Below are 121,896 nucleotides of genomic sequence, written 5' to 3' on the forward strand. Positions count from 1 at the left end.
CACTGGAGAGAAACCTTACAAGTGTTCACACTGTGACAAGAGATTCAGTCAATCAGAATATCTGAAAAGACATGAGAGGATCCACACTGGAGAGAAGCCGCACACGTACCCTCGGCAAGCAGGTACAGTAGATTCCGCCAGTCGTTGCCTGGGTTACGGTCGCTTAAGTAAGTGTGGGGCGGAGCTATCAAATTAGGGGCGAGATCATTTTGGGGTGGGGCGTGTTTGTTTTGGTGATTTCAAATATCAACATTGGCCAAAAGTGTTTTTCAAAAACTACTGATCCCACCTTTAATTCAAATGAGTGCTCAATAATTTATTGAACAAGAACATGTGCACATAAAAACATGCAAACTTAGTGCAAGGGTTTAAAGTTTAGTTTATTTTGAAATCGCGATGAAAAACTATGCATATTTAGAAACATATTTATGCATTATCGTTTTGGTGTAGATTCACAAATGAGTTACGTTACAAATCTTGTTAAATGGCGCACACTGCATTCCCAGATGAACAAATAAGCAACCCAAACTCACAGCATGCAGAGATGGAGTTTGAGAAACCTGAGACCTTCACGCATATAAAATGATAACAGTGCAACCAGGCCTGGATTGGCTAATCGGGAGCACCGAGAGAATTCCCGGTGGCCCGTCTGTTTAATTGGCCACGAGGGCCAGTGTTGTCATGGCACCGGGTTGAATGCTTTTCCCAGCTCAGCCCCACTATTTTTTTTATTGTTTATTTTCTTGCAGCTCAGTTGTTAGAGATGTGCGAACAAAAAAATCCATCCATCCATTTGCTCATCCGCGGCTGGGCCGCGGGGGCAGCAGTCTAAGCGGAGACGCCCAGATTTCCCACTCCCTAGACACTTCCTCCAGCTCTTCTGGAGGGATACCGAGGCATTCCCAAGCCAGCCGGGAGACATAATCCCTCCAGCCTGTCCTAGGTCTTCCCCGGGGTCTCCTCCCGGTGGGACGTGCCCGGAACACCTCCCCGGGATGCTGTCCAGGAGGCATCCGGAACAGATGTCCGAGCCACCTCAGCTGACCCCTCTCGATGTGGAGGAGCAGCAGCTCTACTCTGTGCTCCTCTCGAGTGACTGAGCTCTTCACCCTATCTCTAAGGGAGCGCCCAGCCACCCTGCGGAGAAAGCTAATTTTGGCCACCTGTATCCGGGATCTTGTCCTTTCGGTCATGACCCACAGCTCATGACCATAAGTGAGACTAGGAACGAGATTGACCGATAAATTACAGTAATTAAAATACTCCTTTACCACGACTGACCGCTACATCTGCCGAAGCTGCACCGATCCGTCTGTCAATTTCCCGTTCCATCCTTCCCAGTTTGCCAGAGTCTCTTCGGAGACCTTACAGCCACAGCTCCGAGTGGCCCCCTCGACAATGGAGGTGGAGAACATGGTCCACTCGGACTCAGTATCTCCAGACTCCCTCGGGATCCGGTCGAAGCTCCGCCAGAGGTGGGAGTTGAAGATCTCTCTGACAGGGGACTCTGCCAAATGTTCCCAACAGACCCTCACAGTACGTTTGGGTCTGCTGAGTCTGTCCAGCTTCCTCCACCAGGTGGTGATCAGTTGACAGCTCCGTCCCTCTCTTCACCTGAGTGTCCAAGACAGTTATCGAACACAAAATAAGAGATACAAAAAATGGATAATAGTAGCCTCGGAGCAAAGTTGGCACTGAAAAGGCCAGAATAATAAAAAAGCTCTAGAAACTCATGTGGCAAAATGAAGACTATGAAATGGTCAGTAAGCTATTATACTGTTATTAACTGTTCAAATAAATCTTCACTGTGTAGTGGTCATCAACCCGTCGATCACGATCTTTATCACTGTCTACAGGGCTTACAGAAAAATAAGTAGGCCTTCGACATGTGCTGGTATTCGGTAATGCGATAAATCGCGGTAATGAATATGCACAATTTAGAACACTCATTAGCTAGAACACTCATTAGCAAGAACACGTGCGCACTCTGATGTAAACAATCCCCACATGTATAAGCACGTGTATTCATGCAGCGCAGTGCACACTCTACTCTAATGTACACAATCCTCACATGGAGAAGAAGCATGGCGGAAGGAGGAACACTGCCGACAATTTATTCCCCTTCTAAAAGCAGGGCTGCCAACTCACGCATTCAATGTGAGACTAAGGCAATTGACACTTTTCACACGCTCACATATCCATTTTCTTACGCAGAGAAAAATCGCAGAGCAAAGAGGCCGACAGACAAGACAAAGCAGGTTACTTTTGATATGAAAAAAAAGGATCAGCCTTCAGCTCTCACCTGGCTCTAGGCAAGGTTAAACATTAACAGGGAGGCCAGGCAAATTAGGATGACCCAAAGAATAGTATATATTTATTAAAGTAAAATGTTTAAGAGTACATCAACATTAATTACACAAAATAGTAACTTACAAAGAATTACAAAGCACCAATTATACAAAATAACTTCTGGTGAAGGGGGGGCTGTTTACACAACACCGTTTTCAACTAAAAACTTTGTATGCGTTTTGGCCGTTTGTTTACAAAACAATGGCGTTTTTGTGCCTGAAAATGCAAAGTTTTGAAAACGGTCTCCAACAACAAAAACGCGAATCTCTGAATACGATGGCGTCACGCACATGTGTATAATGTGTTCAGTCTATAGTGTTTCATCGCCATATAATGGCCTGACAGCAGAATACAGCGTTTTTAGTTGTTTGGCATGTGAATGGAGATCGTTTTAATAATGGTGTCGTCTGTACGCGGAAAAGCATATTGTTGTTGTGCAAACGTACCTGGAGACGTCTTAAGCCCAAATGCCTGTTCGCAGGAAAAGGAGCATCGTCTTATCAGGCCGCTGTTGACAAATAATCCTCAGCACCTGTCACTCAACTCCACCCTGCAATATCACACACACATACACACACGAATAAACGAAACCGGAAAAGGAGGAACTCCGGGTCGGAACAATAGCCGCGTTTCCACAGTCGGGCCAGGGCCGGGTCTGGCAAACCTTCATTAATAACTCATTTCCAAAGGGGCGTCACCAACGGACGTCGCTCAAATGCCTCTGGGCGCAATTGGATATACCTAAAACCAATCAGAGCGATCGTCATCGTGTAAAGCCATATGCTGCGTCCCAATTAAAATTAAAAGTTACACTACGGCATAAAAGTATGTACTCTTTTTGTGAAGAAAAGGTATTTACTTTTGAATGTGTAGCAAAAAAGTAGGCAAGATTTGGGACATACTACTTCGTCATCTTTGACGGACGGATCTGTCGCGTGCATCCTGTCACATAAACTGCCCTGTCAATCATCTTGTCACAGTTAAAATCCTCTATTAAATCTCATTTAATTTCCTACCATTTCCGAGAGAAATGTAGTAGCACGTTCATCTGCCAGTGGGTCTTTCATGGAGACTGTCCTCATGTGTTTGCAATTTGAATATAATAATGCATTTAAAAGTTGGTGCGCTTCACCAACGGACGTCCCTCAAATGCCTCTGGGCGCAATTGGATAGATCTAAAACCAACCAGAGCGATCGTCATCATGTAAAGCCGACCTCAATGTTTCTGATTGGTGCCGCGATTTGGACGGATTAGAAATGGGTTTGAATGGGCTCTTTGCCAGACTACTTGCAGAGCAAATCTAAATTTGCCGGAAGTTGTCTGGGTTTTCCCAGGCTAGGGGGGACGCTGGGTACTAGTTCGAATCAATATTTTAAGATGACAAAATTGTCCCCACCAATATTTTAGCGAACTCCTTTGTGCGACTCAGGGTTTTTCCTGCTTAGAGAATTACGAGCCGTCAAATTTTGTGCCGCCTCCGGCTCTCGACAAAACTCGGACACACAGTCACAATCATGCTCAGATACACTTTTTCCACCGTGACCATTCTGTTGCGGGTTCCCGGCTTGTGTCCATTCTCAAACTGTATACGGTAGTTTGCTGATAGTGCTAAGCGGATCATAATCTGCAGGTCGGGCGGGCCAAGTAATAAAAACTAAATATTTAAATTAATCGAGGGTGGACAACAGATAAATCATGAAACATAGACAATTGTAGTTTGAAGGGAGTAAAGCCTCTGTTTAGGCTATTAAAGAAACGTAATTTTGCCAAAAGAAGATCTTTTATTTTAAATAAATGTTATTTTTAAATCATGCATGCCCCCGGACCACCCTAGAGATACCGAGGTCCGCCAACAAAATATTGTGGGAAACACAGTAGGCTATATTGTTATACGAAAAATAAAAAATACATTATCTATTATTAAAATACATGATCAGGATTTTACCATCTCCACCTAGTTTTGAGCCAGGAAAACCCTGCATGCTGCTATTTGGATCGATTCCGACGGCCAGGACGACAGTACAAGAAACGCCTTCATTTGATTGGCTGATGAGGGGTTGTGGGGGTGGGATGTCCCCACCAAAGCTGAGATTAAACCCACGCCCTTGAAACATAGTAAATGAACGCTTAAAGAAAATAAGACAAATCATAATGGCTATCACAATCATGTTTTTATTTAATCTGTCAGTAGCCTACGTCTCGTCTCTTTATACCGGACTATCATAAAATAAGGAAACTTTTTTTTCAGGAGCTTTCTCTGTTTCTCTGACTGAAAATATTTGTAGCCTACTGAGAATCGAGAGAGTGCTAAAGCTCCTCAGGTCGTATTTTTGGTGGCATATTTGTAAAAATGATCATTCTTTCTAAATGTGATGGGTTTTAAATATTCAAGTAAACAACAAAAATGGCAGCAAACGGTCACTTTTATCATGTTTGTTTTGTGATCACGCTGTGTCCAGTGATTTTCTTTCTGATTAGTTTTCTGATAAAACTTCCATTTGTTGGTGAAGAGATGGGTTTAGTGTAACGTTGTTCCAGAGAGGCGTGTTACGGCCGTGTTTTAGTGAAGCGCTGTGGAGCTTTTGGCCCGCAGCAGATTTGGGGCCCGGTGCTCCAGACCCCAGGCTTTTAGCCCGGCACGGCCCGTTTAAAGCCCTGGCTCGCACTGGCCCGACAGTGGAAATGTGGCTAATGGTATTATTGCAAATGGTAGATGCAATTAATTTATAAAAAGGCATGAAAGTGATTTGTAATATTTATAGCAGTTGTTCTCTTAGATCAGAGCTCACTTTGATGTACTTTCACTTCGTATTTCTGTCTTTGAATTATTTTGATGTACTGAAAATGAAATTAATAATTTTTTTCCTTTCATGTCAGACCTGATGGAAGAGAACAAGTTGAGTGAAGAACTGAATGAAGTGGAGGAGGAACATCATGTCAAACCTGGAGAAAAACCTTTGAGTCGCTCAAAGACTAAAAATACATTTTTAAAGAAAAGAAGAGCCAAGAAATCTTTCACCTGCACTCAGTGTGGAAAGAGTTTATCAAGCAAACAAAGTCTTGAGCTTCACATGAGATTTCATACTGGAGAAAAGCCGTTCACTTGCATTCAGTGTGGAAACAGTTTCACAAGTAAATGTAATCTTAATAAACACATGTTTCTCCAAACTGGAGAGAAGCCGTTTAATTGTGATCAATGTGGGAAAGGTTTCACAGAACCATCATCCCTTAAATTACACATGAGGATCCACACCGGAGAGAAGCCACATGTATGCCATCAATGTGGGAAGAGATTCATTCAATCAACACAACTTAAGGAACACATGAGGATCCACACCGGAGAGAGGCCGTTCACATGTGATCACTGTGGCAGAACATTTATTCGCCAAAATTCCCATAAGAGACACCAGAGCGTTCATATAAAGGAGAAGCCACATTCATGTTCTGTGTGTGGAAAGAGTTTTTCACTGCGGCAATCTTTACATGAACATCAGAAAATTCATACTGGTGTGAGAGAGTACATGTGCTTTGAGCGTGAGAAGACTTTTACTACAGCGAGCAGTTTGAAACAGCATGAGAGAATTCACACTGGAGAAAAACCTTACAAGTGTTCACACTGTGACAAAAGATTCAGTCAGTCAGAAAGTCTGAAAACACACGAGAGGATCCACACTGGAGAAAAACATTACAAGTGTTCACACTGTGACAAGAGATTCAATGCGTCAACAAATCTGAAAAAAACATGAGAGGAACCACACTGGAGAAAAAGTAGAAAAGAAGAAGTAAAGTCATTTTACCACAGAATGTCTGTAATATATTAATATTAATTTTAACATGCTTCTTTGGTAACTGATCAAGCAGACCTGCAGGGGGTGCACTTATTTATGCTTTGCACTGTATCTGTTAGCATCTCAAATAATGCGTTTAGGGTTTGAAGACCCTTTAAGTAATCAGACCAAGACACACATTGGCATGAAATAACAACTGGAGTTTGCATTAACTTGGATCACATACTGGGGGAGTTCACACCTTGTTGAGGAACAGGAAATAATTTGGATGGAGACCCTGGGAAAGTAGGCAAATCATCTTGAAACTCTCTAACTTCTGTTGCATTTTGGTTCGTTTCTCTGAAGGCATAAAACATTAATTTGATTAAAAGATTAATTAAATGAAACTTTTTTCAAACTAAGTGCTGCTGTGAAGAGAAAATAAGCTGCAGATGCAATAGCGAGAAATTAATGTTTATTGATCAAAAGTGAGAACAAGTCCAAACAAAAGGTGGAGACCACAGTCAATCTGGGTGACGCAGGGACGTTGAGTAGGCAACCCGATCAGCCGTAAAGGTGTAGACATGGGCAGAATCCAACGATACCCAGGCACGAACCACAGAACTTCCAGAAGGAATAAATCCACAACAGCAGTCCAGAAAACTCAGGAATTAGAATCCAAATCCAGGAAACAGGTAGCTTTAGAGGTCAGAAAACAGGACACGACACCAGGGACTTAAACAATGATTTGACAACACAAGACAGCAGGCAATGAACATTTAAAGGCACGGCTGTTAGATAACAGCTGGGACCGATGATAATTAATGGTAATCAGCGGCCACACACAAACACACAGGATGAGAGAGAGGCAGTGAATTCATGAATCGTGACAGTACCCCTAGGAGCGCCTCCTTACGAACTTACCAGTCGATTGTAATCATCAATAAGAGAGTGATCCAGAGTGTATCTTGCAGGCAGAGCCGGATTAACGCAAAGGCAAACTAGGCACGTGCCTAGGGCCCGATTGGCGGGATGGGGCCCAGACAGAGGGAGAAATTTTTTTTTAACAAATAAAAATGTACAAATGTCCTATCTACAATTTATTTTAATAGTTATTAATTAACTAAAAATAGTGACGATGTTTATCTTAACCATAGACTGTTACATTACGTCACATTAACGCCAGCCCATAACTGTATATATATATAGAGGCGCCAGCCATTTAAGTCCGAGGGGACGTCAGCGGCGGTCAGAGGTCAGAGCGGGCAGAGGTGGGTAGAGTATCCAAAAACTGTACTCAAGTAAAAGTACAAGTACTTATAGAAATATTTACTCAAAGTAAAAGTAAAAGTAATAATCTTAATAGTTACTTGAGTAAGAGTAAAAAAGTATCCAATGAAAAAACTACTCAAGTAGCGAGTAACTAGTTACTTCGGATCATATAGGCCTATATATATATATATATATATATATATATATATATATATATATATATATGAAGACTTGATGCAAAAGCCTCTGAGTGCCATCTGAAATTTTCTTCTAAAACAATCATTTTTATCAAGCTCGTATATTTAAATTCAGTAATTTCACTTTAATGACAATTAATAGGTAGGCTACTTTTCATTGCCATTTAAGTGTGAACATAAACATACAAGCTTGATAAAAATGCTCTTTTAGAAGAAAATTTCAGATGGTACTTAGAGGCTTTTGCCTCTAAAGTCGTCATATATATAAAATATGATATTATTTAGATTTTGTTTATTTAAATGACTATTATTATCAGCTATCTTTGCAACAAAAACAGAAGAGAGACGTAAGCAATATTTCTGCCATCTGTATAGCTCGAAAATCATTGCCTGTCCTCTGGTTTGTATAATAGTAACTTATACAACTACATTTGGATTATTAGACAATGTCGAAATAAAGTGAATCTGCAGAGTGTTGCATTCAAAGGCATGTATTGACAGAGAAGAGTTAAGAACTCTTCACATGTGCTCGCGCTCATGACTGCTACTGAACCTGAACACACACACACAAAAAAAAAAAAAAAAAAAGTACATCGACGAATCTTCTTCTGACTGTTCTCCAAAATATAATCAAATGTATACTTCTGCAAGCATGTTTTAACTGGTTAACTATCTACGGCAGGCAAAGGCATTCGTTTTCAAGTCGAGTTCGCACGCCACTGCGCAATACACACACACACACACACACTACCGCGGGATGGTGGGTGTTCATAAACTGTGAACAATGGGAGCTTTATTTAATGTAAATTAATGTATATGTCCAAAAAACGGGTAATATCATACTTTCTAGTATCGTGGCGTAATAATCTGTTTGGTTGTAAAATGTATTACCTGAGTGAAATGAAATCGAATATATGGTCCTGACTCCTGTGGAATCATTCATTCACAGACAGCTTACGAAGATGTTCAACTAATAAAGATCTTCATCGCTGGCAAAAATATGATGCATTTGAAGATTTGCTCTCACTTGACTGTACTGTAGGTCCACTGCCACTTCATCTAACGCTCTTGATGTGCTTAAATCTTCCTGTTACGACTCCGAGTCCAGTGTGAATTGAAATCGCTTCAGATGATTCAGCGCGTGCAGGGTACTGAACAGAATCAGGAACTGAATCATTCAAACTGATTCGCGAACCGACTTAGACAGATCTGAACTTGTTTGATGAAGTCTTTGAACAGAATCGACTCAAAAGAGTGATTCATTTGTGAATTGAGCATCGCTCAAGTCCAGAAAAAAAAATACAGCGCGCTTGGAATAAACTACGCATTTAACAACACACATTGCATTAAAATAAAGTAACGAGAGGAACGTCGCCCAATGTAACGAAGTAAAAGTACAGTTTTTTCATTAGAAATGTACTCGAGTTAAAGTAAAAAGTACCCACATTCAAATCTACTCTTAAAAGTACAATTTTTCTAAAAAAGTACTCAAGTAAATGTAACGAAGTAAATGTACTTCGTTACTACCCACCTCTGAGAGCGGGACAACAAAGCTAGCAGGCAGGTGAGTTTTGAGTAGGCTAACATTCAAGATGCTTTCGGGTTCGGCAAAACGTAAAAAGAAAAAAATGAAGAGGAACAAAAGAAGAGACAGCGGGGGCCTTTACAGAAGTTTCTGTCGGGCAGCCGTCCGACAGCTGTGAACCTGCTCGAGTCAGCAGAGCCAGAGGCCAAGCCAGGCCCGGAGACACGGCCCGAAGACGCGGTGGAAGATGCGGCGGGAAATGCGGCGGAAGACGCTATGGCGCCGTCAACATCAGCTCCGTCACAGAAGGACAAACTGATGGAAGAACAGCAGCCAGCCAGAAGTGAGCCCAATATCGTTTTGCAGCAGGAGCCTCTAGACCCAGAAAGGGTATTAACAAGCTACCCATCTGATCCTGCAAAGTGGGACCAAATTGATGACAGGATGCGTGAGTACTTTGCCGTTTGTGAGAAACCTGTAGGATATATTCCCAGTACACAAAGTTTGGCACAAAGTGGTATTTTAAGATTAAACAGTTCTGACAAACAGTTTATGACATCCTTCCAGAACGTCTGTATATCAGAACATTCCCATAGACAGTGAATTAGAGTTCCTTTATAATTTTGGCATTTTGTACATATATCAGGAATATTGCTAGACATGTGATTGAGTTTTTCAGGTGTTATATAAACCCTTGTCAACCATTTATACTGTAATAATTTAAGCCGCGTGTTTATGATTTGTTTTTGCGCCTTTAAACATGCTTCAGTCCATTCAAATTCCTCTATTTCTTCTTGAATGTCTTTCCTCCATGCGTTTAATTTGTCTCTTTAGAGTTAGACATTATTACATTATAATATTTTGACAATTGGCCCTTTTCACCTCTTTTTCCAATTATTTCCTCAATTAACAGTTTGGGAATGTACATAATATCTGTAGACCTGGAAGACAAAACTTTTAAGCTGTGAATATTTAAAAAGAAATGTTTTGAGGGAATCTGGTGTTTATCACACAATTCTTGAAATGTAAGAAGTATTCCATCCATATACAAGTCTTTAATAGTCTGAATACCTTTAGTTTTCCATAGTTTAAATCCTCCATCCTTATATTTATTATTATTTATTGTAAGACAGTTTCTAAATGGTCTTGATGAATGTGAAGGGGTCATGTTTGCCTTCTTGTTCTTAATTACAAGATTTATAAATGTTGTAAGCTATTGCATTTTGCAGAAAATCTTAATTACAACATTTAAAAATGTTGTAAGCTATTGCATTTTGCAGAAAATCTTAATTAAATGTGTTGATTAAATGTAAACAGAGCAAATAAGATAAACTTATTTGCTCTGTTTACATAGTTTACTGACACCTATTGGTTATTTACTGGTACTACTGCCTTAACAATGACACTCCCAATGGATAAGATGAGGATTAAATAATAGCATTTAATAGAGCCGTGTAATGACGTATAAATAATGAATATAAAAAAAGAGTCTGATAGACTGTTTAATATACAACACATGACTTATTTTGGTATACAAACAACCAATTGTAACCAAAGACTAGGCTATGTAAAATGTGAATTAACTTTTATTAGTAACTTTGGTAAGTTTCAGATTTCAATTCATAAATAACATCGATGGAGGGGAGCCCAAAAAATGCAGCCTGCCTAGTGTAGTCCATTTATTTAATCCGGCTCTGCTTGAAGGTACCCAACTTTTCTCCAACTTTTCTTCTAGAAACATGAAAGACGGGATGAATTTTCCTGTACGCAGGAGGAAGTTTGCCACCGGACTAAGGACTTTGGTGACAGTGAATGAGCCAATAAGTTTGGGAGCCAACTTGTTAATAACAGAGCAGAATGTTCTTGGTTGAAAGCCACACCTTTTGACCTATGACGTACACGGGAGGCTTTGACCGGTGGCGATCGGCCTTAGCCTTGGTGCGCGCCCCCACCTGGAGAAGAGTCTCACAGGCTCTGTTCCATGTGCGGCAACGAAGGTGTGGGTGACGAAGGTGTGGGTGGAGGGGACCGCGACTTCGGATTCCAGACTTGGTAAAATTGGTGGCTGGTAACCTAAGCTACACTCGAACGGAGAGAGCCCCATGGGTGACACTGGTAACGAGTTATGAGCGTGCTCAACCATTGAGAGTTGCTGACTCCAGGAGGAAGGATTCTTAGATACCAAACATCGAAACACTCTCTCCAAGTCCTGGTTGGCTCTCTCGGTTTCACCATTGCTTTGGGGATGAAACCCTGAAGACAGACTGACACTCGCTCCCAGTAATTTACAAAACTCTTGCCAAAATCTGGACACAAATTGAGGCCCACTGTCGGAAATCACCTCCATCGGGAGGCCATGCAAGCAAAAGATGTGATCTACGACCACTGTCTCCTTGGTGGACGGTAATTTAGGCAAGCTGCCTCGAGACGGTCAAAACGACCATCTTGCATTGGGAGGGCGACAATAAAATCTAGCACTATGTGGGACCAGGGACTCGAAGGGACAAACAGTGGTTGGAGTAACCAATCTGGCAATTGGAAGACAAAACTGCTAATGTCACGAGCCATTAATGGTCACTAGAATTGTTGCCTTACCAAAAAACTAGTGCGGTTTACTCCTGGATGACACACCACGTTGAACAATGACCCCATCGAATGACGTCGGAAAGCTTTTATCCAAAGCGACTTACAAATGAGAACAATAGAAGCAGTTAAACTAACAGTAGGACAACAATATGCAAGTGCTATGACCCTTCTCAGTTAAATCTAACGCAGATTTTTTTTTTTTTTTTATGTTTTATAGAACAGAATAGAATAGAGTAGTAGAGAAAGTGTTAGTATTACTGTTTTCGAAAAAAGCATCTTCAGCCTTTTCTTGAAAGTGGCTATGGACTCAGCAGCTCTGTTTGAGTTAGGCAGATCATTCCACCAGCAGGGAACAGTCATGGTAAAGGTCAGAGAAAGAGATTTTGTGCCTCTTTGAGATGGCACCACAAGACGTCGTTCACTTGCAGAGCACAAGTTCCTGGATGGCACGTAAGTCTGAAGTAAAGAGTTAAAGTAAAAGGGAGCAGAACCAGTGGTTGTTCTGTAGGCAAACGTCAGTAACTTGAATTTGATGCGAGCGGCAACTGGCAACCAGTGCAATATTGTAAGGAGAGGAGTGTCATGCCCTTTTTGGCTTGTTAAAGACCACTCTAGCTGCGGCATTCTGGATCAGTTGCAGAGGTTTGACTGTGCAAGCTGGAAGACCAGCCAGGAGAGCGTTACAATAGTCCAGTCTGGATAAAACTAGCGCTTGGACAAGGAGTTGTGTAGCATGTTCTGATAGGAAGGGCCTGATCCTCCTAATGTTGTGCAAGGCAAATCTACATGACCGGGCAGTTCTAGCAATGTGGTCTGTGAAGTTCAATTGATCATCAATTACCAGACCAAGGTTCCTGGCTGACCTTGATGGAGTTATGGATGACGAGCCTAGCTGATTGGTGAAGTTGTGATGAAGTGACCGGGACCACGAGTAGCTCTGTCTTCGCAAGGTTTAGTTGAAGGTGGTGGTCCTTCATCCAGCCAGAAATGTCTGTCAGGCAGGCTGAGATACGATCGGCTACCGTCGGATCGTCGGGCTGGAATGAGAGTTGTGTCGGAATGTTGTTGGAATGTGTCATCAGCGTAGCAGGATGATAGGAAAAGCCATGTTTCTGAATCACAGATCCTAGTGATGTCATATAGATGGAGAAGAGAAGTGATCCAAGCACTGAGCCCTGAGGCACTCCAGTAGCTAGATGTTGGGTCTTAGACACCACACCCCTCCACAACACCCTGAAGGACCTACCTCAGAGGTAAGACTTGAACCATTGGAGTGCATGCCCTTCATCTTTAGGATTGACAGGAGGATCTGGTGGTTAACTGTGTCAAAGGCAGCAGACAGATCCAGCAGGATGAGAACTGAGGATTTGGAAGCTGCTCTTGCCAGTCTCAGAGCTTCAATTACTGAGAGCATGGCAGTCTCAGTTGAATGTCCGCTTTTGAAACCAGACTGATTGTTATCCAAGAGGTTGTTCTGTGTAAGGAAGGAAGAGATCTGGTTGAAAACAACTCGTTCAAGCGTTTTCGCAGCGAATGGAAGGAGAGATACCGGTCTGTAATTTTCCAGATGTGCTGGATTTAGAGTGGGTTTCTAAAACAGTGGGGTTACACGAGCCTGCTTAAATGCTGTGGGAAAGGTACCAGTGTGAAGAGAGGTGTTTATGATGTGTGTGAGTGTGGGTACAACCGAGGATGAAATGGCTTGAAGTAGGTTAGTGGGAATAGGATCAAGCGGACAGATGGTAGGGCGATTGGAAAGGAGGAGATTGGAGACTTCTGCCTCTGAAAGTAGAGAGAAGGAGGGGAGAAAGTGTGTTTTAGCTGGTGAAGTGTGTGTGTCAGTTTGTGGATTGGTAAATTGGCCGCTGATGGAGGTTGTTTTATTTATAAAGAAGGTAGCAAAATTGTCAGCTGTTAGTGTTGATGAAGGAGGAGGAGGAGGAGGGTTGAGAATAGAGGAGGTTTTGAAAAGCATGCAAGAGTCAGAAGAATTGTTAATTTTGTTGTGATAGTGAGTAAGTAAGTAAGTAAAATTTATTTATATAGCACATTTATCACAGCAAAGCTGACCAAAGTGCTGAACAAAGTCAAAGAATAACATGAAATAAACAAAACATACGATACAATAAAACAAATGGAAACATAGATAAAATCACAAATTTAAAATGCCTGGGAATAAAAATATGTTTTCAACTTCATTTTAAAGGTTGTGATAGACGTTACAAGGCGAATGTCCAGTGGAAGTTGGTTCCAGAGACGGGGGGCCGCAATAGAAAAAGCCCTATCACCCTTTGTCTTTAGGCGTGAACGAGGGACAACTAAGAGAGCTCTATCAGAAGATCTTAATGATCTGGGGGATGAAAACGGAATAAGATGATCTGAGAGATAAGATGGAGCTTGACCATTGAGAGCTTTAAAAACAAACAACAAAATTTTAAATTGAATTCTGAAATAAACAGGAAGCCAATGAAGAGAGGCCAAAACTGGTGTAATGTGATCTGTTTTCTTTGCCCCAGTCAACAGCCTTGCAGCAGCATTTTGTACCATCTGTAAGCGTGCAATGGATGACTGTGGAAGACCCAAATATAATGAATTGCAGTAGTCAAGGCGGGAGGTAATAAAAGCATGAATGACTTTCTCCAGATCATTAAAAGTTAAAAATGATTTCAGTCTCGAAATTATCCGTAACTGATAAAAACTGTTCTTGACAACTGTATTAATTTGTTTAGTTAAGCAAAGTTCAGAGTCCAAAATGATACCAAGATTCCTGACCTGGGATGAGACTGAGGGGAAGTGCTTGCCGAGCTCATTTATGAGACAACTTCTCAACTTAGAGGGGCCAAAGACGATTACTTCCGTTTTATTTTCATTAAGTCTAAGAAAGTTGTTGGAAAGCCAATTTTTAATGTCCCCTAGGCAGGCCAATAAAGGTTGAATGGTATCACCAGCTTTCAATGGTATGTACAGCTGGGTATCATCCGCATATAAATGAAATGCAACTTTGTGTCTCCTAATAATGTCTCCCAAAGGTCGCATATATAAATTAAAAAGGAGTGGCCCTAAAATGGATCCTTGAGGCACTCCACAGATAATAGGAGCAACAGACGAAGAAAACTTACCCAACTCAACAGAAAAAAACCTGTCTCTAAGATATGAATTAAACCACTGCAAAGCAATACCCCCAATACCAAAAAAATTTTCTAACCGGCAGAGAAGGATATCATGATCAACTGTATCAAAAGCTGCTGTAAGATCAAGAAGCAGCAGAACTGAATTTTTACCACTATCCGCTGCAAGCAAAATGTCATTGAATACTTTAAGCAAAGCAGACTCAGTGCTATGATGGGCAGAGAAACCAGATTGGAGAGGTTCTGTTAATTTAGCTGCATTCAAAAAGGAAATCAATTGTGAATATACAACTTTTTCTAAAAGTTTAGATAAAAATGAAAGCTTAGAGACAGGCCGATAATTATCAAGACAGTTTTCATCTAAACCCTGTTTCTTGAGCAAAGGTTGAACTACAGCATGTTTAAAAAAATTCGGGACTACCCCAGCACTTAGAGACGAGTTAATCACTGACTGAATGGAAGTACCAATTTCAGAAAAAGAGGCCTTAATAATCTCAGAAGGAATGACATCAAGTGAAGAGGCAGTTTTCTTCATCTTATTGACCAAATCACAAAGTTCCCTCAAAGAAACACTTTGAAAACAAGAAAAAGAAGCCGGACTTGCCAGCGAAAACAGTGACAGATCTGATGACTGCAAGGTAAAAGAAGAGCGGATAGCTAAAACTTTATCTGAAAAAAACTGTAAAAAATCTTCACAAAGTTTAGTTGAGGGTTCCACATGAAACTGACAACCTGGATTAATTACTGAATTAATCGTGGAAAACAGAATTCTAGGTCTATGAGAGTGTGTAGTAATTAAATCTGAAAAATACTTAGACCTAGCTGATTTTGCAGCTTTCTGAAAGTTAAATAAACATTCTTTGAAAAACTCACAAGACACAGTTAACGAATCCTGTTTCCATTTCCTCTCCGCTTGACGACATGCCCGCCTAAGAGAGCGAGCATTGTCATCAAGCCAATAATAAGATTTATGTCTGGGTGTCTTTAACTTAAAAGGTGCAATAATATCTAAAATATTAGAACAATTTGTATAGAGAAGGGTAGTCAGTTCATCAGGCCCAGTGGAAGACTCAACAGCATTCAAAATAGATCCTTCAACAGCGTTAGCATGATAGATTTCACTAAACTGAGGAGGAATAGATGAATTTATACAACGAGAGTAATGGCCCAGATGTTTTTCCATGACTGCAGAATTCTCAGCATGGACATTAAAAACAATAGGGCAGTGATCAGAAAAGGAGACATCTTCTATGTTTACATCGTCTACAGCAACACCATGTGACAAAATAAGGTCCAAAGTATGACCATGAACATGAGTTGCTCCATTTATATGTTGCATAAAACCAAAAGATTCCAAAACATTACCAAATTCATTGACCAAGGGTCGACCTGGGCAGCACACATGTATATTAAAATCTCCCAATAATAACAGCTGATCATACGATGGCAAGATATGAGTTACAAATTCACAAAACTCTCGTATAAAACCACTATCAGGATTAGGTGGCCTATAAATTAGCGCACAGAACAGTGCAATGGAATCAGACTCTGGCACAGTGGTCGGGAACCTATGGCTCGCGAGCCACATCTGGCTCTTTGGCAAAAATCATGTGGCTCGCGAGGTCTCTCACCCTTTACCAACAAACCATCGATGAAACAATTAAAACACATCAACAGAGATCGGCTCTCTGCAGAAAAAGCAGCCAATTACAATTCCCTTGTTGTAGTCCAGCCTACTTAAGTTAATTAAAAGTTTATGATAATAATAATATTCAAGTTGTACCGGCAAAAGTGCGTGTTCAGTGCTGTTCGGGAGTGTTCTGTGGTACAGCTCCTGCACTGGATTCAAGCTGGCGAAAACCATTCTAGAACAGCAGCGAAAATGTAAAAGTAGGCTTTATAAACTTTAATATATCCTTTTATTGAAACGGGGGCTTTGCTGTGCAAAGAGACATTTGCGCAGAGACCCTTTATGTCCTATAAATGTGTCGTATTTTTTGATAATCCGCGCAGATTTCAGTTGACGATTCTGTTTAAAGTTATTAATAACAAAACATGAATGAATGAGAAAGAAAATAACAGGATGTGCTTTATATTGAAAATAAATATTAAAAGCGTGATAAGTCGCGAAAGAGAACTGAATTCTACTGACAGGACGCTGTGCGCGCGCTCCGAGCGCAACACGGACAAGTAGCCTTTGTCTTCGGTTGCGCGCCTAAGCGGCCAAATAAACAGAAATATTTCAAAATGGCAAGTCGAGTATTCACGTAAACACAGCAGATGTACTCTGTGCATTCACTCTCTCTCTCTCACACACGCACACATAAGATGATTTATGCTCATCACTTGGTAACTCAACCTCACAGTGAAAGCCCTGCACAATTAATTCCATATTGCAACTAATTTATTGTTTGCTGAATATTTGTTTGTTTTTAGTTGTCTATGGACCTAATAATTAGCCTACTACTGTTGAATTTTTTATTGAAAAAAGCACGTCTTTAATTTATATATATATATATATATATATATATATGTATATATATATATATAATTTTTTTTCTACTGTGGCTCTTTTGGAAAAATGCATTATCCAAAAATGAAAAAATGGCTCTTTGGTCAAAAAAGGTTCCCGGCCCCTGCTCTAGCACAATACATTGTAACTCAAATGATGCATAACTCCCGACACAAACGGAACGTATGTTGAGGGTTTGTTTAAAAACCATGGCGACCCCACCGCCTTTGCCAGTACATCGTGGTGTACTAATAAAACAACAGTCCGGTGGACAGAGTTCTTCAAAGACAGACGACTCACCAGCAGAAGCCCACGTCTCCGTCAGGAAAAGGATATCCAAGTTGCGTCCAGTATAAAAGTCATTTAAAATAAAAGTCTTGTTGCACACGGACCTAGCATTAACTAGGGCCATGTTGAGATGAAACTGTAGTTCCGAGTTCCGATCCAGTCGAACAAAATCCAGTTGGCGAAGATTTAAATGTTCCACTCCTCTCCGACGAAGTCGTAAACGCGGCAAAGCGGAGGTAGAGGAATCATCGAAAACGGGAAGATGAAAAGCACATATATATATATAATCCCAGGAGCGTCGCGCCAAGTTATGCCCCTCCAAATAAGTTGTATCCAGGGAAAACTGGGTTGAGAATTTTAAGGATGAAGCAATCGCCCGTCTAATTCTCACTCGAACACCACCACGACAACCTCTCTTTCTGCGGCGTTTCCGTACAGGAGGAACACAGCAGGGTAATTGGTAAACGCACTCTGGCGCAGGTTGCTTGGAAGAGGATTGAGAGCTAGAGTAGAAAACTGGGCAGTTTCTCAGGTAACCAGCTTCCATACAACATTTGATGTTAAATAGGGCTTGGCGATCGTAGGTCAGCACTGAGTCTACATGATACCAGTGCAACACCACACAGAGAACAAACAGTACAGGTAACGTTACTACAGACTGAAACACACAAGAGAGACGGCATGCCGAGTGCACTGGCGCCATCTTGGATTAGCAATTTGCTTCAGTCATTGTAGCAGTAGAGATATTAGCAGAGAAGGAAGAGAGGAGGGACTGATAAAGACCCAGGTCAGTAGGATCTTTCGATTAGTGCCACTTCCTCTCTGCACCCCTGAGTTTAGAACGATGTTCACGGAGAACATCAGATAACCAGGGGGCAGAGGGTGTGGCGCGGGCTGTTGTCCAAGCAGGATGTTAAAGTGGAGAAAAGATTATCAGTTGCACTTTTAGTATCTAGTGTTTAAAGCTGATCAGGTGGAAGTGTGGATGAGACCAGAGAGGATAGGCGAGAGGGTGAGAGTGAGCGTAGGTTTCGCCGAAAGGGGACCTGTTTAGGAGTGTGTGTTGTGTTCTGAGGCAGGTTGAGGTTGAGAGTGAGGAGGAAGTGATCTGAGGTGTGCAGTGGAGTGACCAGTTTATGGTGAGTGGAGCAGTAGCGTGTGTAAATAAGGTCCAATTTATTACCTGATTTGTGAGTAGCCGCAGTAGATACTCGTTTGAGGACAAATGAGGCAAGCAGAGTGTGGAAATCAGCAGCCTGAGGTTTTTCTTGGTGGATGTTGAAGTCTCCTAGAACTATGAGAGGAGTACCGTCCTCAGGGAAGGATGAGAGTAGCACATCAAGCTCCTCCAAGAAACTGCCAAGCTGCCCTGGGGGACGATATACAACTACAAAATGGATTTTAATAGAGCTAGTGATGGTAATTGAATGTGATTCAAATGAGCTGTTGTCACACAGAGGTGGTAAATGATCAAATTTCCAATCTTGGTCAATCTACCACAGCCTTAACCTTGTCAGGATCCATGCGCACTCCCTCAGATGAGATGATGTAACCCAGGAAAAGGAACAGACTGTGCATGAAAAGTGCATTTCTCCGCCTTGACAAAAAGCCAATTCTCTAGCAACCTCTGAAGCACTCGTCTGACGTGCTGAACGTGTTCCTGGAGAGAAGACGGAAAAAAATCAATGTCATCCAGGTAGATATATATGAACTGATCTACTATATCTCTTAGCACGTCATTGACGAGTGCCTGAAAAAACGCTGGGGAGTTAGACAGCCCGAAGGGAATGACCAAATATTCAAAATGGCCCCTGAGGGTGTTAAACGCGGTTTTCCATTCAGCCCCCTTTCCTCATGCGAACCAAATGATAAGCATTGCGTAAATCTAACTTTGTGAAGACAGATGCTCCCTGCAACCACACGAAAGCTGAATACATCAATGGCAAAGGGTAAGTATTCTTTACTGTGATGTTGTTCAACCCTCGGTAATTAATACACGGTCGAAGAGAACCATCCTTCTCCACAAAAAAGAACCGCCCCAGGTTCAATGATATCTGTGCATCATTAAATGTGAGCAAATGTTTGACTATTCCTTTTAACTCTTTAATGAAAATAATGTCAAAGTCAGTTAGAATAATCAAATGTAACAATTTATTATGCCAGGTAAATGTATTTATTTGTACCAGTCGCACTGAGACATTTCAAATGATACTAAACATGTATAATACTCAATGATAATCATTCACATTAAGCCATTTAGATTCTTGGGTGAGTTTTTGGTGATCTTCGCGTGGGGGAGAAGGAGTGGGGGATGAGGGAGAGAGATGTTGTCACGACCGCTCAGGGAATGAAGAGCACAGGATCCAAAAGTGCAGCACGAAGTATTTATTAGGGGTAATCCAAGAATCAATATCCAAAAAGGCAGGCAATGGTCAAATCCAGCCAGGCAGTCAAGAAAAACAATAAACAGACTATAAACAGGAAAGACACGGGCAACAGACGCGGTATGACGAATAACATTGATACACACCGAACATGAGACAAACAGGGCATTAAATACATGAATGACAACGGGATAATGAGAGACAGCTGGTTATACAAACAACAGACACCTGGGTGCGATACACAGACAGACTTGTGGGGAATGGAGTTCTAGTGCCTAACACTGTGGGGAAAGAAGGACATCTAGTGGACACCCGGGGAAACACAACCAGACACCGTGACATGACCCCCCTTCTACGGAGTGGCTTCCAGACACTACAAGACAAGGACACACATGAAACTAGAGACCAGGAGGGAGGAGGCACGGTGGAGGATCAGGGGGAGGGACGGGGGGCCAGGTCCATGGAGGGGAACAGAAACAGGGGGAAACAGCTTAGCCAGCAGCCAGGGCAAAACGGACAGTACATCGGGCGACCAGGGCGGAGACTTTCCCTCGGGCGGCCAGGGCGGTGAAGACCCCTCGGGCGGCCAGGGCGGTGAAGACCCCTCGGGCGGCCACGGCGGTGAAGACCCCTCGGGCGGCCACGGCGGTGAAGACCCCTCGGGCGGCCACGGCGGTGAAGACCCCTCGGGCGGCCAGGGCGGTGAAGACCCCTCGGGCGGCCAGGGCGCAGGAACTGGAACAGACACCAATTGCTCAGGCACTGGAACTGGCACCACCGACTCAGGCACTGGAACTGGCACCACCGGCTCAGGCACTGGAACTGGCACCTCCGGCTCAGGCACTGGCACCAACGGCTCAGGCACTGGAACTGGCACCTCCGGCTCAGGCACTGGAACTGGCACCACCGACTCAGGCACTGGAACAGACTCCACCGGCTCAGGCACTGGAACTGGCACCACCGGCTCAGGAGCAGACACCACCGGCTCAGGAACAGATACCACCGGCTCAGACACCACTGGTTCAGGAACAGATACCACCGGCTGAAGCACTGGAACTGGCACCACCGGCTCAGGCACTGGAACTGGAACTGGCACCACCGGCTCGGGCACTGGAACTGGCACCACCGGCTCAGGAACAGACACCAGCGGCCCAGGAACAGACACCACCGGCCCAGGAACAGACACCACCGGCCCAAGTGTGTGCGTAGCCCACACACACCACATGGCTGTGGCCATAATGGCCAGTGTCGCGGTCACTGAGGGCTCAGGAACAGACGGCTCGGGCACTGGAACTGGCTCGGACACTGGAACTGGCACCACCGGCTCGGGCACTGGAACTGGCACCACCGGCTCGGGCACTGGAACTGGCACCACCGGCTCGGGCACTGGAACTGGCACCACCGGCTCGGGCACTGGAACTGGCACCACCGGCTCGGGAACTGGCACCACCGGTTCAGGAACAGACACTGGCTCCGGCTCAGGAACAGACACTGGCTCCGGCTCAGGAACAGACACTGGCTCCGGCTCAGGAACAGACACTGGCTCCGGCTCAGGAACAGACACTGGCTCCGGCTCAGGAACAGACACTGGCTCCGGCTCAGGAACAGACACTGGCTCCGGCTCAGGAACAGACACTGGCTCCGGCTCAGGAACAGACACTGGCTCCGGCTCAGGAACAGACACTGGCTCCGGCTCAGGAACAGACACTGGCTCCGGCTCAGGAACAGACACTGGCTCCGGCTCAGGAACAGACACTGGCTCCGGCTCAGGAACAGACACTGGCTCCGGCTCAGGAACAGACACTGGCTCCGGCTCAGGAACAGACACTGGCTCCGGCTCAGGAACAGACACTGGCTCCGGCTCAGGAACAGACACTGGCTCCGGCTCAGGAACAGACACTGGCTCCGGCTCAGGAACCGGCAGGGCTAGCAGCGTGGGCGGGGCCGGCAGGGCTAGCAGCGTGGGCGGGGCCGGCAGGGCTAGCAGCGTGGGCGGGGCCGGCAGGGCTAGCAGCGTGGGCGGGGCCGGCAGGGCTAGCAGCGTGGGCGGGGCCGGCAGGTCTAGCAGCGTGGGCGGGGCAGGCAAGACTAGCAGCGTGGACGGGGCCGGCAGGGCTAGCAGCGTGGGCGGGGCCGGCAGGGCGAGCAGCGTGGGCGGGGCCGGCAGGGCGAGCAGCGTGGGCGGGGCCGATAGGGCTAGCAGCCCATGGATGGCCTCCGGGGCGGCCCTCCTCTCCGCGGTAGCAGCAACGACCTCCGAGACAGCTTCCTTTTCCACACCCGCAGTTGCTTCAGAGACAGCTTCCTCTGCAACAGCGACTTCCAGGGCATTGGGGGAATCGGGGGTCTTCCTCCTCCTCCGTCGCTTACGGCGGTGAGGTGCGGGCTCTGAGCTGGGCTCTGGGATTTGAGCGGTGTCTGTGCTGGGCAGCGGCGATGCACTCTCTGGGCTGGGCAGCGGCGATGCACTCTCTGGGCTGGGCAGCGGCGATGCACTCTCTGGGCTGGGCAGCGGCGATGCACTCTCTGGGCTGGGCAGCGGCGATGCGGGTGAAGCTGGTGTATCCCATTGACTTCGGACTTCGAGGTATAAAACAAATCTCCAAAAGTCTAAGTCCTCTAACCCGTTCATCTCCCACCTGGGCAACGGCTCATCCAGGCACCAGTTCAAAAGGTCCTTTAGGGTGGCATCATTATATCCCAAGCCTCTAGACAGTGTCCAAAACGCTTGGGACAAACCATTTACCGATTGGCCCTGTTGGTGTAGAGCCATGATGTTCTGAACTCGTCCCCTTCTCTCCTTCTCTGTGGTGGGGGGACGAACACGAATCCCCGTGCTGCTGGATCCTTCCATTGGTGTATCAATCTGTCACGACCGCTCAGGGAATGAAGAGCACAGGATCCAAAAGTGCAGCACGAAGTATTTATTAGGGGTAATCCAAGAATCAATATCCAAAAAGGCAGGCAATGGTCAAATCCAGCCAGGCAGTCAAGAAAAACAATAAACAGACTATAAACAGGAAAGACACGGGCAACAGACGCGGTATGACGAATAACATTGATACACACCGAACATGAGACAAACAGGGCATTAAATACATGAATGACAACGGGATAACGAGAGACAGCTGGTTATACAAACAACAGACACCTGGGTGCGATACACAGACAGACTTGTGGGGAATGGAGTTCTAGTGCCTAACACTGTGGGGAAAGAAGGACATCTAGTGGACACCCGGGGAAACACAACCAGACACCGTGACAGATGTATTCTGAGATGAGACTTTTGTACCAGTCGCTCTGAGACATTTCAAATGATACTAAACATACATAATACTCAATTATAATCATTCAAATTAAACCATTCTTGGGTGAGTTTTTTGTGATCTTCGCATGGGGGAGAAGGAGTGGGGGATGAGGGAGAGATGTATTCTGAGGTGAGACTTTTGTCTTAAATGGTGAGTTCAAATGGTAATTTCCAGCAAGATCCTTTCTTCTCAGGGTCTGGTCGCTCCTTAACCAGACTGTCCGGGATTTTCTAATTTCTCAATTATTACATGTGTGTGTGGTAAATTAAACATTCATTCACATGAACTGGTTAAACAGTCTTTTGCAGTTTAATATTCACAGACGAGTCCATATTGTGATCTGATTTCAGTCTACTGACCTGCTTTTGATTTATTCATCAAAATATTTTGACAGATTCTGTGACATTATGCGTAACACAGTAAATTCCATTTTTATGACTGGATACTGCAATTTCGTCTGCGTTTTTTATTTATTTATTATATTTTACACGTTTTAAACTAATTGGTTTCTCCATTAAGTGGTTTCTCTACTGTATGGATCTTCATGTGTTTCTTCTTGTAGCGTTTAATAGCGAAACTCTTTCCACACTGATCACACGTGTGCGGCTTCTCTCCAGTGTGGATCATCTCATGTGATTTCAGACTTGTGTCATGACTGAATCTTATGTCACAGTGTGAACACTTGTAAGGTTTTTCTCCAGTGTGGATCCTCTCATGTCTTTTCAGACTTGTTAAATGACCGAGTCTCTTCTCACAGTGTGAACACTTGAAAGGTTTTTCTCCAGTGTGAATTCTCTCATGTGTTTTCAGACTTGCTGACAGACTGAATCTCTTGTCACAGTGTGAACACTTGTAAGGTTTTTCTCCTGTGTGGATCTTCTCATGTGTTTTCAGATTTCCTAACAGATTGAATCTCTTTTCACAGTGTAAACAATTGTAAAGTTTTTCTCCAGTGTGGATTTGCATGTGTCTTTGAAGTTGATCAGATTTCATGAAACTCTTCCCGCACTGATCACATGTGAACGGTTTCTCTCCGGTATGAACTCTCAGGTGATAATCAAGATGTTGTTTGCTTGAGAATCTCTTTTCACACTGATCACACATAAACGGCTTCTCTCCAGTGTGGATTCTCATGTGACTCTTAAAGTGTCCCAAATCCGTGAATCTCTTCCCACATTTATCGCATGCGTATGGCTTCTCTCCAGTGTGGATCATCATGTGTCCTTTAAGGTGAGTTTTTTGTGAGAAACTCTTCCCGCACTGATCGCAGGTGAATGGCTTCTGTCCGGTATGAACTCTAATGTGAACAACAAGACCTCGTTTGTATGAAAAACTCTTCCCACACTGATCACATGGGTACGGCTTCTCTCCAGTGTGGACCCTCATGTGTTCCTTAAGTTTTCCTTTTTGTGTGAAGCTTGTCCCACATTGATCACATTCATGCGGCTTCTCTCCGGTGTGGGTGCTCATGTGAACATTAAGATTTTGTTTGTGAGTGAATCTCTTCCCACACTGATCGCAGGTGAATGGCTTCTCTCCAGTATGAACTCTCATGTGGGCATCAAGACTTTGTTTGCATGAAAAACTCTTCCCACACTGATCACATGGGTACGGCTTCACTCCAGTATGGATCCTCATGTGTTTCTTAAGATGTGCTGTTTGTGTGAAGCTTGTCCCACATTGATCACATTCATGTGGCTTCTCTCCAGTGTGGGTGCTCATGTGAACATCAAGATGACTTTTGTGTCTGAATCTCTTTTCACACTGATCACACATGAACGGCTTCTCTCCGGTGTGGATCCTCATGTGTAATTTAAGGTATGCTGATTCTGTGAAACCCTTCCCACATTTATCACATGTGTACGGCTTCTCTCCAGTGTGGATTTTCATGTGTCTTTTAAGTTGATCATGTTTCATAAATCTCTTCCCACACTGATGACATGTGAACAGTGTCTCTCCAGTATGAAGTTTCAGGTGATAATAAAGACTTTGTTTGCTTGATAAACTCTTTCCACACTGAGTGCAGGTTGTAGATTTCTTGTCTTTTCTTTTCTTTGAAAATGTCTTTTTAGTCTTTGAGCGACTCAAAGGTTTTTCTCCAGGTTTGACATGATGTTCCTCCTCCACTTCACTCAGTTCTTCACTCTCCTCCTCCACTTCACTCAGTTCTTCACTCTCCTCGCTCTCTTCACTCAGATCTACCATGAAAGAAAAAAGATTTTCATTTTCAGTAAATCAAAATTAAAAGAGAGAAATATGAAGTGAAAGGATATAAAAGTGAGTTCTGATGTAATAGACAACTGCTATAAAATACTAGAATCAGTTTAATCATAAGTATCTTTCATGAATGAGGTACATTGATCTTGTTCTGGAATTTCTGAACTAATCACAACTAACATTTCTTTTTCTTGCAGAATTAACAAGAATGCTTTTGAAAAACTAAATGTCTCTAACATAGCCCAAAGTGTTTCTGAATTATGTCTGATACGACGAACGGGAAACTAGACAGATGTCTAAATCTAAAAATAAATAAAGATAAATAAAGAGTAGCAAGTTGAAATAATCAAGGAATCCAGATTTGCTTTTACCTAGTAACAGAAGGGTTCGCTGGTTTATACATAAGAAGAAAAATTATGTAATGAATCATGTGACCTTTGCCATGCTCCTATTGTATAAAAACTGTTTTCAAAGGCATTGTCTGGAGTCTGTCTGGTTAATGCTGTGCAGCAGATTAGTGGCACACAAGAGATTATCATGGTGCAAGTCATCTCATGAAGATCGTGACATATTTTTGATGAAATCCGATGGCTCAGGGGGGACTAAATTGACAGCCATTTAATTAACACATTGAAGGCCCAGAAAGGTAGGAAAAACATCGTTAAAATAGTCCATCGTTAAAATAGTTAATTTTATAAAGCGATGAGAATACTTTTTGTGCGGCAAAAAAATTAAAAATAATGACTATTCGACAAGTTCTTCTCTTCTGTATAAATAAAAAAAATAAAAAAATAAAGCACCTGACGCACATTTTTTTTCTTCATTTTCTAGAACTAGAGTTTAAGAACCTTGCTGGATTTCTGTGTAATTAATTCAGAGAATGTACACCGCCATCTGACTTGACCTGCCGTCGTAAACACGACTTCTCACCTCGTAAGTACGAACTTCCCAGGAGGACTTGAACGCACCAATATTCCCAAGTAGGACTGATCGAAATATCGTTTTAGCATCGTAATGTGTCACGATTTAATATTGTTATGTGAGCATCCGCGATAGTCACATCCCAGGATGTGCGATGTCAAGAACATATGTGCATTTTAAGGTGTTTGAAGGCCAAAAAAATTGGATAACCATAGCTTAATAATGCAAGTTGCGCAAACACAGACAAGCAGAGTGATACAAACGGTGAAAAGGCTGATACTGGCGAAATATTCCAACACATTCGAGGACCATATATATATATATATATGTGATAAAAAGAGATATCCAAAATCCCCTCTGTAAAAACCTTTTACTCTAATATGTCAACAAAATGAAACAAGAATTTTGAATCTGGCTTTATCCAATGTTCAGATTTCTTTTCTGGAAATATATGTAAATGCTGACTGCGTTATATATAATTTTTTTTTTTTAATTGCTGTAAGATTGTTTGCTGTTGCGCAAATCCTGGAGATATTCTAGGATAGGCTGAAATCACTCATGTGGTGCGTCTGCAGCGTCTCTGTGTGAGAGACAGATTTCAACAATCACCAGTCAGAGACAGCAGCAAAGCCAAAGCACAATGAAATTAGGCAACTTATGATTTCGGGGGTTTACATAGGCTATTGTCCGGTTTCATATTTGTCAGTCAACTTTTCAAAAAACATTCGCGGCTACACTCAAAACATTCAGGGCTGAAGCCCCGGCAAAATCTCAGTCAGATTCAAAAATGACTAGGATATACCGGGAAATAACCTGATTTAGCCTATTAATAAACACTCCACCTTTGCTAGCAAAATAGAAAAAGATTCTCATGTATAAAACGAAGTAATAAATCAAGCAAACTAATGAGTAAATAAGCAAACTAATAATCAAATAAGTAAGCCCCGCCCCCCTCACGATAATATCGTGTATCGCCGATCTCACAGGCTGACGATAGGATGACATGAAAATGGAGCATATCGCCCAATAGTAGTGCACTATGTTCCATTCATCATGTAGAAAATAGTAAATGTGTGAACAAGTGACTGTGATTTCAGCTGCAGCTTCCGAGGCTGTTTATAATGAAGGGGGCGGGGCTTCAGAATCTAGAGAGCATTTGATTGGACAGAAAATTTGATGAGAAGCTGAATTGCAGAGTGATGTCATCAAAATTACTGATCCATATGGAATGGAATGGAGAGACAAAGTACTGCCCATTTGTTGAAAATCTGTACCTATTTTATAGTTTAACTAAGTAAAAGTGATGAATGCTTGAGTGTTTCTAGCATGAATGTTCTTCAGCATCATGAATGAATGAAGAATAAATACCAACCTCTTTGTTCTTCAGGATCTTCAGTGTGTTTCATTCTGCAGGGTTCTGGATCACTCATGTTCTCACTGTCCTCTTCAGTGTTGTGCAAGTTACTTCCAAACTGTAATACATTATAGATTACTTGTTACTGTTATTTAAAAGTAATTATTTACCTTACAATATTACTGTCTCAGAATTGTAATGCGTTACATTACTCCTGTATTACTTTTGAGTTACTTTCACCAAAATATGATATGATATGATGTAGCATAATGACTGTGGGCTATCCAGGCTACTAACAATATAGCATATAATTGGCAAAGTGAAGGCTCAAGACAATGCAAGAAAGGATGACAGAGAGAATCACAAACGATCCAAGTCTGTTATAAGTATGGTAGAGGTAAAGTGATAATATTAGACACAACAGAAATGTATGTAAACTCTAATGCCATGACAAGATGTACAATGGATCTACAATGGATGCTCTGATTTTATTTGACAATGATGAAAAAAAAAGCACTTATAATGAGAGAATACTGTTGCAGTTTTCTTTGATATAAAAAAAAAAGTTTATGACGCTTAATGGAGGGAAGAACTTTTAATTAAACTAAATAAACTTGGAATAGGGGGATATTGTATAAATGGATATCAGATTTCCTATTTGAAAGTACATTCCAGGTAAGAATAGGGGAAGAAATGTCAGCGCCGTTTGGTATTATGAATGGGACTCCATAAGGAAGTGACATCAATCCAATTTTATTTTATTTAATGATTAATGATATATTTGTGTGTGTGTATATATATACATACAATTTTAATTTTTTTTTACAATTAAATTTTGGGCTAAAAGTGTGTTGTAACGCAAGCGTTACTGAACATGTACCGAGTAAAATATTCCTGAAAACTGATTAGTAATGCCTTACACTACTGCATTACAGTAACGTATTACTTTTTGCTGTATTACTTTACTTTACGCTACTGTATTTTCATATTGGTTACTATGGTTGTACTTGGAGAACCACATATTTTCTGAGGTGGTACTTGGTGTAAAATGTTAGAGAACCACTGGGTTAGAGCGTTTACGCTGCACGCGGATGCGGTCCGGCAGTGCGTTCCAGGTGCGGTGTGTATACAGCAGTGCAGCGAGTCTATTTCTGCTGTGCTGCACACGCTGAACTAAAGTGACGGCACATAGTTCGTGGCCAAAATGAGGACGGATTGACATGAAAATGTAGTAATCTCACTACAAATGTATTTAATTAAATTATACTACTATTTTTCACAGTCATCTTTTTACTTTATGCTTGGGGTAAAGCATAGGAAAGCTAAACAAAACAATTAAAGTAAAAAGATGACTGAAAAATAGAGATTACTACATTTTCATGTCAATCTGTGTTCTTTTTGACTACGAACCATGCGCCGTCACTTTAATTCAGCGCGTTCAGCACAGCAGAAATAGACTCGGTACAGAAAAAATACACCTGGAACGCTTTGCCGGACCACATCCTGTGTGCAGCGTGAAAGCTCTGACCTGTTAACATGGGTACGGGAAAAAATGAGGACCGCAAACGGAGTGTGTGTGAAACAGGTGTAACATTAAAACGACAGTAATATGAACAATAAAATCCTGTGCATTTTTTTTCTGTGCAAACAACTATTGTTAACCCTTAACCTTCAACTAGTAGCGACTCTTGCACATCCCTATTGAAAAAAAAAGAAAAAAAAAAGCACCAATTTACCTCAGTCTGTTGACACCAGTGAAATAAGCTTTAAGTGTAAATAGGCCGCTGTCGGTAGCCTAAAAGAGGCCTAGAAATAGGGTTTCGTTCCACCACGTGGGGCACTACCTAATTTTTTTATATTTAACATCAGAAATATATAGATATTCCTTAGGAAAAAGTTCTCTGCACAAAACCTTGCAGTTTTTGAGAAAAATGATGCTAAAGGTGCCCATTTTGGGGAAAAAAAAGGGAAAACATAGGGAATTTTGCGCTTTTAAACCTGTTTATCATATAAACCCCAAAATGCCAAATTACCACTTGAAGTACAAAATAAACCAGTTTGAAATGTGTGATATACCTAAAGTTGCTATCTAGGCACAGTAAACATGATAAGATTATCAAGAAAACTTCTACTGTAGCATCAACATATCCATTACTTCTCATTATGTTGTTCCAATTCAAAGGTAATATTTGAGGCAAAATCTGAATAACAAATAGAATTAAGCCAAAATATAATATATATATATATATATATATATATATTTATTTATAAAAAACACTTTTCAAAACACATTTAATGGTAAATGGTCAATTCGCATACATGAGCAGTAACTGCACTACATGTACATATTCAAAGGAAAGATTTAATTTTGATTTATTTATATGAAATACATTTGTCCTACATTAATTTCATTATCATATACACATAACTAAATATCAAGATCACTGTCCTCACTATCAGATTCACATGAAACACTATCCTCAGTTAATCTCACATTGTCACAATGAACACATTTACATAGGTCAGTGCAGGCCAGGTCAGCCTTGTGGCATGAGCACCTTCCACCTGTACAAGTACCAGTCTTACACCCACAGTGGAGTGACCCCAAAATCTGTTGAGGGGCTGGATCTTTAGTCATCCATGATATGATGAGATCACCATCCTTGACAATCCATCCAAAGCCGTCTGGACTGGGAGCATTTATAAAAGGATCCAATGCTCTCCTGTGGATTGCAGCTTGGTAGTTAGCACGCTTGAAGTGCTCTGTAAGAGCATCTTTTGTTGGAGGTAATGCCTGTTCGGAAGAGGCCTGGACACAGAACCTATTGTATCTGGCCAAATTAACATCTGATACCTTTTCTCCATACAGCTCACACACAAAACGTTCTATGGTCACAAATGTGGTGCTGTCCATTTCAAATTGCCTCCCAAGAGCAACAAATGCACTGATGTACTCTGCATTTCCAGACATTATATTTAGTGGTTTCTCTTTTCCTTTCCCATAAAAGGAACTAGTTGAGTCACAGCCAGTGAATGTGTGTAGTCCTATCAGTGCCTCTGTTACTGAAGGACCCAAAGCAGAACCAATAGCCTGGAGATCTAACATCCTTTGCCTGTCTTTTGTTCCTGTCAGAAAGTACATCTTTGCTGAGGGAAGCTTAGCCATTATTGAAAGTGAAATGATAGCAACATCAGTGTCAGGACTCTGGATGATTATCTTATTATAAAGTTCACTCCAGGCATGTTTTGCATGAAGTAGGAGCCTCGTGTCAGCTTCTTCATGGTCACAAGTCAAAGATTCTACCTCTTTGACAGACATAATGCCATCTTTAAGAGTGAGTTGATGACATACATTTCTGTGTGCCACAAAGATAGCTATGTCTTTTCCAGCTGCTTGTAAAGGCACAGTTCTCCATGTCTCAAAGAGAAAGTCTGTCAAGGCTTCTTTATTTTCACCACTGGGTAGAAACTTGGTCCACTGACTTGGAGTCTTCTGCTTGATGCTGTATATTTGCAGTAATTGTTGTCCAGCAACAGCACGTCTTGATCGTTCAGCATTTTTAATGCTCACTGCCGGGTAGCGATCAATGACAAAATCGACCCTTGGACAACTGAACTTTCTACCCATCATAATGATAAGTTGAAGAAGATCATCAGCAAGCTCACCGAATGTGTCTGGTATATTCTTGAGACTCCTGATCAATGCCATGCCATCTATCAGTAGGGCACCATTATCACCAACAGTCTTGTTCACATGACAGTCCTTGTTCTTTGATTCTAAACAAGCTAGAAGAGCAGCCTTATTTGTTTTGGCTAATGAACCATCAGTGCTTGCTAGCGGGGATGAGATATTGCCAAGTGAATATGTCAGAATTTCTTTCAAGTTTACAGACCGGGACTGACTTATCACTAACAGTCGTGCAAAGAGTCTCCTATCATTTTTTAGAATGACTTGATTTCCATCTTTTGTCTTGGATGATTTCTTCATTTGATCCCCAAACGTAGTGAGCTTCAAGGACTTTATTGGAGAGAAGAAGTCTGTTTTTGATGACTGGACTCGATCTTGGATGAAGATTTTCAGCGCTGCTTCGCCTTTATCACAAGCACTTTGTATGTCATCTCTGACAGACTTTGTAGCAACAACACCAGAGCTAATGGAGATACCTCTCTCCACTTAAAACATCACTCACTTAACTTTATTTACCTACTGATTGCACTCTAACCAAAATTGGGAATTGAATAAAGGTATTTTGCAAAAATGCCCAAACCTTCAAAACAACTGCCCAAAGATCGCGACGTTTTAGAGGACTATAGTGCTACCAGCCGGCTAGGTAGCACTGGCGTAGGTGCTAAAGCTAACGCTAGCCCTGAAGGATCTCCTCTTTTGATGTCTGAGGTTCTGCTAAAGAGTATTTCTGCGGCGGTTGCAGAGGAGGGACAGCGTATCCTACGGTCTGTAAACGAGTCGCTTGGGAATCTTGAGATTAAAGTGGACAACATGTTGAAGCGCATTGATGATGTTGCGGCTACGACAGCGGCACTTGTTGCATACCAAACCGAGGCTGAAACGCGCATCTCCCAGCTGGAGGATGACATCGCTCCGGTAAAAGATCGACTGGATGCGTTGGAGAAAGCGAACAAGGATCTGAAAGACAAAGTTTCTGAACTGGAATGTAGACATAGACGGAAGAACATCAGGCTGTTAAATCTGAAGGAGTCTACTGAAGGGAGTGACCCGCTCGCGTTTTTCGAGGCGTTTATTCCCAAACTCCTGCAGTTACCTGTTCAGTATATATCTATTGACCGTGCCCATCGGGGCTTTGGAGTACCTAAAGAGGATCGCCCACGTGCTGTGGTCATCAAACTCCAACACTCCAGAGACGTCTTGAAGATAACGGAGGCAGTGAAACGCCTTGGGAATCTCCAGTATGAGGGTCGGCCACTGCGTATTGTCCCAGATGTACCTCCAGACGTTCAGGCTGCAAGACGTGCGTTCAACACGGTATGTGCCGAACTTATTAGAAGGAACATACGCTTCAGGATGGCTTATCCAGCTACCCTGTTTTTTAAGGCAAACGAAGCGCAGAAGTCATTCAAGGACCCAAACAAGGCCGAAGCTTTTCTTTCAACCCTCACTTGATTGGTAAAGTAGCCTCTACTTTATTAACGTGACTATGAGTGCTTTATTGCCCCATTAAAGTTCATTATGGACAATTATGCCAAATGGGGTACAGTGGGTGATATACAATATGTTACATCCTAAACGGAGAGTTGGTAACTGAACTTTGTGAATGTTTGGATGGATGTCCAACTTTTTTACTGTTTTGTTTATTTTCATGTTTTTTTTGTTTTGTTTTGTTTTGTTTTTTCTTATACACTGGGTGCCTCAATAAAAAAGAAGAGTATGGTTCTAGGTTTTCTGTATGGAATGTATTTCTGCAACCAAAATTATAATTTTAGTATAAAACAATGGGAGTGATAGATATAAATTGTAGTACTGAATATGAGAAATTTGAACACTACTTCTGTTCCTCTACCAATATAAGCTGTGATTATTACAACCCTGAAGATCTGAAACAAAATAATGACTTTTCCTTTTCTTTAATGCATTTAAATATTAGAAGTCTTAGGAAGCATTATGACAACCTCGTTGCATTTCTTGCTAGCACAGGAAAAAGTTTTGATATCATTGGTTGTAGTGAAACTTGGATGAGTGAGCAAACCCTTTTAGATATTTATAAAATAGATGGATACTCATTGTATTGTATTAATAGGGAGGGTAGAATTGGAGGAGGGGTATGCTTATATGTAAATTCTCATTACTCTGTTAAGGAGCGTCATGATTTGACAGTTGATGATGGCCACACTGATTCATTATTCCTAGAAGTTAAAATGGCGAGTGGTGCATGTATCATTATTGGAGTAATTTACCGACCACCAAACTCTGACTATGAAACATTCAGAAACCACTTTGATAATCTCCTTTTCAGTATAAATCAGATGAACAAAAACAGTATTATTATGGGTGATTTTAATATTGACATTTCTAAAGAAGATATCAAGGGAACTAATTTTTTAAATACCCTCCACTCCTTATCATTCTATCCTACTATTGATAAACACACACGTGTTACAGAGAGAAGTATGTCTACAATTGACAATATTATAACAAATTTACAAAATACTGGTTGTAAATCGGGTGTAATATTTTCTGACATCTCTGATCATTACCCTGTTGTGTTCTTTACTAACTGCATAAAAAGAGTATCCGATCCATGTACTAAAAGGAAGTTAAAAGTTCTTAATAATAAAACACTTGCAAATCTAATTCAACACCTCCAAAGTAAAAGCTGGGATGAAATATACAATGCCATAGACCCCAATTTTGCTTATAATTTCTTAATTGATGGAATAACTGACGCTATTAACATGACTATTCCTGAAAAGATAATCAAACATAAAAAGGAAACTCATCCATGGATCACCAAAGGAATCCTAAAGTCTATCCAAAAGAAGGATAAACTTTACAAACAATACAGGAAGAATCCGAATAACAATAACAAAACCTTATATACACGGTATAAAAATAAATTAACTAGGTTAATACGAGACAGCAAAGCGAGTTACTTCACTGATTGTCTCAAAACTGCCTCGGGGGATCAGAAGAAATCTTGGAAGGTGTTGAATGAGATACTTGGCCGCAGTAATAAATCCACAGTCATCCCTGACACCGTTGTGCAAACTCAATCTAATAATTATACAATACAAGATTCACTACCAGACTTGTTTAATAGATATTTTGCCTCTGTTGGAAAGAATTTGTCTCAACAATTTGGTCCACCTGGGGGTGCCAATTATAAAACATTCTTGAGGAATAATTATCCCAGTTCATGCTATTTTAGACCTAGCTGTAAACTGGAAGTTACTAACATTATTAATAAACTTAAATGCTCTCATACAGCTGGTGCTGATGGAATCTGTAGCATGATCCTCAAAACCATAGTGAATGAAATAGCTGAGCCACTCGCCTATATAATTAATTTATCATTACAGCATGGCATAGTTCCTAAACAAACTAAGGTGGCAAAGATAATACCAATATACAAATCTGGGGACAAAAGTGATTTTCAAAACTATAGACCCATATCAATCCTGCCAACGTTGTCTAAAGTATTAGAAAGGGTGGTTTATTCACGACTTGTAGATTACTTAAATAAACATAACATACTAGAATCTTCACAATATGGCTTTAGGAAGAATAGCAGCACAAGTATGGCTATTTTAGATCTTGTAGAGAAAATAACTGATGCTTTTGAAAGGAAAGAGGCTGGTATTGGGATCTTTCTCGACCTCTCAAAAGCATTCGACACGATTGATTTTCAAATTTTACTTGGAAAATTGTCGCACTACGGGGTCAGGGGTGTGGCTCTTCAGTGGTTCAGGGACTATGTTTATGGAAGACGGCAATATGTAAACTTAAATAGTATTGACTCTGGATTGCAAAATATAGTATTTGGGGTTCCCCAGGGATCTATTCTGGGGCCTCTCTTGTTCATTGTTTACATTAATGATTTTGTACATTGTTCCAGTGATGTTCATAAAATACTCTTCGCTGATGACACAAATCTATTTGTATCCCACAAATATTTGTGTCATCTTGAAAAACTCTTAAATGATAGACTAGCAGATATAGACACCTGGTTTAAATGTAACAAACTATCACTAAATATTAGTAAAACCTTTTATATTGTTTTTCGACCAAGTAGTCATAAGTACAGTGATTGTGATATTAATTTAAGTATAGATGGTAGAGCTATTCAAAGAGTGGATGCAATAAAATTTCTTGGAATACATATAGATCAGTTCATAAACTTTAAGGAACATATTAATGAGCTAGTTAAAAAACTATCTAAAATTGTGGGCTTGTTCTTTAAAGTGAGACACGTGCTCCCATTAGACGTGCTCTTGTCTTTGTATAGGACTCTGTTTGAGCCTCATTTGGCTTATTGTAATATTATTTGGAATAATACTTACCCTTCTTATACTGAGAAACTCTTGATATTACAAAAGAAAGCTATAAGAGCTATTACATGGTCCACACGTAACTCTCATACAAATGCTCTCTTCCATAGACACGGCCTACTAAAGCTTCCTGAAAGTAACTTTTATCATAATGCATGTACAATGTACAATGTTGTCAACAGGTTAAACATCCGATTGTGTGAGCTCATTCCACTATACACACCTTCTCACACATACCACACTAGACAAAAGCTGCTCTTAAAAGGTAAATGTAGGAACCGAACAAGTGCTAGGTTTACTTTATGTTACAGTGGTCCACAATTATGGAATGAGCTGGATACTAATTTAAAACAATCTGTTTCATTATTTATATTTAAAAAGAAATTAAAGCAACAACTACTGGAGAGATATAACCCCGAGGGATTTACGGCTGAGAGCTAAACCCCTTTCTCTTGGTACATGGATCTATTTAAATTGAGGTATAAAAGTACAGTGACTGTTTTTTCTCTTCTTTTTTTTTTCTTTTTTTTTTTTTTTTCTGCTTGAGGTAACTGTATTCTAAACACCCATAATTTAAAGAATGGTTGTCCTGGCATAAAAGTTGGACCAGTCACATAATCTTTGACAGGTGGGTGGGGTGGTATTGGTGGTGGGATGGACCCCTATTTATAAGCTATTGCTTCTTGGGAGTTCATTTTTTCACAATAGAACACAATTGTTTTTCCGGAACAGCTGTTGGTCAAGCTACCTTGAACTGTGGTGTGTACTAGTTGTAGCTGCAGTTGAAATGTAATGTGTTTTGTACTGTAAAATTTACACTCCTTCGAAAATGTAGCTGTGTAACTGAGTAACTACTTCAATTGCTTGACACCATTGGCAAGATATGGACTGAAATGGTAGTGATGTCACCGACCCGGGGTGCAGTTAAAGATTCCTTTTGCCCATTCTCTTGTGTTTTTTCGAAGTTGGCTATAAGCTCTTGTAGATCTTGTACAACAGTATCCAGCTTGAGTTGGCATGTGCAATCATAATTGTTTGTAACTTAAGTTATTTGTATTGTGATGAATGATATATTATCATATTTTGTGTGGGTAAAGTGTGTAGTCCTGGCAGCAGGGAAAGTAATATATTTTGTAACTTGTTACTCTGTGATTGCTACCCCCAACAACTGTACTGATGTAGCAACAAATGCAATGTGTAAAATTTTGGAAATAAACTAAACTTAAACTTAAACTTAAACTAATACATACAAGATCTTCACGAGGCAGAAAGGGATTGATCATAGACTCAACCGCTGAAACCAAAGATAAAACAGCAGCATTGTCTTTTGCAATTCTTGTTGCATCCAACTCTTTATGACCCCTCTCTTCATGTTGCATTCCAGCCATCATTTCACACTGCCTTGTGATTGCAGAACGTTCAGGATGAGACAGTATCCATCGCTGGACGGCACCTCTGTTCAATGTTATCCCAGTTATGCCGCCTTTGGTCTTTGAATCACGGTTGCAGGTTTGTTCTATTGCTTGGTCACAAGCTATGGATGAGAACCTGTTAGCATCCTTACGCTGTACTGTCCAGTTTCCTTTTGCAGTAACTTCTTCATAGCAGTGTGGATGAGTTTTTGGAAGATTGATCGGTACCTTGCATAATTTTGGCGGTCATATGCAAAATACCATGGCAGCATACGTCTCACTGTTGCTAAGTGAAGGCTCCAGTCAGAGTCTCTGGTTGCTCTAATGAAACTCAGTAACAGTTGAACCATTTCAATGTATGAGCTCCAAAGTCCAAAAGTGGGATTAACAGAGTTCATCTCATGTACATATCTATCATAGCAGGACAGCATATCTGATAACATGTCAGACACTGAGTTAGATGAAAATCCTGCCTCAGACTTGTACTCTCGTACTAGATCTTCCATGGCTGATATGTAACGAGCGTGCTGTTGCTCAGGAAGGGACTGAAGAAATGACCTCAACCGCAAGATATGCATTGTCTCAAATAGGAGTTTGTGTGCACGAATGCTACGGTTATAGTGATGTCCACTAATGACTCCATTTATTGAACCAACAGCTACCACATTTGATTCAATCAGCACATCCTGTAGTCCTGCTTCTTTGAAACGTTTGCCTATCACTGCCATAAAGGACATGGCTGTGTGGAACTCACCTAGTCTTGGAATGATACGCTGCATCAGATTTTGGTCTTTCCACCTTATTTGCTGCACTTTAGCGTATATAGCCTGGTCATACACAGTGACAATACTCTCCAACTCTAGTCGATCAGCAATTTCCACACTTCTAGTGAGTATGGTGTTTACAGTGGTCATTTCTGTAGGAGAAGCCTCTATAACTGGTAGATAGTAGAGAGCAGATTTTGGCAGTGAGCTAGTCTGAGTAGAACAATTAAAGCCAGTCCATCCTGGAAGAGAAGTGTCTGATACTGCATGACAGCTATATTTTAGCAGCACATAGATTGTATCAAGTCAAGTCAAGTCAAGTTTATTTGTATAGCGCTTTTCACAATACAGATTGCATCAAAGCAGCTTCACAGTATTAAATTTAAATAATACAACAAAGTTTGTTTCAAGAGGAATTTATTGATTGATAAAATTAAATTAAATATCCCCAAAATATCCCCAACTGAGCAAGCCAAAGGCAACAGTGGCAAGGAACCGAAAAACTCCATCAAGTGACCTAATGGAGTCCTAAAACTCCATCAGGTGCCTTAATGGAGAAAAAAAAAAAAACCTTGGGAGAACCCAGGCTCAGTCGGGGGCCAGTTCTCCTCTGGCATTTTGTATCAGTTTTTTGTGCCAGCTCCATAGATGGGACAGTATCATACTCCAGCAGAGGAACATTTAGCTCTTGAGGGCCCTGTCTCTTGGTATGAATGTATAGGTCCGGAACACTTTTTTGTGGTTGCAGTGTCCTTACACCTTTTCTGATGGACACAGTCATCCTATGGTCTTCACTTTTCATTTTACTCTGAACCATTATACCATTGGTGTGGTGGGTAGTACCTCGTCCAGACAGGGTCTCCTCCCCAAAGTCAATGTTATCCCACACCAAAACGGTTGGATGCTGCTTTGACATACACTTTGGTATATCTGTTTCAGTAGCCAGCTGATATTCGGCTAAGGCTGTCTCAAAACCAATGGTACTTGATGTTGATATGCAGTGTCCAAGTCTGCTCAGAATATCTAACAACTGGGAAGAGCCGGTTAAGTGCCTAACTGTCAGTCCTAATGCAAGGGATTTAGGTGTAGGCTTTTTACCACTTGATGCCAGGTATACTATGTCTTGGCAGATGGACAGTAATCTCCTGTTGGTATCCTCAGGCAACTGTACTTTCTTATCAAACACAGGTTCATCTGATGCTCCAGTACACCAGGCAATCAGATTGTACAGCTCCATAGGTACCATGGTATCAGCTGCATCAATATTCAGATCTGTTGACAGTGGTGGCCATGGCATTGTCATACCCGAAATATCTCGCATAACTTGTTGCACTATGATGCCAGCAGAGAACAAAGTACGCTTTCTGTCTAAACTATAGACCTCATGTGTTGTGTAAGGTGCAGTGTCACGAGAGAGTTCACCGATATCTTCTGCACTGTCACCATCTCTTTCAGTCTCAGTACTTGAGGTCGACATTGGCTCCATAAAGTCTGTAGCTGACAGTCCTTCACAAAACACCATCTCGCTGAGATTCCGTCGCACAGGTTTATTCAGCAGATCAGACCTGTAAAACAGAGATACCTTTTTAGTGACTTAATTGTGGGTGAATAAAATATTTTTCAATTTCACATTTAATCAGGAGCACGAGATATGAGGTATAAGAGATATGTGTCATAGAAGAAAACAATACAACAATTCATAATTTAACAGAAAACAAATCACTGTTCTAACTTGTTTTTTTATAGCCAACATTTATGTGGGAACACAAACTTCACAATTGTATAATTATTACCTGTATGATCTAACGTCATATCCTTCTTCTTCTTTTATAGCCTTACAAAACAACTGCACAAGCCTCGTCATCCGGAGAATTTCTTGCTTCTCGATTAGGCGATCCTCAATCACTGTTTTGCAGAATGCTTTGTAGCCTCTCTGATACTGCATGACATTTGAGTAACGTGCTCTGAAATAGGAAAACAAAAAGTCTTAATGAGTCACCTGCAAAGCAACTATTCTCTGATAGGCAAATGAAAACATGTACAATATGTCAGGATGAATGAGTTTGTGTGTTTTAGAGTGTGAGTGCGGGTAAACAGATGCAAATTAGTCCATGAACACAATCCGTGTGGCATGTTTACATGCATGAGTCTGATGTATGTTAACCTCTTAACCCCCACCTGAACCAGGCACATTTTCTCCAGTTTGGCAACCCAAAACCTAAAAGCTTAAAAAAAGCATCAAAATAATGACGAAAAACAGGATGAAAACGCAGCAAAAAAGTGACAAAAACAAGGCGAAAACATGACAAAAAAGCAATGAAAATAAGCAATGAAAAAGCAAAAAAAAAAAAAAAAGCCACAAAAAAGTGACACAAAAAAGTGACAATACTGCAACAAAAATGTGACAAAAATGCAGCAACAATGTGACAACAGTTACAATCACTTTAGTAGGTCTTAGCTTTCATATGAGGCATTACGCTGATAGTGCCTTGGTTTCTCTGTTTTTTGAGGCATTACACTGTTGCTCTCCAGTTGAGAAGATTTTATGTTTAGGTAAAGCCAAATTGGAAAAAATGCATTCGGTTCAGGCGGGGGTAAGAGGTTAATTAACATGCATTGTCTCAACCAAATAAACAAGTAATTAATTAACCCTTTCACACGCAAGTTTAAAATATTCTGGCTAACCCCCCAGCGTGAGTTTTTCACGATATTCACAATATTAATTACTTGTTTATTAGGTTGTGACAATGCATATTACATTTACATATTGCGTGTGAATGCAATGTAATTACATACAAAAGGACCATGACTATTTCAAATTAAATTTTAGTGACATCTGATATTAATATGTGATTGTACGCTCCAGGGACCAGCCCAGAGTGATCACACCTGTGTGATCGTATGTGCGAAAGGGTTAAATCTAAATATCAGATGTCACTCAAATTTAATTTGAAATAGTCTTGGTCCTTTTGTATGTATAGAAAAATGTTAAGGGCACCAAAAGCATTAGATAGGACATGTATATTTAAAGCCCTACCTTCTATAGAGAAATAATTTGATTATGGAATTACATTGCATTCACATGCAATATGTAAATGTAATTGGCGTGACCCCACAGATTTGTGTACAAACATTTTTTTGTACCTACCCATCTCTTTGAGTTTTGCTGAGAAATCTTGTGTAATCTCGATAGCAGGATTTGTGGTATCGGACCTCGATTGCAATGCAGTCTTTCCCACGAATGTGTGTCAGAATGCTCTCATCTGATTTCATTTGAGCTGCCTCACGAAGAAGTCCTATATTAAAGATATGAAGAATACATTTTAAACCCAGTTGACAATATATTAGCGTGCATAACAATCAATTAAAGTGAGTAAACATACCTGCATTTTTTGTCTCAGACTGCACCAACTTGTCAAGCTGGCGCTTTCTGTTGATTGTAATAAACCGATCAAACATTTTGCAAATTATGCACAATTTAGGCAGAACGTGCTGGCTTGTTGATGGCTTTGAAGAAGTGGTTGTCATCAAGCTATCCTTGGAACGCAGCCTCTTTGGCGAAATTGTTTCAGAGACTTCAACCGAGGTTACACATCTTTTCAACTGTTCAGTCTTATCTTGACGCTTTAGTGCACAATTCAAGCGTTTTTTATCTATAAAACGCCGATAACAGGCCGGGTGAAACCCGTAGTTTGTTGGGATATCAGAGACCGGTTTGTCCAGGAGGGCAACATGTGTATTCGCAATAGCTACCTCCGTAGTGTCCGACGTTTTGAGCCATTCCTTCGCACATTTCTTGATTTTTTCCCATCGGACTTACATTTACATTTACATTTAGTCATTTAGCAGACGCCTTTATCCAAAGCGACTTACAAATTAGGACAAAAATTCAGCGAGTCATCATAAAGAGGCAAAAACAACAACAACGCAAGAAGTGCTCAAAATACGAAGTTCAGGTATTATTCAGAGTAGCATAAGCCTGATAAGTGATGTTTCAAAGGGAAAGGATTTTTTTTTTTTTTTTTTTTTTTTTTTTTTTTTATAAGGTTAAGTGCTCACGGAAGAGATGGGTTTTCAGCTGTCTTTTGAATGTTGTCAGGGATTCTGCATTCCGGATGAGGGTGGGGAGAGCGTTCCACCAGCATGGACTTCAGTTAAGGGCTGCGAACCTTTCCCACCATCTTTTCCAACATGAAGAATACACTTTACGGGTGTTAGTCGAGCTTGATCGCCGCTATCGGATGAGGATGCGCTGGCGCTGCTTACATCCTCCTCCATGTTTTGTTTACATGTGCGTAGTAATACTGGCTTGATTTTGCCGCAGACCTACTTACATTTTCGACGCTGATTGGTTGAAAATCTAGCTCAACCGTTTTATATGTCTCAATACACGGTCAAAATAGTGCGCCAATAAATACACTTTTCTCATTAACTGCAGGATAATGCGTGGAGAACTTTTTGCTTGGATACCTTTATTAACGTTGAACATATTAAGCAAAAGAAAAAGTAGTGCCCCGTTTGTCGGAACGAAACTAAACGATACAGCTCACGTACAGCGGCCTAAAAGAGTGTTTTCAGCAGATCTGTTAATATTGATGAGCCTCAGACTATCAACACTCATTCAACAAGACATTCAGGATCATCAGCAGACCATCTCACTTTATTCTGAGTGTTTGCTGTTAGAAACACATTATTTGAGTCAGGATACATGATAAAAGCCTGTAAAACTGCTCTATTGAAAGACAATACTGTTGTTTCTCACAATTTGACGTAAAACATCAATAATACAAAATCATTAATGACACTCAAGAAACAACACAATAATATGTCTATATGAATCTAAATATAGTTCTATTTTCTAATAACCATATTCATTACAATGAAGTAATTAGATCATTAAATATGTTTATCATTAAAAACTTTTAAAAATACAGAGCACCACAAAGTAATATTGTTTAGCATAAAAGGCAATTCTACATTTCTCTATATTAATATAGATTTAAAATGTCTCACGTGGTTTATTATAGGCTGCATGTAAATCTGTTTCAATACATTTTAATAATGTAACTTAACTAACAGATGTGATGTGTCAAAGATAAAAAGGATAGATATAAAGTGGCAGCATCAATTCTCCTCACAGATCTCAAACTTTAACTCTTGACTTGACATTCAGTAACAGTTCTCACACAAACATCGAGACAATCACACAAACGAACACAAAATCGCTCAGGTCTGAATGAACTCAACATATTCTCCTCATGCTCGCTGCAGCTGCGCTAAATGTGCATGTATTATTAATCAAACTGTATAAAGTGTGTGTGATGGTTGTGTAAATATGAGAAATACCGTGAACTGCTCTCCTCACCTCAGAAGACTCGACGCTGACTCTGAAATGAACGCAAGTCGGGTCGCTGCCGCTCGGAGTAATAATGGCCGTGTCAAAGGTTTCTCATTGGTGAAAGGAGTTTCATTCTGGCAACTGCATTGGCCAATCAGAATCAGTTCAATGAGAAAATACGTTAGCGATGTCATGTGTCAGGAAAAATGACAGGGGCTGCAGAAATAACACAAGCTGTCCAAAACACTTAATAATAATAATAATAATATGTGACCCTGGATCATGCATCGCATGATACGATAGCGTTTGCAGACGACTCTGATTTTGGTGGCTCTGATAAGGCAGAGTGACATTATAAACCATTAAAGAAACTTGTAAGCACAGGGTTTCACTTATTTCAGGTGCTTGAGGGATGTGCAGCTGTTGAATGAACATGACGTGTTTCCCCAAGCGCATAACACAAAGGCTGGGCAATAATTTGGATACAAAATTTTATTCAAATGAAATAATTAGGCTATTGTAGGACATCAAATATGACAATTGAATTGAAATCATGCTTGTAATACAAATATAACATTTTATGAGAACAGAAATTTAAGAAGTCACATTTCTTGAAGAGACTAAAATGTTGATGCATGCAGGAATGATGAAGGAATAACAGTATTGCCAATAGCATATACACACATAAATACACACACACACACACACACACACACACACACACTATATATATATATATATATATATATATATATATATATATATATATATATATATATATATATATATATATATATATATATATATATATATATATTGTCTATGCACAATTTTTATTTATCTGAGAACACTGGGCAGAATATGTCATGTAATATCATTGTCTAATTTCATAGACATCAAAATATTACTAAATGTCTTGCAGATGGGCCTTGCTGATCGTACATTAAATGAATTAAATTATTTTTACGAGTTTTTCCTCTGTTTCTTTCTTTTTTTTTTTTTATTATTTGTCACTTCCTGCTGATCTGTAAACCAATCTATTTGTTAAGTGTTTCCGTAAGGAATGCTGTTTCCGGGTAAAAGGCCTTTACTAGTTTCACTTCAGAATACTATCTCAACAGCCGTTTATGAGCGCTATTTATTCATATTACACATTTAATTTTGTATAAAAAATAAAAATAAAAATAAAAAAAAGCCTTAAATAATGGTGAGGCTGAAATGGAGAAACAACCAGTGTCTTTATATGTTTTTATTCTTGCAAGAATGTCGTTCTGACACACAGAGAGTGTTTTGCAGTCAGAGAAGACAGAAAGGAAGTCACACTCAGACAGTTAACGGTCAAACATTTCCCTTCAGTGGATGTGTGAGGAGGACTAACTGTTGATCAGATTCAACTACTACTTACATGCACTCAGATATCTGCAGCTGTGTGAACTTACACACAGAGAAAAGCTGCAGATAGATTGTTCAAGCTGAGCCCCAAATATGTTTCACAAGAAAACCAGACTAGTTTCATTTCCTTTATGTTAGACAAAAATGGCTTACACAACATATGTTAAAATTAGCCATCACAGCACTTACAAACTTGCGATGTACACTACAGTCTTTGTGTTCACAGACACGACTATTTTAACAATTTATAAAAGATGAATCACTATCTGGCCATTTGGGATTTTGGTATGGAGAAAAAGGTTAGGATTATAATTTTTTGCTAGTATTACATTATACTGTTTGTTGTTTTCTTGGGGTGTCTGGTAGAGAGTTTAGATTATAATATTCAGTAATATTTGTAATAAAACTGAAGTGCAAATGTAGCCCTCAGTGTTTATAGACAGTTTAAAAGATACAGAAAAATATTGTGTGCTCTGACCAGATGATGATTCACAATAAATCTCATTCATATTCACAGGACAATCAACAAATATCTGCTCGTTCACACACAAATATATAATTCCTCCAAACACCAGAGAGATGAAATCTTCCCGTCTGCTCCTGATATGATGAGCTCATGATCTGTATCATTAATGTTTATGTGTGAAGGTCTTGTTCTTGTTCACAGAGGCGTAAAGTTGATCCTGCGGTTGATCTTCTCTTCCTCTGATGGCAGCATAAGTCACTGTATCATCATGATCCTGAAATAACAGATTCTGTCCATCAATGTTTGAACCCCAGCGATTATTATTATTATTATTAAAGCATGAGCTTCATTTATCTGAGAGTCAAACTCATGTGCTGGTATCTACTCACATTGAGTGATTTTATTGGCTTTGTATTGGAAGAAGTGACCTCAGAATAAGTCACATCATCTGTCTGCTCCTAAACATCAATGCAAACGTGCAGAGAGTCAAGTTTAACACACAGAACAGACATATCTCTCACTATAATATGTAGAAGAACACAACAGCTTTTAAATCACATTATTGAACAGACAGTGAACGTAATGTTTGATGATTTAGTGGACTCACATTGGCTCTTGCAGCGGGAGGAATGAACATGTTGATCGTCTCATACGTCCCTTTATGTTCATTCTCATCTTTGACCTTCAGAACAAACAGTTAAACTGCATGAATGACACTTTATTGAGCTTTAAAGACAGTAATCAAATCTAAATCACTGCATTACTGAACTCACCGCAGAGTCGCCAGTCCCTCTTTTATTATCTGAAAACAAGTGCCTCATGAAATATGAGTATTTATGATCAAACACACATGTGCAAAACACAATGTTAAGTATTAAGATTTTCAACAATCAGATTTTGTTGAAGCATTAAAATGAATAATAAAAATGATTGTTGACTTGATAACTCTGTGATATTGACATCAGGGTTTGACATATATATTGTATATAATTATAAAAGGGATATAATTATAAAAGACATGACTTTAAAAGTGACCTATAACATCAACTATGCAATACACTTTAATTTATTTAGTGCTAATAAAATTATTAAGCCTATTTGGAGAGAGGGATGTTTATAATGTGACAATATGTCAGTCATCGTGTGATAACGAAAATATGACTAGGCCTAGACTACTTGTTCTGAGCAGGTGTTGTCAGTGAACAGGCTGTATAACTGTTGGCTAAGTTACAGACACTCATGAAAAACTGATGCTAATTATCTGGGAAACATTCTCTAACAGCAGTCAAGTTGTCACTGTTTGTGTTAAACAAGTTGTGAATTTTTTGTAACATTAAAACAGGAGATCATGACTCACTCTGTGCTCAAAGTAATGCTCGGAGTGATTTCCTTTATGGGTGAACGAAACTTAGTGATTTCCTTTATGGGTGAACGAAACTTTCGGGCAGAATCACGTCAACAATTCCAGGATATGCTTTTTTTTCATTGGTTGTTGCGTTAAATCTTACCCAGATACAATAGTGCTATTTTCTGATTGGCTATTGTGTAGCCCCTTTCTTTTTGTTTGATTGGCTGATAAGTGGCAGGCTCGACTAAGAATTCCAGGGGAGACGCGCTTGATTCCTGCCGGTTCCACAGTAGTGATGGGCGATACTGCAAATTTCGGTATCGATCCGATACCAAGTAAATACAGGGCCAGTATCGGCGATATCAATACCGATACCGATACTTTTTCATTTTAAAAGCATGCTCTTGAATTTGTAGGCACTTTCCTGTGCTAGAGCAGTGTGTCATGATTTATGAGGTGAATGCATCATTAATATGCTAAATCTGAATACGTTTTCTTGACTACTAGGCCTAAATATTTTGTGATTTGTGCTCTCAACTCGCCTGTAATTAGTCAGTGACTTTTACAAAACTACCCTAATTATAGTACTAGCCTACTAGTACTAGCCTACTGTTCAAAGGTTTGGGGTCTGTAAGATTTTTAATTCTCTTCTGCATTTATTTGATCAAAAATACAGTAAAAACTGTAATATTACAATTTAACATAGGCTATCTGTTCTCTATGTCATAGTAAACTGTAATTTATTCATGTGATCAAAGCTGAATTTTCGGCATCATTACTCCAGTCATGATGATATTTCATTTTAATATGCTGATTTGATGAACAAAGTTGAAAGAACAGCATTTATATGAAGTAGATTTTTTTTTTTTAAGTGTAAAACCCTTGACTGTCACTTTTGATCAATTTAATGCATCGATCCTTGTTGAATAAAAATAATCATTTCATTTAAAAAAATCTTACTGACGTCAACATTTTGAAATGTTATGTACACTTTTGGTTCATTTATTGCTAAATAACTCCCGATTGTTTCTCTGTCATCTAAGCAAGGCTTCGTTTCCCAAACGCACTGGGCCTGTGAGCTCAGCGAAGCACCAGCATCGAACGCTCTCTGTGATTGATTGGTTTTGTCTTGTATCCAGATGACTAGGAGAAAAAGTTCTGTCCTACACAATTATCCGCTAACATTCGCTTATTTTTTCACTTAGAAGCTTATTTTACGCACTGTATTGTGTGCTAAATTAATAAAAAAATACTGGTAAAAAAACACACATTTGGATCGATATTTTTATGTGAGGATCGATCCTTTTCAATACCACGTCAGTATCGAAAGTATCGATACTTCAGGATCGATCCGCCAATCCCTATTCCAAAGTGAGAGCGGCGCGGCCAGAGAAATGTTGGGCGCTGCGGCATATTAAAAATATTATAAATAGTTTTTCTGCGTGAGAAATACAAATGTGTGGCGGGACTGCCTGACAAAAGACCGAAATGAGTGACTGTCACGCTCAATGCGTGACACTTGAGAGCCCTGTGACATTACAGGATTTCTCAGCAGGAATAAACTTCTGTTTGAGAATTTCATATAATCCACATGTTTCTATGATACTTACAATCTGAACATGATGTGTTTGTTTGCTCATCTGAACTGTTTTTAATTGTTGTAAAGGAGTAAATCTGAAAACTCACCAGCTCTTTTTCTGCAGATCAGCCAGAGAAGAGCAAGAAGGAGAACAGCGACTGCAGCAACAGAAATCACTATGACTGAAGAAGAGATCGAGCACAGAGTCAGAGACGGACAGGGCAGATTGGGGACAATTATAGACAAAGACAAAAGACTGTGATTATGTACCTGGTGTGTTTGTAGTCGAATTATCCTGAGTGCCTGGTGTTGTTGAAAAGGAATTGGGACAATTATATACAAAGACAAAAGCCATCGACAATGGTGACATGCTTCATGCCGCAATGCATGCTGGGAGCCACCCATAGTATAAAACTCATTGCTCCCAGCATGCACTGCGACATGCAGCATGTCACACCACACAACTCTATATAGTTTGATATTAGACTTTTATTTAGATTTTTTTTTATATATATTTTCTCCAACAGCCCAAGCACACACACAGGCCTATATAATGCTGTGTAAAACAAATGTATAATTTATAATCAGCTCCATATTGGATTCCAAGTGATCAAGAGCTTAGAGCATTTCATTCAAACTCATTTCAAGAGTTCACCAGTAGTGGACACTCGTGCAACATTAGCGAGGGATGAGCATAACAAGTGGACGTAAACACAGCCTCACCCTGCGTCTCAATGTCCATACTATCCTTCCTAAACAGTGTGTGAGATTAGAATAAGTGTCCCAAAGCATAGTATGTTGAAGAGTGTGCCAGAAGTCTCCGGATGGTCTACTATGTCTGGTGGATTTTGGAAGTGTGGATCTGTACTCACTATAACAGCTATTATTAACCACAACCCATTGCGCTTTGGAGGAGGAACTACAAACACGAGTAAAAAGTGTTAAAAAAACTACTAAACATGGCGGATATGCGCAACTGACGGTGAGAGGTTTAGATAAAGGTTTGAGTGACTAATCAAAGTTTAACCTGATAGAAAAATATTTATTCAATGTTATCCGTGTTATAGTTCATCGGAGTATGACTCCGTCCATGTAATGCAAGATGGCGCCAGTGTGTGTGGCTCGCCGTCTGTCTCTGCTTGCGCTCTGTGTGTTTGTGCTGTATGTATCACTTGTCGCTCTGAATGTCAACTCTCTGCTGGTGTACAATCGCCAAACATTGTTGGATCTACGACTTTACGCCGAAGTTTTAGTAAAGTCGGATCATTCTGGACGTGGAAATTTACCCCCGTTCCTGGCGAGGATCTCTATGCCGCCTCCCGCACCCACTTCCTCGGCGTAAGCGCACCCGTCGTCGGGGTAGACGTAGCGGTCGGCTGGTGAGGCTGAAGGCTTCTGTGGTGGACCTTTCTTCTGCTCCTTGGACCGAGTTTGGAGGTGTGCGTGGCGGCCTTATTTCCCGGCGCTTACTGGAACCTGACGACCCCTGGCTGATACGTGTCGTTGGCCCGGATGATGGGTTTCAAGCCCGTGGTCCCTGCTCTCCTCGCCCCCGCTGGCGTGGGGTGAATCACTGCAATCTGCGGCCTCTGTGTCGGACTCCCCGGACAGCTGATACCGCAGATCCACCGGTTCCTGCCAGACTTGGTCTGGTGAACGCTAGATCACTAGCGAACAAGACTTTTATCCTAAAGGATCTCTTCACTTCCAGAGAATTGGATTTTCTCTTCGTGACTGAGACGTGGATGACTGTTGGTGAGTCCAGCGCCTTCACTGAACTATTACCACATGATTGCTGTTATTTTAACTCTGGATGTCTGGTCGAGGAGGAGGAACAGCCACTGTTTTTAAGAGTTTTTATAAGTGTAAGCTGCAATCTCCGTCATCCTCTTTTACCAGCTTTGAACTCACTTTATTTGTGCTGGGTCACCCTCACATCGTACTGTGTGCCGTGGTCTATCGACCTCCGAAGTACAACAAGGACTTCATAAATGAATTTTCTGTTTTTCTGGCTGAAATCATGCCTAAATATGACCGTGTCCTTATTGTCGGTGATTTTAATATTCATGTATGTTGTCCTGATAAGCCAATGGCAACGGACTTTTTAAACCTTATTGATTCTTTTAATCTTGTGCAGTCTGTGTCTGGACCTACACAAGAACGCGGACACACACTTGATCTTGTTTTATCTTATGGTCTGCCTGTTCTTAATCTTGAGATATGTGATGCAACTTTCTCTGATCATATGCCCGTTCTGTTTGAGGTTGCTCTTGCCTGTAATACTACAGTTAGATCTGCTGCTGCTGTTCGGCGCTGTCGTATTATTAACCCTTCCACTGCCGCTCAGTTCTCCACTGCCTTCAATCTTAGCTGCGTCTTTCCTGAGACTGTGTCCTCTACTGAGGAGCTCAGTTCATGGTTTCACTCCACCTGTAAGTATGTAATAGACACTGTGGCTCCATTAAAAACCAGGCAGCCTAAAATCAGATCTGAGCCCTGGTTGAATGACGCAACTCGGGCTATTAGACGCGAGTGTCGCAGAGCTGAGCGCAGGTGGAAGAGGGATAAACTGCAGGTGTTTTTTGAAATGCTTAGGGACTGTTGGCGACGCTATCAAACAACTGTGAAAGCTGCTAAAAGAAAATATTTGTCGGACATAATCGTGTCAAACTGCCACAAGCCTTGCATCTTGTTCAAGACTATGGACTCTGTCCTGAATGACCCACAATCTGTCAGTATGGAGACCTCCCCTGTTGTTTGTGAAAATTTTCTTCATTTTTTTATCAACAAGGTTTGTTCTACTAGGGCTTTAATTTCCCCCTCTGCGTATGACCCCTCAATCTCTGTCACCTGCTCTGCTATTTTTAACCAGTTTGAGCCTGTGACGCTGTCGTTCGTACAGGAGATTGTTGGTCATATGAGGCCCTCAGGTTCTCCAAATGATGCTGTCCCTGTGCGATTTTTTAACCCTCTGAGGTCAGCAAACGCGCCCCCGCGTTTTGCTGGATTTTCTTCACATTGTAGCACAATAAACTTAAATTACTCCGTCATTTATGGTCATACAGAAAAAATAAATATAAAAAAAATAATCTGTGATATTTCTACTTTTGTATGTGTCCACTTACAATCAAATCAAAACATTGTACTTTTGTAAAATAAAGAAAATAAACAGGGTGTGCGTTCTGCCTCTCCGTCGCGGTGAACTTTTTTTTCTTGAGCACATCTATAAACTGAAACAAAACTCAGCGAATACTTGGCACACATTTATGAGCCATATACCGTTATACACATTTAAGTGTGTACTTTTAAATGATCGGATTCAAACTGAAAACAAATATTCTCTGTTTAAGTAATTTGTATAAAACCAACAGGATGTCCAGTATCTCAAACGCTTGCTAATTATTTTTTATTTGACCACGCCCACTCGTGCAAAAGAGATTCACATGCAAATCTCCACATGGAACGCGAACGCCCTCGTTACCTCAAACACAAAACACCAAACAACTTCACAAGTCTCTGCTTTTCGTCGAGTTTGGAAGACACGTCTGAGCTTACATTGGATTTGCCTCAGAAGAAGAAGAACGCGATTTGAAGACAAGAAAGATGTAAGGTAAGAAATTCTTACTTATTAGTTTATGGTATTGTTGCATAAACTTCACATTGCAGTTGAACTGTTGCTAGATATATGGTGAATATTATACTATTTAGACCCGTGTTTCCTGTTAAATACTGTTTGTGGATATCTGCTCAAACATGTATAATATGGTAAGCGCGATCGCGTTTGAATGTATCATATTTTGGAGCGCGATCGCGTTTGAAAGGAAAAATGCACCAAACATTAGGCTTTATGTTTTTACTATTATCTCATTTCATATCATCATAACGAATGGAAACATTTGAAGTAACATATGATAATCAATATATTTTTCTCTCGCATTGTTACTGAAATCTTTTGGAAGATTTATAGGCTGCTATAGGTTATTGTTATTATTATTTTATGCAGTACTGCACATAGCTTATGCCTACAAGGCACAACAAACATGGTGTTCATTATATTATATATTGTTGGAAACATTTGTGTGTGTGTGTGTGTGTGTGTGTGTGTGTGTGTGTGTGTGTGTGTGTGTGTGTGTGTGTGTGTGTGTGTGTATTCTGTGAATTTTAAAAAGCAATTTTAACCAGAAAAATCTAAAATGTATTCCCAAAATCGTGCAGGCCTAGTTTCTCTTGATACCAGTATGTTCACTTTTTTTCTTTTCTTTCAGGGACCAGATGCCACTGAGTCCTGCTGACTTCAACATTCACATGAGTCTCTCATGAACATGGTAAAGTGAAAATCAAACACCTTGGAAATGAAAGGTATGTACAATGTTTTTAGGAATGGCACAAAGGTCTCTGTCTTTGGATCATTGTTTTCAATGTGCTCTTTTGTCATTTGTTGTGTATCTTTGGATTATGTTGTGTTGTAAATAAATCCAAACAATCTAAAAGCCATTCTTTTTTAAATCTCCTCATTCTTTGTGCAAGGTTGCTCTGAATGATAGGGCCTGATCACTCCTAATAGGGCAGTTAGGGGAGTGTCTTTGTCTTTCTCAGGTGTTAAAGGCTTACATATTAATGAGATGATCACGCCTCTTCGCATAAGGCTTTTTCACACAAAACACATCTTAGAAATTTTAAATCAATATATTGTCTTATCTGAATGAGCGGTCAGGGTGATTTTCACATAGTTTTGGAGCAAATATTCTAGGCTACGTGATACAATTTTCAAAAGTCTTGTGAAGAAATAATCAGTATGGGTTTCATGGCCTTATTTCAGAGACAATTTTTTTTTGTATTTTCACAAACCACGCAGAAATGTCATTATCTCAAAACTACAAACTTTTACACACATGCCGGTGATATATTATTGTAGCAGAGTTTGTGCTGAATACAGTGTAATAAGACTTTAGCCATGACAATGTCACAAGTAACAGAAATAATCACAAATGTCAGAGCATGTCAGAACACCTCCAGGGCCAGAAAACAGCTCAGACCCCAGTGGGTTAAGGAGATCTTCCCTACTGTAGGTCCTTATGTTACTTCAGTTATTAACAGTAGTCTGTTCTCAGGTGTGGTCCCTTTGAATTTTAAACATGCAGTGGTGCAGCCACTGATTAAAAAACCAGGGCTAGATCTTGCTGTTCTTGCCAATTACAGGCCCATCTCTAAACTCACTTTTTTTCTTCCAAAAATCATTGAGAAAGTAGTTTATGGTCAATTAATGGCCTTTTTGGAACACCAAAATATTCTCGAGATTTTCCAATCCGGTTTTAAATCCCTGCATAGCACTGAATCAGCACTTTTAAGAGTTTTTAATGATATCTTGTTAGCTACTTGTTGCCAGCAGCCATTTCACCCTGTAGCCCAAGACTGGTTGCCCACTGAAGCTAAGCAGGGCTGAGCCTGGTTAGTACCTGGATGGGAGACCTCCTGAGAAAACCAGGTTGCTGCTGGAAGAGGTGTTAGTGAGGCCAGCAGGGGGTGCTCACCCTGTGGTCTGTGTGGGTCCTAATGCCCCAGTATAGTGACGGGGACACTATACTGCCAAAAGAGCACCGTCCTTCGGATGAGACGTTAAACCGAGGTCCTGACTCTCTGTGGTCATTAAAAATCCCAGGATGTCCTTCGAAAAAGAGTAGGGGTGTAACCCTGGCATCCTGGCCAAATTTGCCCCTTGGCCTCTGTCCATCATGGCCTCCTAATCATCCCCATATACTGATTGGCTTCATCACTGTCTCCTCTCCACCAGTAAGCTGGTGTGTGGTGGGCGTTCTGGCGCAATATGGCTGCCGTCGCATCATCCAAGTGGATGCTGCACATTGGTGGTGGATGAGGAGATTCCCCCATCTATGTAAAGCGCTTTGAGGTCTCAGAAAAAGCGCTATCTAAATGTAACAAATTATTATTATTATTATTATTATTATTACAGACTCTGGTGATTCTGTGATTCTCGTGCTTTTAGATTTAACTGCTGCCTTCGATACAGTGGACCACGAGATCCTAATTTCTCGCCTGGACCAGTGGGTGGGCATTAGAGGCGTGGCATTGGATTGGTTCAGGTCGTACTTGGCTGATAGAACGTTTTGTGTTAGCCTCGGCGACTCTGTGTCATCCTCTGCTCCCCTCTCATGTGGGGTCCCACAGGGCTCAGTGCTTGGCCCTCTCCTCTTCTCTCTTTACCTACTCCCGCTTAGCTCCATAATTAGGAAGCATGGGATTCTATTCCACTGTTATGCGGACGACAGCCAAATTTATGTACCTCTTAAGAAAAATGACACCAGCTCTGTTATTGCATTAATGAAATGTCTGGATGACATCAAGGCCTGGATGTCTTTTAACTTTTTTAATTTTAGGTGATGGTGATGGTTTTTAGTGGATCCACTGGAACCCCCCTGCCAGATCTTGGTCCCCTAACCCAGTACATGAAACCCACCATTACAAACCTGGGGGTGAAGATGGACCCCGATTTTAAACTTGAGAGCCAGATTAGGTCTGTCGTGAAATCAAGTTTCTTTCACCTGAGGCAGCTGGCCAAAATAAAACCGACTCTTTCCAGACAGCATTTTGAGACAGTACTCCACGCTTTCATAACCACTCGGCTGGATTACTGCAACGCACTGTATGTGGGGGTCAGTGCGTCGACCATCTCTCGGCTCCAGATGGTACAGAACGCTGCAGCTCGACTTTTAACTGGCACAAGAAAACATGAACACATTAACCCCATTTTAGCCTCACTCCACTGGTTGCCCATTCATTTTAGAATTAATTTCAAAATTATTCTATTTGTTTTTAAATCCTGCAATGGTCTTGCCCCGCTATACCTCTCTGAGCTTGTACAATTTTATACTCCTTCCCGGTCTCTCAGGTCAGCAGATCAGCTGCTCCTGAGAGAGCCTAAAACAAAGCGGAAGCTCAGAGGGGATCGTGCCTTCGCAGTGGCAGCTCCAAAACTTTGGAACAGTCTGCCTCAGCACATCAGACAGGCCTCCTCTATGTCTGTTTTTAAATCCCACCTAAAGACCCACCTCTTTTCCTTGGCTTTTAACACCTAGTAGGAAGTTGACTTCATTTATTTTATTTTAAGGATTTTATATTTATTTGTTGTTAAATTTTTTATTTTGTTACTTTATCTATTGAGTCCATTGTACTATTATGCTTCTGTTTGTTATTTATTGTATTTTTATTTTTGTGTGCAGCACTTTGGAAACCTTATGTTTATTTAAATTGTGCTATATAAATAAAATTGGATTGGATTGGATCTGCAATAACCATATGGACTTTTATAAAGATCCGTTTGGCCATTTACTTTTAAATGCATCATATTTCATTATTAATATGAGGAGAGTCTTGTCATGAAAGACCTGCGACTGCAGATCAACGTGATTCTGCATTTCTCTTTTTTTTTATCAGTGTAAAAGAAACTCATAAAAACTCTGTTGACTTTGATTTTCCATAGGAGTTTCATACATCAATCGATTCTGTTAAATGTGTATTATTTTTGTGTATACTCACAATAAAAACAAAGTGTTGTGCTTTTTGCCAAATAAAGAAAAATAAACACGAAGCGAGTTCTGCCTTCTCTCTGCCAGTGAAATCCATTCTGAAACGCGTCCGAAAATGAACAATAACTCAACGAATACTCAGTCAAACAGGCATACAGACACACAGGCATGAAGCTTGAATTCTCTTCTTTTAAATGAAGTAATTTATATAAAAAACTAATATTCTCATCTTGTGAAATTTGTATTAAAAGAGAGCGATTCCAGTCGAGCTCATCTCAGCTCATTACGATTTAATCGGCCCCGCCCACGGAGAGCGCGCGCTATTCAAACGCAAATGACTGAGACGATCCCATACAAACTGTGAACGCCCCCATATCAGCTCGAGAAAACACATCAAGTTTATTCAGATCAGTGTAACGTTACTTGTCTACACTGTCTCGCAGCGCTGTGAGGAATAATAATAATGGAAAACGTACCTCAGAAGTGCTGGTATTTCGAGGAGCAACGGCTGGAATACTGTAGTAAGTTTTTTTTTCATTCTCAAGTAAATCGCGTTTCTGTGTGAATGAATGAACGGCAGAGATGCGCTGTTTACCACAACTCGCAAAAAGACGGTTTAAATTTGAATTGCGTTTCTGTGTGTGAAAGAATGATCTGCTTTTAGCAAACTATTTTGCTATACTGAGTAAAAATCGACTGAAATATGTTGAAATAAAATGTATTTGTATAAGCAACGTATTAAACTGCAAATTAACATTTATATTCCTTATAATAAAAACGAAAGACCTATGTTACAGACAAATGAAAGACAACATTACGTTGATTAGTTTTGGATAGATTACACATTTTTACTGTAAAATATCTGCCACCTCAAATAAGCTTTTGTTTGCCAATTTTTGCTAATATGTTAAATATAGTATGTTTTGTCAATGTAGGCTATATTCGAAGTAATGAATCCTTAACTTTGAAATATGTATGATAAAATGTATACTTTAGTTTTTACAAAGAAAGATTACACTTCAATTGTTGTTGTAATTGTAACCTTTTTAATAAAAAAAAAAAATATATATTTACAAGGTAGATGTAAACAAATTTTAAAAGGTACAGATGGTGGACAACCAGAATGAGACTTTTACCGCCGCCGTTCCCGCGGCGGCAAAATTGGGATGTGTATTTGCTGCCTTTTACCGCTGAGTGGCGCTGTAATCACAGACTTTGAAAAGTGTCAGTTTATTCTCTTTATGACGTAATCTGCCGCGGCAGTAATCTGAGCTGAGGTCACAGATAAATTCAAGATAAATATTGTGGTTAAACGAATTCAAATTCATTAAATTTAAACAAAGTAGACACACGTTAACATTGTGTGCCTAGTTTTTCTATAATTTAGAAAGGCTATGTCAATAGGTTACTTGTCATTTACTTCGTGTTATTTTAATGTGTTTGTAGATTTATTAACTGAAACATAACAGTGAAATAAATTAAAATAATTTACCGTAAAATTAAAACATTTTCAGGACTTGCAGTTACTAACCGATGTTAGTCGGTTTAAGCATTCTTTGTTATATTCAGAATTAAATAGGCTTACATGTTGTTATGATTATCAATTGAATTCTTTAATAAATAATCAACTACAATGCCAATTACTGCCGCAGAAAAAATAAACCAGTCGAATTTCAAAGTCGTTCGCAAAATGACTAGGCTATACCGGGTGGCGCAAGTGACAGGGCAAAACAGCAGCAACTGCGGCATTTTAAAAGGTAAGTTTCCTATCTGTTTATTTAAAAAATTAAAATAAAAATAAAAACATGGCGCAAGATCTTGTCAAAAAAAAAAAAAAAACTTTTTTCATTATTTGAACAAAAATTAGACTGATTGAATATGTAAAAATATAAACAAACAAAGCAGAGAATAAAACAGACTTTTAGGGAAAAAATATAGGCCTATTATGCTACAACATAATTGGTTAATATTAACGAAAGCAAAATATGTAAAAATACATTTCAAAAGAAAATAAAACAAAACAAATTCGTGGCCGAGTGGTAGGCTATAACTTATAAATCCCGAACAAACATGGGCTACTTTTTTTATCATTAATGCAGAGAGATTTGATAGTTCTAAAATATTGCTACACCATATTGTTTTTTTCTCCTATAGCCTATATTAAATATTTTATATTTATAAAATGAAATTACCATTCATTTCCATTTTACATTAGGGACAATTTTTATCCAACAGAATGGCTGAATTTACATCTGCATAATAATAATAATAATAATAAACACAAAAAACAGCACAAGGTCTTGTAAAAACACTTTTTTATTTGTTCGACACATAATTTCGAGACAGTAAATTGCCAATGTTAAAAAATAAACAAATAAAAAGAATATAATTTTTTTTTTACATTTTCCTACATTTTTACATAAAAAAATAAACACAGTCACTTAAACTATAGGCTAAATCTTGCAGGCTTTGGAAGTGAAAAAAGCTGAAAAAGTTATATATTTATATTGCATTATTATGAAAAATTTCGATTTATATATAAATATATTTTCCGAACCATGTTTTACTCTAAACTGTAAGAACATCGAATAGCCTATCTATAAATCCTTAAACATTTTTTAAGCCATAAATCCATAAATCTAAAAGCCATAATCTATATTTATATATGGATGTTAGCTAAAATTATGATAACGTCAACACGAAGAAAACTTTATTACATTATTAGGAATATATTGGTGTAATAAATGCATTCTCTGGAAATTTATATTTCTAGTTGTGACAGCAGAAAAAATGACTATATATAATATGATGACCTCCGATGCAAAAGCCTCTAAAAGCCAAAAATGAGATGATAATATTGAGTGAATGCTCTCCGCACATAGTCGCCTATACGCTCATCATACTTTCAACTTCAGCCCCAGCCCATTCAGAAATGCCAAGCCCAATAAAAATGTTAATATTAAACAAAAACGTTAGACGGACTCAGAGGCTTTTTGCCTCTGAAGTCGGAGAACGAGGGCGCTTATTTTGCATCTGAATGATATGTGACATGCTAAAACATTTAACGCGTGACGCACACAAACACAACTGAGAAATATTTTTATCTTATCATAAACATTGACTAGTTTATATAAACTAGCCAATGTTTATTATAAGATAAAATGAAAAATGTTTCTCAGTTGTGTTTGTGTGCGTCATTAGTGAAATGTTTTAGAATGTCACACAACATTCAAATGCAAAGTATGCGCCCTCCCCCACTTTAAGCCAACTCAAGCCAGCACCTGATGAGGCAGGCTAAACAGTATGGGGGGATGGGGGGATGGGGGTTCCGACTCACAACCGACCCTACTAACATTAATATTAACGTACATATTTCCAAAGTCTTCTTTCCTATTGTGTGACATTCAATGGCGTAAAATGGCGTACCTTGCCCGCAGATCACCAGATCTCAACCCGATCGAACTGGTTTGGCACGCACTAAAAGAGTTCGTCAGACGTGAGGCTAAGCCATGGAACAACGACGAGCTTCTTCAGGCCATAGTGACTTTCTGGAGAGATCGCCTGACAAAAACAGCGTGCAATAACTACATCGATCACCTTCAGAAGGTTTTGCCGGCGGTGGTACAGCGCAACGGGGGTTCTACTGGAATGTAGAAATGTAAAATAGGCCTTTTGAATTGTTTTCAATATTTTTCTATTGAAATGTTTTGTATTTTTATATTTCATTCATTAAAGAAACCTATTCTGACCACAACAACGCGGGACTACTGTATTTCATTCTTAAATATCATACATCACGCAAAATCCAAACGCTGCTTCCTGGCATATGTTAGCTAATAGCAAGTCAATGTTTGAATTAATTTACAATAATTTAGTTTCATTTATTTCAGTGTTAATGTTTGAGTTAAAAAATCCTCTACAAATTAAATTAACACAAAGTCGGCTATAAGAGTCCTTTATAGGCTACGTAAAAAAGCAAAGGGCTTACAGTCTTAACATTTAGGCTACTTTGCTTAAATTCGATACATTTATTTTCAGTAGGGCCTAATAAATTTGTAGGGATGTAATTTCAGTATGCTTTACCAACGCTATGTATTCAATTAAAGTTCCAAGAGGTCTGGTCTATTTCCTTCCCAGCTGACACTAATATGCAAGTGCACAGGAAAAATCACAACTTGTGCTTGCTGCGAACGCAAGTTATTTAAGGCGTCTCAACTGTACAAGTCTACCCTACAGTGTGAATTCGTTACAAGGTTTCATTTAATTAAATTAATGTGCAGCAATTTGTACAAATAGAGTCTATAGGCCTACTATACTGTTGTAGCCATTAAATAATCTCATTTAGTATCATATTAATTGTTAAAATATTATAATGTTATTTTTTTCCATCTATGTTGAATATGAAAAGTGAACAGCTCGAGTAAGATAGGATGCATTATATCGAGAGATGGATATGGAGTGGGTCAGACATGATTTTGACCACTTCATTAAGTTTTGTTTAGTAGAAAACCTTTCTTTAAAGTGAATTTCGTTTTCTATAAATTGTATCTTAATTTTAATAAATTTTTCATCAACCAATTGCCTGGATTGAATAAGTAAGAGAAGCAAATATAACAGACACTAATCATGGAGGCGCCCGCGCGGTCACTTGCATTGCACGTCAGCTGGAGCGCATCTCATCCTCCTAACTTAACGAAACTCAGCGTATGCCTCACACAGACATGATAAATACATCAAATACACAAAGCTTGAAATGTCTTCAAACGAAATAATTCAAAACGAAAAGAAAAAGGCTACTCTCTGATTATGTCTTTATGTGAATTTCTCTCTAGGTGCGTTCACTACAAATATGGCGATCGTCAACATCTTTGCAGTCGACACTGTCAGAAAACACTAGTTTATTGATAAAAATCAATGCACGCATCACCGGATTTACAAATACACATCTTGCTTGTTGCACGCACACATATTATGTCGAAAAAACTAGATATTATGTTGAAATAACATTATTATTAATAATACATATTTTAGAATATTTGATTAAATGCAGATTGTTGCGCTTGTTCAATTTAATAAAATTAAAACTTTAATTGTGATAATTAAAATAATTGAAAATTAAATATTTAGTGGCCAAGTTTTGCTAATTTATTATATAGGCTATTATATGCCTATTGCCTATATTAAGTAGGTCATATTAAGTGTTAACACAAGGCATATATTAAGTTATTTAGCTGTTATGAGAAAAATAAATCTAACGAAATCTAAAATCTAAATCTAAAAAAAAAAATCTAACGCCAATTCAACATGCCAGAATAAAACCTGATTTTTGAACAATGCGTAACGCCACTCGGCCTGGTGTGCCAAAACACTACATTTTAAACTTCAATGTTTAATTCAAAACAATCTCAAAACGCGTTGTGACATTTTTTTAAAGCAGTAGCCTAGCCTATACATTAAGGGCAATGAAACCAGGATCTTAACTAAAACGCGTTCCACGTAATCTCTCAACAATTATGCCTAACTACTCCATGTATTTTTTTTTTTAAGGACTGCTTTTGAAATCACTATAAATTACTATGCAATTGTATCGCTCACGAGAGCTCTTCATTTATCTAATTCCTCAATAGAATAGTAAAAATATTCAGCGTCATTGCTCCTAATATCGTCTCTATTTTTAAGTTTTGATTCTATTTTTTCAGTTCTAAAATTGATTCTATCTTTGGTTCTATTCTGTTGTAGCCTAATAGGCCTATTTATATATATGACAAATATGCCTATTAGGCTTAGGGTTTTATATTTAACCCACTTACATTTTAAAATACGGCAATTGCTGCTGTTTTGCACAATGTCCCTTTGCGCCACCTGGCGGTCATTTCGGGAACGACTTTGAAATGCGGCTGGTTTATTTTCGCCGCGGTGATTTCGCCGCGGCAGCTGGCGCGGCGGTAATAGGCATTCTGGTTGTCCACCATCTGTAAATATAAGCCTTTTCTTTAAATAATTTTTATTGTGTTATATTATTGACAAATTTGGGGAGAGGATACATAGTCCAAAACTGAAAATACAGTATGAGAATTAACTGCACAATTACTAGACATGTTTTCCTTGGATATTATACAATTTGCAAGCAAAATTTGTGAAAAAAAAAAAAAAAAAAAAAAAATTGACATGCTTCCAACTGTGAACCAATTTGGTAGAATATATATATATATATATATATATATTGCTCTTGCATTCTTTCTTGTGGCTATAGGTGACACACCTGAATGAATGGCTCATTAAGTATGCGGGCCCCATTGTCTCCTCAGGTGTGAATCACTAAATATGCATGATGCTGTTGAATGGTTGCGCATTCAACAGCATCATTGAACCCTTGCGCATATTGCCTTTACAAACAAAAAGTGTTTTACAAGATTTAAATCAATGTATTGTGTTATGTGAAAGATAAGGGCAGGATGATTTTCACATCATTTTGAAGAAAAAAGTCTAGGCAACGACATCCATTAGTCAAAAGTCTTATTGTCACATATTTAGTATGTGTTTTGTGGCCTTATTTCAGAAACTTTAGTTTTTAGTTTTTTCAATAACCATGCATAAACATTATTCTCTCAAAAATACAAACATGTACATGCATGTTGCTCACATATTATGGTAGCCCTGTTTGTGCTAAATAGAGTGTAATTATACCTTTGCCATTAATATGTTTATAAGCAACTGAAAAAAGCACAAATGTCAGGGCATGTCAGAACATCTCAAGGACCCCAAAAACCCCTCAGACCTCAGAGGGTTAAAGTGTCATTAATGTTAATCAAAGAACAAAGGTAAGAGAGTAAATGACTCACTCAGACCCGGCGCCAGGAGGATTATTATACCGGTAGCCTATTCATCATGAATGCATTAACGAGTATACAGCTTATGTACGCTCAACGGCTGTCCAAATTCGCTCACTCGTTTTCATTCACTCCTTCAAGCGAACGGTGTTAGTGGACTAACGTAGGGAATAGGCCTAACTTAGTGAATGAGGGTTTAGGGGGCGATTTCGGATTCAACCCATGTTCTCAAGCAGTGAAAAATAGAGGACACTGACAGCGCGCTGACAGACAGGACCCAGCAGGGAATATTTAATATGAAACAAAGTCTCAACTTTCAAATTTGGTCAGTCAAAGAAAATTAAACAGTAAATAGGCCTACCGTTGTGTGGCTCTGTAATGTGTCGTGACAGATTGCCTCAGTTAAAGCCAAGTTCAAATCCACCGACGTTTATCTAACTCTCCTGACTGCTTTGTCGGACAAAAATGGTGGATTTTGATTGGTCAGACTCAGATAGCATGTCAATCAAACTCCCTGCGAAGGATGAATTGATCCTAATTGAACTGAAAGTGAAGTGCACAATCCCGCACCAGCTTTTTATAAGCCATGAAAAAAAAAAATGTCATTGTTTGTTCTGGTTCAGTGATACTGATAGACCTTAGTGTTACTGACATTATGAGGGTCTTCTAACACTGTTTTCTCACCTGAATACTTGACAGTGTATCTGACTGAGGTCTCGAGTTGATTTCTGCGAGTAAGCCGACATCTCCACTCTCTGTTGTTATCTTCATTCAGGAGTGTTGTAGTCAGAGTGATGATGATACAGCGATATTGATCTGATGATGATAAAATCTGATATCTGGAGTCTGTCTTCAGATCAACACCAGCCTGATTCACCCACAACAGCTTAAGTTGCTCAGAACGAACCCAGTCATCACATGAGAATCCAGTATATGAATACAACTGACAGGAGAGAGTCACAGAGCGGCCTGAACTGATCTCAGTCTGTGAGGATGAAGATGATGATGATGGAGACACTGAAACTGAACACAAGACTCAAATCACAGACTCTTCCATCATCATCTGAGTTTAAAGGGAGAATTTTTAAATTGACCACATAATCATAAACTTACCATGAAGAACATGCAGATAGACACGTTCATCAGGTCCTTGTTGTTGATCTTTTCCATTCTCATCTATCCATTGTTGGCAGGTGTATAATCCATAATCTTCTTCTGTGACGTTCTTGATGTTCAGAGAGCAGTCAGACTCCAGACTCAGTCTCTCATGTCTCTCGGTGTCTTTCTTCTTTATCCCTTTACCAATCAGTTCAACTGTTGTTGAATTGCTGTAGATCCATGTAGTTGATTTGCAGTCAGAAAGAGCATTATTACAGGACAGACGAGCATTTTCACCAGAACTGATGAACACATCATCCACTCCACTGGTTCCTGAAAAACAGTATATCTCAGTGATCATTATGATATATATTAATAAATTAAAACATAAAACATACCAGCATAAAAAGCAGAAGTTTTAAATCATAGTCTTTTTTCCTGACTTAAAGCAAACAACACACTCTCCAGAATAAACTATTAGTCTTTATCAGAGAGCTGTTCAAATCACTGACACACTCTTAATATGAAGATAATTCTTCATCATCAGATGTTTGAGTGACACTATGTCCAGTATCAGGAATAATACAGTATGATCTGTGTGTATCAATACACAACTCTGAGATCACAACGTGAATGTGTGCGAGAATAAACTGAGCATGTTCAAATTAACTCTTTCCAGACTAATTCCACTAAATGTCTTTAGAGAAAATACAGATTTCTTTACCTGTGAGAAGTGAAGAGAGAATGATCAGTCCCAGCAGACACAGATCACACTTATCAGCCATTTTGTGTTTCTGTCAGTCTTTCTCTTCATTATATATAGTTACAGCTCTTCCTTTAAACACTATCAGCTCCTCCTCTGGTTGGTAACTTCCTCTCATCTGACAGACTGAGTGATGAAACCCTGAGAAGTGTTGCTTCACTAGAATTCAAGTGGATTTCAGTACAAATGTATTTTTAATTATTGCTTATGTAGCAAGTGGCTCGATTCTTAGAGACACCACCCCTAAATAACGGGGGAAAACAATCCAAATAAAGACACACAAGTAAGTTCCACTTAGAAAAGGGAAAGAGGCGTGAGTTCCCATACAAACCAAAATATTTTTTATTTAAGCTAAAATAGTTTGCCAACAATCTTTTAAAACTGGAAGTGAACAATCAAATCGTCATTGCTTGAATGAAACAGAAAAAAGGAAAATTAACAATCGTTGCGGGATCTGAGGCTTCTTATGTGAGTGTGGGCGAGTTCGACAGCACCAGATACACAAAAAGACCCCGCCAATCACAATCACACCCACACAGTTCACTGCAAATAATGACACAACAATAATGACAACCCTTGGTGAAGTAAAGCCTAATGTGCAGCAAAGAACCAGCTCGTTTCAGAAAGTGCTCAGCGCCTACACACACACACACACACACACACACAAAAAAATTATACTGACACAAAAGTATAAAGATCACACCAAACTCCTTTTTAATATTTGCACAATGGCCGAAAACACTGCATGGCGGTAATCGATGCAATTGATGGAGACTGTTGCAAAACAGTAAGAATCACTACACAGGGATTGGCGACAGTAGTACAAAACATAAATACACAAACATAAACACACAACGAAATAATATCAACCCCACCAAAGAAAGAAACTTCAAGCACCCGTGGGCATTAGACTGTGACGGGACACAAAGAGCGAAGGTTTGGGCGAGAGCTGTGTAAAGGAGACTGCTCTCACTCAGCCTGTCTAAACACATGCAAAGATGATCATAAAACACAACAGACATCTATTAAAATATATTAAAACACAGAGACCAAACAACGCACCACACACTGCCAGGCTTGGTAGCCCAATGTCACACTAAACACGTAAAATCACATAATGCCACTGAATAACACTGAGATCAAACAGCTAAGCTACATGCTAAAAACAAACACCTCCATAGTACCCAGCCACGAAAGGAAGATGTGGGCTTTCCACCATGACACACCCCCCAAAGAGGCTTAAACAACAGGCTTATACACTGTAGCGGAGCGAAAGCTCATTGGCCACTCATTTACACTGTAGTAATAGGAACTGTCATCTTATGATGATGTACCATGCCATGCCTTAACCATAACCATAACCATAGCCCTAACTATAACCATAACATAACCATAGCCACTAACCTAAGAGAGATCAGCTTTTACAGGACAGAGAAACATGTTGTTCAGTGTGAGAAGTGTATATTGTTCTCCACACTGCTCTGAACGCTTCAGACTGAACACAATGAACAGGCTCTACTTTTGCACACGAGAGTATTACTGTTAGTTTCACTTTCTTATTTTAGAATTTCCTGCATGCAGTTCAGTTCTATAAATAAAATTATTAGTAATACAATTGGTTTACTACTGAAACGTTATCCACTATCCATGACTCCTCAATTCTTAAACTTACATTTTTTTAAGTATTTTAAAGTATGTCTTCTGGAAGTGTTTCTACACATGGATTATAACGTTTACTCTCTCCAGACCTTAGAAATAGACCAGATCTAGACTCCTTTATTAACACACAAAAACCAGTTTCATTACTTGCACTGAGCTTCTTGACACATTTCACATTCAAATAATGTGGCTTGCTTATTTCAATGTGCTGACGTTGCCTATAGTTCCCTAAAAAGAGCATCTAAATGTCAGAGCATGTCAGAACACCTCCAGGGCCCAGAAAACAGCTCTGGGGTCTGAGGGGTTTTCTGGCCCTGGAGGTGTTCTGACATGCTCTGACATTTGTGCTTATTTCTGTTGCTTGTGCCATTTTCATGGCTAAAGTCTGATTACACTGTATTTAGCACAAACTCTGCTACAATAATATGTCAGCAGCATGTATGTTAAAGTTTGCAGTTTTGAGATAATGACATTTATGCGTGGTTTGTGAAAATACAAAAAAAAAAATTTGTCACTGAAATAAGGTCATGAAACCCATACTGATTATTTCTTCACAAGACTTTTGAAAATTGTATCACATAGCCTAGAATATTTGCTCCAAAACTATGTGAAAATCATCCTGACTGCTCATTCAGATAAGACAATATATTGATTTAAAAATGGTAAGACTTGTTTTGTGTAAGAAAGCTTTATGCGAGGAGGTGTGATCACATCATTAATATGTAAGCCTTTCACACCTGAGAAAGACAAAGACACTCCCCTAACGGCTCTATTAGGAGCTATCAGGCCCTGTCATTCTGAGCAACCTTGCACAAAGAATGAGGAGATTTAAAAAAGAATGGCTTTTTGATTGTTTGGATTTATTTACAACACAACATAATCCAAAGATACACAACAAATGACAAAAAAGCACATTATTAAAAACAATGATCCAAAGACAGACCTTTGTGCCATTCCTAAAAACATTGTACATACCTTTCATTTCCAAGGTGTTTGATTTTCACTTTACCATGTTCATATACAGAGACTCATGTGAATGTTGAAGTCAGCAGGACTCAGTGGCATCTGGTCCCTAAAAAAAAAAAAAAAGTAAACATACTGATATCAAGAGACCTGCACAATTTTGGGAATAAATTTTAGATTTTTCTGGTTAAAATTGCTTTTTAAAATTCACAGAATACACACACACACACACAAATGTTTCCAACAATATATAATATAATGAACACCAGGTTTGTTGTGCCTTGTAGGCATAGGCTATGCGCAGTGCTGCATAAAATAATAATAACAATAGCCCGTAGCAGCCTAAAAATCTTCCAAAAGATTTCAGTAACAACTACGCTAGAGAAAAATATATTGATTATCATATGTTACTTCAAATGTTTCCATTCGTTATGATGATATTGTCACAGGCGGGGGGGGGGGGGGGGGGGGGGGGGGGGGGGCCTCCCCCTAAGTTGCGTACCACCCTGAGGAGCAAGACCGTATTCCCACAAAGTCAGAACAGGACACAGAATAGCTTCAAAAGTTTTATATTTATTAAATGATTAAAAGAGTCTTTAAAGTGAGCAATTACTCCCAGGAGGAATCGACCAGCAGTTCCTCGTTCTCTCCTCAGACAGAGAATGGAGGGTACGTATACTTCACAGCTTTAGCAGGCTCTTCACTGGACTCAGACAGAGAGTGGCGGGTACGTATAACTCACAGCTTTAGCAGGCTCTTCACTGGACTCAGACCGAGAGTGGCGGGTACGTATAACTCACAGCTTTAGCAGGCTCTTCACTGGACTCAGACAGAGAGTGGCGGGTACGTATAACTCACAGCTTTAGCAGGCTCTTCACTGGACTCAGACAGAGAGTGGCAGGTACGTATAACTCACAGCTTCAGCAGGCTCTTCACTGGACTCAGACAGAGAGTGGCCGGTACGTATAACTCACAGCTTTAGCAGGCTCTTCACTGGACTCAGACAGAGAATGGAGGGTACATATAACTCACAGCTTTAGCAGGCTCTTCACTGGACTCAGACAGAGAGTGGGGGGTACGTATAACTCACAGCTTCAGCAGGCTCTTCACTAGGTCACAGGAGGCTGTTTATCTGGAACTGTAGATTAGCTCCAGTCTATTTAACGGATCTTCTATCGCCCTATAATCCATCGCGCTCTTTAAGATCACTAAATTCAAGGCTTTTGGTCATACCCAGGATATCCAGAACCACCAAAGGAGGGAGAGCATTTTCACATTTGGCTCCAAAACTCTGGAATAGTCTTCCTGATACTGTTCGTTGCTCAGACTCGCTCTCCCAGTTTAAAACTAGATTAAAGTCGCATCTCTTCAGCCAGGCATTCATATAATCCTACAGTTCAAACTACAATCCGGCCTCTAGCTCATAAATGCCAGAGGAGAACTGGCCCCCGACTGAGCCTGGGTTCTCCCAAGGTTTTTTTTCTCCATTAGGTCACCTGATGGAGTTTTAGGACACCATTAGGTCACTTGATGGAGTTTTTCGGTTCCTTGCCACTGTTGCCTTTGGCTTGCTCAGTTGGGGATATTTTGGGGATATTTAATTTAATTTTATGTTTTAATTTAATACTGTGAAGCTGCTTTGATACAATCTGTATTGTGAAAAGCGCTATACAAATAAACTTGACTTGACTTGACTTGACAGTAGATGCAGACCAAACAATCCGAAACCGTCAAAGCACTCGTGCACACACTTCAACCTTCCCAATGTGAACACTTTAAGAACAGGACACTTCAAAACAGTAATCTCACTGTGACCAAGGCAATTGAACAGTGTCCAAGCAAACATCTCCTTGAAGTTGGGCTGGGCTGGTTAGCTGCTGTGTTGAAAGAAGAAAAGCAGAACAGTAGAACAGTCGGGCCGAGGGAATCCCTTTTCAACTGGCAGAGAAAAGAGGATATGAGCAAAGCTCACCATACCGTACAGGTCAGGGGAGTCACAGGCAGTCACACATCCCATCACATTGAACCACGAAGCAGGCACACACGCCTCTCAACCCGACAATCGGGGCCGTGTCCACGTGACGGCGGCAGCCGTAGTGATCACGAATTCCAATTCCGTCAGAATGCCGGTTTCGTTTCAGATCCTCGTCGGTTTCGCCTTTCAAACGCGCTCGATCAAATCGTCGGCCGAGCGCCCCTTCCTGGGCGCCGGTCTCTCCCTCGTCTCCTGCCGCGTTCTCTCCCTCGTCTCCTGCCGCGTTCTCCCCCGCGTCTGCTGCCCTTTCATCGGCCGAGCGCCCCTTCCTGGGCGCCGGTCTCTCCCTCGTCTCCTGCCGCGTTCTCCCCCGCGTCTGCTGCCCTCGAACTGTCGGCAACCATGAACATATAAAGCACTCCCATCACACATGCGGGTCAATCGCCAGCATAGACTATTCCCACCGAACACCTGAAGCTGATTTATCTATTATATCGCTAGATTGTCACTGTTTACATCCAGGCACAGGAAACAGCCATTTTGCTGGGTGTTACATTAAAAACATTCCCCGAGGGAAACCCATTCCCTGGCAAACCCATTCCACCCCCCCCCCCCCAGCCCCCCCCCCATCTCTCTACTACCATTCATTGCGAAAACACTTGAAAGAGCTGTTTTCAACCAATTAACATCCTTCTTGTATCTGAACAACCAGCTGGATGTCAACCAATCCGGCTTCAAGAAAGGGCATTCAGCTGAGACTGCACTACTGTCGGTCACAGAAGCCCTACGGATCGCAAAAGCTGCTTCCAAATCCTCAGTTCTCATTCTCCTGGATCTGTCTGCTGCCTTCAACACTGTGAATCATCAGATCCTTCTGTCCACCCTCTCATCTCTGGGCATCACAGGTACTCCTCTCCACTGGTTTGAGTCCTATCTCACAGGTAGGTCCTTCAGGGTCGCATGGAGAGGTGAGGTATCCAGAGCACATCAACTGACCACAGGGGTTCCTCGGGGTTCAGTTCTTGGACCCCTGCTCTTCTCCGTCTACACCACATCACTGGGACACATCATACAGGCACATGGCTTCTCCTACCACTGCTATGCTGATGACACACAGCTCTTCCTCTCATTTCAACCAGATGATCCCACAGTAGCTGCACGGATCTCAAACTGTCTGGCGGACATCTCAGCATGGATGAAGGAACATCACCTGCAGCTCAACCTGGCAAAGACTGAGCTTCTCGTCCTCCCTGCCAATTCGTCTCTGCAACACGACTTCACTATCCAGCTAGACTCATCATCAATCACCCCATCAAGGTCGGTCAGAAATATTGGAGTAACATTTGATGACCAGCTGACCTTCACAGATCACATTTCAAAGACCACTCGATCATGCCGATTTGCACTGCACAACATCAGGAAGATCAGGCCTTTCCTAACTGAGCATGCAACACAACTTCTCGTCCAGGCCCTGGTCATCTCTAGGCTTGACTACTGCAATGCTCTTCTGGCTGGACTTCCTTCATGTGCAACTAAACCTCTACAAATGATCCAGAACGCCGCAGCTCGTCTTGTCTTCAACGAGCCCAAGAGGGCCCACGTCACTCCTCTGTTCATCTCTCTGCACTGGCTACCACTCACTGCTCGCATCAAGTTCAAGGCATTGACGCTTGCTTACAGATCTATCACAGGCTCAGCTCCCTCCTACTTTCACTCACTCCTACGAGCCTACATCCCTACCAGAAGCCTACGATCGGTCAACGAGCGACGTCTCATGGTTCCATCATAGAGAGCCACAAAATCACTTTCCAGAACATTCTCATTCACAGTTCCATGCTGGTGGAATGATCTCCCCACCCTCATCCGGAAAGCAGAATCCCTGACAACATTCAAAAGACAGCTGAAAACCCATCTCTTCCGTGAGCACTTAACCTCATAATTTTTTTAATTTTTTTTAACGTTCCTCTTTCTTTTTCCTTTAAATCCTTGCTTATCGGGCTTATGTTACTCTGAATAATGCCTGAACTTCGTATTTTGAGCACTTCTTGCGTTGTTTTTTGCCTCTTCACAACGACTTACTTAATTTAGTCCTAATCTGTACGTCGCTTTGGACAAAAGCGTCTGCTGAATGACTAAATGTAAATGTAAATAGTCAGCTCTATATTTCCTTCTTCCCTGTGAAGGCCTCCCTCCCCTCTCTTTACCTATCTACAGATAAACCGTTGTCGGGATAATTCCGGTTCGCGTGGCTACGTGGAAGCGATAAAAAGTCTGTATTATTAATTTTAAGGCCAGACAAGTTGTATGTTGAGGGTTGATTTGTAGGGAAGGACTACACGCCGCCGCACATATATTCAAACGCACATACCTATAGACTGAACTCGTAATATGCATGATCGTTGCGACGGAAGTGAATCAATCAAACTAACTTTAGCTGGACAATAACTTAATTCTAGAGCTGCTATAAAGCCAAAACACTTTACTTTATTTTCCTATTATCAATATAAAGCTGCTTTGGAACAATCTACATTGTTAAAAGCGCTATATAAATGAAGGTGACTTGACTTGACTTGACTATAAGTCTACAGATGCGTTGGCTATCAGACCATTGTCTCCTCTGCGGTCTCTACACACAGACACACACACACACACACACACCAGCAGCTGCAATCTCTTCTCCAGCTTCAGACTCTTTCAGGGTGAAGGGACACAGGAGAGGACACTGGCTCCATTAACCCACAATCACACTGTCCCAGACTCTATATAGTTTCCTCTGTGTGGGATAATGCCCCTATGTCACATTAGCTCAGATATGCCTCTATAGTTGTGTTACTTGAAACTTAAAACTTCTTGTCAAGACAACCAACGAATGTGTAGCGATGCAAGCAGCAACAATCCTTGTTTTTTCATCTCCATGTTTGATTTTTAAAGTTAACTACTAACATGTGCCTCTTAAAACTAGAGACACACAGTTTCACCCAGGCAAATAAATTGCAAAAGTTGCAATGAGAAGAACATAAATATCAACATACAAATATCAAACACAAAAAATTTACTCAATTCTACAATGTTAAGTGGGTGAAAAAAAACACAAAAAACTCCTTAATCTCGCCTTCGTGGACAAAAATGGGCACCCATAGGAATGAATGGGAAAAATTGTAATTCAGAGCTTTTTTTTTTTTTTTGGGGTCAAATAAAAATCAATAGATCCAACACAATGCATATCATATATATATATACACAAATGAAGAGGTGATCCTGTACAACATTCTTAATGTGGCAAACACTCACACTCACATACAAAAACAAAGAATTGAATTAACCAATGACTGACCTTTTTTTTTTTTTTTTTTTTTAAGCTTCTTTTATTAAAGTAACTTTTTTGTGTTAAAAATGATAAAATAAAAAAAAAACATAACCAAAAGTGTTCAAAACTATCTGCTTGCCTTAGCTCGATTCAAATCGGTTAGCTTTTAATAATGATTTTAATTCCAGTGGTACTGGTGGATTTCCGCGGGAAATTCGAGCATGTCTTTGCGTCATTACGTCACAACCGTCCACATAAAGAAGGTGTCTCGGCTAGTAGGCTATATTGCGTGTGAGGATGTTCGAGGTGTAGATTTATAGCCTTTTCTCACAGCACTTGAAATAATTAAACTTATAGCGGATCCAGAATGTTTCAAATGGCTATCACCAGTGACAACTGGAGATTCACCAGTTGTAAAACCAAAAAGACTTCGGACTTCGGAGTGGCTAGAGAAAAAAAGAGACTGCAACCGGGCCCATGCGAAAACAAGGATAAACATTGGCAGGGCTTTTGAAAAGATGGCGTGAACTCTGTGTTTTAAAGGGGTTCAAAAGGACGCAGAGACGGCTTTTTTTTGCTAGACAGGTAAGACATTTCAATAGTTTAATTACGTAACAGTAGCACACTTTTTCGCTTAATTTACACAGTTACGGAGTTTCCCTTGTTGTGCCTTTCTCGTTTTGCTATTTTGGTAAATATCAAGCGTAGCGTTAGTTCTGGCAGGTCACATTAGTCAAGCTCGCATCAGCTGACCCTCAGCTGATCCACATCTACCTATAGGAATACGACGCCTATCACCATATACATACAGTATATAAGCTCCTTCAGTAGTATCAGCAGCTATCGCGTTTCTCAGGAGCTAATTACCCTCCTCCATCCCCAGCTCCTCCTCTCGCCCAGTCAGGATTTGACATTCTGATTCCCCTTGAATCAGAATAATTATCGAATAATGTTGTACTTTAAAATCTTGAATTAAATATATTTGCAAACTTTCATGTTGGTTCTGTTCTGTTTACCCCAAGGGGGATTATTGCTGCTCTCCCTGCTCTTATCCATGCTAGGCTGCATGGATGCGCAGGGAGTTCTCGCCCAGAACGGAACCATTCCGCCAATCCAAACTGTATGCTAATTGTCAATCATATTTGACGGTAGTGGTCCTGACAGAAATGAATTGTTTTGTGCTAGCTATGAGAGGGAGCAATTCACCTCTACTCCAAGAAAATCAAACCCGCCTCCTCCGTTGTCAAGTATTGGATCTTATATAGTATAATATGTGATTCTGAATGCCCGTATCCACACCGGCGCGGTGATTGACAGCCGCACACTCACCTCAAAACATTGGATTCATCCGCGCTGTTTCATGCCAATGTACAACCCACGCGTAATGGAAAATTTTAATTTTCATTGATTTACAGTGTTGATTTTCATTTATTTTCAGTAAGACATTGAAATGACCCTTCGCTGGACTGTCCGTGGTCTGCCAACTTTAGCTGACTGATGTGTGTGTGTTTTGTTTTAAACACTGGGAAGCGGCTGAGACGTCAGGAGGAGACAGATTGAAAGGGGACCCCTAGGGTCAGAGGTCGTCCAATTTAGAACTTGTGAGCTTGTAAGAATAAACTCAGCAGGATTAGATCACTAGCAGAGAAACCTTCCCTTCTTTAGATAAGAAAGTCTGTAAGCAGAAACCTTGAGAAGTGATATAAAAGCTGCTCTGCCCTCCCTTCCTCGTCGCACTTGCTCCACAGTGTACTTTAGGTCACTTCTGTGTGGGCAACTGGGCCTATTCTTGCAAGAATAAATACTTTTTAAAAGACAATTGGATTCAGAGTGTCTCTTACGCAGTGATGATGATGTTCAAGAAATGTTTTGCCACAACACCACGTAAAGTTGATAATTCCGCAAATAACTGCAATTGCAGATTTCGAACAGAGATGGCGACAAAGAGGAAAAGCTACGGACTGCAGCTTTAACTGAATCATTGTCATTTAAGAATAAGATCGCGTGGGTGTGTGAATCAAGACCGTGATCTTTTAATTATTAATTATGTAGTTCTCCAGCTATGCTAATCTTTCTTCTCTTGATTTCCTGTTTTTATCTCGGTATGCCCAGCCCAGAGCCATATAGAGAGAGAGTTGCGACAACTCCATTGACTACAATGGAACGCTTTTTTTACAGCAATGGCGGTTCGTGGAGCCTCTCAATAATTCCCGGAAGTAGCAGCAAACACATGCCGCGCTATAGAGATGCAGCAGAACAAACCGTTTGCGACGCACTTTTGAAAGGTGAGACGTGTAAAGAATAAGATTGAATATTATCAGTACATCTAAATAAAAATAACTTGTAAATTAAAACCTCCTAGTAGATTATTACTCATTAAATTAGTAGATTTAAGGGATGTTACTAACTAACAGATTAGGCTAGGATTGGCTACTGGATAAAGTTAGTAACGAACACCCTATTGTAAAATCTGTTCTCTTAATTCAGTTTCATCCATCGTTTTTGGAATTAGAGAAAAGGAGTCTAAACATATATTTTTTGCAGGTTGGGGTAAGTTAACTACATATTAGTTAAATATAACGTTTGACCGCGTGTGACAGCAGTGGTGGGTGGAACTGGTAAACATGAGAATATCAAGTTTGTTCCTTATTACACGTGTTAAATAATAAAATTCCTTAATAATAAAATGCACCCTACTGATATAAATTTAGAGTGAATTGAGTTTGCAAAAATATATGGGTGGAATGTTTTTAGGCATTTTGATTCAATTGACTATTAAGTTACCTGTCTATATTTCAGCTGAGCTGATATTTGGATTTATGTCAGAAGGAGGTTGATGGACCTAAGTGAGATAAAAAAAAAAAAAAAAAAAAAACTTAAAGGACAATTCCGGTATTTAACACTTTGAGTCTATTTTGAAGTTTGTTTTGAATGAACAAGAGTGGTGGACAAAGAAATTTTGACAATGGTTCCTGTCTCGACTTTTTGACTATTTTAGATTTGCCCATGACCGCTTTAGAATGGGAGTCTATGGCCATGCACAAACATGCCCTTAAAACAACCCTTAACGTTCATTTTCAAAACTGTTCAACTCACCGAGTGGTTAGTGGTGTTCGTTGATATTCCAAAACAAGTAGCGTAGCGAAATACAGTTTCTGTCGTGTTTTATTTGGCATTTTGTAAAATCCCATTGATTTCCGTTGGAGGACTCATTCCTCGTTGATATTACTGCGCTACCGGAGACGGAAAGGGGGCTGTTTACATTTGGTTGTAGTCTCTTAGGTCTTTTCGCTCGGTTCTCTGTCTCTCAGAAGGCTAGCGTGAGCAGAGCAACGGAAGTTTCGGAAGAGCGGAAGTTTATACGCGGTTGTGAGGTATCTAAAAAAATAGTTCCTCTATAGAAAAATAAACGGATTGAAATCATACATTGCGCCGATATATTTGTTTTTAATCATCAACGAACACCACTAACCACTCAGTGAGTTGAACAGTTTTGAAAACGAACGTTAAGGGTTGTTTTAAGGGCATGTTTGTGCATGGCCATAGACTCCCATTCTAAAGCGGCCATGGGCAATTCTAAAATAGTCAAAAAGTCGAGACAGGAACCATTGTCAAAATTTCTTTGTCCACCACTCTTGTTCATCCAAAACAAACTACAAAATAGACTCAAAGTGTTAAATACCGGAATTGTCCTTTAAAATAGGGGAACAGTTTTGAAAAGGGAAGCATGCTAGGCTAATGGGGAATCATACTAGCCTAAATACCAGAACTGTATTATATAATACTACTGTATTATAGAAGTAATAGAAAAGAATAGAAGTAATCATACTTAACATGTATTTTATTACTGTATGATATACTTAAATGTGTTAGTGTATATCAGTAACATACTGTATATGCACTGGGTGCTGGTAGGTGGAGGATTAGTGATGCCACAGGACTGTTCTGTGATGGAGCATCAGTGATGATGCAGATCAGGAGTGCTGAGGGGACCATGGTGAGAATGAAAACAAAAGGTACGTTTCAAATAAGCCAGCAATAAAGTATTGTGCTAAATGTGTATTGTACTGCTGTTTTATATAAGGAATCATACTAAACTAAATATGAAATGTATATTATAAATAATAATTTAAGGAATCATACTGCAGTGATGCTGCACGTCATGAGTGCTGCAGTGAGGACCAATGATGGAGGAGCAGTGATGTTGGCTGGGTGCTGGTAGGTGGAGGATTAGTGTTGGCTGGGAGCTGGTAGGTGGAGAATTAATGTTATGAGTGTTGCAGTGAGGACCAATGATGTTATAGGCTGTGGGTCAGTGATGTTGGCTGGTTGCTGGTAGGTGGAGGAGGAGTGATGTTGGCTGGGTGCTGGTAGGTGGAGGAGGAGGTGGAGTATTAGTGTTGGCTGGGTGCTGGTAGGTGGAGGATTAGTGTTGGCTGGGTCCTGGTAGGTGGAGGATTAGTGTTGGCTGGGTGCTGGTAGGTGGATGAGGAGGAGTGATGTTGGCTGGGTGCTGGTAGGTGGAGTATTAGTGTTGGCTGGGTGCTGGTAGGTGGAGGATTAGTGTTGGCTGGGTCCTGGTAGGTGGAGGATTAGTGTTGGCTGGGTGCTGGTAGGTGAAGGATTAGTGTTGGCTGGGTGCTGGTAGGTGGAGGAGGAGGAGTGATGTTGGCTGGGTGCTGGTAGGTGGAGGAGGAGGAGTGATGTTGGCTGGGTGCTGGTAGATGGAGGATTAGTGTTGGCTGGGTGCTGGTAGGTGGAGGAGCAGTGATGTTGGCTGGGTGCTGGACTGGTAGGTAGAGGATTAGTGTTGGCTGGGTGCTGGTAGGTAGATGATTAGTGTTGGCTGGGTGCTGGTAGGTGGAGGATTAGTGTTGGCTGGGTCCTGGTAGGTGGATGTTGAAGCTTGGCTACTGTTGGTCCTTTTCCTCTTTTTAGATTGGCTCTTGCTTCCAAGATGTCCATCGTTTAAGTGTTGTTTTTTTCTGTCATTTCGTATTTTTTTAGCCTCAATCCTCAACCTCAGCCATATCAATCTTTTGGAGATTTTTTCTTGAACTCCATGAGGTAGGAACTAGTCTTGGTACTAAACAGTTTCTCAGTTTGTAGGGTTAAGTCATAGACTTCTTGTGAGGGACGACAAAGAGCACCTGCCTTAAACTCTTTTAAGCTCACTAAGATGCTGTTATCTCCAGCAGGATTGTCATCAGTGTGCCGTGTTGCAGTTTTGCATTTTCCACAGATGTTGGCAAATCTGGTTAATTTGTGGACAATGTAGCCTGCAAGATGGAAGAGAATACATTTCTCAGTTTTTGTGAGGTCAGGTGCTGTTCTGTTCTCCACCATCAGCTGTTCCACTCTGACTGATGGAGTGACATTTTGTTTCACTGTGTCCAGGAAGTCTGCCAAAAAGCTACTGTCATCTTCCTGGTAGCTCCCAGACCTGATGGTGGTTAGGAACTGCCCTACTGATATAATTCTCAGTGCATGGTGGAATTCCACTGGAGTTGGTATGGGATTTTTAGACCTCACACAGCTGAACGTGTTTTCAAGGCAGTCTTGTGTGAACCTTGAAGTTAACACAAACCTGTGTCCTCGTTCCAGCATCTCTTCCTGTATGCCCAAAACGGGTTTTGTTACCATTATCACCCCTGTTTGAACAGGCTTCCAAACTCCCTTATGGCCAATCTTCATCCCATGGAAGAGATGGATGAAATCCTGTAGGAAGATGATGGCCTTTTCATACTCCTCCATCTTGACCCTGCTCAGCGCTGTAATTGGATGGCGGGATGACATAAGATCAAACCAATGATCCACTTGCTCCAGGAACCACGCTGTAGTCAGGTAGGAGAGAGGGCGGTTTTCTTGCTGCACCATATATTTCAGCCCAGCACTTGTTGCCTTACTAAATACATTAGGCAAGGCAAGGCAAGGCAAGTTTATTTATATAGCACATTTCATACACAATGGCAATTCAAAGTGCTTTACATGGAAGAAATTAAAATAATAAAAAGAAACAAGAATAATTAAAACAGTTTAGAAAAATCAAATGAAATACAATACAGTACAGTCGGACGAACAGCGGCACAGTGCTCATTCAGTAAATGCATAGCTAAACAGAAGTGTTTTGAGTCTGGATTTGAATGTGACCACTGTAGGAGCACATCTGATCTCTTCTGGAAGCTGGTTCCAGCTGCGGCTGGCATAATAGCTAAAAGCAGACTCACCATGCTTAGAGTGAACCCTTGGTATTTCTAGCTGATATGATCCTAATGATCTGAGTGATCTGTTGGGTTTATATTCAGTGAGCATATCTGCAATGTATTGAGGTCCTAGGCCATTTAATGATTTATATACCAGTAATAATACTTTGAAATCAATCCTAAATCTAACTGGGAGCCAGTGTAAAGACCTGAGGACTGGTGTGATATGTTCATATTTTCTGGTTCTGCTCAGAATCCTGGCGGCAGTGTTCTGTATGAGCTGCAACTGTCTTATGGTCTTTTTGGGAAGGCCAGTGAGGAGTCCATTACAATAATCCACCCTGCTGGTGATGAAAGCATGCACAAGTTTCTCTAAGTCTTGTCTGGAAACAAAGCATCTAATTCTTGCAATATTTTTCAGATGATAGTATGCTGATTTAGTTATTTCTTTGACATGACTACTGAAACTAAGGTCTGACTCTAGTGTCACGCCAAGATTCCTGACTTGATTTTTAGTTGTTTGACCCCTAGAGAGAAGGTATGCGTTCACCTTGAGAACTTCATCTTTGTTTCCAAACGCAATAACTTCAGTTTTGTCTTTGTTTAATTGAAGAAAGTTTTGACACATCCAACTGTTGACCTCATCAATGCATTGGCACAGGGAGTCAATGGGGCTGTAATCATTAGGCGATAGGGCTAAGTACAGCTGTGTGTCGTCTGCATAGCTGTGGTAAGCAATTTGGTTGTTTCTCATTATTTGGCTCATTGGGAGCATATACAGGTTGAACAGGAGTGGCGCAAGAATTGAGCCTTGAGGGACTCCGCATGTCATGGATGTCCACTCAGACTTATGGTCTCCTATACTCACATAATAACCTCTCCCATCTAAGTATGACCTGAACCATTTTAGGACTATCCCAGAAAGCCCCACCCAGTTTTCCAGCCTGTCAAGAAGTATGTTATGATCGACAGTGTCAAATGCAGCACTGAGGTCGAGTAGTACCAGCACTGATAATTTGCCTGAATCAGTATTTAAGCGAATATCGTTTATTATCTTTATGAGCGCTGTCTCTGTGCTGTGATGCGGTCGGAAACCAGATTGAAAATTATCAAAGTATCCATTCGAGCTTAATAATTTGTTCAGCTGATTGAAGATAACTTTTTCAATGATCTTGCCTATGAAAGGAAGATTTGAGATCGGTCTATAGTTGCTTAATATGGTCTTATCCAGATTGTTCTTTTTCAGGAGGGGCTTGACAACTGCAGTTTTCAGGGAGTTTGGAAAACTCCCAGAGAGAAGTGAGGCATTTACCACTTCTAGAAGATCTGCTTCTAAACTGTTTAACACACTTTTGAAAAAAGATGTGGGAAGTGTGTCAAGAGCGCATGTTGATGTTTTAAGGTGCTGTACGGTTTCTACCAAAATTTTGCCATCAATTTTTTTGAAATCAGACAAAGTTACTACTTTTTCAGGTGGTCTGATCTGTCTGACCCCAGCACAACTCAAGGATGTGCTGATCACCTTTCTGATATTATTGATTTTGTCAGAGAAGAAAGAAGCAAACTCACTGCACTTGTTGTCTGAGAGCATTTCACTGGGAATCTGGCTTGGGGGGTTTGTCAGTCTCTCTACAGTAGCAAAAAGAGTGCGTGTGTTGTTTAAATTGCTGTTTATAATATTTGAGAAGAAAGTCTGTCTAGCTTTGCCTAGTTCCATATTGAAAGCATGAAGGCTGTCTTTGTAGATGTTATAATGGACTACAAGTTTTGTCTTCCGCCACATGCGCTCTGCTTTTCTGCATTGTCTTTTCATATTTTGCACTGCTGTTGAGTTTCTCCAAGGTGCTTTTTGTCTGCCACTCTTCTTCCTGACTTTCACAGGAGCAATATCATCAATTGCACTTTTAACTTTTGAGTTAAAAGAATCAAGGAGAAAATCAACAGAGTCAGCAGATATGCTTGGTGTTAAGGATATAGCCTTCATAAATAGTACACTAGTGTTCTCATTTAAGCATCTCTTCTTGACAGACTCAGATCTAGCTTCAGTGGCAGGAGAGATCAATATATCAAAGAAAATACAGAAATGATCAGACAGTGCTACATCCTTAATAACAGTCGATGAGATGTTTAGACCCTTACTGATAAGTAAATCTAGAGTGTGTCCATGACATTAAGAGCAGGACCAACCTTAATTTTTTCTAAGTGGCTTGGCTCAATGGCTGCAACTGATAGATGGGCAGCTAATTTTAATGCCATCCCTTCTTGAAAGGACAATAAGTCCTTAATAGGGACCACTGAAACCTCGTTGGAAGGTAGGTTCTCTTTGTTAACCACATACTCTGGAATTGTTAACACCTGTCCACGGACAAGGGCACTTTTTAGATTTTTTACCAGATGTGGGACATCAGGCATGAAATAGAGATGCCTATCTGGTGTTGTTGGATGTGGCACAGATGTTTTGGTGTGGTCGACCTCAAAGGATTTCCACATGGCCTGGTTAGGGCTACCCATATCGGTGGTGACATCAAGCACATGTAGCCCTATGGATGCTGCCCTCTCTATTATTTCGGTAATTATTGGCTTGCACTCTGCTCCTTTGGTAGAATTACCACTGTAATGATATGCCACTACTTGTTTCCACCGAGTTGTGTTTCCAGCCAACATAAACACACAAGCATGTGTTGCTACTCCTGTGTGACCTGGCAAAGTGACATCACCATAGAGTTTGCCTGTGAGCATGTGCAGCTCCACACTTGGAGTGATTACCATTTCGTCCAAGGACAGCACACACTCCCTTTCAAGGTCTGCCAATCCATCTACCTTCAGTTTTAAAAAATCAAATACCTCTGTCAACACACCAGGCTCAAATCTAATACATTCCATCCTTCTTTGCAGGGTTCTGATTGCTGGCAAGGGAATCTGCAATTCCTGTAGGGTCTTGTAACCAGTTGGACCGGCTGCAAAGCAAATTTTTAATGCCTTCTTAATTGTGTCATTGCTCCATTTCATCCCTTTTGTGGTTCGTCTTCCTAATGCCATAATTTGGTCTTTTGACAAAAATTTCTTTAAATTTTTGTCCCTAATTTTAATTGTTTTCTTGAGAGCTGCATTTTCAATCTTTATTTTTCTTAGTGCTGCCTTTGCATTTTTTGATATTTGTTCTTGTCTCTTTAATTTTTTTAATAGACCCAGGTGACTGGCTGATGGCTCACTGGTATGCTGACTGGCTAATGGCTGACTGGCTGATGGCTCACTGGTATGCTGACTGGCTGCTGGCTGACTGGGTAGTGTCACCTGTCCCTGTCTTTCCTCTCTAACCATGTCCTCTCTTTCTTCACTGTCACTTTCCCTTCTCTGAGTGTCCTCATCCCTTTTTTCCTCAACCTTTGAAACTGGTAGAGGCAGAATACATGGTGTTGCTAATTTTAAATATTGAAAATATCACATCACTTCAAAATTAGAAATATTACTTCAAATACTACGAGTTTTTTCGTATTATATATGTGTCACCTGTAACGCTATAGCTGTGATCAGCAGCGATGTGCTGTATGTTTACAGGTCTAGGGGTGCATCGTGGTGCAGGGGCCCTCCTCTTTTTGACCACAGGACGATGCACAAAGATGGTGGGAATAGCATCTGGTCTCAGCCTACTCTTGAAATTTTTGGTCATGACAAATTGGTTTGCCTCAAAATGTGCCTGCAGAGTGACTTTGAGTTTAGTTTCCACACACAACCCTTTTTTTTTGTCTACCCACATACTGTACATCTCACATGGTGTTTAAAGGCACAGTTATAGGTAACACTGATGACTCCCTGCAATGAGACCGCACCCTCACCATTAAAGTATAATTACCTCACAAATTTTTTTGTTGTTGTAATTTTTATTTATGTTTAGATTGCTCCTGCTGATTAGAGCCAACCATTTTTTCCTCCTCTCCATGTCAGCGGGGAAGCCATACATTCACACAGCTTTCTCTGAGCGATTGGAGCATCCCCATGCAGCACAGCAAACCATGGTGGAGACTATGCAAGGACAACATGAAAGAAAGGACACATACAAAATGCTTGGCATGCTAATCAATTTATTAGTAATGTATTCATGAATTGCTGTAAATAGTTAATTGCATTTATTTGAATAAAAATACAAAAAAAAAGTAATATTGTAATATATGATTACAATTTAAAATAACTGTTTTCTATTTTAATGTATTTTAAAATGTAATTTATTCCAGTGATACCAAGCTGAATTTTCAGCATCATTACTTTTGAACGGCAGTGTACATGTTTATATAAGAGTATGCTTAAGTTGTTTTAAACCTGAATATATACATATGAATAAGTATTGTAAGAATTATACATTAGATACTGTATATAATATTTATAAAATATAAATAATTATATTACTATATATAATTATAAGAAAACGAAACACTAAGCTTAATTTCACTAAATTTTACGTTTACTTAACATCATGTTACTTCTGCTAATAGTTCATTGACCCATTGTGCGGTGCGAGCTGAAAATCACCTGTCACCTTGAGAGTCTCTGTACTATCTGAAAGTCATAAAGTCATAAATATGAGATTAGTGAAAACACAATGAACATGAGGTAACATAAAAAGGCAACAGCAACCCGTGTTTATACAAGTTAAAGGTACAATATGTAAGAATTTTGCATTAAAATATCCCAAAATCTCAAGGCCAGTGTTATATATTTTGTTAAGTTGATTACTTACAATATCCCAAATGTTTCCAACTATTTTTAAATCGTGAGAAAATTGCGATTTTATCCAAGGAAACGGGGCGTTAGAACAGGGGTGAGCTGGGAGTCGCCAGTCAATTGCGTCATATCCGCGTTACCCTCGGTTTCCGCTCGTACTGCGTGGAGTCCTGGACAAATGCGGAAGTTGTAGTTGTAGCGTCTATCAAGCTACAAACTTTAGCTTGTTTCTTGCAGTCGTTATGGTACACAATTATTCTTTACCGATTGCTGCTGGTTCTGTCGACAAAGCATGCTTAATTTTATATTTTCCAAATGTAGCATTCGGTAATAGTTATGTTTATGTAAGGAAAGTATTATTGCTTTAGATTTGTGTTTAGTTTATTGACATTGTTTATCACGTCTGGTGTTTATGGCCATGTAAATAAACATAGCATGTGTTATACATAAAGATTAATCAGTATTTTGGCAAATGATGTGGGCATGTTCGAATGTACTTTTACAACAATTGTTTAGAACACGTAAAACTGCGCAGCGTTATCACAACAATGAATTCAACAAATACAGTAACATCTATGATAACCAATTTAGTATTAAACCTTACTTTTCTTGCGGTTAATTCATTTTAATGAAATAAAAGTGTGATGAGGTTTAAGAGTCAGAAAGGAAGAAGACGGGTCGGCGTGACTGGGACTCGTAGGCTACTTTATTAAAATAAAGCAAAACAAACAAAAGCCGCGCACAACGCGCATTCACCGTGGCAACCGCGACGGCTCAAAACAGTTCAAAAATGAGAGCTCGGATCCACCGGTTCTCTTTCTCTGCGTCCAATTTTCTCTCCAGTCTCTCTCTCGTTCCAGCGCGGCTTATAAGCTCTCCACGCCAATAATACTTTGCACTTGATCTACTTGCTCGTCTCTTCTCTCTCCCGTTACAGACCGCGCTGAACCACGCCCCCCTCGCCACAAAAAGCATGTCATTAAACGCAACATTTATAAAAATAGAACTTAGCCTCATCCATGAACATGATTTTTCGATTCCCGTCTGACTGATTTACATCCACGGTGGAGTTTAAAACGACAGTTCCCATCATTCCACGCTCCTTCACATCGTCATCAAGCTACGCCGTTGTTGTTGTTGTTTGGAATGTAGCGCCCTCTAGCGGCAAAAAAATTCTTGCATATTGTACCTTTAACGTTGGCCTGAAATAAGTTAAGGCAAATAACGGCAAATAACGGTGATCGAACACTATTCCTCAAATATTAGCTGATTTGATCTTTTAAAAACAACATCGCTGTAACTACATACTCATGCTACATACATATGTCAGTGTGTTATATAAATATATAAAATAAATGCATTTATTGACTACTAATTTACCAGAAATCGCAGTTCTCTCACTCTACTCTAACAGTTTGAATTGGCCGCCAAAGCACTTCCTGGAACTATCTGAAGTCTACGTGAATCACGTGACGATCAAGCATTTTGAACTTCCGTTGTCGCAACTCTCTCTCTATATGGCTCTGGCCCAGCCCATCCCAAGGTTATTAGATATTATGCCAGTTGCAGTTTGGATTCAGCCTCACTTGTGAAGACTTCTGATGACACCAACATGGACATACAAAACTGCCAGATACTATCCCTATATTATATATATACAGGCTTGTGACATCGGAACTGGAACCGGTAATAATCTTTTTTCCAGGCTTCTGATTGGCTAACACAGCTTTAGGGTTAGGGTTATATCGCCACCTGTTGGTTTGGCATGTTCTTGACAGCGCTTTGTGTTTTTGCGTTTTCATGTGGACACAATTTTTTTTTTTAAACGGAGGAGGAAAAACGGTGTATAAAAATACCGCGTACGTGTGGACTAGGCCTCAATCTCTGAAGATTAGTGATGGGAAGTTCAGATCATTTTAATTGACTCTCTCGTTCGATCTTGTTCATCAAAATGAACAAATCTTTATTCGAGTAATTTCGTTCATTTAAGTAACTTTAAATGTTATACATTTAACAACTAAATTCCCCCACAACATCCAGCTACACAATCTTGATCATATTTTGAAATCATTATAATGCAGCTTCAGATAAAATCTGAAGATCTCAGCAGAGGAGGATTAAACAACTCCACAAACATCATTACCAGCTTCACTTATTAATAACCAGACTGACTTTATTTCTGTCATCCATTTACAGAAGCTCTTATTGAGAATTAACAGAGGTTTAGATGTTGATGATTTATTGAAATGTTTGGTCACCATTATGGTGATCAGTGTTTCCTTTAGTTGGCCAGTTCAACTCTTGGCTTTTTATGTGAGTTTGTAACAGTGTTTACTAAAACACGTAATTTTTTTTGCAAAGAAAGCAGGAACAAAGATGATCAGGTGATATAGTTTTCAGCATCATTTATGTAGCAATACCAGCTCAAATGAGGGGAATGTATAATTAATAATCAATAATTAATCATTAATAATTAATCATACTGGTTATGAGCCATATTATTTACACATTCTAAATTGCCCAAAAAGGGAATACATAGCCCGTATATTTGTATCTCTATATATAGATAATTAACCACAATGAATTACAATCAATTATGAATATACAGATGGGCTATAGATCAAATTTGTGAATGCCTACAACATTAATGTCACATCGAATAATTTGTCCGTCCGCCAAACGAATTATGCGAGTTTCTTATCGACTCTCAAGGAGGATTCTTCTTCTTATAAACTCTCAAGAAAGGCTATTCCTCTGGCCATGAGGAATAGCTTTCTTGTTTTACAAGATTATTAACTTGTAGGCTGATCACACTTTATAAGCTTGTAGCTAAGATCATACATTTAAGAGGCTTTTTTCCGTGAGCAGCAAACAGAGACAATCAAGCGTATAATGGGTTTTTAATAAATGAAACTATAAACATATAACTACATCTAACAAAGAATACATATATGAGTAGTATAATGAAAGTAAAGAAAGAAAGAAAGAAAGAAAGAGCAGATTACAGAATGGCAAACATATCACAAACAATGAACCTTTGAGAACCAGCAAAAATAATCAAAACCACCTTAAGCAGGGGTATATAACCTTAACGCATTTAAACATTGAAAAAGACAATACTTGCATTGATCTGAGCAAGAATGCGTGTGTGTGAGTGTCCGTTCTCGGTGTCCGTTAGTTGGAAGCGTTCTTTCGTTTCTTCCAGAGCTCGTGTAGTTCGCGGGAAGTTCAAACGGTTTACTTGTAAGAGTTGCCAGAAACTTAGTTTAAAGTCCGTTTTGCTGGTAGGTAGAGATGAGTGAACACGAGACTAAAACAAGGAAAGGAGCCGGAGATACGACTAATACAAAAAGCTAAGAAGCAAAAGTAAAACGCAAAACGGAGAGCGGATAAACTCGAAGAGAAGACAAGACCAAACAAAAACTAAGAACACAAGAAGCCGTAAAAGAAAAAGTCCTTCTTTAAGGAGTTCGAAGTCCGCACCTCTTTTTGGTAGTTAGACGAATCGGATCAAGACATTCTGAGCGGGAAAGAGTTTCTTTGTCTCAGCTCGACAGCTTAATTTGCATGGTTTATGATGGTGTCAAGATTTCGTCATTTCTACTCCAAATGATGGTAAACACAGTATAATGCATTTGATCATAACCTACTACATATATTTAGCTTAGGCACACCGAGAGGTTTAATTTGGTACCAAGATTGCTATATCTGGAAGATACAAACATAGAGATACATCCTTATTCTCTAAAATAAGCACTTAGAGTTCAACTAACACAACTAGGGAAATCATAAATATGCCAATATAAGGGGGAAAACATGCATGGATACAGGAATATGTCATATACATTTCAGAATTATTTATATTCTGAGTTAGATATAAATTACATTTGTGTGTGTGTGTAATGGCATCTCAGAGGGCTTTTTCTGGCCACCTGGATTTCTTGCTTGCAGAGAGAGAGGAGTTTGAGTTGATTAAGATCTCTTTGAAGGTGTCTCTGTTAAACTTCCACTCAGCCACAACGTGTCAAAGGGGGAATTTGATTCAGACTCATTGGCGCTAAGCTGTGATTTACATTTATGAGGGCGATGGTTAAAAGTTTTCTGAATCTTAAAATGACAAGTCACCGTGAGTTCGTCCATCCGCTACATAAAGTAGAATAATACACTAATCTTATCCCACACAGACATCAAGAATCAACATATGAATCTCGACAATGGTGACATGCTTCATGCATCAATGCATTCTGGGAGCCACCCATAGTATAAAACTCATGGCTCCCAGCATGCATTGTGGCATGAAGCATGTCACAACTCGATATAGTATGATATTGGAATTATTTAAAAAAAAAATATATATATATTTTCTCCAACAGCCCGAGCACACACACAGGCCTATATAATAGTGTGTAAAACAAGTGTATAATTTATAATCAGCTCCATATTGGATTCCAAGTGATCAAGAGCTTAGAGCATTTCATTCAAACACATTTCAAGAGTTCACCAGTAGTGGACACTCGTGCAACATTAGCGAGGGATGAGCATAACAAGTGGACGTAAACACAGCCTCGCCCTGCGTCTCAATGTCCATACTATCCTTCCTAAACAGTTTGTGAGATTAAAATAAGTGTCCCAAAGCATAGTATGTTGAAGAGTGTGCCAGAAGTCTCCGGATTGTCTACTATTTCCGGTGGATTTTCAGTCCGTACTCACTATAAAGGCTAATATTGCTCACAACCCATTGCGCTTTGTAGGAGGAACTACAACCACGAGTAAAAAGTGTAAAAAAAACCCTACAAAACATGGCGGATATGCGCAACCGATGGTGAGAAGTTTAGATAAAGGTTTGAGTGACTAATCAAAGTTTAACCTGTATGTGACTGAGGTCTTGACTTGATTTCTGTGAGTAAGCTGACATCTCCACTCTCTGTTGTCATCTTCATTCAGGAGTGTTGTAGTCAGAGTGATGATGCAGTGATATTGATATGATGATGATAATATCTGATATCTGGAGTCTGTCTTCAGATCAACACCAGCCTGATTCACCCACAACAGCTTAATTCCCTCATAACGAACCAAATAATCACAGGAGAGTCCAGTATCTGAATACAACTGACAGGAGAGAGTCACAGAGCGGCCTGGACTGATCTCAGTCTGTGAGGATGAAGATGATGATGATGGAGACACTGAAACTGAACACAAGACACAAATCACAGACTCTTCAATCTTAATGTGAGTTTTTAAATTGACCACATAATCATAAACTTACCATGAAGAACATGCAGATAAACACGTGCATCAGATCCTTGTTGTCTGTCATTCACATATTGTCTGCAGGTGTAAAATCCATAATCTTCTTCTGTGACGTTCTTGATGTTCAGAGAGCAGTCAGACTCCAGACTCAGTCTCTCATGTCTCTCTGTGTCTTTCTTCTTTATCCCTAAAGTAATCAGTTCAGCTGTTGCTATATGTCTGAAGCTGTTATAGTAGATCCATGTAGTTGATTTGCAGCCAGAAAGAGCATTATTACAGGACAGACGAGCATTTTCACCAGAACTGATGAACACATGATCATCCACTCCACTGATACCTGAAACACAGTATATCTCAGTGATCATTATGATATATATTAATAAATTAAACCATAAAACATACCAGCATAAAAAGCAGAAGACTCCAATAGTCACTCTCCAGAATAAACTATTAGTCTTTATCAGAGAGCTGTTCAAATCACTGACACACTCTTAATATGAAGATCATTCTTCATCAGTTTGGATTCAGCCTCACTTGTGAAGACTTCTGATGACACCAACACTAGATGGACATACAAAACTGCTAAATACTATCCCTATATATTATATATATATATATATATATATATATATATATATATATATATATTCACACAGGCTTGTGACGTCGGAACCGGTAATAACCTTTTTTCCAGGCTTCTGATTGGCCAACAGGGCTTTAGGGTAGTGATGTGTCGTTCATGAACGATTCGTTCATTTTGAACAAATGTTTAATATGACTCGGGACTACAGAGTTGTCTCAGAGAGTGATTCGTTCATTTTGTGTTGACCGTGCATGCGCTAACACAACATATGGGTTCTGAATCTGTACTGGAAACATCAGAAATTATTAGTTCGTCTCGAGTCTTAGGGTTCGGGTCCGAGTCTTTCGTTCTTCCTGTCAGTCCCATAGAGGCTATGCTGTCAGTAGCGGAAAGAGAAAAGATTAGTTCATCTTTCGAGTCTCGAGTTGGGGTTCGGCCGGGTCTGAGTCTTTCGTTCTTCCTGTCAGTCCCATAGAGACTATGCTGTCAGTAGCGGAAAGAGAAATTATTAGTTCATCTCTTGAGTCTTCGGGTTCGAGTCCTTCGTTCTTTTTTCATGTGACTTGTCACCGTATTGAATACTAATTCACAACCTTTTTACAAACAAACGCGTAGTTATTTTTTATTTTTATTTTTACTTTTACAGTTACGTGATGCGTTTCTGTTCTCAAATGTATATAGGCTGCAAGGCTGCAAGGCTACTCACCCGCACCAGGCCCTAGGATCATATTACTCCTATCCTCCAGCAGTTGCACTGGCTTTCTGTCCACTACCGCATTCATTACAAAATCCTTTTCCTTGTTTATAAATCCCTACATAATTTGGCCCCATCCTACCTATCAGATCTCCTCACCCCATACCTGCAATCCCGCACCCTTCGCTCTACTGATACATGTCTCTTAGCAGTCCCCACATCTCGGCTTCGCTCCATGGGTGACAGGGCATTCAGTGTGGCAGGTCCTAAACTGTGGAATGCCCTGCCGCTTGAGATGCGCCAAAGCACATGTATATCCACTTTTAAAACTAAGTTAAAAACACATCTTTTTAGCTTAGCTCTCTTGTCAGCCCCCTGATTTCGATTTGCACTGCCTTTTTTTTTATTTTATTTTTTTTATCTGTATTTTTTCCCTACACTTGGTCTTCACCTTGTGCTCAGTATACTCCTGTATGCCCTTTGAGGGTGTTTATGTTTCCTCTGCATCTTGGCATTTTATGTACCTTGTATGTAATCTATGTCCCAATCTGATTGTACTATCCGTACTATCAGTGAATTCCATCATGGATGTAGCTGCATTGTGTTTTAGTAGTTCTTTGTATTACCTTGACTATACCAATTTGTACAGTGTCCTTGGGTACCTTGAAAGGCGCTTTTCTAAATAAAATGTATTATTATTATTATTATTAGGCTATATTTGTGAATTTCTGTCATGAAGATTATTTTCTATAACATTGAATGTGATTAATGCAAAGCTTTATCCATATGATAGGGGAAACCACTTTGATGAGACTTGTTTACAGTGGATTATAATTTTCAGTTAATATCATAGACATATATGGGATATATAACTTCCCAAATTCAAGTCAATTAGACTATTACTAATTTTGAATCCACTGTAATCTATTTTTCTCTATTGAGTTGTTATAACAAAAAAGTAAGCTAACAATGACCTGGCGGTCCACCAGCGTTTTTTGGGCGGCACAAAGTCAGCGGCCTGACACGGTCGGACCTCCGGCGGCACACTATCGTCTACCCAGCCAATCTGAAAATCCCGTCGGTCTGCCAGTGCTTTTTGGGTGGCACGCCACCCGCGGTTTTCCGCGGCTGGGCCACCGTCGGCACACCAGTGGCAAGCCGATAGTCGGTCCACGTGTTTCTGATCGCTTACAGGACATCTTTAATTTATAAATGTATATTTGTTTTTATTTATTTTTTACAGTTAAAAAGAATCTGAAAGCACAGAATAAAACAAATGGTGAAACTGGCCTAATAGCTGTAGCAATATCAAAAGCAAAAAATATCAAAAGTATAAAAAATACTGCCTGTGAGCATTTTTAGCACGCGTTCAAATGAAATATGGGGCTTGAGTGTTCGTAAAAACAACAATAAAAAAAATGAAATAATAAAAAAGCCACAATTGTCCCACTATCACGTGCAGGAGTGGTAATTTCATTTAATCATAAGGGTATAAATTATCCTATAATGTACTTGACTAATAGTCACATTGGATAAAATAATCTGATAAATGTAATGCAAATGTATCCTTTTCATCTGTTCACTGAAAATTTATTTAATAAAAATAAATTTGCAACTGCTTTTAAAACTGGTGTACATTGCTTATTTTGTCCATTATAGTGAATTTTGGTTAGCATGAGTAACTGATTATAAACCGTGGACCGACCGTGGTCCGCCACAAAACACTTATTATAAACCAGCGGCACGATAGCGGACCACCGTTGGGAAAGCGGCGGCTGCCACTGGAGGTCCGCTAGAATAACGATGAGCCGATGGCCAACTTTGCCACCGTTGGTCCGCCACTGGCCCGCTGGACTTTTGTTGTCCTTCTGTTATTAATGAATAAAAATCTGTTTAAAAAATTGAAATGAAGTTTATGACTCTATTTTTGAGTCATTTTTAGAAACCTACACATTTGTAACATAGCTTATAGGCCTATAGCCTATATATATGAATGTATTATATATATATATATTATAACAACAGCAACAACAATAATAATAAAACACACCACAGATGCACAAGAAACATTTAGAAAAAAGACGGACAGGGGCAACTATTAATAATAACAGCGCAGCACTTCTGTGTTGTACGCCACACGCATCACACACATGACCAGCGTCGGCCAATAGTGAGCCTACGTGGTGACGTGCAACACAGACGCGCTACGCTAAAACACTACGTGAACTAACTCGAGGCCCAGAGAGAAGGAAATGAATAGTGGAATAAAGTCGTTATTTTAGTTTTTTTTGCGCACAAAAAGTATTCTCGTCGCTTGATAAACTTAAGATTGAGCCACCGTAGTCACTTGGACTATATTAACGATCTCTTTAATAACTTTTCTGGGCCAGCATGTTCCAATCACTTAGAAGCCTATGGAGGAGTGAGACAGCTCTCAGATTTAATCAAAAATATCTTAATTTGTGTTCCGAAGATGAACGAAGGTCTTACGGGGTTGGAACAACATGAGGGTGAGTAATTACTGACAGAATTTTCATTTTTGGGTGAACTAACCCTTTAAGTTGATTTTCTTTACTGTATATTTATTTTTGACTGATAATGGTTAATAAAGTAAAATAATGGTATGAGAGAGTGTCAGTCATTGTGTTCCTATTGGTCAGTGTTAGAGGATCTGTTAACAACTGAGGCTTAGCCTGACAGTTAGCCTGTCCTGGACCAGGCTAGTTTCCCTGCATAAGTTGCCAGGGTAACTGAGTTCGAACTATTTTAAGTTTGCTTTATGAAACAGAATCAATCGACAATAAGTCTGACTAACCAAAATAAGCCTGGCTTGTATTCTAATCTTGTTTTATGGAACAACCCTTAGGTGATATAGTTTTCAGCATCATAAAGTAGAATAATACACTAATCTTATCCCACACAGACATCAAGAATCAACATATGAATCTCGACAATGGTGACATGCTTCATGCCGCAATGCATGCTGGGAGCCAGCCATAGTATAAAACTCATGGCTCCCAGCATGCATTGCGGCATGAAGCATGTCACACCACACAACTCTATAGTATGATATTGGAATTATTTTGATATTTTTTTAATATATTTTCTCCAACAGCCCAAGCACACATACACGCCTATATAATGGTGTGTAAAACAAGTGTATAATTTATAATCAGCTCCATTTGGATTCCAAGTAATCAAGAGCTTAGAGCATTTCATTCAAACTCATTTCAAGAGTTCACCAGTAGTGGACACTTGTGCAACATTAGCGAGGGATGAGCATAAACAGTGGACGTAAACACAGCCTCGCCCTGCGTCTCAATGTCCATACTATCCTTCCTAAACAGTATGTGTTATCCCTAGTTATCCACAGTTATAACCCTAGTTATCCGTATAGCCTCTATTTTGAATCTCTATTTAATATCATTCCTGTTGTTCTCATTTGCTAAATTTAACGATATTGTCTAATATTGCTTATCACATTAATCTGACATCACTAGCTTTTATCTAAATCGTTATCGCTAGCACAACATGCTAGTATCTCGCTAGCCTGTTAACCTGCCATCCGTGCTTGCCGTCTTTTCTCTTGCGTGCGCCCGCGCCTTTTACAAATCAAACAACTGTGGTGAGTAGGATCAGTCAACAAACACGGTGAGTTTTCTGTTGTCACTTGCACTTCATGTAACATGTATAGCATTGCCTTCTCTGTCAGCACAGGATTTACATGTGATAAATGCAGGGAGATAGTAAAGCTGACTGGGAAGATTTCAGAACTAGAGACACACATCCAAACTTTAATCGAGGTTAATTGTAAGAGTGCAAGGGCTTTAGATACTGCTTTGGATGCGACTAGCTTAGTGAACTCTGTACACTGTTCGGTTCCAGCTTAAGTAGAGCCCGTGCAGCAGGGCAACTGGGTGACGGTGAGACGCTGTAGTCACGGGACAAAACACCGCTCTTCCGTTCCGATTACAACATCAAACAGATTCTCCCCACTCAGTGAAACACCCACTGAGAATCGTGTTGATTGTGCCCTAGTTATTGGCGATTCTATTACACGGAACGTGAAAATAGAGACCCCAGCCACCATAGTCACATGTTTGCCGGGAGCCAGAGCGCCTGACATCAAAGCAAATTTAAAAGTGCTGGCTAATGCTAATCGTAAATTCTCTAAGATTATTATTCACGTCGGCACTAATGATGTTAGACTCCGCCAGTCGGAGATCACCAAAATTAACATTAAAGAGGTGTGTGAACTCGCAAGTATGATGTCAGGCACTGTAATTTGCTCTGGCCCCCTTCCTGTTCGCAGGAGTGATGAGATAGTTAGTAGATTGTATTCACTTAATGGCTGGCTGTCTAATTGGTGTCCGCGTAATAACATAGAATTCATAGACAATTGGAAAACTTTTTGGGGCAGACCTGACCTGTTGAAAAGAGATGTTATTCATCCCTACTGGGATGGTGCTGCTCTTCTCTCTAGTAATATGGCACATAGTCTTAGAGCTCAAACATGACAATCTGGGGCTCCGGTCAGGAAGCAGACCGGACCGTCTGCTAGCTGTCTCACGTCACCAAGGTCAGATAAATCCCATCACACAGAGCCTCTTTCACCTAGCTATCATCAAATAGAGACTGTGTCTGTTCCCCGAATTAGGACATACAAAAAACTCCTAAACCCATTCAAGGGTAAAAATTGTATTGATGTTTAACAAATAAAAAACAGATATAATACGGATGAACAAATGGTAAAGCTTGGGTTGCTGAATATTCGATCCCTTACTTCAAAAGCACTTATTGTTAATGATATGATTACTGACTATAATCTAGATGTGCTGTGTTTGACAGAAACCTGGCTAAAACCAGACAATTATATTACTTTAAATGACTCCACCCATATTACTGTTATAAACATGAACCTCGTCTGAAAGGAAAAGGGGGAGGTGTTGGTGTAATTTGAATTTATTTATTTAAATGGGACAGTGCATATTCATGAACGTACAATCAAAGTTGAACGCAAATACGCCGGATTTAGCACAATGCTAATTTCCATCCGTAGTCCCAAGCATAGACAAATACAAACTAAAAAACAAACAAAATACATATAGAGCTAAAAAACATTAAAAGTTCCTATACCTTATAGAGTACTTGTTGTAATATTTTGTCACGGAATGGTAAACGAGAGTCGAGGATACAAATGCAGAGTTAGTTTATTAGTGACATGCCGGTACGGTACAAACACAAAAACTCAGGAACTCCAGGAAACAAGAAACATGGACAACGAACCAGCACAAGACTACAAACACAAGGAGGCTAAATAGGGGAACAAACAAAGGAGGGTAACGAGACAGACAGGTGGGACAAATTAACCAATAATCAGATAACAAGATGAGAGGGGCTAGACAATAGACACGAGCACATGGCCCAAAATAACAAAACACCCATGTGCAGCACAAGACAGGACAGGCATGTGACATTACCCCCTCCCTACGGAGCGGCTACCAGACGCTCCATAAGACCAGGGCGGGACGGGAGGGACAGACCAGGGCGGGAAGGGAGGGACAGACCAGGGCGGGACAAGGGGAATGGACAGTTCAGAAGGCCAGGGAGGCACACAAAGTTCGGGAGTCCAGGGCGGAGACGACCCCATCGGGCGGCCAGGGAACAGGCACCGGCTCAGGAACAGACACCACCGGCTCAGGAACAGATACCACCGGCTCAGGAACAGACACCACCGGCCCAGGCACTGGAACTGGCACCACCGACTCAGGCACTGGAACTGGCACCACCGACTCAGGCACTGGAACTGGCACCACCGACTCAGGCACTGGAACTGGCACCACCGACTCAGGCACTGGAACTGGCACCACCGACTCAGGCACTGGAACTGGCACCACCGACTCAGGCACTGGAACTGGCACCACCGACTCAGGCACTGGAACTGCCACCACCGGAACTGGCACTGGAACTGACACCACCGGCTCAGGCACTGGAACTGGCACCACCGGCTCAGGCACTGGAACAGACGCCACCGGCTCAGGCACTGGAACAGACGCCACCGGCTCAGGCACTGGAACAGACGCCACCGGCTCAGGCACTGGAACAGACGCCACCGGCTCAGGAGCAACAGGTTCGGCGTCGGTCATCCTCTCCAAAAGCACAGGCTCGGCAGACGTGACGTGAACGGGCTCTGCGGAGGCCATCCTGTCCGAAGACACAGGCTCTGGATCGGCAGACGTGCCAGGTCGCTGGGGTGGCGCCGGCAGGGCGAGCAGCTCGGGTGGGGCCGGCAGGGCGAGCAGCTCGGGCGGGGCCGGCAGGGCAGGGTACCAGGGCGACGCGTCAGGGATGGCAGTCACCTCCGGGATGGCCTCCAGGTTAAGAGCCACCGGACAGGTCATTGAGGGGGCCTTTCTCTTCCTCCTCCGTCTCCGGACCACCGGAACTGGGAGCACCAGACTCGGGACCACCGGAACTGGGACCACCGGACCACCGGACTCGGGACCACCGGACTCGGGACCACCGGACTCGGGACCACCGGAACTGGGACCACCGGACCTGGGACCACCGGACCTGGGACCACCGGACTCGGAACCACCGGAACTGGGACCACCGGACTCGGGACCACCGGAACTGGGACCACCGGAACTGTTACGGAGGGAGCCTTTCTCCTCCTCCTGTGTTTTGGGGAGCGTGGTGTGGGAGTAACCATCTCCGTCGCAGATTCCACGGCTACCTCTGGGGGATCTGCAACTTCCCCAGCTGGTGGATTCCCTTGACGCTCTACGTAATTTAAGAATTTCTCAAAAGTCAGACGTTCCAGACCTATCATCGTCCAGTAACTTCTGGGCTCATCAAGGGCATAATTAAATAAGTCTTTAAGTGCTGCATCCCCAAGACCGAGTCCTTCCGCTGCCGCGCTGAATTTCAGGGCGAACTCCTTCATCCTGGTCCCCTGTTGCCGGAGAGAGGCCAAATTACTGAACCTCATGATGCGCTCATAGTGAGGGCAGGAAACAGGGGTGATCGGTGGTTGGTGGGAGTCCTTCTGCTGAATCCTCATCTTGGCTGGTTCGTTCTGTCACGGAATGGTAAACGAGAGTCGAGGATACAAATGCAGAGTTAGTTTATTAGTGACATGCCGGTACAGTACAAACACAAAAACTCAGGAACTCCAGGAAACAAGAAACACGGACAACGAACCAGCACAAGACTACAAACACAAGGAGGCTAAATAGGGGAACAAACAAAGGAGGGTAACGAGACAGACAGGTGGGACAAATTAACCAATAATCAGATAACAAGATGGGAGGGGCTAGACAATAGACACGAGCACATGGCCCAAAATAACAAAACACCCATGTGCAGCACAAGACAGGACAGGCATGTGACATATTTATTTAAAGTGCATAAATGCCTGTGCATAGACATCCCAACGTGCTTATTATAAATATATAAATAAAACTACCTATCAAATTTTACCTTCATACTTAATGATTACATTTTTGATTGTTATTCAGCCATCTTTTAAGATGTTTCTTAAATGAAACAAAAGTTATAATATAATTATTTTGAAGTGTTGCTGCTAAATGTAACACTATCTAGTATAAATGATAAATCACGTTTAACATTTGTGCTGGCTACTGTATACAGGCCACCAGGGCACCATACTGACTTTATCAAAGAATTTGCTGATTTTCTATCAGAGTTAGTATTGGCTGCAGATAAAGTACTAATTGTTGGTGATTTTAATATACATGTGGACAACGAAAAAGATGCATTGGGATTGGCATTTAAAGACATTGTAAACTCAATTCGAGTTAGACAACACGTGTCAGGACCTACTCATTCTCGAAATCATACTCTAGATCTAATATTATCACATGGAATAAATGTTGATGCCGTTGAAATTCTGCAGCAGAGCGATGACATCTCAGATCATTATCTAGTCTTGTGTAAACTTCATTTAGCCAAGGCTGCAAAGCCGACTCCGTGTTACAAATATTTTAGACCTATCACTTCTGCCACTAAAGATTGCTTTATTAATAATCTTCCTAATCAGTTTCATCATCTCAGCATCCCGGATAGCTTAGAAGAACTAGATATTGCGACAGAAACTTTTAACTCTCTCTTTTCCAGCACTTTAGACACAGTTGCTCCTTTGCACTTAAAGATGAGTAAAGATAATAGTCCAACGCCGTGGTACAACGAGCACACTCGGGCCCTGAAGAGAGCAGCCAGAAAAATGGAGCGCAACTGGAAGAAAACAAAACTAGAGGTATTTCACATTTCATCGAAAGACAGTTTGATTGCATACAGAGAGGCCTTAAAAGCTGCTAGATCTGCTTATTTTTCAACCCTATTAGAAGAAAATAAACAAAACCCTAGGTATTTATTTGAAATTGTGGCTAAACTAACGAAAAATAAATCTTCATCCCCAGATGTTTCCAAGCAGCACAGCAGTAATGACTTTATGAACTTCTTTACTAACAAGATTGATAATATCAGGGAGAAAATTATAACTATACAACCGTCTACTACAGTATTGCATCAGGCAGTGCATTGAAGTGTCCTTGAAGAAATTTTTTATTCATTTGTTGCTATAGGAGAGGAAGAATTTACTAAACTCGTTAAATCATCTAAATCGACAACATGTATGTTAGACCCTATACCGACTAAGCTTCTGAAAGAGATGCTTCCAGAGGTCATAGATCCTCTTCTTAATATCATTAAATCATCCTTGTCATTAGGATATGTACCAAAAACTTTTAAGCTGGCTATGATTAAACCACTTGTTAAAAAAAAACGCAACTTGATCCTACAGAATTAGTCAATTACAGGCCGATCTCGAATCTGCCTTTCCTGTCAAAGATACTAGAAAAGGCAGTATCCTCACAACTATGTTCCTTTTTAGAAAGAAATGATATCTGTGAGGATTTCCCAGGATCTGTGAGAAACCCAGTCATACTATTGAATGGTCGTGCAACATTTTCTCATTTTCCCCTGAGACGAGAGAAATCTGTATTTACCTCTTTACACTTCCTCCTACAATGACGCAAAAATCGTCATTTTGCGTCATTGTAGGAGGAAGTGTAAGAGGGGGGGATTTCTGTTGAGACTACAAGCACTAGTTCCCACCCTTTCAAACCCGCCCATAGGGGGTTGGACCTAATGCGCTAACAGACCTATCACAGATCAGTGCAGTGCGTTTGATTTCACCGGCAGAAACCTGCAGAAAACATGGACGAAGAAAGCTGAGTAGTAGGGGTTACCATACACTTTTTCCCGGACATGTCCGGCCGTCGAGATCGTCCAAAATGTCCGGGATTCAGCTTTTACGTTATGCGGTCGCCATTCATTGTTTACATGCTCACCTTTTGTTTCAATCTAACTGAATTCATTCCGATTGGTGAATCTGAATGTAGTGTTTACATGAACGCTAAACAAGTGATCGGTTGATGTGAGTTTTAACATTGCTAAGAAAATTCCCGAACCTCCGTGAGATGCAAGACCGGTGCGTCTCGCAGGTCTCGCTCATCAGTAATCACGCCACCGGCCTCGCGCTGTTCTCCTGCGGCCCTCTGCCTCGTCCTGCTCACCATAGTAAGGGTGTGTTCATGTACAGTGGTAATTTACCCATTAACAGTGGTCGATATGTTTATTAACCGTACCATAGTACTGAGACAGATCTCATTAGGGTCACAAATGATTCGCTTTTATCATCCGATCGTGGTTGTATCTTGCTATTAGTGTTACTCGATCTAAGTGCTGCATTTGACACTATCAAACATAACATTCTTTTAAATAGACTCAAAAATTATATTGGCATTAGTGGAATTGCATTAGCATGGTTTAAATCATACTTATCTGACCGTTATCAGTTTGTAGCAGTAAATGAAGAGATGTCTTATCGATCACAAGTTCAGTATGGCGTACCACAAGGCTCAGTACTAGGACCGCTGCTGTTCACTCTGTACATGCTACCCTTAAGAGATATCATTAGGAAGCATGGCATTAGTTTTCACTGTTATGCTGATGATACTCAGTTCTATATTTCTTCATGTCCCGGCGAAACTTACCAATTCACAAAATTAACGGAATGCATAGCTGATATAAAAAATTGGATGACTAGTAATTTCCTACTACTAAATTCTGATAAAACAGAGATTATAATTATTGGACAAAAAACGTCCACACGTAATAACCTAGAATACTGTCTAACACTTGATGGCTGCTCTGTTAAGTCTTCGTCGTCGGTTAGGAACCTGGATGTGCTCTTTGATACCAATCTTTCATTTGAAAGTCACGTGTCTAGTATCTGTAAAACCGCATTTTTCCATCTTAAAAATATATCTAAATTACGCCATATGCTCTCATTGACAAATGCGGAACAATTAGTCCATGCGTTCATGACCTCAAGGCTAGATTATTGTAATGATCTACTGGGTGGTTGCCCTGCACGCTTAATAAACAAACCACAGCTGGTCCAAAACGCAGCAGCTCGAGTTCTTACCAGAACCAGGAAGTATAACCATATTAGCCCGGTTCTGTCAACACTGCATTGGCTCCCTATTAAACATTGCATATATTTTAAAATATTGCTTATTACTTACAAAGCACTAAATGATTTAGCTCTGCAGTACTTGAGCGAGCTCTTAATGCATTATAGTCCTTCACGTCTATTGCGATCTGAAAGTTCCGGCCAGTTGATAATACCTAGAATATCAAAATCGACTGCTGGTGGTAGATCCTTCTCCTATTTAACACCAAAACTCCGGAATAGTCTTCCTAACATTGTCCGGGAAGCAGACACACTCTGTCAGTTCAAAGCCAGATTAAAGACACATCTCTTTGACCTAGCATACACATAATACATTATAGACTTCTATAATCCAATGTTAGGCTGCATAGATTAGGTCAGCTGGAACCGGGATCACTTCCCAGAATATTACACAGGGATAAGCTACGTAAAAGAGTATCAAGATTGTACTTAAGTGTATTTCATGTGTATCTACATACCTTATCCATATGTACTTTAGTTTGAATTAACTCACTAGTTCACAGCATAAATACATGTAGTAGCTTCCTAATTACATTACAATTACATAATACTGTATTTTAAACTCAATGCTTTGAGTTACTCTTCTGTGAGAGTCAAAGAAGCTTTTGTTCCCTCAGTTTGTTCTGGTTCAGTGATACTGATAGATCTTAGTGTTACTGACATTATGAGGCTCTTCTAACACTGTTTTCTCACCTGAATACTTGACAGTGTATTTGACTGAGGTCTCGACTTGATTTCTGCGAGTAAGCTGACATCTCCACTCTCTGTTGTTATCTTCATTCAGGAGTGTTGTAGTCAGAGTGATGATACAGCGGTATTGATCTGGTGATAATATCTGATATCTGAAATCTGTCTTCAGATCAACACCAGCCTGATTCACCCACAACAGCTCAAATCCCTCAGAACGAGCCCAATAACTACAGGAAAATACAGTATCTGAATACAACCGACAGGAGAGAGTCACAGAGCGGCCTGGCCTGATCTCAGTCTGTGAGGATGAAGATGATGATGGAGACACTGAAACTGAACACAAGACACAAATCACAGACTCTTCAATAATCATCATCTGAGTTTAAAGGAAGAATTTTACAGTAAATTGACCACATAATCATAAACTTACCGTGAAGAACATGCAGAAAAACACGTGCTTCATTTACTTGTTGTTGGTGTTCTGTCCATTGTCGGCAGATGTATAATCCATGATCTTCTTCTGTGCCGTTCTTGATGTTCAGAGAGCAGTCAGACTCCAGACTCAGTCTCTCATGTCTGTCTGTGTCTTTATTCTTTATCCCTCCAGTAATCAGTTTAATTGCTGCTTCTGCTGTATGACCGATGCTGTTATAGTAGGTCCATGTAGTTGATTTGCAGTCAGAAAGAGCATTATTACAGGACAGACGAGCATTTTCACCAGAACTGATGAACACACTCTCAGCCAATCCACGGGTTCCTGAAACACAGTATATCTCAGTGATCATTATGATATATATTAATAAATTAAACCATAAAACATACCAGCATAAAAAGCAGAAGACTCCCAATAGTCTTATCATCAGATGTTTGAGTGACACTATGTCCAGTATCAGGAATAATACATGTTTTTTTTTTTTTACCTTTATAAAGGGCATTTTTCCCCTAATTTTATTAAATGTATGTTCCATCTTTCATTTCATATTCTTAAATTTGATCAATACATTCAATTACAATAATAAGACACTGGGCTGTTACCAATCAAATAAAATAATTTACATTGAATAATTACACCTGTATTAAATTAGATTATTTTAAATATACAATTTGGAATATACAAATAAGGAATGTTGAAAAGAATGATACTTTGAAACTAAACCGCCAGTAGGTGGCGGCAGGTGACCGTCTTAATGAATGAGTCATTGATTCAGTAATTCAAACGATTCGTTCAAAATGCTAAATCATTCAGTAATGAAACACGGTGTCCCTGTGAGATGCGCTATGGTTCTGCTGGGATCGTTGTTTGGAACTATTTTCGCTGCTGAAAAAGAACAAAAACAGTAATTGGGTCTAAGATGTAAGTGACTTAATTTTAGCTATTTGTTTATTGAACTTATGAAATTAGTGTCTCGTTTTCAATCGTGATGGTATTCAGGAAAACAGCACTCTGGTCGTGTGATCATGTCAGCACAACTACGCTATGAATCGCCACTTACATTAAATTAAATAAAACTAGAATCATCTTTGCATTTTCTGTGATTCCCTAGTTATTTTTATTTTTATTTTTATATTTACGTTTAAATTAGGCCATTTGTCCTGTTGGGCAAGTCAAATTCTCTTTCACTTGTCCCTTAAAAAAAACCCACAAAAAAAAAAACCCACATGTGTACCGGACAAGTGTTAATGTGGAGCCCTGATATGTTTTCCTTGAATACTGAATACTATTACAGAATACTGTATTTTAAACTCAATAGTGTAGAGTTGAATTGGTGTGATGTGTTACCCTTTCCATCCACCTGCCTGCACACAAAAGGTGACATTAACAAAATGAAGTCAAATTGTACATTTATTTTCCCCCTCAAAAACTCAAAGATGATAGACCTTTACAGGAAATACAACATATAGTTGTCTGCTAAAATGTACCATGTTTCACAAACATTAATGAGAATTAATACATATTTTATAAATGAAATCTATAGTATATTATTACACTCTAAAGTGTATTCTTGAATGGAGTCACACTCTGTATTTTTGACTTATGTCGTGAATGAGTCTTCCAAAGATTCAATTCAATTCAAATTTATTTGTATAGCGCTTTTCACATACATATTGTTTCAAAGCAGCTTTACAGAAAGTGCATAGAAAAATACAGTTAATTAATCATGTATTAATTTAAGGCATAACATATCGCCAGCGTTGAGTCGTCTCTTCACAGGCGTCGAGTCGCCTCTTCACGGGTGTTGGGGCATCTGAAGTTTCCATGAGAGGCTTTGTTGTTTTTCTTTCCTAGCCAATATGTCCATTCAATAGTACAGTTCCCCCTTAATCTCCACACTTGTCCTTTAATTGTTTGCCAGTATCTCTCAATGTGTTGAGTGTGGCTGCCAGTCTGTGGATCCACAAAGTTGTTCTTGTGGTTCACCGGTGATGAAATCCTTGTGTAGTGAGGGACTGTACATATGCCCGCCAGGAATCGCTGTAAATTGTTGAACCTCTTCGAACATGCCGTTTAATGATCAGGATCAGAGTTCTGCGTGCTCGTGAAGGGACCAGCTTAAGCACAGGCCTTCGGGTACAGTGGTGTACTTCTAACAGACCAAACACCCATCCATGTCTTGCCCAAGTACCACCATACCGTCCACAGTTATACTATAAGAAATATACAATTTCAGTTATGTATACACAAACGATCTTAAAAGTGTGCACATAAAATCTTGGTTAACCAAATGCAGTTCTGCTAATGCTAAATTACTAGTAATTACTAACTAGATTTGAGCTGGAAAAAAAACACTTTTTTTTTTGAGTACCTTTCTTTTATGAGTGAATTTTAACTCGAAAACGATGTCTTGATCGCCCTCCAATTTTTAACTGGTGCTTTCTTTTCATTCTACTTAATGCCTTTGTGCACACCTTTTAATTAAAAACCATCGTTAGTAAGCATAAAAAGCAAACTATTACACCAGATTTAGTTTCAAGCATATGTATTCTAAACTTGATTTGTTTACTAATTTTTCAAAAAGCCCAGGATGCACACCAGAGTTGTATTCAACAAAATGGGAACTTACAGTATGACAGAACAGAACCAAAACTAAAACTTAAGTTTACCTTTCTGAGCTTTTTGGTCATTTTGGAGAGTGTTGTTGAACTGGATGCCACTCCATCTTCCATCATGTCAATCTGGCGTAATCTCAATCCTTGAGCAAACCTATAAAACAACCAAGTTAGTATTTACAAAATTTGAAGCCTTACCAATGTCAGAAATTAATGTTTCTGTGACACTTTCCCCAATGAAAATTATTTTCACCTTCAGGTCCACCTCCAGTTCCTCGCTTTCATCCACTTCGTTCTCCAAACTGAAGAAACCCCTCAAAAAGAGTAAAAAGAAGCACTGTCATCCTCTGGCAATGGCAAGAGGTACTGTTGTGGTTGGCAACCATTTTGCAATTGAGGGCCATAGTGTAACCTTTTTTGCTAAGAGGAATGACTACTTTTAGGGATAATTCATCATGCAGATACAGAGTTATTCAACACTCCTTGCTATCACTTGAAATGTTTATCCCTTGGCACGCTTCCTAGGCTTGCCGACTTCTTATTATATTTAGTAAATGAATACATGAGACTATTTCAATTAACATCACAATAACCAGATACAATGATTAAATACAACTGTGTAAAAGAGTCATGATTGTGATTCTAAGATTTTTTGGTAAATATACAACTTGCTAGAATGTTGTTGGGCTTACCTCACATGTTTCTTGTTTATCCTCAGAAATAATGGGACAGCCTACAGTAGATTAGCCAGCAGCCAGGGCAGTTCACAGTATAGTGCACATACTGTATAACAGTGTTCTTCAAATCCGACAACTGTCCTGCAGAGTTTAGCTCCATCCCTAATCAAACTTTGAAAAATAACCCTGTTTAAAGAATCCTGCTGGTCTGTAGTCTAGTGCAGTGGTTCCCAACCCCGTTTTTGGAGCCGCCCACCACTGCACATTTTGTATGTCTCCCTCATTGAACACACCCAATTCAATATTGTGTCCTAATTCGCATACATATACAGTACTACTCCTTAAAAATGTGTACTTTGAGTGTGTAGCAGAAGAGTATGCAAGCTTTGGGACAAACTACTTCGTCATCTTTAACGGACCGCTTCGCCGCTTAGTTACGTTCATCCTGTAACCATTTAAACTGCCCTGTCAATCATCTTGTCACAGTTCCACATTTAATTTCCACATGGGTCTTGCAATTTTAATATAATGATGCATTTAAAAGTTAATGATCAAACGTGTCTTAACAAAAGTTCAAAATGCTGTTGTAGATGAAATATAATGTCGATAACATTTAATAAATACGTTTTCGTATATTAAATAACATTGAATAATCTTTTTTGTTATTGAGAATAATCTTTTTTTGAAGGCACCATTATGGTTATTAATGTTACCCAGTGAGTAGATGACCGGTAGTGAGACCATCTTACAGCAAACACACAGCAAGACTATTTAAATCTGAGAGGTTGAGGGAGCAAGTTCATTGTTACAGTTTACATGACTTAACGGATCAGCTGATATGTCATGTAGATATGCAAGTTTTTTGGCTGGCAGATTATATGACACAGACTTATCAGCTTGTGCCTACTGGTTCTTGGCTGTACTTTGGTCATTTACAATGCTGCCTATGACAATTGGGTGGGAGTAAGCAATGCTATTTAATATATCATTTCAATCCTATTCTAGTCAGTTCAAGTTCTGCCAGAAAGACTCGGGAGAATTAATGCTGTAGCATAGACATTTATTAATGAGCTCAGCAAGCAATCAAATTCTTTGGCGGAGGCCCCGTTCATGACTCGAATTCCAGGGGTATTGAATCAGCGACTGCTGACTGAAGATGAAGGCAGGGGCGCCGCTCACCCCCCGAGGCGATGAAGGGGGCCCTCTGGTGGTGGTGGGGTGGATGGAAAGGAGGGCGTCTTGAAGACTTCAGGTTGGAGAGAAGAGCCCATCTAGTGATATTAGGGATGGTGAAAGTGGACACCTGGGTGGTCGTGATGGGGGAGGATGGAGGAGAAGATCCGTCTTAGTGGTGGTGGGGAGGAAGGTGGTGGCTGGAACAACAGCATCTGCGGACTCAGATATGAGTAAGGGCTGCCCTTTTATACTACAGCAAGGAAATGATAGGGTAGTTGATAAGGCAATTAGTGACGTAAATGATTGAGTCTCCCTGGCAGAACTTGCGCTAGCTTTATTTCTGCCAGAAAGACTCGGGAGAATTAATGCTGTAGCATAGACATTTATTAATGAGCTCAGCAAGCAATCAAATTCTTTGGCGGAGGCCCCGTTCATGACTCGAATTCCAGGGGTATTGAATCAGCGACTGCTGACTGAAGATGAAGGCAGGGGCGCCGCTCACCCCCAAAATTAGGTGGATGGAGGATCCGTCGGAACGGGGCCCCCCAAAAACGGTTTGATGAGGTAACTTACCAGTCCTGAATCCTGAAATTCCTAGTGAGAGAGAAGAGAAGAGAAAAAAAAAATAGAATTTAAGACCGAACTCTTTGGCCAGAGACGTGAATGGACCATCAGCTAACGCGGATTTGGACGTAAGGTTTATGCTACTGTCGCTTATAGTAATATAGGCCGCAGAACATCTTGTAATACTGCCGCATGGCCGCAGGCCAACTTTTGATCCGGACACATGAGCCACAGGCCATCTTTGGTACGGACGCATGGCCACAGGCCATCTTTTGATACGGACACATGGGCCACAGGCCATCTTTTGATACGGACACATGGGCCACAGGCCATCTTTTGATACGGACACATGGGCCACAGGCCATCTTTTGATACGGACACATGGGCCACAGCCATCTTTTAATACGGACATATGGCCACAGGCCATCTTTTGATACGGACACATGGGCCACGGCCATCTTCTAATACGGACACATGGGCCACAGGCCATCTTTTTGATACGGACACATGGGCCACAGGCCATCTTTTTGATACGGACACATGGGCCACAGGCCATCTTTTTGATACGGACACATGGGCCATGGCCATCTTTTGATGCAGACATATAGGCCACAGCCATCTTTGGCGGAACGGAAGCCTATGATAATCTTTGATAGCGCTTTAGCGGAACGGGCGGTTTGGGCTGAATCTACTTGAATTTACAGCATGCAACGCCTGAAATTGGCAGACATTTAGCCATCTGGCTATAAGGAGATTATGCTATTTAGACGTATCGAGCCATGAGGCAACAACACCACCACCAGAAGTTAGATAAGGTTTTTTACCTTAACAGTTTACTGGAGAGCTTGCTGAGCTTCGAGGATGAATTTAAGATCTGGTCTTATGTAGGACTCGAATGCTGAAGAGGACCATCTGCCCAGGATTTTGATGGCTGCTGGAGAGAAACCTCGCTCGGCCGCTGCGGTAGCGGCTCCTATCCTGAAGGAATGCCCAGTGAACTGAGAGGGAGATAGGCTGCAGCTTTTAAGAGCGGAAGTAAGATGAGACCTGAACCAGGTTTGAGAGATAGGTGCTCCGTTTGGAAGGATGAAAAGGGGAGAAATAGCGGGGAGTCTAGGGCGAATTTTAAGAAAATTGAGCATAGAGGAGAATGGGCAAAAATCACTACTAATTTTTGAAATAGTCAAGGTAGTACCGGATCCTTTGGAGTCGTTCTTAGAATGTTTGAGAAAAAGAGTGAAGAATTTTGGAAAAAATGTTATGTCTGAAAAGGAAAGACCACGGGCTGGATCAAATTGGCATGTTGGAGAGGTGAATTCTCCTGGGCGCATGAAACCGTAGAAAGCGGTTAAAAATACTGCTTCTAGCAAGGTGTTAACATACGTGGAAAAAAGGCCATTGCGAACAGAAATGATTAGCCTATGAATTAAGGGTAGAGTCAGAGGCAGCCTTTTGTCGGGGACCGCTACGGAGGATTTAGCTATACCTTTGATCATTAAGCGAATAGGAGAAGCGGTGAATAGGCTAGGAAAATCAGGGTTGTGATATTTGGCATAAAACTGAATGCCTGCGAGCAGTCTACGAATTGAAGAAATTTTTTGATGACGTTTGTCATGATTAAAAACGAGAAACGAGCAAACGGTCGAAATTAAAATAGGAAATAACGGAATTTGTAAAGAAAAACAAAACATTGCAAATGAATACCAGGCAGAAGTATAAGCTTTAAGGGTGGATGAAGCAATGCCTTTAGACATGTAATATCTGGCTGAACGAAGTAAATCTCCTAGTATAATGTTGTGGCTGACAGGGGGGGGCAGGGCGTTGAATCCTTGTCGGCTGTAGGGCAGAGCCGTCTGAATGTCTGAAAGCGAAAGCGAGAGAGTGCGTCAGCAATGACGTTGTAGTGCCCCGGAATGTGAGCAGCTTTAATGATGAAGTTGTGGGTGACGGATTGCCAGATTAGCCGACGCAGAAAAGGCATAATCATTGGGCATGATGATCTGCCTTTGTTAATAATAGCTACGACGGCTTCGTTGTCGCAAAACATGAGAATGCGTTTCCTCGACCAATCTGGACCCCAGATTACACTAGCGACGACTAGGGGATAGAGTTCATATAGCGCTGAAGAGAGCGGTTTAGATGTTGATTTAGGAAATTCGCTCGACCATCTCTCTGCGAACCAGTGCCCTTGGAAATAACCCCCGAAGCCAACGGACGGGGCTGCGTCAGTGAATAATTGTAAATCGGCGGAAGATTCGAAAGCCTCATTATAAAAGAAAGAAATACCGTTCCAATCGTTTAGTAAGCGAGACCAAAACGAAATGTCAGACCAACAACCTACGTCTAACTGGACCGGATTACATAAATCGGGCACGGAATGAGCCAACGTAAGGAGACGAGATATGAAAGCTCTACCTTGCGGGATGATACTCATAGCGAAATTTAGGTGGCCCAGCAGAGACAATAAATCACGCTTAGAAACGACATGAATTGAGGAAAAATTATCCAGAAAAGACCGGATTCTAATGAGCTTTTCGAGCGGAAGAGAGGCCTGCATTTTGACTGTGTCGAGGGAGATACCTAAGAATTCGAGATTAGTGGAGGGGCCGAGAGTTTTCTCATGGGAGAGGGGAACGCCAACGTCGCTAAAGACCTGTTTTAATGTGTCGAGGACGGGGGAATGGGGTGAAGGAAAATCGATTAATAAGAAATCATCGAGTAAGTGCAAAACGAATGGAAGCTTGCAGATGTTCAGCAGGATCCAGCACAGAGCTTCCGAGAGATTGTTGAAAATATGGGGGCTGCTTCTACACCCGAAGGTGAGCCTCACTGCAAAGTAGTATTGTGAATCCCATTTAACGCCAAAAAGTGGCCAGTCGGTAGGGTGTATTGGCATGGTTTTGAACGCATCAGTTATGTCCGCTTTAGCCAGCCAAGCTCCTTGACCTGCAAGTTTGATTAAATGAATAGCGTTGTCTACCGAAGCATAATGAAGGGAAAAAGGTTCGAGCGGAATGCATTCGTTAACGCTTGCTATTTTACTTGAATGGGGAGAGGACATGTCGAATATGAGGCGTTTTTTACCGGAGTATTTACGAGTAGCAACTCCGATCGAGTTAATCCTGAAAGGAGAAAAAGGGGGGGAAGCGAAAGGTCCGATAACATAGCCTTTATTAACTTCTTTCTCGAGCAGTAAAGAGACAACATCGGGTTCGATCATGGCTGATTGTAGGTTTTTTGCTGAGAAAGATGAAGTAAGGTGCGAAAGTATCCCCACCCGAAACCCTTGGGACAAGCCGGTGATAAGATAGTCAACAAATGATGGATCAGGGTGAGAAGAGAGGTAGCTGGATAGGTTTGAAATGTTGATGGGAGTAGATGGATGATTGCTTAGAATTTCCTCTGAAAAGGGGGTTTCCTTTTGGTTTGAAATTTGCACCGGCGTGGGCAGACTGATTTTGGGTGTGGATCCTTGCACAAGCTACAAATATGAGCAAAACGGCAGTTATTAAGAGTACATACGGCTTCATTAAACAAATTGCAAATAGGACTTTCAATAAGTTCTGCGTCGGGGCGACCTCTGCTGTAGGAGCTCCGTCTTACATTTTCAGGACCGCGGATAGCGCCCGAGCTGTTGCTAGAGAAAGCTTTCGGGCAGAAAGCAGCTGAATGACCGTGAGCGCTGCAGATAGAACACGACAGGCTTCTTTGTCCACCGAAATGACGAACTAACAGTTCGGTATCAGTAACAGCCCAGTCCAGTCTTGAATTATAGAGAGTGATGTAAGACGCTGCTTTAGCGGAGAAGGATTTGTGATACTCGTAAAATAAGGTTCCCCCGTACCTTTGATTAAAGTCTGCCATCATTGAAAGATAGAGGTCTAGTTCTTCCCTCCTTTCTGGAAAAACTTGGCATAGCGTGTCCCTATAAACGCTAAATGCGATAGCGAATTCGCCGAACGAAAGACTGCGAAGCAAGCGTGGGTCTGAAGTTTTGAGTAGGACCGCCACGTCACCACAATCCACCATTTTCCTATCGGCGGCCGGTGAAGGGAGGAGTAAGGAAGCCAGGTTGATGTCCTTACCTTGGATGATGTTAGATCTGAGATGTGGTGATACTGTAGCCGCGGCGGGTGGAACAAACCGCCTACCGAATGCTTGAGCTGGTGTTGCCGTGGTGAGGTTAAAGATCGGAGAAGCCGGTGGAGCGGGGACATTTTGAAATGGTGACTGAGACGTCAGCGTGGAGACTGGCAATGAGGTTGAAGTAGAAGGTAAGTTCACTGGAAAATTACTAGTGGAGGAATGTTGAGCTGAAAAGTGATCTGAGCTGGAGTTGGGGTTGACGAAAGAGTTTTCGATATTCGTCATTTTTTCCTGTAATCCTTTAACGGTCTGGGTTAGATTTTGGACTGCAGAAAAGAGCAGCTGATTAGTGTCCGAAGGATCGGCGAGTTGTGAAGGAGGTGTTGTCGGTGCCGGTGTTCTTTTGGCAGGACGAGGTGAAGATTTTGCTGCTCTTTTTCTGCCCGCTTTCTTTGGTTGTGCGGGAGCTGGGGCGATGTTGGAGTGTGGAGGAGTGGAAGTTGTTGGGTTACCCAGCGTGTTCTGGGCCAACAGTATAAGATCCTCCCTTTGTATATCATCGCTTACGGGAATGCCCGCGTCTCCGAGAGCGTTAAAGATGTATTCAGAAGGCCGGCTGGTCCAAGCAGAAGATCGGCTTTGGATACGGCTACTGCGGCGTGTAACTGAAGGGGATGGCTGAACGGCATCATCCGAATCAGAGTAATCGCAAATGGATTGCGTGTCTAGAGACATAGTTAGGTCTGCTGCTGGTGCTAACAACTGGTTTGGCTGTGGCTGGAACAACAGCATCTGCGGACTCAGATATGAGTAAGGGCTGCCCTTTTATACTACAGCAAGGAAATGATAGGGTAGTTGATAAGGCAATTAGTGACGTAAATGATTGAGTCTCCCTGGCAGAACTTGCGCTAGCTTTATTTCAAGTTCTGTTTATTTATAGAGCACATTTACTACCGGCTGTCGACCGACCAAAGTGCTGTACAATAATTACAATCAAATACACAATAAAACAATCAATGCTCACTTGTAATCAATCAAAAAAATTAAATAATAATAATAATAAATAAATTACATATTAAAAGCTGAATCAAACAGATGAGTTTTCAGAGCAGATTTAAACTCAGATAAAGTGGAAGCCATTTTAATTTGGATTGGGAGTTTATTCCACAACGTGAACGCCAGCCACTTCAAACGCTCTATTACCCCTGTTTTTCAAGCGGGTTCTGGGAATCTGAAGGAGGGATTTTTTTTCCGATCTAAGCCCTCGCTTAGGGGTGTATAGGTGAAGTAGGTCCGACAGGTATAATGGTGCAAGATTATTTAGCGATTTGTAGACCAGTAATATAATTTTGTATTCAATTCTATGCTGAACAGGTAACCAATGTAGGGATCTTAAAAGGGGTGTAGCATGATCAAACTTTTTACATCCCTTCAGGAATCTCGCTGCTGCGTTTTGAACAACTTGTAGGCGTGAAATTTGAGTCTTAGCAACACCATAATATAGAGAGTTGCAGTAGTCCAGCCTCGATGTAATGAAGGCATGGACAGCAACCTCTAAAGAGGCGTTAGAGAGAAAAGATTTAATTTTAGAGAGAGAGCGTAGATAGAAAAAGCTAGAGCCCACTACAGAGGCAATTTGCCTGTCAAATTTCAGACTGTTATCGATCACCACACCCAGATTTCGCACTTGGGATGAGGTACTCAGATTTAAGAACTCCAAATTTTGTGAGTTTTGTCTACTAATTTCAGAGGGGCTAAAGACAATAACTTCCGTTTTATCTGAATTTAAAAAAAGGAAATTTTTTGAGAGCCATGATTTTACGTCGTCCAGACACGCGGATAAACAACTAAGAGCATGCTTTTTTCCGGAGGTCAGAGGCAGATAGATTTGCATATCATCCGCGTAGCAATGGAAAGAAACGTTGTGTTTCCTAAAGATAGATCCCAAGGGAAGTAGATAAAGAGAGAAGAGAGTAGATGCAAGAACAGACCCCTGCGGTACACCACAGGTTAGCTTGCGTGATGATGAATTAAAATGTCCTATTTTAACCGAAAAAGTTCTATTTGTTAAAAAAGATTTGAACCAGTTTAAGACCGTTCCTCCAAGACCCACATAGGACTCCAAGCGAGAGATGAGGATTTCATAATCAACGGTATCAAAGGCTGAGGACAGGTCTAGCATAACTAAAATGACAGAATCTCCCGAGTCAGTAGCCATTAAAATATCATTTAGGACTTTTACAAGGGCCGTTTCCGTACTATGCAGTGTTTTAAAACCTGATTGGAAGGTCTCATAGATGTAATTGTTAGTTAAAAACGATTGGAGTTGCAGAGAGACAATTTTTTCCATCACCTTAGAGATAAAAGGTAGAACAGAAACAGGCCGAAAATTTGCAAAAATAGAAGGATCCAGTGTAGGTTTCTTTAGTATGGGGGTGACTGTGGCCATTTTTAAGCTCTCAGGGCTTAACCCCTGATTTCAGACATCTATTAAGTAGAGATACAAGCCCTGATCCTACAGTATCAATTGATTGCTTTAAGTAGCGGGGGTGTATAATGTCATGGGGACTAGGAGAAGTTTTTAACTTTGTAATTACTTCTTTTAGAGATTGCAGGGAGATGGAATTAAAAGTAGTCCAAGAGGCCGAAGGACTCTTTAGCAGGGTCATTTCACCCTTGGTCACTTGTATTTGAGCTCTAAGATTAGTAATTTTGGTCCCAAAATAATTTAAAAAATCTTCACATAATGCATTGGTCGGATTGTTGACAATCTGTCCAGAGGGATTTAATACTGAATCTATAACCGAAAAGAGAACTCTAGGAGTTTGATGATGTTTTTCAATCAAGTTAGAAAAATAGAGATACTTGGCTTTCTTAACAGCGTTCTGGTATATCAACAAACAGTTTTTAAGTATATTAAAAGATATTTGCAGTTTGTCTTTTTTCCATTTCCTTTCTGCTTTCCTACATGATTGTCTCAAGGAGCGAATGTAGGTTTAACGAGTTTAAAGTGAATGGCTGATAATCAGGGGCGTCGCTAGACACCTTTTACTGGGGCACGTGCCCCAGTATAAATCTGCTGTGCCCCAGTAAATCTGAAGTTTGAGTTTAACAATTTATTTTATTTGTCAGTGTATTTAATATAAATTATATTATAGGGTAATAGAAATTCTCTGTTTGCAACGCAGTAATAAAACAATCAACGCTTGTAAAAGCAACGCAGTTTAACCGAAAACAGAAACTGAACCGCGCGACAGAAATCCATGTCCGCGCGCGTCTGTTTCCTAGCAACTGCAGTGCAGCGCGCACATATTTGAACACACTGAAGTCCGGTCAGGTGTTGGCACGCTATTAAGGTAGGCTATGAAAACATGACGAAACAAAAGTCTCCAGCTTTAGAAATAGAGTTGAGTTTCTCACTTGCCATTTTTGCATATTCAGTGTGTGTGTGTGTGTGTGTGTGTGTGTGTGTGTGTGTGTGTGTGTGTGTGTGTGTGTGTGTGTGTGTGTGTGTGTATATGTGTGTGTGTAGATCCGTATATAGGGTGACCATACGTCCTGTTTAACCAGGACATATCTGGCCAGGATTTCGAGATCGCCCCAAAATGCCCGGGATTCGGCTTTTGCTTTCTACAGTCACCATTCATTATGTTTACATTATTACATTATTTGACACTGACACGTACGTGCCAGCTTTGCAGGTCATGCATTCTGCTTCACACGGATCCCGATCGAGACGAAAACACAGGAATTTTCTTAGCAATGCTAGAACGCACATCAACCGATCACTTGTTTAGCGTTCATGTAAACACTACATTTAGATTCACCAATCGGAATTAATTCAGTCCTACTGAATCAAAAGGTGTGCATGTAAACAAAAAGAATGGCGACGAGAAAGCAAAAGCCGTATCCCGGATATTTTGGACGATCTCAAAATCCCGACCGGACATGTCCTGGAATATGGTCACCCTACGTGTATATATATATATATACATACATATATGAGCTACAATATATTGTTTCACTGCAGCTTCACAATAGTAACAAATTAAAAAATCGCCTGAGAAGCAGCTTGGCCAACAATAGTGTTAATATTCAGTTAATAGTCACTTCAGTGTAGATTCAGTTTAGTTCAATAACTGTAACATTAATTAAACATCCTGTATAATATATACAGTGTATTTGTGCACATGTACGTGTGACAAACTCCTATACACTCCACTACACACTGAACAAGCAAAAGACACAAGATAGTAGTGTTTTACGTAATTCATATCTGTGTGTAGTTTGGTGTGTATGTGGGCTAATCATTTTATGTTTGTGTGTTACTACGCAAAAACAAACTTTTTGGAAGAGTTAAAATAGTTTTGAATGTTGACAATACACATTAACATTTTGTAGTGTGGACCATTAATTGCAACATTTATCCTCATTCTCATGTTTAAGAATCTGTTATCTGCTTGATAAATCATTTATGCTATGCTGCCCACTAACATGCTTTTAAAGCTATTGTTATCCAATTTTTTGGCTTTCAAACACCTTAAAATACACATTTGTAGGTCTGAGAAATCCAAAATTTTCGCGGGGGAGCATGCCCCCGAACCCCCCTAACTTGGCCAACTACCCAGCCTGGTGTTTCAGAAACAAACGCCCCTGCCTGCAGCACTGTACAGCACAGAAAATACACACAATGTTGTGTTCTGTACTACTGTCTTTGATTTGTGATAACAATGAATCATTCTTTCGGATATTAAAATGTATATTTAATTGACCTATCGGTAAGCCACGGCCTCCTTAGTTACTTTTGCTATCTCAGACAAACAATGGGGGACCTGTGCCCCAGTAGAGCTTTATGTCTAGCAACGCCCCTGCTGATAATTCTGTTTTTCTTGTTTTCTTTGCAGCACGCACAACTGATGATGAAGAAAGTTGATTTCTCATAAGAAAGTTATGAAGGCCTACGAAAGTCAGGGGAGCATGAGTGTCACGTTTTGGGTTTGTTCTTGTCATGTTTCTGTGTCATGTCTTGTTTCCATGTCTGTCACGTGATTCCCTGTTTGTCATGTGATCCTGCCATGTCTTGTCATTGGTTAATTGTCTGATCATTGTTCACAGGTGTCCCTTGTTTTGTCATTAGTCTGTGTATTTAAGCCCTCATGTTTGCCATGTGTCTTTGTCAAGTATTTGTTTCCTGTAGTCTGCTGTTATGCAAGTTCATGCTTTGGTGTTTGTTTTCATGCCACGTCATGTTTTGTTTTAGTTAATAAACTGCACTTGGGTTCTCATCTATCACTTGCTTCCAGTGGATCCTTATTACAATGAGTAAGGCCTTCAAAATTGTAGGTGTGGATCGTAACACACTGGCTCTGTCTGCTCCCCTGGCTGAAATTGCAATCGCTTGTCCAAAATTCTTAAAGAGTTTTGGACTGTTACTTCACTGCAGTTCATTAGTTTGAAGCAATGCTTTGAGTTACTCTTCTGTGAGAGTCAAAGAAGCTTTTGTTCCCTCAGTTTGTTCTGGTTCAGTGATACTGATAGACCTTAGTGTTACTGACATTATGAGGGTCTTCTAACACTGTTTTCTCACCTGAATACTTGACAGTGTATCTGACTGAGGTCTCGACTTGATTTCTGCGAGTAAGCTGACATCTCCACTCTCTGTTGTTATCTTCATTCAGGAGTGTTGTAGTCAGAGTGATGATACAGTGATATTGATCTGGTGATAATATCTGATATCTGGAGTCTGTCTTCAGATCAACACCAGCCTGATTCACCCACAACAGCTCAAATCCCTCAGAACGAGCCCAATAACTACAGGAAAATACAGTATCTGAAAACAACCGACAGGAGAGAGTCACAGAGCGGCCTGGCCTGATCTCAGTCTGTGAGGATGAAGATGATGATGGAGACACTGAAACTGAACACAAGACACAAATCACAGACTCTTCAATCATCATCTGAGTTTAAAGGAAGAATTTTACAATAAATTGACCACATAATCATAAACTTACCGTGAAGAACATGCAGAAAAACACGTGCTTCATTTACTTGTTGTTGGTGTTCTGTCCATTGTCGGCAGATGTATAATCCATGATCTTCTTCTGTGCCGTTCTTGATGTTCAGAGAGCAGTCAGACTCCAGACTCAGTCTCTCATGTCTGTCTGTGTCTTTATTCTTTATCCCTCCAGTAATCAGTTTAATTGCTGCTCTTGCTGTATGACCGATGCTGTTAGAGTAGGTCCATGTAGTTGATTTGCAGTCAGAAAGAGCATTATTACAGGACAGACGAGCATTTTCACCAGAACTGATGAACACACTTTCAGCCAATCCACTGGTTCCTGAAACACAGTATATCTCAGTGATCATTATGATATATATTAATAAATTAAACCTTAAAACATACCAGCATTAAAAGCAGAAGACTCCAATAGTCTTATCATCAGATGTTTGAGTGACACTATGTCCAGTATCAGGAATAATACATGTTTTTTTACCTTTATAAAGGGGATATTTCCCCTAATTTTATTAAATGTATGTTCCATCTTTCATTTCATATTCTTAAATTTGATCAATGCATTCAATTACAATAATAAGACACTGGGCTGTTACCAATCAAATAAAATAATTTACATTGAATAATTACACCTGTATTAAATTAGATTATTTTAAATCTACAATTTTGAATATACAAATAAGGAATGTTGAAAAGAATGATACTTTGAAACTAAACCGCCAGTAGGTGGCGGCAGGTGACCGTCTTAATGAATGAGTCATTGATTCAGTAATTCAAACGATTCGTTCAAAATGCTAAATCATTCAGTAATGAAACACGGTGTCCCTGTGAGATGCGCTATGGTTCTGCTGGGATCGTTGTTTGGAACTATTTTCGCTGCTGAAAAAGAACAAAAACAGTAATTGGGTCTAAAATGTAAGTGACTTAATTTTAGCTGTTTGTTTATTGAACTTATGAAATTAGTGTCTCGTTTTCAATCGTGATGGTATTCAGGAAAACAGCACTCTGGTCGTGTGATCATGTCAGCACAACTACGCTATGAATCGCCACTTACATTAAATAAAATAAAACTAGAATCATCTTCGCGTTTTCTGTGATTCCCTAGTTATTTTTATATTTTTATCTATATTTAGGTTTAAATTAGGCCATTTGTCCTGTTGGGCAAGTAAAATTCTCTTTCACTTGTCCCTTTAAAAAATAAATAAAATAAAATAAAAACACACGTGTACCGGACAAGCGTTAATGTGGAGCCCTGATATGTTTTCCTTGATTGGTTTTCGCTGAAGAGAATTACGTTGTTGAAAACGAAAGTAAAAGAGTGTGTTTTACCGTGATGTGCGTTCCGTGTCTTTATTAAACTCAACACATTATAATGATTCATCTCTCATCCACCCTCGATTAATTGGAATGTTATTTTTTATTACTTGGCCCGCCTGACCCGCGGATATAACCGCAAACCCGCAACAGAACCGTCACGGTGGGCATCTGAGCAAGTGTGACTATCTGACAGGGTTCGTACAGATTCTGTAAAATGAAATTCCAGGACTTTCAAGGACTTTTCAAGCACTACTTTTGGGGGACTTCAATCGGAACTTATCAAACAATATCTTTATTATTATTATTATTATTATTTTTATTTTTATTTTTTTACTCAAATTACATGTATATGGTGGTATCTGAAGTTTCACTTCATATAGATCAATCCATTGACCAGCGCTGTTAGGCATGGGAAATCCCCTTAACCATTGAAAGGATATTGAAACAGATTTAAGTTAGTGGTTCAAATGTTTAGACACCAGTGAAATACCATTATTTAATCCAATTTTGATACTACAACAAAAACTACCTGCCTAATTAATGTCAATTTAAAACATTATTAAAGACAAGTAAGCAGTCAGTAACAAAATAAGAACAAATAATCGAATTACAAATAGGACAAATAAATACAATAGAACAAAGAAAGGCAACAAATGAAATAAACAGTGTTTTTAGAGTTTTTTGGGTAGATCTAACAGGTACAGAAATTTGAATAAAGTCATCAAATGTGAAAAAAATTGCATATTCATTACTGTATAAATTATATATAGATGGATATTTTTGTAAAGTTGAAAAGGGTAGCCCATTTAATCAAGAGCAGTGAGTAATTTCTTTGTCCTTTGTTTGATTAACATTAAAAACAGCAGCAGGTTTATTAGACTGCTGTCCCTTTAAGACCGAACACACGGACCCCATTTGAACATGGCTACGGTCACTTGAGATATAGGCCTAACCAACTTTGTTTACTAAGATACTCACCAAGCCGGGTGTTTTTACATAATTTTGTGTGAATTTGTCCGTACAAGCGCAAGACGTGAAAGACAATTTAATTCAGTATTCGCGCGCTGAGATGCTGGTTTGCGGGGCGCGTGCTTTGGATGTTTTAGTTCATAAAACCAAACGTCCAGTAATAACGCAGGGAACCACTCGTTATACATAAATCAGGTAATAGTTCATGTTTTGCTTTACTTAAGTTACATATACGATTTTTTCATCCAAATATCACTTGCTGAGTGAACGATCAGCATGAGCATTCAAGAGAAGTTTTTCTCTCTCTCTCTCTCTCTCTCTCTCTCTCTCTCTCTCTCTCTCTCTCTCGTCAGTTAACATTAATAATAAGCTACATGCCTCGTTTTATTTTCTTTGCCATTGACATCCGACTGAACTACAAACTTTCCACTGATGTCTGTTTAAACGAATGTGCTCGACCACCTCGCGCGTCAGTGCCGCTGCGCGCTCAATCCACTGCACGTTGTTCTCTTATCAGCTCGCGCACTATAGAGACAGAGCGTATTTAGGCCACGCCCACACCGGGGGGGGGAAACAAACCAACCGTCTCCATTGACTTTGCATTGCGAGAGGCTGCCTCCTTGTCATTTCTTGCTTCTAACAAAAGACAGAAAAATGCCTAAAAGCTGCTATGTGACAAGGTGTACAGCAAACAAGCTAAAAAACCCAGAAATAAGTTTTTATTAGCTCTCGACCCCAAAAAAACTAGTGTTTAGGACATAAAAGTGGATACAGGCAGTTGAGACAGAGCGTCACGTGTCTCATTACTCTGAGAACTAACGTACGTCTGCTGGAGGAGACCGTAATCGGCAACACAGGATAGTTTATCTTACAGAAATATAATATATAAAACTGACATTTGGATATTTGACTCACCAGTGACTAAATGTTTAACTTACTGCACACGTAGTGTATTTTAGTGCATACTGAGTGTCAGGATCCCACAATTTACCCATTCGTTCCAGCCTGTATCCACTTTTATGTCCTCAAACGCTCGTTTTTTGGGGTTGACAGCTTATGAAAACTTATTTCTGGGTTTCTTAGCTTGTTTGCTCTACACCTTGTCACATAGCAGCTTTTAGGCATTATTCTGTCTTTTCTTAGAAGCAAGAAATGACAAGGAGGCAGCCTCTCGCAATGCAAAGTCAATGGAGACGGTTGGTTTGTTTTCCCCCTTGGTGGGTGTGGTCTTCAGATTATGACGCGTTGCGCTCTGTCTCTATGTGTTATACACGCTGCTGGTAGTGCGAGTACATGATCTCGGTATCAATGCATCTCTATTTTTAATAATTGCAAGGATCGATGCTGGAATGTTTAATGCACTATCAAATACATCTCCATTTCCAGACCTATACTCTAGAACACATACACATAGATTCCCAAGAGGGAAAGGAAGGAAAGGTAGAAAGAATGTTGAAATGAATGCACACTTATGGTGAACACAATTTAAACACAGCTCCCAGGAGGTAATACAATGTAGTACTAAAAATGTCACATTGTCTCATGAGTTATATATGTCACATGTTTCACATTGTCATATGATTTACTAAGTCACATGGTTTTACTTCTTATGGGAAAAACCCTAGCGTAGGCAGAGGAACTGATGTAACCAAACGTTCCTATATATACTGTATGAGTGCTTCTGTATGAGTCGATGCTTTTTGATTTTGATGTCGATGCAGCCCTGAAGAGAATATAGTATATCTTCAGATTATTTAGACTTTTTGATGATATTGCTCTGCTGAAATTCTTAACTTGACATACTCGGACGAGAACAAGTTAATCATATATTGCTTGAACTGCATATAAGGTATTTAGCCTTTGTGAATCCATTCACAGGACTGCCCTGGAATTGGATAGAGCTGAAAGTATTTTAACCTGTAATCTTTTGTTGATTTGCTACACACCTTTTTTATTGTATAACCAGTATTTTGATCCTTTGTATAAATAAATTTTATTTTATAAAGACAAGTACCGTATATTCATATTTCAGCTCATCACAAGACAGTTCTATAAATATAGCAACAGAGCATTATAATTAGAGTTTATACTATTGTTGTTCTTCAAGAAGCCCTTGGACAAGATACTGCTGGAAGGTAAGCATAACCTTTGATCCATGGGCTTGAACTTGTAGAAATGTATTGTTTCACAGTAAGGTTATTATATTCCTAGATTTGCTGATATATGTTAGACAAGCCAAGGGAGACTAACTTTATAAATCTGACCTGACAGCACAAGGCTATTCTAGATAACTTGGGTTACTATGAGGCTAATCAGGAGATGAGATAATATCAGATCTCACAACATAATTCAAGCACTTTTCAAGTACCTCTTCAAAAATATGACTGTTTTCAAGGGTTTTCCAGGACTTAAATTTCAAAAAGTCAAGTTCAAGCACTTTAAGCACTGATCTGAGTTTTATAGAGAGCCGGAGGCGGCCGCCTCGTAATTCTCTATGCAGGAAAAACCCACACAACTCTGAGATCACAACGTGAATGTGTGCAAGAATAAACTGAGCATGTTCAAATGAACTCTTTCCAGACTAATTCCACTAAATGTCTTTAGAGAAAATACAGATTTCTTTACCTGTGAGAAGTGAAGAGAGAATGATCAGTCCCAGCAGACACAGATCACACTTATCAGCCATTTTCTGTTTCTGACAGTCTTTCTCCTCCTCTGGTTGTGTAACTTACTCTGCTCTGTTCAACCTTGTGTTGAAATCCTGCTAGAGTTGCTGTTTAGAGGGGAGGGATCCGAGCTCGTAGTTCAGCCTGAACCCAGAATACACCCTCCATATGTAAAAGGTTAGGGCTAGAAGTGTGGAGAAGGGGTGGTGGGGGGATTCTGCTAAACTGACAACGAAATGAGGTCAGACTGCAGAATATATATATATATACACCTCTTATCGTTGATTGCTGAGTGCTCTCCACTCGTGTTAATTATCTGAACGTGCTCCTCCCGAACTTTGTTAATAAAAACATCATATAGTGACACAACGCCACAGTGAAGTGTTGCTTAAAGGGATACTTTACCGTTTT

General features: G+C 40.3%; 4 protein-coding genes and 1 long non-coding RNA gene across 17 annotated transcripts in view; 2 read left to right on the top strand and 3 right to left on the bottom strand.

The window, feature by feature from the left end:
- The window catches only part of LOC309501062 (uncharacterized protein), a 39,062-nt gene extending 32,639 nt beyond the window's left edge, over window positions 1-6,423 (top strand). For all 3 annotated transcript variants that reach the window (XM_082173020.1, XM_082173018.1, XM_082173019.1), the window contains 2 exons: window positions 1-122; window positions 5,228-6,423. The exon at window positions 1-122 is cut by the window's left edge. In XM_082173020.1, coding sequence (XP_082029146.1) covers window positions 1-122; window positions 5,228-6,096 — 991 coding nt within the window. In that variant the 3' untranslated portion in view covers window positions 6,097-6,423. The remainder of the gene's footprint in view (window positions 123-5,227) is intronic.
- Window positions 6,424-18,012: 11,589 nt separating this feature from the next.
- On the bottom strand, window positions 18,013-25,717 carry LOC309508516 (uncharacterized protein; the record flags this gene model as incomplete). Its single annotated transcript, XM_082183151.1, has 3 exons — window positions 23,962-25,717; window positions 18,809-18,994; window positions 18,013-18,128 (listed from the first exon to the last, which is right to left on the bottom strand). The coding sequence occupies exons 1-3, from the start codon at window positions 25,520-25,522 to the stop codon at window positions 18,013-18,015; spliced, it is 1,863 nt and encodes a 620-aa protein (XP_082039277.1). The 5' UTR covers window positions 25,523-25,717.
- Window positions 25,718-44,579: 18,862 nt separating this feature from the next.
- Window positions 44,580-121,529, bottom strand: LOC309501640 (uncharacterized protein). The gene is made up of 10 exons (XM_082173795.1): window positions 121,445-121,529; window positions 88,458-88,778; window positions 88,306-88,380; window positions 63,189-63,320; window positions 48,401-48,433; window positions 48,238-48,312; window positions 45,977-46,005; window positions 45,811-45,885; window positions 45,593-45,661; window positions 44,580-45,477 (listed from the first exon to the last, which is right to left on the bottom strand). The coding sequence occupies exons 1-10, from the start codon at window positions 121,503-121,505 to the stop codon at window positions 45,367-45,369; spliced, it is 981 nt and encodes a 326-aa protein (XP_082029921.1). The 5' UTR covers window positions 121,506-121,529; the 3' UTR covers window positions 44,580-45,366.
- LOC309496451 lies at window positions 74,407-82,600 on the top strand. Of its 11 annotated transcripts, none has more exons than XR_014205121.1 (8): window positions 74,407-74,554; window positions 76,185-76,285; window positions 77,667-77,779; window positions 77,933-78,113; window positions 80,676-81,274; window positions 81,368-81,491; window positions 81,659-81,728; window positions 82,031-82,600. It is a non-coding gene; the product is annotated as an uncharacterized lncRNA (long non-coding RNA). The 11 variants fall into 11 exon arrangements; XR_014205125.1 differs by lacking the exons at window positions 74,407-74,554; window positions 76,185-76,285 and adding an exon at window positions 77,393-77,588 and having other exon boundaries at window positions 81,659-81,756; window positions 82,031-82,095; window positions 82,368-82,600; XR_014205126.1 differs by lacking the exons at window positions 74,407-74,554; window positions 76,185-76,285 and adding an exon at window positions 77,393-77,588 and having other exon boundaries at window positions 81,659-81,756; window positions 82,031-82,095; window positions 82,418-82,600.
- On the bottom strand, window positions 95,313-97,109 carry LOC309508525 (uncharacterized protein; the record flags this gene model as incomplete). The annotated part of the gene is made up of 2 exons (XM_082183152.1): window positions 96,232-97,109; window positions 95,313-96,163 (listed from the first exon to the last, which is right to left on the bottom strand). The coding sequence occupies exons 1-2, from the start codon at window positions 96,779-96,781 to the stop codon at window positions 95,313-95,315; spliced, it is 1,401 nt and encodes a 466-aa protein (XP_082039278.1). The 5' UTR covers window positions 96,782-97,109.
- Window positions 121,530-121,896: the final 367 nt, after the last annotated feature.

This window comes from Leuciscus leuciscus, assembly GCF_965113295.1.
Source record: "Leuciscus leuciscus genome assembly, chromosome: 1".
Lineage (NCBI taxonomy): Eukaryota > Metazoa > Chordata > Actinopteri > Cypriniformes > Leuciscidae > Leuciscus > Leuciscus leuciscus.

Bases quoted from the DNA above. Each gene is read 5' to 3' on its own strand.
- LOC309501640 (XM_082173795.1), bottom strand. From the start codon at position 121,505: ATGGCTGATAAGTGTGATCTGTGTCTGCTGGGACTGATCATTCTCTCT. The intron at 88,779-121,444 runs GTAAAGAAATCT...ACTGTGTTTCAG, and splicing joins TCTCTCTTCACTTCTCACAG to GTATCAGTGGAGTGGATGAT. The intron at 48,434-63,188 runs GTGAGAAAACAG...CAACAACACCAG, and splicing joins ATACACTGTCAAGTATTCAG to GCACTCAGGATAATTCGACT.